The sequence below is a fragment of the Malaclemys terrapin genome, chromosome 1 (genome assembly GCF_027887155.1).
Source record: "Malaclemys terrapin pileata isolate rMalTer1 chromosome 1, rMalTer1.hap1, whole genome shotgun sequence".
Lineage (NCBI taxonomy): Eukaryota > Metazoa > Chordata > Testudines > Emydidae > Malaclemys > Malaclemys terrapin.
The window spans coordinates 101,144,410-101,265,582 of record NC_071505.1 but is presented as its reverse complement, the minus strand read 5'-3'; the positions used below and the strand labels follow the sequence as shown (position 1 = coordinate 101,265,582).

The following is a 121,173-nucleotide window of genomic DNA, read 5'->3' as shown; positions in this document are numbered from 1 at the left end:
ACCATTGCATATTTCAAGACTCCATAAACAGGAAGACTGTAAATCAACTCCCATCTTACTAAATTGTTTAACAAACCACCATTCCCTTCACCCTAACACTCTTTGAATTCCCATTAAGGATGAGTTTACCCCAAGATTCCGATTAGGCTTGCCAACTTTCTACTCGCACAAAACCGAACACCCTTGCCCCGCTCCCTGCCCCATCTCCCCTTCTCCCCACCCTCACTCACTCGCTAATTTTCACCAGGCTGGCTCAAGGGGGCTGGGGTGCGGGAAGGGGGTGAGGGCTCTGGGATGGGGCCAGAAATGAGGAGTTCAGGGTGCAGGAAGGGTCTCCAGGCTGAGGCAGTAGGTTGGGAAGCAAGAGCTCTGGCTGGGAATGCGGGCTCTGGGGTGGGGCCAGAGGTGCAGGAGGGGACTCCAGGCTGGAGCCGAGAGGTTTGGAGAATGGGAGGAGGCTCCGGGCTGAGGCAGGGGGTTTGAGTGTGGTGCGGGGGTGCAGATTGCATGGTGGGGCCAGAAACGAGGGGTTGGAGTGCGGGGGGGGAGGGGGTAGGAGCTCCAGCTGGGGGTGCAGGCTCTGATGTGGGGCCAGGGATGAGGGATTTAGGGTGCAGGAGGGGGCTCCGGGCTAGGGCTGAGAGGTTCGGAGTGTGGGAGGGGGATCAGGGCTGGGGCAGGGGAGCAAGGAGGGGAGGTGAGTGCTCCAGCTGGGGGTGCAGACTGTGGGGTGGGGCTGGGGATGAGGGATTTGGGTGCAGGAGGGTGCTCCAGGCTGGGATTGAGGGGTTCGGATGGTGGAAGGGGGATCAGGGCTGGGATTTGGGGCCCAGGAAAAGCCCAGGAGTGCAGGGTCCAGGCGGCGCTTACCTCAAGCAACTCCCAGAGGCAGCAGCATGTCCCCCCCTCCAGCTCCTATGTGGAGGCACGAACGGATGGCTTTGTGCCCTTCCCTGTCCACAGGCGCCGCTCCCGCAGCTCCCATTGGCCGCGGGTCCCAGCCAATGGGAGTTGCAGGGGTGGGGGCCGCATGCAGAGCCCCCGGCTGCCCCTACGTGTAGGAGCCAGAGGGGGCACATGCCAGTTGTTTCCCAGGAGCCACATGGAGGCTAGCAGGGAGCCTGCTAGCCCTGCTGCGCGGCGCTGCCAACCGGCCAGTCAACGACCCAGTCAGCGGTGCTAACCGGAGCCGCCAGGATCCCTTTACGACCGGGTGTTCCGGTCGAAAACCAGACACCTGGTCACCCTAGTTCCAATCCAACTCCCACTGACTTCAAAGGAGGTTTGATTGAGCCTCAAGTGCATATCTCATAAGAGCAACACTTACAGGTTCTGCAAGAAATAGAAGTGTAATACTAATAAAATGTATATATTAAATCCCTTGAAAATTACTTTTTTTAAATAAAGGGAAATTAATGTAAAAAACCATATGTTCATGCACATTAAGATTGAGTCTTGCATCTGAAGAAGTGAGGTTCTTGCCCACGAAAGCTTATGCTCCCAATACTTCTGTTAGTCTCAAAGGTGCCACAGGACCCTCTGTTGCTTTTATTAAGGTTGAGGATTCAAAAGTTAAGGTTCCCACAGCAATATCTCACACACGTAGAACCTCCTACTTCTGTTTTTGCTATTAATTTTATAATCTTCCGTTATAATTTGTCTTGGAAATATTTTTTACCATAAAACAAATGGACACTATGTGCAACATGGCCAAATTATACTGCTATAGGAACTTTAAAAGTTTGAAGATCAAACTTTCTGTGCTTATGACTCAATTTCTATATTGTAAAATGTTTTATAGTTGTTTTTTTAATGTATATAGTGTATGATTTTTTTTTTAAAACTTCCCATTATAGGGTTGCCAGTTTTGGTTGAATGTATTCATGGAGGTTTCATCACATGACATAATCTTTAATTCCTGGAGACTCCAGGACAATCCTGGTGGGTTGGCAACCCTATCCCATGATAAGAGACGCCAAAAAATCATCTTAAAATTAACCCTCATGCGAGAAAAAAATTTGGGAAAAATCTGAAAGTCTCAACCTGTATTTTGGCTTTCAGGTGCCCAAGTTGACATGGGTAAGAAAAGTCAGGCAGATCAAGTAATGAGGCTTCTCGATGTGTGGGTCTGGTGCCAAAAACCTGGTCAGCTTATAGACTGCAACTGTGGGAGTTGTGGGGGTTCCTTAATCAGGATTTATATTTACTAGGGCTGTCGATTAATCACAGTTAACTCACACGATTAACTCAAAAAAATTAACTGCAATTAAAAAAATTAATCATGATTAATCGCACTGTTAAACGATAGAATACCAATTGAAATTTATTAAATATTTTTGGATGTTTTTCTACATTTTCAAATGTATTGATTTCTATAAAAACACAGAATATAAAATGTACAGTTCTCACTTTATATTATTTTTTATTACAAATATTTGCACTGTAAAAATGATAAACATAATAAATAGTATTTTTCAAGTTATCTTATACAAGTACTGTAGTGCAATCTCTTTATCGTGAAAGTGTAACTTACAAATGTAGATTTTTTTTTTGTTACATAACTGCACTCAAAAACAAAACAATGTAAAACTGTAGAGCCTACAAGTCCACTCAGTCCTACTTCTTGTTCAGCCAATTGCTAAGACAAACAAGTGTGTTTACATTTACAGGAGATACTGCTGACTACTAATTTACAATTTCACCTGAAAGTGAGAACAGGCGTTCACATAGCCCTTTTGTATCCGGCGTTGCAAGGTATTTACGTGCCAGATATGCTAAACATTTGTATGCCTCTTCTTGCTTCGGCCACCATTCCAGGAGAACATGCTTCCATGCTGATGATGCTCATTAAAAAAAATAATGCACTAATTAAATTTGTGACTTAATTCCTTGGGAGAAAATTGTATATCTCCTATTCTGTTTTACCCACATTCTGCCATATATTTCATGTTATAGCAGTCTCGGATGATGACCCAGCACATGTTTGTTTTAAGAACACTTTCACTGCAAATTTGACAAAACGCAAAGAAGGTACCAATGTGAGATTTCTAAAAATAGTTACAGCACTGGACACAAGGTTTAAGAATCTGAAGTGCCGTGGTGTGGAGCATGCTTTCAGAAGTCTGAAAAGAGCAGCACTCAGATGCGGAAACTACAGAACCCGAATCACCAAAAAAGAAAATCAACCTTCTGCTGGTGGCATCTGACTCAGATGATGAAAATGAACATGCGTCAGTCCGCTCTGCTTTGGATCGTTATCGAGCAGAACCCATCATCAGCTTGGACGCATGTCTTCTGGAATGGTAGTTGAAGCCTGAAGGAACATATGAATCTTTACTGCATCAGGCATGTAAATATCTGGCAATGCCAGCTACAACAGTGCTATACGAACGCCTGTTCTCACTTTCAGGTGACATAGTAAACAAGACATGGGCAGCATTATCTCTTGCAAATTATAACCAAACTTGTTTGTCTGAGTGATTGGCTGAAGTAGGACTGAGTGGACTTGTAGGTTCTAAAATTTTACACAGTTTTATTTTTGAATGCAGTTATTTTTTGTACATAATTCTACATTTGTAAGTTCAACTGTCATTATAAAGAGATTGCACTACAGTACGATGCAAATATTTTGTAATAAAAAATAAATATAAAGTAACCACTGTATACTTTGTATTATGTGTTGTAATTGAAATTAATATATTTGAAAATGTAGAAAACATCCAAAAATATTTAAATAAATGGTATTCTATTATTGTTTAACAGTGTGATTAAGCGCAATTTTTTTTTTAATCATGCGATTCATCGCCATTTTTTTAATCGCTTGACAGCCCTAGTATTTATTGCTTTGTGCTCAAGGCCACTCTGTGGGGCAGAACTTCTCACTCCTTCCAGCTAAAGCAGTGGTAGTCCATGGCCAGACAGCGAGCCAAAATTGGATTACCACATGCTTTTGAACACGCCTCAAAATCTTTCTATTTATTTACTTATTTTATTTTCTCTGGTGTGTGGCTCTTGACTTAGCCTTGATGAGAAATGTGGACCTTGACAAAAAATAATGGACTATCCCTGAGGTAAAGCAACCCCGCTCCCCTTATGCAGCCCTCCCCTGTGACAGTCACCTCAGTCTCACCTTCCCGCAAATGGGGGGCAGTTGGGACTTTATTTATTCCTCTCCCCACAGAGCAGACTCGCTAACGTTGCGCAAGCCCGTGTGAGATTCCCGCCCCCAGGGAGTCGCGTGCTCCCACCTCAGAGCGGCACCCGGCGCGGGGCGGGGCGGGGCGGGGCGGGGCAGGGCAGTGGGCGGCGGTTACTAAGGGCCGAAGGAGGAGCCCGCAGCCGGGAGTGAGAAATGGTTTGGGGGGCGCCCGCTCCCCGCCAGCGCCCTCAGCTGCTTCGCCGCGGGAGCTCCGGCCCCGAGACCGCGTCTCCCCGGCGCCCCTCACCGCACGGACCCAAAGCAGCCGCCGCCGCCGCCTCCCGTCCCAACGCGCCCGCGCTGCACAGACCAGCCCAGGAGACGCGCGCGGCGGCGCCCCAGGGAGCCCCGCCCCCCCCGGGGAGGAGACGGGAGCCCCGCGAGAAAAGCCTCACCCCCCCCCTGATCCCCCTCCCCACAGCCCAGCCTCTCCATCCCCCCACATTCACCCTGATCCCCCCCCTCAGCCCAGCCTCTCCATCCCCCCCACATTCACCCTGATCCCCCCCCTCAGCCCAGCCTCTCCATCCCCCCACATTCACCCTGATCCCCCCCCACAGCCCAACCTCTCCATCCCCCCCACATTCACCCTGATCCCCCCCCTCAGCCCAACCTCTCCATCCCCCCCACATTCACCCTGATCCCCCCCTCAGCCCAACCTCTCCATCCCCCCCACATTCACCCTGATCCCCCCCACAGCCCAGTCTCTCCATCCCCCCACATTCACCCTGATCCCCCCCACAGCCCAACCTCTCCATCCCCCCCACTTTCACCCTGATCCCTCCCCACAGCCCAGCCTCTCCATCCCCCCCACATTCACCCTGATTCCCCCCCCACAGCCCAGCCTCTCCATCCCCCCCACATTCACCCTGATCCCCCCCCACAGCCCAGCCTCTCCATCCCCCCCACATTCACCCTGATCCCCCCCCACAGCCCAGCCTGTCCCTCCCCCACATCTCCCCTGATCCCCCCCACAGCCCAGCCTGTCTATCCCCCCTCCCCCATCAAGCCTGATCTCCTGACAGCCCAGCCTGTCCATCCCCCCCACATCCACCCTGAGCCTCACACCCAGATTCCCAACAGCCCAGCCTCTCCATCCCGCCTAATCCCCCCACAGCCCAGCCTCATCTCTTGCCCAGATCCCCCACAGCCCAGCCTCTCCATCCCCCCCACATACACTGATACCCTCATAACCCAGCCTCTCAATCCCCGCCCCACACTCATATCCCCTCAAAGCCCAGCTTCTCTGCCCGCCCCCAAATAAGCAGTACTGAACTTTACCTTCTTTACCACACACCTCCACAGTCATCAGCTCTAAACCAATTGGAGCATGACAAAAACAGCATTGGGCAGTAAGTGAGTTCCCTGCCCTAGCACAGAAACCTGGTCTCCCTTCAACCCCCACTGGGCCACACTCACTTCAGTGCTTAGGGGAACTTTCACAATATAGTTTTGTCTCCCATAGCCAGTCACTTCTCCCTCTTCCCACTCCTCCCCCAAAAGGTGAATCCTGGTGCTTTTCCTCCCCCACCTGTGTGCTCCAGGACATTGACTCACTCATAGAACCTGGGTAAAGGGACGGAATAGCCCCCAAATCCAGTCTGATTCACCTACACCAGCTCCTGGTCAATGTGTGTGTCTCCCTATGAGTATCTACATCCAGCCACCCCAACACCCTTTCACTCACTGCAAACTCTCATCTCCAGGCACCTATGCATCCACTTCTTCATTCATACGTATTCGCCCACCTTCCCATGTATCCACATACATTTTACACACCGGGACCAAACCCACCTTCATTATCCTCCACAGTGTGTTTCTGCTTTACATGGATATTAAATATCCCTAGGCATTTTTCACAAAAGCGTCTGACCAATATTTGCCTTCTGCCACTGCTGTACATTGTGCTGGGCAATGGATGTTTGCCACCATCAATCTAAAAGCTGGCTGAACTTCAGAAGTGGTAATTATAATGTATACGGTAAATGTAAATTAATAGAAAAGATAGACTCCTTTCCTTGAAGGTCCAGAAAAGACACACCAAGCAAAGATAGAACAAGACAATGCACTAGTAGACACTAATCAACACCCAGAAATGTTTTATTGTACAATGCACCCATGCATAATTGATTTTGTAATAGCTTGAATTAGAAATGAATAAAAATAAGCATGTAAGTAGTTGAAGATCAACCATGTGCAAAAATGGGATTTTAGTTATTCAGACCACTGAAAACTTGGAAATCACAGTAAAACTAACAGGAAGAAGGATGATGCGATTTTTACAAAGGGAACTGTCAAAAACACATTTGTGGAGGTCGCTGCATGGCATGAGTTTCTCTAAGTCCAAAAACGCTGCTCACATTTTTTTTCTTTTACAGATGCATATTCTTTGGAAGATTAAGACCTTGTCTACACCGGGAGTTATTCTGGAATAGCTACTGCAGAGTATTCTGTGCTATAGCTATGCCCATCAAGTTCACAGTATATAAAAGCCTGAAGATTCAGCCCTTTCAGCAATCCATACATTCTTCAAGACAGGTTCACATCCTCTAACAAGCTCTACAATTTACTAAATAATGAGAATTTTCCTGGTTCCAGTGTCTTTTTACTGGTGACATCAAATAAGAGAGTGCTCTTGCACAAATTTAGTTCCTTTTAGGGTAAAGACATTATATTTTAGAAAGCCTGACAGAATCTTCAAGTTAACAGTTCTAAAACAGTGACTATGTTAAATATCTAAAGACTCATGAAAGAAAGAAGAAAATGAGCTGTATTATCTTGTTTCTAGTCAGTGGCATTCTTTGCAAAAAAATCCATTTTTGGATTAACATTTAGGAAAGAAAAGTATCTATAAAGTGATATTTCTATAGTTTTCAAACTGATTCAAAACTAGCATAATCAATTTAACAATGATTTTACAAAAGGTATTTGAAAATCTACCTGAACCTATTTAATATTTCTTCCTTATTTAATACTTTATTTAACATCTCTCTTCCGTAAATGTGGTTTCTAATGGAAACACACAGGACCCAATTTAGGAAGGTAGTTAAACACCTGCCTACCATATGAGCAGTCCCTTTGACTTCAATGTGATTATTCCTGTGCTCAAATATCTTGCTGAATCAGGGCCTTAGAGCCTGATCTAAAGCTCTCTCAAGACAATTCAAAGACGTCCAGTAACTTATTGGGCTTTGAAACAGGCCCTAAAAAAAGGCCCCTTGAGACACTAGGTAATAAAATGTTAAATTTATTAATACTTTGCTAATGGTGAATAAGGAAAAAAGCTGATACTATCAAAACATTTTAAATGTAAACAAAGTTTTTAAAATGTGATTTATTTATAGATAATTTTTCAATTTTACTAATAATTTACCTGCTCTATTCCAAAGGCACTCACAAAGACAGCCTATCTGAATATATTGAAATGGTATCTATCCTAGTTCTGTAAGGACATTTGTGCGGATGCAAGGGTTCACTCACACAGAGCTCCTTGCTGGACGGAGGCCTTAATAGCCTATTGTGCAGTCAATTTTTAGCTTTATGCTAGCAAATGTTACGTTAATGTTCATGGTAAAATTGTTTGACGTCTCATATCTGAAGATTTGTTGCCTCAAGTGACTCCTTGCTGATAAAGTTATGGACAATAGCCAAAAAACCCTGAGCTAGATGATTATGACATGCATTTTACTATTTATGGATCAAATGCTAGAGACAATCTTTTTAGTTACAGGAAAAGTGATCTTCAACAGGTGATATTCACTAATTTTACTACAGAAGAAAGTGATGCAATTAAGAGGATCCAAAGCTTTAAATGTAGCAAGGTTTTGAAAGTCCTTTCTCTCTAGACTTTAATATTGATTCACATGCTAATTTCAGCATAACATTTCCCTTTGATTTTAAGAGCTATTGTATTTGAAACAGGTCACTTCAAAAGTAAATATTTTTAAAATAAGATGACAAGATATGACTTTTGTGGCAAAAATGATATGAGTAAGCTGTCAGCTGCTGGCAGACATTATAGTGGTAGCATATTTCTGATATCCTGATTTATGAAGTAGTGATCATCATATGGCACAGAACAATCATATTGCTCGTAACAACCATATTGCACAGAAAATTCCAGAAAGAGAAAGTAATTTAAGATTTTATTTCTATCAAATCATGTAGTGAATCTATATGCTTCTTCGTCAGAATATGGTCTTAATAAAGTTTTCATCTCTCCCAATTATTTTATCTAACTACATTACAATTACATAAAAAATTCTAAAAAGTGAGCTAAAAGATAAAATATATTGTCAAGAACTTTTTATTAATCATTTGATTTCTACTCTCTGCTCTTTAACCTCATAGAAGACTGGAAATATTTTACTTCACTAGTTTTGTCCTTTCCAATTTACCAAGTATTGGGGTAATATTTTCCTCCTACACCCAATTTTTTTCAGCTCTGCTTGCTTTCCTTCTTTTTGATATCACTATCACAGACATTGACACAGATCTAGAAATAAATGTTGTCAGTTAATTTATGCTCTGTCTGCTGGCTAGCTGGCTATTGGTGCAATAAAACAAAATAATATGAACCTAGTTTTCAAAACTGTTTGCTTAAACTGCACAAATGAACAGGCATTCTGTATATGGAAATTCATGATTTGCACATGTAACTTAGCCAAAAGTTTTGAAAAACTGGCCCTGTAGTTATTTTTCTTTAATAATTTCTTGTACTCAAGTACTTTAAAAAAAATACAATGCAGAATACTAAAACAATTTTAAAGTAGATCAAATTTTGGACTTAATCTACTTGAGAGTGAGTGTCTTTTTGAAATAAAAAGTTTTAAAAATCTAACTTTATTTCATCCTGGCTTTCCTGTAATTTCATTTGTTGAAGTATTCTACCATCCTTGACATTTCTGCCAAAATAGAAGACTTCGACAACTGAAAATACGGCAGATATAAACTGCTTATTTTATATGCTATATGTTTACTTTAATGTGTCACAGCATATTAAATATATCTGGGGTCTTCTAGTATGAAATACTAAAAAAAAATACAAATGCTTATATTTTAAAATGTTTAAAAATTAGATTCTATTTGGTTTAACAATCTGTGTATGCACTGGATAATGTGAAAACAAATTAGAGTTACCTTTGACTATTTCTAATGACAAGCAAAGTCTACAGAAATAATAGGTGAGAGTAATTTACTAAATTGGATGTATTTTCTTTTCCTCTGGAGCAAAAACAGAATAAACCAAAATAACTTCATTGTTTATCACAAGACTTTAGTTTCTTTTAAAACAAACTGAATATCTTACAGCACACAATGAATTGTATACCTCATATTCCAATTACAAAATAATTAGTGAAGTGATTTTAGAAGATTACTGTTAATAACTATGATTGCAAGTACTCTGTCAAAAATGTCTGCTTGAAAAGAGTCTCAGTATTGTCTCCCCCTTAAAAATCTTGCTACCCTGACACCTGTCTTAACAAAGTATGACAGGATTGCCTGTGCCTGTCCAAATTTTAAAACATTAATGCTTCATATGAGAATATAATTACCAAATTCAGAAATGAAACATCGCTCTAATACAATGCAACATTAAAACAATATATTACTCATTCATATGGTGAGGCACTTTTGCTTGTATATTTACAATGCTTGTAAAATAACAACATCCTAATTACTTTTACTTGACTGTAGCGCTCTCTCTTTGTAATTAGGCCTACAAACAATACCACAGTATTCCTGGCAATTTAATGAATTAGGTGAGAAATAAAATCTTTAAAATAATAGTACCGGTAGTTTGATTCTTGATTATATCATTAGGATATATATCATCCAAATTCCTCATTAGATACCACCAATTTGAGGTTGCATTGTTGGTGTATTTAAACAATGTAAATGTCATTAAATGTAGACTATATCTAATTGGGAAATTAAGCAATTATCCTCTGTTTTACTTCTAAAAATGGAAAAGCAGCATCAACATAAATGTATTGATTAATTCAGCAATCTGCAAAATGCTTTGGAATGCAAGGTCAGGGACATCTTTCTAGTTAATCCTGAACAGTTTAACTTTCCAACATTATACTTAGCTGGCAATGTCCACTGCTTTAAATGCAGCTAGGTTTCAGTAACCCTTTTTATAAAAAGGATAACATATCCGTGAGCTAATTCTTGTAAAGTAAAACCAGTTGAGAACTGCCAATGCACACTCCTAACTTCCGCCGCCCTCCCCATCTCATAACATCAGGAGCTTGCGTGTTACACACAGCGCCATGAAGGCTATAATTTATAGATATTTGACTTTTTTTCTTCATGTCAAACTAGCTAAATGTTACATCATAAAGACACTTCTCCAATAACAATTTTAAATGCTTATTACATCTTGAGGTAGACTGATTTCCAAGCAAAGATCTTCTAAACCTTGATTCGTTCATGACCGACTTCCTTTTGGATCCTCCTCCTCGGAAAAAGTTTTCGTTTAAGTGCAATTAGCTGAAAGATTAAAAAAAATTAATATTTAGTTCTCCCAAGCATCAAAAGGGAACAGGTCATCAAACTTTCTTCCCACAAACCTCATACAACCTTGACCATTTCATAGCAATCAAGTATAAAAGACTATACCCTCAATTGTTTCACAACACAAGAGGAAGGGAGCAATTACTCAAACTCTCTTCTTTTAGGCTTAGGTGTCGCTATTAGATTTGTCAATGTCTGGGTCAAGAACACTGGAACAATACAGTGAGTGATTATTTCCAAGACTGATAAATATATTAAATCTGAAAGTGCATATTTTAACTAGCTTAATAAAATAACTGGGCGCAATTAATTACAAAAGGATTACCACAAATCTGTCTGTTCTTAAATATAAAATTAAGAGCTTTAGTCCTTGCACTAAATCAATTTATTATACCTTCTAAGCAAAGTTTTTATACAGCAGGAGTTTCCAGTAGCTAAAAAGCTGCAAACTGGGAGTGTTGGGGAGAGGCAGCACACACAAGTGCTGTAGGTGACATTTTTTATAGGACTAAATAAAAATGTAATGGGCAACTTTTCAAGAATCACACTCTCCTCATCAGATCATGGAAAGAATGAACAAGATTAACATAGAACAGATACACAGGAAAAGAAATTGGACAACAGCATGGTTCAATTATTTTTTTCCATCAAATACAAACACTACAATGGAAATAAGGTTTATCAACAGGAAACATAACAGGCAAACATAATTTTCAGTGATAAGTTTGTTATCTAGGGCCCTGATCCTGCAAACAAAAATATGTGATTAGTTCCACTGACTATTTTGGAGTTCAAAGGGACTACCCATGTGCATAAAATAATTCTCATGCCTAAGGGTTTGCAGAACTGGAGACTTTTTCTTTTGGGGCCTAATCCAAAGTCCACTGAAATTAACAGGAGTCTTTCTAATGACTTCTTCAGTGGGCTTTGGATCAGATGATTTCTGCCCTAAGTTGGATACTGTCTAGACCAGCTGATTAATATTTTTTCAATTTTTCCTAGTGTTATCTTACTTTGCTTTTGACTGATAGCTATATTTACAGGCTAGGATTTTCAAAAGTGACTGGTATTTTGAGGACCCAAACTGACACACCTTAAATGGACCTGATTTTCAAAAGGTCCTCAGCACTCACCCTTTGAAAGTCAGGATCCTTTAAGGAATCGCAAGTAAGTCACCTGAAAAATGAGGCACCCCATAATCATGAATCACTTCTGAAAACTTTGGTCATGGTGTCTTCCTTCCTTTATTGTTCCAAAACTTCTTTACTACATGTATTTCATATGCCACGAAACAGTACTTCAGCTATTGCTCAAAACCCCTAAAAAAATTAATTCATTTTATGGAGATGATACTGTATACTACTAAAATTGGGTATTTGGATGAAATTATAACTTTTACCTGTTCAGCAAAAAATGAGATGACCGTAAACACAATCAATGTCACTAAAACACAATGGGTCCAAAATTTGAGCTTGTCTCTGTATGCTCTCCTGTACAAAGATGGAAACAGAGTTTTATATATTAATGTTTGTACCTTTGCACTGACATATCGTAAAGTTCCTAACATTCCATGGAGTAAAAATATTCAGATAAAGAGGAAAAAATATCCACTGTTGTGTAAGATTTACCCCTATATAACTTGGTTTAAAAAGCAAAACGCTTTTTTGTAAAGTACATCATAAGATCTGCACATATTTATCATACCTCTCTTTGGTTCCAGCTAACTGCTTTAGTAGCATGCTGGAACAGCTCTTGGGCCCACTCCACAGTATATAGTTTTAAATGTAAGGCCACTGTGTTTAAACATGGTTTAAACTCAATTGTCGCTAAAACTGGACTTCTAACAACATTTCATCATGCTCTAAACCCAGTGTTTTTCAACACTGGGTTGTCAGAATGTGCTAAAGGGTCACATGTGAGGCCTGTGGAGGGGGACTTGGAGGAGAGCAGCAGTGTGGAAGGCCCTGGGGAGGCAGCTGCAGAGCCTGTCCAGCACTCACCCCTCAGCAGCTGCTCCACACATTGAGTTAGATGCTGATACAACACAATAGCTCACACAGAATGTGGAAGAAGAATCTGTAAAATTTACCATTCCTGAAGCTCATGCATATGAAGGAAGCGGTTCCGATATTCTCTTGGCAGTTCAAACTGAGATGGTATGGGAAACATTGATTCATAAAAATCCCTAAGCACTGCTTTCACTGTCTGAGCATCCTTATGATTGTGATCAATGTTGTCATTTAGGCAAACAAATTTTCTAGAAAAATGAAGAGTCGGTGTTAGTTTTGTTGTTGTACTAAAAGAAATATCGTATTTGCAAACTGTATTTTTGGTGGATATAGATATACTCAAATACATGTAACAGCACTCCTTATCTTTGCATTATCTGATTCATTTTTTGGGTGTTAGAAGTCAAGGCCTTCCTCATCCACTGAGCACGTAGGGTGGCAAGATGTCCAAATATCTGTTGTACCTGACAACATATTACATTTGCATCTGTCCTGTACCATGTGTCTATGTGCAGCACTGCCCTCTAGTGGAATTAATGGCAGCTGTTTAAGAGTGAGTCATCTCATAGCCCTCTGTTGATTATAAAGATCACAGAGAATAGAAGCCCAAAATTACAACACCAGCAAGACAGTTTCATGGGTCACTAGTAATGCATGTTATTCTCTCAATATCATAAACGATAAACTGAGTTGCACTGTATTAGGTGCTGCAGCACAATACTAACAGTTTAACCATTTATATTGCATTTTTCAGAGGCTCTCATGTGAAGCAATGGAAGGTAATAGTTTTACTGAGGGCAAAATTTGGCCCGAATAACCTTTACTGGTGGTGATGACACATAAGCCAGACAGAACATAACTTGGGTTACAGGCCCCAGGCTGAGCTTAAAAGGTTTGGTAGTCAGAAAAAGAAAACCCACACTTTTACTGGTAAACACTGTAGCTCGAAATCTCGTCTCTCTCACCAACAGAAATTGGTCCAATAAAAGATATTACCTCACCCACCTTGTCTCTAGAATGTATATGAAAATCACCAATAAACCAGGATCCCCACAATGCCCCATTGTATAGAGTACAAAGAAAGACGTTGAGATCTAGGTAGTGCGATTTGCTGTAACTGAAGAAGCATATAGGCTGCCTGACAGCTGTGTATCCTTGGCCACTCTGAGGTGGCATTTGGCAGCAAAATGCCCTTTCCTACATATAGGCAAGGTTTTGTGCCCTATTTATATTGCAAGACAAAAAGAGCCTTATGATTTCTTTCTCTGGAGAAAAAGTATCTGGTAACATATGCCTGGTAACTGCTAACCTTTGTTAAGAAACGGGCCCAGTCAGCTGCTGTACAGTGGAACGTGTCCTTTCAAAGAGTGGAGAAAATAATATTTTGCATGTATTTAGCACCTGGCCTTCCAAAAGATCTAAAGATGGTTCACCCGCTACCTACATAAAGCTTCACTATCACCATGCTACTCTCTCTGGGGTGAAGGACACTGTCTACCTAGATCTTTATACTTTGCCCATTACCACAGAATCTGTGCGGCAACCAGGACAACTGGCACACATTGCTCTGCACAACAGTGAGCAGAAGAGATATTTTGTTTTAGTAGAATGAGGCAAATCAAATGGATATTTAATATCCAACAAGAATAGAAAGCACCTCTGTTTTCGAGGTTTTGTCCGACGGACTGTCGGACAGCAAACAATGGAATTTTATTAATTTTCTTCACAAGATGGAAGGACTAGTTCAATTCTTTCAGGATTTGAACCTGCAGGTCCAATAGTTCTGGGCCAAAACTGATGCCTAGACCACAAAGCTCTCCCTTGCTTGGAGCACTTTGTAAAAACCTTTTACATGGATTAGTAAATAAGCAAAAAATAATACTTTGAAGTCATCAGATGAAAAGCACTGGATAAGGCTTAACAAAGTTGGGTAAGTATCACATTTTACATATGAGGAAAGCAGGACAGGGAGAAGTTAAGTGAGTTGCCCAAGCTCTGATACTGAATCAGTGGACAAGCTGGGACTACAACTTAATTCTTTTGACTCTGCATGTCCTACTCTAATAAATAATGCCAACTGCAAGTTACTCCAGAAGTGTAAGAGCAAAGGGGGAACATTTCTATTTTCTTTCCGCTCCTTGCAGAGTTAACTATAATTGAAGGTATTGTCTACACAGCGAGCAGCAGCCCACAACAGGGACACTCAGAATGCGGGCTCACGAGGCTCATGCTATGGTGCTACAAATAGCTGAGTAGAGTAGCTCAGGCTGGAGTTTGGGCTCTGAAGCCCATCTTCCTCTCTAGGCTTCAGAGTCCAAGCTCCAGACAGAGCTGCAACATCTACATAGCTATTTGCAGCGCAATAGCGCAAGCCCGAGTCTGTCAACCAGGGCTCAGAGACTCGCTGCTTCCACAGGCCGTGTAGAAATATCCTGAGGCGGTGGGTAGGTGGGGCAGAACATTTGACACTATATACACAGTAAATCAGCACACTGATTTGGTAACAAAGGGATCTTTCAAAAAATGTTTAAACAAATGCCTACATACTGTAATATTCAGTGTCTTCAAATGTTTCATATATCATTTAAATATATGTACAAAACAGATCACGAAGTGGCCAATTCTTTAAAGCCTGTGAGGTGATATGTTTGTGATCTGTAGAATCCTATTCAAGATTAAACTCTCAGCAGCAGCTGAAGTTTTCTGCAAATTTCCAATGGTTTTATAAATATAAAAATTTAGCAGTGGTGAATGAAAAAGTCAGATACACAAGTTATTTTACATGACCGCATGAAAGGTCTTCAGAATTTTCATCATGTTTTCCAGAATATTCAACACCTCTAGTTCATTACAAATATGAAAATTATGTAGCAGAAAAAGTATGGTATGAAAATAGTTAATAAGTTGCAGTGCTAGTGACAGAATAATTTTTATTTATAAGACGGCAACCTGATGTTTAAAAAGTAATTTTTTACTCGCAATTGCCTTACACCTAATAAATATTAGTAAAAACACTCTATAAAACGAGATGTTTGACGCTGTCTCAAGGGAAAATAAAGCAATCTCAAAACATAGAAAACAATAAATGTGTACCTGGGATTTTTTCTTATATCATCTAGCTGGCCAACTACATGAGAAACGTTGGTGCGGATCATTTTGAAAGCAATTTCTTCTTCTCCCATGATTTCAAACCTTAGTATTATTAAAACAATTTTTAAATTAGCATAATAGCATGAGTCAGGCATTACAAACATGACATTCTACAAATTAAATGTCTTATTGCTGCACTGCTCTACATTTGATTCTCCTTTCCCCCCTCCCCACCCATCCTCCAATAGTAGTTTAAAATTTGATTCATATCCCTCTCAATATATTTACTCAAGGAAGCGAACTAACTACAACCGGTGCTCTTACACAAAATCTCTTTTCTTTACATTTAAAAAAAAATTGTTATTAACCTGTTGGAAAACTAAGACCTGAATTCTCATACTCACATTGGTTAACTAGTGGTCTCAGAGGAAGAATGTTAATGAGACTTCCTGTAAACTATGTAAGCCTCTACTATTTACAAAGTATGTTTTATTATGTTTGCATCACATGTTCTTAAAACCACCAATCTCTCTCCATCCCTCCCCTACCCCTTCACTCCCCACTCTGAAAGTCTGAAGGGAAAAAAAGAAGTATTTTAAATTATAGAGGACTACCTAAAACTCTGATCTTATGACCAATTCCTGCAAAGACTCACACATCTGTTTAACTTGACAAACTGTGATTAGTTCCACTGACTTCAATGAAACTACTCACAGAGTATAAAAGTGCATAAGTCTTTGCAAGATGTGGGCCTTACAATTAAATGCAATAAATTACAAATGCATCCGAAGAAGTGGGCTGTAGTCCACAAAAGCTTATGCTCTAATAAATTTGTTAGTCTCTAAGGTGCCAAAAGTACTCCTGTTCTTTTTATAATTAATTATATTGTGCCTCATCTTTCCTTGCTTCATTCTCTCCCTATTGTGTTTGTCACGTCATCTGTTGTGCTGTGTCTAAAATTAGACTGTAAGCTCTTTGGAGGCAGAGGCTTATTTATGATCTCTGCAAAGCATCTAGGTCACTTTGAGATGTCATTAAATAAATAAATGGCCAAGTCCCGGACCAAGCAGCATCTGTGACCTAAAGCCTTTAGCAGTTCTACAGTACAGATGAACCTCAGAATTACGAACACCTCGGGAACAGAGGTTGTTCTTAACTCTGAAATGTTCATACCGCTGAACAAAACGTTATGGTTGTTCTTTCAAAAGTTTACAACTGAAAATTGACTTAACACAGCTGTACTATGCTAAGAAAAATGCTGCTTTTAACATCTTAATTTAAATGAAACAAGCACAGAAACAGTTTTCTTACCTTGTCAAATCTTCTTTTTAAACTTTCCCTTTATTTTTTTTATTAGTTTACATTTAACACAATACTGTGCTGTATTTGTTTCTTGTGTGTCTCAGCTGCTACCTGATTGCATACTTCCAATTCCAAATGAGGTGTGCGGTTGACTGGTTATTTTGTAACTCTTAGGCTATGGCTACACTAGCACTTTACAGCGCTGCAACTTTCTCGCTCAGGGGTGTGAAAAAACACACCCGAGTGCAGCAAGTTACAGCGCTGTAAAGCACCAGTATAAACAGTGCCCCAGCGCTGTAAGCTAATCCCCACACTCACACTTCAAAGCGCTGCCACGGGAGTGCTCCCTCAGCTGCGCTTTCGAATGTAGCCACGGCCCTAGAGTATGTCTACACTACGAAATTAGGTTGGTTTTATAGAAGTCGATTTTTAGAAACAGATTTTATACAGTCGATTGCGTATGTCCACACTAAGCACATTAAGTCGGCAGAGTGCATCCTCACTACCATGGCTAGCATCGACTTTCAGAGCGGTGCACTGTAGGTAGCTATCCCATAGTTCCCGCAGTCTCCGCTGCCCATTGGAATTCTGAGTTAAGCCCCCAATGCCCGATGGGGCAAAAACTTTGTCGTGGGTGGTTTTGGGTACGTCGTCAGGCCCCCCTCCCTCCGTGAAAGCAACGGCAGACAATTGTTTCACTCCTTTTTTCCTGGGTTACCCGTGCAGACGCCATGCCACAGCAACCATGGAGCCCGCTCAGCTCACCATCACCATACGTCTCTTGGGTGCTGCTGGCAGACGCGGTACTGCATTGCTACACAGCAGCAGCTCCTTGCCTTCGCAGCAGATGGTGTAGTAGGACTGATAGCCGTTGTACATCTCCTGGGTGCTCCTGGCAGACCTCGGTGAGGTCGAACAGGGGTGACTGGACAGACATGGCTACCCTCCTCTTCAAGCACCAAATGGGAGCCAGAGACTCCAGGTCATTCTCTTCTTTAAGTTTTGTCTCATGGAGATTCGGTCCTGCCTGGAATATCATGCGAGCTGGAGGCTTCTGCCTTGTGCTGCTCTCCCAGCCGGCAGCACCACACGGTCGCATCTACCCCAGCCTACCCCTTGCTCCCATGGCTCATGAAGCCTGGACAGTAGTAAGGAGCAGTTCAACTATAGGCTGAGCAAGTGCAGAATGGTGGTAGAATGTGCCTTTGGACCTTTAAAAGTGCGCTGGCGCGGTTTGCTGACTAGGTCAGACCTCAGCGCAACCAACATTCCCATTGTTTTTGCTACTCGCTGTGTGCTTCATAATATCTGTGAGAGTAAGGGGGAGACGTTTAGGGAGGGGTGGGAAGTTGAGCAAATTGCCTGGCATCCAATTTTGAGCAGACAGACACCAGGGCAATTAGAAGAACACAGCAAGGCACGCTGCACATCAGAGAGGTTTTGAAAACCAGTTTTTATGACTGGCCAGGCTTTGGTGTGACAGTTGTGTGTGTTTCTCCTTGATGCAAACCCACCCCCTTTGTTGATTTTAATTCCCTGTAAGCCAACCACCCTCCCCCCTTCGAAATAAAGTAACTATTGTTTTGAAACCATGCATTCTTTCTTAATTTAAAAAAAAAATGAGATAACTGACAAGGTAGCCCGGGTGGGGTGGGGGAAGAGGGAAGGACAAGGCCACATTGCTTATTGTAGCCACACTAAAAATCAAACTGTTTGAATGGACCTAGGGGTCACAGTGGACGAGAAGCTGGATATGAGTCAACAGTGTGCCCTTGTTGCCAAGAAGGCTAACGGCATTTTGGGCTGTATAAGTAGGGGCATTGCCAGCAGATCGAGGAACGTGATCGTTCCCCTTTATTCGACATTGGTGAGGCCTCATCTGGAATACTGTGTCCAGTTTTGGGCCCCACACTACAAGAAGGATGTGGAGAAATTGGAAAGAGTCCAGCGGAGGGCAACAAAAATGATTAGGGGTCTGGAGCACATGACTTATGAGGAGAGGCTGAGGGAACTGGGATTGTTTAGTCTCCAGAAGAGAAGAATGAGGGGGGATTTGATAGCAGCCTTCAACTACCTGAAGGGGGGTTCCAAAGAAGATGGAGCTCGGCTGTTCTCAGTGGTGGCAGATGATAGAACAAGGAGCAATGGTCTCAAGTTGCAGTGGGGGAGGTCCAGGTTGGATATCAGGAAAAACTATTTCACTAGGAGGGTGGTGAACTACTGGAATGCGTTACCTAGGGAGGTGGTGGAATCTCCTTCCTTGGAGGTTTTTAAGGCCCGGCTTGACAAAGCCCTGGCTGGGATGATTTAGCTGGGAATTGGTCCTGCTTTGAGCAGGGGGTTGGACTAGATGACCTCTTGAGGTCCCTTCCAACTCTGATATTCTATGATTCTATGAATGACAGCCTTCTGTTGCTTGGGCCATCCTCTGGAGTGGAGTAGCTGGGTGCCCGGAGCCTCCTCTCCCCCCGCTTTCTTGGATGTCTGGGTGAGGAGGCTATGGAACATGGGGAGAAGGGGAGGCGGTTATACAGTGGATGCAGCGGGGATCTGTGCTCTTGTTGGCTTTCCTGCAGCTCCAACCGATGCTTCATCATGTCCGTTTGCTCCCCCAAACAGACTCTTCATCATGTCTATTTGCTCCCCCATTAGCCTCAGCATCGCGTCCTGTCTCCGCTCTTCGCGGTCACTTAATTCTTTCCTGGCCTCTGCCATTGAATGCCTCCATGCATTAAGCTGTGCCCTATCAGTGCAGGAGGACTGCATGAGCTTGGAAAACATTTTCATCGCGAATGCGTTTTTTTCGACTTCTAATCTGCAATAACCTCAGGAACGGAGATGATAGGGGGAGCATAGAAACATTCCACGCTCTACGATTCTGGGGGGGATTGCATGGTCACCTGTGTTGCTGAGTTCACCATGCTGACCAAACAGGAAATGAAATTCAAAAGTTCCCAGGGCTTTTCCTGTGTATCTGGCTAGTGCATCGGAGTTCAAAGTGCTGTCCAGAGCGGTCACAATGGAGCACTCTGGGATAGCTCCCGGAGGCCAATACTGTCGATTTGCGTCCGCGCTAACCCAAATTCGACCCAGCAAGGTCGATTTTAGCGCTACTCCCCACACCAGGGAGCAGTACAGAAGTCGATTTTAAGAGCCCTTTAAGTTAACGGAATGGGGTTGGTTGTGTTTAAAATCGACCCAATGTGGCTAAATTCGACCTAACCCCGTAGTGTAGACCAGGGCTTAGATTCTACTGTATTGCTAGATTCTGTAGCCACTTAGGCAATGGGAGGCAAGTTTCAGTGACTTCCCAAACATCTCTCCCACCTTGGAAGAGGAGTCTGATTGTCGAGCCCATCTGGCATATGTGGCATTGGGGAAATGAGATTATGAGTTCCATCCTGGATGAAGGGCCAGCAGAGAGACTAAATAGACTGTATAGCTATTCACTTTCTCTGGCTATTAGATCTGACAGAGCTCTGAGCTCAAGAGCTCAGACAGATTCCCAGCACACACAGGGCAGGACAACAATGACCCCTCCCTAAACCAACAGAAGAATCCCATTATCAATTCTCAACGCACCTATTTCCTTGCAGGAAACGCACAAGGCAGCTAGGGCTGCAATAGCTTTCCTTTCCACAGCTAGAGGAGGAAAGATGATACTGGGATCCCCTCTCAAGCAGATTAACATCTACCATAGGCAAAGTAGAGGAAGATCCCTTCTGCACCCTTTTATGCTCTGCCAACAGTCCTTAGTATCAGTCTGTGCTGCATGCAGTCAATTTACATAGCCACCTGGAGCTATTGTACTCCTTATAGTTACATAAACTAGGGTCAGCATTTGGCCCAAGGAAAGGAATTGAGGCAAAATAATAGTGATCATTCTCTGAAATACGGGCAGTATGAAAAATGTTTAGGCTACCAAACAGTGTATTATCATTATCACCGAAATTAAAAAATAATATATCCTTTTTGGTGGTGAAACAAAACACATAAGTAGTTACCTTAGCAGCGCACTAATAATTCCTAAAAGCCTACTGCCGCAAGAACTGAAATCTAAAAAGCAATCAACATTTGAAGATTGAAGCCTTAGCCACCAGGAAAAGAGTTGAATGCCATAACAGAACAGAAGCAGCGCCAGGGTTTTTGCAGCCCTAGGTGGCAGCGCTCCTTCTCTGAGCATTCGGCGGTGGGGGTCCTTCTGCTCCGCTTCTTCGGGGCACTTCGATGGCGGGTTCCGGAGCAAGTGAAGGACCCGCCGCCGAATTTCCGCCGAAGACCCGGAGCGGAAGGACCCCCCACTGCCGAATTTCCACCAAGAGCAGCAAAATGCCGCCCCCCAAATCCTGCTGCCCTAGGCAACCGCCTAGTAGGGTGACCAGATGTCCCGATTTTATAGGGACAGTCCTGATTTTGGGGTCTTTTTCTTATATAGTCTCCTATTACCCCTCTGCCCCCGTCCTGATTTTTCCCACTTGCTGTCTGGTCACCCTACCGCCTAGGGTCGCCTAGTGGAAGCGCCGGCCCTGTAACAGAAATATCCAGGAAAAATTCTCAGAGATTCTCAGATGCTTTCCTGGAAGTATCTGAATGATATTAAATGCATAGGACTCCCCCTCTGCCTACTTCCTTCCCTCCTCTTCTTTTTCCCCCTCTTCTGAAGTTTGCTTCTGTACTTTATCTTATTCTAATAATTTTTCTTCTTCAATTTCTCTGTACATAAAATAAGGATAAGGCCGAATAAGATTTAAAACTAATTGGATTTTTATAAACAAATTTTATCTGTTTGTAAACTGTGTAATAAAAATATAAATTAGTTATTTTAAACATTCATGTTACATATAATTAAATGTCTCCAGTATAGTGAAGGTTAGGTAGCAAATGGTAACACATTATTAGAAGTTTATATATAATTTGTTATGTATAAAAGTAAATAAATTAAATTTAAAAAATTAACAGAAAAAATAATTAGTTATTAATTCTGTTTTTTCACCAGTCTATTTCTGTTCAAGTACCACTAATAGGAAGCTTTGGATTAAATTTATTTTAATACGTACATGCAGTCTATGATCAATTATGCATTTTCACCTCTCATCTTATTACTATGTGTTTACAAATATTATACAAACAAATAAAAGTAGTATAACATACCTATATTTGTTTTTGTCTTTGTATGCCTTACGAATTCTGTCAGTCACAGGTTTACAATTAGTTACTAGATTTTTAGTCACTGGAGGCTGTAAGAAAATACAACTGGGGTAAACAACATCCTTGAATAACTGCTCTATAAACTATAATTTTAAAAGTCTCCCGGAAAGAAATGCATTATAAAAAGAACAGAGATCTACAGTCTCCATAGAACGATACAAAACTTTGCTCCTAGGATGAAAAACAATAAAATAGTATTTATTGCTATGTATTGTGAGAAACAATCAATTTGGTTAGAAAAAGAAGGGATGTTGATGCATTCTAATATTAGTATTTGTTATACTTTCTATTTAGCTTCTGCATTCCATCCTTAATACAATATTCAGTAGTTGAAGCAGGTTGGACAGCTGACTTTGGCATTCCTGATGCAAGCCAGTCAATGCCAACAAGTAAAATTGGTCAGGCAAGTGCTAAAGAACAGCTGATGGGTATTAACCGTATTATTCCTCGTCTGAACTATGTGGAAACGACAATTCTGGGAACCAAATCTCTATTCCCAAGGGAAGTTTTCTACAGCGCTACACTCATTCCTACAAATTTAGCCCTTGCAACCCAGAAAAGTAAAAATAAATTCTACCTCTGTGCTAAAAACAAACACTATTATGTCACTATTTGAAGTGGACTTTAAAATGATAATGTTAGTACTCATGATTAGTGCTTAGATTAGTGACAGTTTATTAGCACTCCGAAGAGATTAAAATAATTTAAAATTGTTCCTAACTATTTAGACTTACTTTTAACTCTATCCCAAGTAAAGTTTATTGCCTCTCCTCAAAGTTTCACTTTACTGACAAACCTACAGACTGAACCATTGTATAATTTTGCAAACTGCACTCAGATGATCACAAAGGTGTGGATACCACAAAAGACAGTGAGGTAATCTGGACTGCAATGTGTTGAATATCTGGAGCATTCCCAAATATACATTTACATTTCATCAGACGAGGCTGATGAGTATCCCGAGTCTCACTGAAGAAACAACTGCCAAGAACCAGCTCCTTTAGGGCAGCCTGGTCCCCTTGGTACACAAGTTCATATATTTTAAAGGACTGTAATTGGAAGTACATTACTTTGTGCTCCATGATTTGCTCTGCCTACCAACTTCATTTCTGAGTACAATGTACTGCAAAGTACTGGTTTGAACCTATAAAGCCTTAAGGCCCCACTTTAGCAAAGCACTAGAGCAAATTTTTCAAAAGCAACCAAATGACTTCATAGCCTAATGGCATATCTACACTACAAAACTTCTGCCAGCATAGTTATGTCAGTCAAGGGTGTGAACAGGTGTGACCATTGTCCTACATAGCTGTGCCAAAAAAAGCCTCTAGTATAGACCAGCTTATATGGGCAAACTGCAATTTTACTGGTATACCTCATTTAACTCAGGGGGTATGGAATAAATTATACCAGCAAAAGATGAGTTCAAACTAGGAGCGCTTTGCCATTATAATACACTAGTACATCTAACCAGGAAAGCACTCCTAGGGTAGACATGGCCCAAGTCCCATTTTTAAAAGTGATTTAGGCACTGGAAGCCTACACTACATTAAAAGTCAATCGGAGTTACTCAAAGATATCAGAATTATGAGGAAGGCATCTCAAGACTAGGTACACAGAGCTGATCTCTTCACTGAATAGGAAACATTCCAGATCAAGACTTGCTTAGTGCCATCAAAACCCTCAGATAAATGAGGACAGTGCATATTGCCTCTCTGGTTCAACATGCTGAACTACATTTCTCGTTTTGAAAAAAGAACCTTATAAATCTTATGTATATGAAAATTTGAATTCTTTACTTTTGTGGAGAATATTTCTTGACCTTAACAACTAGAAGTGTGATTTATAACAGTTTTATACCTAAAAAGATTGAAATCTGCATACGTGCTATATTTTTTGTGAATTATTCTTAAAATTGTGCAGGGAAAACAACAAATTCAGTAGATACAAGCTCAGGAAATGAGACAAAATGTACATCTTTTAGGCTAAATATTTTCTTACCAGATTGGGATCATAATAAGCTTCCTGAGTTGGAGGAATGACATTAATCTGAGTGATGTTGGCAGGGAGTGCTTTAGAGCAATTTATCAGCATTTGCTCCAAACTTGTCAAATCCTGTCAGAAGAAGAAAAGAAACACATCCATTACATATTTTCTCACTAACATAGTTCTATAATTATACTATATTCAGAATGTCTAAAAGTACCTTTAAATATTAGCTACAAAATGTATTGGACTATTTTTGCACAAAATCAAATACCATATAGGCTATTATTCAGCAAGGTATTAAGTACGAGTAGTCCCATTGAAGTCAATGGAGCTGCTCACCTATGTAAGGTTAGGCGTATGCTTAAATACTTGGCTGAATCAGGGCCACAGAGGCACAACCAAAGCAAAGGAATTGCCGTATCCATTTGAACATCAATAAAATTGCACTATTGATGATTTCATGTAAATTTCAAAATTTGAAATGACTTATCACGTTATTTAACAATGGGGAGGAGAGGAGGGAAGAATTTAAGAGAGAGGAAAAATGGTCTTCTCGTTAAAGCACTGGCCTGGAACACAGGAGATCTGGCTTTAGCTCTAACACTGTCACTGACTTCCTGCATGATCTTTGGGGCAAGTCACTTACCTACTTTGTGCCTCAGCTTCCTATCTGTAAAGTGGAGATAATACACATTGTCTGTTTGTGTCTTTATAATTCAAGCCCTTCAGGGCAAGACCGTTTTTTTTTGTTTGTACAGTGGCCAGCACAATGGGGCCTTAGGGTGGTATCGTATTATAAATATATACTATTACACTACTTCCTTTCTCTCACCACTCCACCTGCCTTGTCTATTTAGCTGTAAGTTCTTCAGGGCAGGGACTCGCTCTTACAATGCATATGCACTGAGCCTAGGACAATGGGCCACAATCCTGGTTAGGATCTTTAGGCACTACTATAATATACACAAATACTAAATCATTTAACATTTTATTTTATATTATGTCCAAACCAAATGCCTTACTGAACTCAGCAGCAAACAGATTGCTTTTCTACTACAGTTAAAACATTAGTAAGAGTTTGCCTGAATGTTACACACAGAAAAAAGCAGCACATATTAAACTTCCATTGAATGCCTTATGTTGCAGTGTTTGTTTTCTCTTGTGATAATGATCATATTGAATTTTACAGCTAAAGTAACAACAAAAACGGTTTCTGAAGAAAATGTACCTGTAAACTTAAGGGCAGTTCATGTATTCTTGTAGCCAATGTGCGAATCTCTCTGTCAGACAAAATACCTGACTGATCTGTATCAACTTCATCAAAAACCTGGGAAATATTCAGTGGCTGAACTGCACTCATGAGGTAATAGAAATATGAAAAAGCAAACTGCATATCTTCTGAGTGTCTCACTTTGTGAAATGAGGTCTTGTCAAATTCCTCAGGAAACCTGTCCAGATACAATACAAATCAATTCATTACTTTGCCACCTTAAAGTGAAACATTCCTTAAGCCTTGGCTACACTTGCAGATGTACAGCGCTGTGAGTTAAACCTGACTTCGTGCAGCTGAGTAAGGAAAGCGCTGCAGTCTGTCCACACTCACAGCTGCCCAGCGTACTGTCGTGGCCACATTTGCGGCAATTGCAGCGCTATTGGGAGTGGTGCATTATGGGCAGCTATCCCACAGAGCACCTTTTCCCATTCTGGTGCCGTGGGTTGTGGGAAGGGGGTGTGGGTGCGGGGGATTCTGGGTCCTGTCCCAATGCCCCGTGATGCATTGCTTCGCATCCCAGAAATCCCTTTGTTTCCGTCCACCTTTGGCGCCATCTTTCAACGGTTTCTGTGCAGCGTGATCTGTCTGCGGGAAATGGAGTCCGAACTGCTGAGGCGTATGCTGACGAGTCTCGCCAGCACGTCACGTTTGGCTGTCGAACTATTCCTTAAGATCCAAAGTGACAGTGAGAGTGAGGGTGAGGAGTCCGACGATGCTATCGAGCCACGTAACGCGTATGACACGAAATTGCTTGTGGCATTCACGGACATGCTCAGCACCGTGGAATGCCGCTTTTGGGCTCGGGAAACAAGCACCGAGTGGTGGGATCACATCATCATGGAAGTCTGCAGTGGCTGCAGAACTTTCGGATGAGAAAAGCCATTTTCATGGGACTGTGTGAGGAGCTTGCCCCTACCCTGCGGCGCAAGGACACGAGATTGAGAGCTGCCCTGCCAATGGAGAAGCGGGTGGCTATTGCAATCTGGAAGCTGGCAACTCCAGACAGCTACCGGTCGGTCACAAACCAGTTTGGAGTGGGAAAGTCGACCGTTGGAATCGTGTTGATGGAAGTTTGCAAGGCCATTAATCGCATCCTACTCGGAAGAACCGTGACTCTAGGTAACGTGCAGGAAATAGTGGATGGCTTTGCACAAATGGGGTTCCCTAACTGTGGAGGGGCAATAGATGGGACACACATTCCTATTCTGGCACCACCCCACCTAGGATCCGAGTACGTTAATCGGAAGGGGTATTACTCTATGGTTCTCCAGGCGGTTGTGGATCACCGTGGGCGCTTCATTGACATGAACACAGGCTGGCCCGGAAAGGTGCATGATGCATGCATCTTTCGGAACACTTGGCTGTTCAGGAAGATGCAGGCTGGGACTTTTTCCCAGAGCGGAAGATCACAGTAGGGGAAGTTGAAATGGCCATTGTGATCCTTGGAGATCCTGCTTACCCGTTAATGCCCTGGCTCATGAAACCCTACACAGGGAGCCTTGACAGCAGCAAGGAACGGTTCAACTACAGGCTGAGCCGGTGCCGAATGACTGTGGAGTGTGCCTTTGGCCATTTAAAAGGCCGCTGGCGATCTCTGTATGGGAAGCTGGACTTGGCCAAAAACAGCATCCCCGCGGTTATATCCGTGTGCTGTGCCCTCCATAATATTTGTGAAGGGAAGGGTGAAAGCTTCACTCAGGCATGGACCTCCGAGGTTCAACACCTGGAGGCTGAATTTGCACAGCCAGAGAGCAGGGCTATTACAGAGGCCCAGCGTGGGGCTGCAAGGATTAGGGATGCCTTGAGGGAGCAATTTGAGGCTGAAAACCAGCAGTGATATCTGGTGCCCTGCACGGGAGTGAAGTGCAGTAGTTCCAATCTTTAGGAATCAGTGTGTGCTAAGCAGCAAAGAATCCATTTATTGAAAAGAAAAAAAAAATTATTTATTGAAAAGAAACAAGGGGGTGGAGTGGGGAATGGTACAATCACAGATTCGCGTATGTCCTGTCTGGTGTGCTGTGCAGTGAGTGCTGCACTTCAGGACAGCTATACTGCATGGTGATGGGGGTTGAGTGCAGAGGGTAAGGGTCATGGTTTTCAGGGCTGAGTGGTGAAGATACTGGTGTTGGAGGCAGCGGGTGGCGTGAAAAACACGGAAGTTGAGGAAAGTGGGTTGGAGGTGACAGTGGGGCACAACGGAAAGAGTTTTGGGACAAGGGCTGTAAGGGGGGCGAGGCGTTTGCGGTACTGCTCCTCTTTCTGCATGGCTACCAGCTCCTGGATAGCGTCTGCTTGGCGCTCCAGGATGCTTATAAGCCTATCAATGCTTTGCTGCCAGTGCGCGATGCTTTGCTGCCGGTGCGCTGCATTTTCCTGGCAGATACTGCTTTCTTTCTCCCTCCAGTCCTGTGCTTTCTCATTCTCTTTAATAGATTGCTGCATCACTTCTTGCAGCATGTCTTCTTTGCTTTTTCGCGGTCTCTTCCTGAGTCTTTGCAGTCTCTGAGCAGGCGATAAGAGGGATGGCTGAGGTCTCAAGGTTGATGCAGCTGTATAGGCAAAACGCAACATTTAACAGAGGCAGCATTGTTTATACCAGACAGAGTAATGATTCCCCCCGCACTTAAGGAGTAGAAAACACACAGGGTCTATACAATAGCATAATTTTCCCGTCTGAAACAGAGCACACATATCCCACGGGAGCCTCAAAATGGTGAGCAAGGGGGACTGATTGTTTCAGGGCTGCACTGTCCTCTGGGTTTCTGTGCCTTGGGGAGAGCCAGCAGCTTCAGGGGGCACCTACACTGAACACTGTCCCAACATTTTCCACAGGAGTTCGTCCTGGACAATATCTCGCTGCTGAGGGTGACCTGGGAAGCAAGGGAGGGTCTTCTACTGCAATGCGGCTTCCGCCCTGGCCCATATGCAGCTTGCCTGTGTGCAACAATGGTCCCACCAACCCTCGTGGCACAGTGGCACGGACACGTTAGCCTGGCTGGGACAAGGACCACGGTGGCTCTCCCGATAAACCTGCGCAAGCGCTTTGCACACATTCTGGATGAGACATTCGAGGAGATTACCAAGGCCGATTACCGCGATGTGATAAACCACATCAATGCACTATTCCGCATCTAGGCATGCATGCCTAACCCTCCTCTCCCAAAGAGCCCGCACCGAAAAAATTCCTTCCCGAAAAAAAAAAAAAAACCATTACCGGGAACATGCTCATCTGTTTGTCCTCCACCAAGTACCGGCCGCTGCGACTGGCTACCTTCCTCCTGGCTCGAGAAGAGCTCCTGGCTGCATGGCTCCAGGGTGTCTCCATCTGGCCCACCACCATCAGTCCCGTTTTCCTCCTCCTCCTCTCCCCCCCACACCGGCTTTGAAGTGTCCATGGTGGTGCTCGGAGTGGAGGTGGGATTAACCCCAAGTATCGCATCCAGCTCTTTGTAGAATCGGCAGGTCGCGGGTGGAGCACCCGAGCGGCCGTTTGCGTCGTGGGCTTTGCAGTAGGCACTCTGCAGCTCCTTCACTTTAATCCTGCACTGCAGGGCGTCCCGGTCATGGCCCCTTTCCATCATGTCCTTTGATACCTTCCCGAAGGTATCGTAATTCCTACAGCTGGAGCGCAGCTGGGACTGTACAGCTTCCTCCCCCCAAACACTGATGAGGTCCAGCAACTCGCCATTGCTCCATGCTTGGGCTCGCTTGGAGGCATGGTCACCTGGAAAGATTCGCTGATAGCACTCCATACCACGCCGGGCTGAGCAAACAGGAAGGGGATTTTTAAAATCCCCGGGGAATGTAAAGGGTAGGTCACCTGGTTGGTTACCTGAGGCCAGGGCAGTAGAGTTTGAACTGATGACCAGAATGGCTAGAACAGGCATTGTGGGATACTGCCGAATAATTCTGGAGACCATTCACAGCACATTGGGTGGCCACACTGGCGCAGCAGCGCTGCACTCGCTATTCCTCTCGGAGAGGTGGAGTACATGCAGCGCTGCAACCACGGAGATACAGCGCTGCAAATGCCTTGCCAGTGTGGACGGGGAGTGAGTTACAGCGCTGGGGGAGCCTTTACAGCGCTGTAACTCGCAAGTGTAGCCAAGGCCTTACTGAAGAAAAGTACCTCATCTGAAGTTCAAAAAGTTCTCCAAAGACTACTTATTTTAACACTGTTGTCCTAGTGAGGGAAAAATTCTCTCTTCCCCCTCTCAAAGTACAAGTTTAACGAAGACAGACATCAACCCATAGGCAGTCAATCATCAACGCATAGCTATAAATTCAAGGAAGCAGACACAGAAGATAGAATTACAACAGCTCTGGAGTTTCACCTTATTTCAAACAAAGGCATACTCACATATCTTGTAGTTCTTGCATAACAATGCGGTCAATCATGTGAGGCATATGAGCAGGGACTTTCCGAGACGTAAATCCAAATTTGCTGTTTAGAAGTTTATTTACATATCGGAGGGAATCAGCAAATGTATCTTTCAACTGCCTGCCAATTCGTTTACCATCAGTAAAGTAGGACATCTGCTTAATTAATGCCTCTTCTTCCTAACAAAATGATAGGCATACCCCAGGGTTACATTATTAGAGATCCTAACACACATGCATGTTGATAATTCCAATGAAGTACTAAGCTCTTTTCAATATTTGTAAAACTGTAAACTGTGTCAAATGTTCTTGCTCAAACAGCTGAGTTCTCATTTTTTAAAGTGACAGTTTAGGCCTGAAATGTGACCTTCCTTAAAACTGACAGGAAATGGCACATGGAACCTCATTTAATTTGTTAAATTTTAATAGAAAAGCTACTATTTGTTGTAGGACATGTATGTAATCTTGCATTCCCTTTGATGGCTATGCATCTACAATTAACAAAATCAGGTCTCTGGAGTATGAAGGTTCCTCCTACATAGAATCCAATCAAAGATTAAGTTTAAAGAGTTAAAATATCTTACATTTTAAATGGAGCACCTCTACTACTTGAAAGCAATTAGGAGCAACCTCTGCCAGTTGACTCTGTGTGGTCCACCTTCTTCCATTCCAGAGATTCCCAGAACAAATTTTTTGGGCTAGGCTCTGGGAGAGGATTGCCTCCTGTATTCTCTTGATCTGTTCCTATAAGTTTTTGTTGGCATAATAAAATAGACACTTAACTTACCTTTTAGACCCAAAAATATAGATGGAATTTTTTAAAGATTGGGTTTATATGAAAAATAAAATTTTGTATGTATATACAAATTTGCATGAGAACTAGTTTAAACTTTCCCTTGCAGTGCTGTAAACCTGAACAGTTGCATTGTGCCAGTGCATGAAAACTAGACCGCAAAACTGACTAAAAAACAACTACAGGAGAAAAAGTGAACTTGGACAGTTCTTTCCATGGAGAAGCATAGAAAGTAAATGAACAGTGAAAATAATTAAAAGTAAAACAGATTTTAAAAAAATCTCTCTGGTTTTAATAATTTCAGAGTTTGTCACATAAGCAAAGAATGTTTCACTATGATTTTCACCTTAACCGTGTTCCATTAAATCATGCATAAAGCAAAGATGACAAATTTTCTGAAGTGATATATTCTGTGTTATGCAGTTAGGATACTCACATCAAGAAGATCTTGGAAATACTTATTTTTTTCCCATGGCAAAAAGCCTTGATCACTTCCAGTGTAATATTGCAGTTTCCTTCCTGGCAACACTTTGCTGCCTGCTGTAACTATGTTGGCATGCCGGTTATTTATTTCCATTTCCCCCTTTTTCTCTTCCTCAGTCCCCACATTTCCAATATCTTTCGACTTATGGGTTTCTTTTGGTATGAGTGCATTCAGTATTTTCTCTCGAGATCCATTTTTATTTCCGATGTTCTGGATTACAGGCATGGATTCAGAAATTGATTTTAGAGGAAACTGACTGTTCACCTTCATTGCCACAACAGTACTCTTTATAGCTACTGACTTTGAAGGAACTGCTTCATGTTTTTTTGTTGCAGCTTCTATTTTGCCACCAATTAAATCTTTATAAGGCTTGTGCCAACTGGTAAGGTTCTTTTGTTCTTTTACATCATCATAGATATCTTTCCTTTCCATGCCTGGCATCTTCTTAGTTTTTGTCATTGTAGATAACATTTGGAAAGAGCTCAGAAGAGCAGCCTTTGATAGATTATAGCCTTTATGAGTGATATCACCATTTTCTAGCTTTAAATCCAGGTTCCAAAGAGCGAGCTGAACATCTTCAGGGAGGAAAGACACATTTACTGGTGGCATTACCACATCTTCAAGAAAACTCTCCTGTGTGTTATTTGGACGTTTCCTGATTCTTGGAAAACGTTCTTCTTCAGGAATATCCTCAAATATCATTTCAGCTTCTGATACTGAAGGTGTAATTTTAATGAAAGTGTCTGATTTCTGGGTGGAAGTTGTGTTCAATTTCAGTTCCTCTCTGGTATCAACCTCAACAGCTATCTGCATTTTAAACTCTTCATCATTTTTATCTTGAAATGTAAGATTAAAATAGATCACAGTTGCATTCATTCCACTATGCATTACCAGGTGGATAGTCTTCCACTTGTTGGCAACAGAAGCATGACGTATAATTGGATTATCGCTATAGGCACCCTCAATTCCCTTCTTGGCTATTTCAGCAAAGCTGAAATAGGGCAGGTATTCACCTTTTGGAATAATATAATGGGTTTGATTCTGCTGGAGAGTCACCTTGTACAACTCGTCAAAGTGATCTGGAAAAACAAGATTAATAATTTATCACCCTGTCACTTTTCTTCAATTCCCTGTTTTAAGCAATAATCAGAATATCAGCAGAGTGAGCTAAAAAATTATAACTACAGTAACTGCCAATTTTTCGCATTCATTTATCCTAATAATGGATCATCATCTTATAACATATTAAGATTTATAAACTTGCGATTCATTCCAGTGGCGACTCTAAAGCTGTGATCATCAGACTTTCAATTTCCACCTTCAGCATTTTTGTGGCCCATTACCACTTTCCCTCTTATTTTAAACTACATAACGGATATCCTCAAATTTTGCTTTCACCACATTCTAATGGAGTTTCATGTTTGTTTAGATGGACTATACTACTTTATCATATCTTGACTAGAAAACTCAAAAATCAACATGGCCAAAATGAACTTCTTCCTTCCTCCCTAATCATCTCCATCACTGCTGACAAGTTTGTCATCCTCCTAGTACGCTATGTTGGTGTCTTACTGTACTCTCTCACTTTCTCCACGCCCCACATTCAAGCTCTCATCAACCTCTGATGCTTTTGTCCTTTCTGCTCTATTCCTACAACAAAAACCTTTTCAGCTTCTCTGCATCTCAGCTCAGCCCCTCCCACCTACATAAAAAGTTGCTAACATCTTCCACTTAACTTTGAGAATTTTTTTTCACTTCAAGGTCCCAGAAGCAAAGACAAGGTTTTCATCTTGAGGCCAAAAGACCAAAAACATCAAGACACTTGTTCACAGCCTTGGATAGACCAAGAGACTACCTACACTTGACCAGAGCTCAGAGAGACTATGACCATGTCACTCCCCTCTTTGAACTGGTCCATTAGTTTCCTCTGGTCATCAAATTCTAATTTCTTACATGAACATTTAAGACTCTGCATAGCTTCACACTACCAACATCTCTGTGCTTTCATTTCTTTGTACTGCCTGCACTCCTCCCAAGCCCTTTTTGTATTTTGTTCCCTTTCTCATCTTCACATTCTTTTCCATGCCATCCCTTATACTTGTAACTCCCTCCCTCTCCTAGTGTCCCTGACATTTTCTCTTCCTTCAAATGATTCCTTAAAATATACTGTGAAGCCTTTTAATACTAGTTCAGAGGTAAGCGTCTCTAAATGCCTCACTGAAATTAGGCCTACATATCTGGATACATGGTGCTTGTGTCTCTGTGTTGAATTTTTCTAATTTAAAACGTAAGCTTCTTGAGGCAAAGACCTTGATACTCTGTGTTCTGTACAGCACCAAACTCACTGTCCATACTTAATAAATAACTGCTCAAGAAAAAATAAAATCAGCCCAAAACACACTTTCGAGTTTGAATTGGTTCATGAAACAACCATCCATACACATTTGCCCAAGCTGGTAATACACTGACAGCTCTTTTTCCTCAACTCTGCAATGTGTCTTTAACATGGGACTCCACAAGCAATAACTACAAAACAGTAACATACAGTTCTGAAGAATTCTCACATAAAGACCATCAATTATGTACTTTACATACCTTGCCCACAATCACCAGCATCAAATCCACACGAGAGGACATTGCATGCCTGGTCACAGAATTTATCTGCGAGCCAGGAATTGGCACAGCCTTGGTTACAATAAGAGACTCCACTGATTCCAGCACCAAATTGCCAGGGTGGGCCATTCCCTGCTCCTCCACCTCCACCACCACCAGCAACATAACGACTACCTCCGCTGTTCCCTAAAGAAGGGTAGGGGTGTGGGGGGAAAACATCCATTAAAACCCTTACTTCTGACATGGATTACTCTCTGCTACTAGTTTAAACCTCATTTGTTAAAATTAGTTTGAAAAAAAAGTAGACTCTTACATACTAACAACAAATCTTAACATTAGCTGATTGCTAACTCTTCCTCTATAAGCTACTATGAAATCTATCCTATGTTAACCCTATTTTGAATAGGAAACCCCTGGTCTTAAGAAGACCAATTTGGTAAGATTACCAAAATATATTTGTCCAAATTTTAAATAAAGACAAATTTATGGTAGGCAACTGATTTTTGCTACTCCCTGGCTGGTTGCTTGAGATCAGTTGTCACTGTACATCCTACAGGAGCAAAATTATTTAGTAAATATTCTTAAAGTACAGTTCTGTGCTGCGAAGTGGCTTGCTATTGTGGTGTTCCATGTTTTTTGTATCATGGATTTCCAGATACAGTTTCCTCAATTCACAAGTAAGCACTTTTTTTCTTCTTGTAAGTACCAGTACTGCACAAACAACCTGGGAACTGAGAGTCAAGCTGGACTCTTTCTTTCTCACACATCACTAGCAACATCTTTTGTAGACTATGAAGTATGGGAAATAGAACTCTTTCGCTGGACACTGAGATAGTACTCATTCTATTGCCCTGCGATGGAAAAGAGTCTGCGTCCTGGCGAAGAATCTCCTCATGAGAGTGGTCCCTGGAGAGGGATTGGGTGTTTGTGGAGGTGGTGGGGACAGCACATGAGAGAGAGAAATTCGATGGAGTAACCATGGTTAGTGATTTCTAGAACCCACCTGTCTATCAAGATAGAGCCCCTATTGTGGGCAAAAAGAGAAAGACTCCCCCAAAGATTTGTGGGGTGGAGGGGAAATAGAAGTGGTTGGCGTCAATAAAAGTAAGCAATTGTTGACCGAGGCATCAAAAGTAGCTCCTTTAGCAGGTGAGTGCGAATGGGTGGAGGTCGTGGCAGTAAAGGGTCCTGAAAATTGAGGTCTCTGAACATTGTTGCTTGCGCAGAGGCTCAGCTGGGTGCTGGTGGTAGAATGTTTGTGGAGGGGATGGTCTTTGCCTATACATCTGTCTGTAGTTTTTTCTTTTTGGCACCAGGGTGTAAATTCTCAGGGAGTAGAGGGTCAATCTAGAGTCTTTCAGTGAGTGTAGAGACTCATCAGTTTTCTTGCTGAGCAAGTTTGACTCACTAGAGACACCAGTGGCTAGCCCTGTAGATGCTGTGTCCGCTACATCCATTGCCTCTTGTAAGGGTGTTTTTGTTACTAGCTTGCCTTCCCTGATGAAGGATTGAAACTGGGCTCTGTCCTTGAGGGGAATTCTGTCCTTAAAGTCTGCCAGCCTAGATCAGTTGTTAAAATCATATTTTGTTAAAGCCTGATAGTTAGCGATACGGAATTGCAGGCTCATAGAAATGAATACCTTACTTCCCAAAAGGTCCAACCTCTTTGAGTTCTTGCCAGTTGAAGGGTATTGTGACTTTACTCTTTACATGGCTGTCTGAACCAGCAGCAAGTTGGGCACTGGTTGCATGAAAAGAAATTCAGCTCCTTTGGCTGGGACAAAATAGTGCCTCTCAGCTCTTTTATGTGTAGAGGCGCAGGAGGATAGGGTATGCCAGACCACGGTGTCTGGCTCCATGATAACCTCATTTTCCAGGAGCACCACTTTGCTTGGACCTGTTGGTTGCAGAACATCAAGGAGACGGTGTTGGGAATCTGGACTTCCTCCAGTGGGATCTAAAAGTCATCTGCTATCCTCTGCAATAGTGCTTATGGTTGTTCGGTGAAAATGGAGGGATCAATTAGTCCGAGACGAGAATGAGATCCCTGGTGGTACCGTGAATCTGGCTCAGTTTTCTCCTACTACTACTCTAACAGATCCAGCAGATGCCATGAGGGAGAGGTGCTGTAGGGCTCATGGACAGTTTCTGGGACATTTACCATGCAGGCCCCAGTAGGGCCAATATGAGGGATCAACAGCTTGAGCGGACCCCACAGCATCAGATACCAGCAGTCCCTGGGAAAGTCATATCTGGGAGTAGGGCATCTGGATTTCCTCCACTCCCTGTCAGGACTCATCCCTCTGCAAGGAGATGAAGGACTGGCCAGAGCATTTGACTCATCCAAGTCAGAGACCTGTTCTTGTTCTACTGGTAGGGCTGTCGGTACCGAAGGATGAACACTTTTGCCTGAGGGTTGGAGCAGAGAGGGTTCCTATGTTACCAAAGTAGTTTCATTCTCTGCTGTGGCAATGTCTCACACAAGAATCAGGCCTGAGAGGAGAGAGGGCTACGGATAAGAGAGGACAATATCCTCTAGCAAGACTTAAGTGTCCACACATCCCAATGGTTGGGGCATTCCTGCAGTCGGGAACGATAGTGTCCTGAAATGTTGAGGGTGGATTGTCCTCCCAAGGGTGGGCAGGTACCGCTAAAGAGTCAGGTCCAACATTCTGAGATGGAGCTGGAGAATGCCAGTCTTTATGTTTAGGAGTTGGAGCCAACAATGGGACTGACGAATCCTTTTTCTTCTGTGCTATACCCTCCTGCCTGGGGGTCTTAAGTGGTCCTGAGCCTTAGAATCTGTGTGCAAAGGCTCACCCGACCCAGACGAGTCAAGGAGAGGGTCTCCTCCCTTAGGAAGAGATGTGCACGGGGATCTGTCCTTGTATCCATGAGTGCCCTTTACTCTCCTACAAAGCCCTGGCTGATGATTCCTTGTGCTTGGCAGCTCCAGGCTCCACTCCCAAGCTCACACTCACAGGGCTGCTTGTCAGTCAGGGACAATGTTTGGAGGGGGATGGGGGGGGGGTTCCCTAGCCTGGATCAGCGTGAGGTCTTATGGCCTTCTCCATAAGCTCATGAGCTTCACAAGTTCACAGGGGAAACAAGCGACAAATGCTGCACTTTGTAGAGAGATGCATCTCACCCAAACAGCAGAGACAGTGTTGGCAGTCGTTGCTCAAAGAGAAGGAGCAAGAGACACAATTTTTAAACTCTGGTACTCTGGGCATAGTTCCAGACTGAGGGAAACGATTCCCCTAAAGGGGAAAAATTAAGCTATTCTAACTATACTATATAACACTGTAACTCTACTAAAGATACTGTAAATAGTTTTTATATATTTACAGGCTTATAAGAAAGAAGCTGAAGAAATCTGTGCACACAGAGGGTTCCGACTCAGGCCATGTAGTGGTAAGAAGGATCAAGAAAGGCATGGGCCTGCACTGCCTTTTACAACCTCACTCTGGAGCACAAGGAAGGCTATTGTGCATGTGTGAGTCAATGGACGATGCTTATTAAGAATCTCCAGACTCAGGAGCATGGCGCTCATGCATACCCACATGGGGAATATACATAGGGACCAGAACTCAAAAGAAAAACTCTGAATATTCACAGGAAATAGTCAGAAGAATGAGAAGATGCCATTTTTATAGAATAATTTTTTAGAATAAAATTACATTTTAAAACACTAAAACACTGACAGGACTTTTGAGAAACCCTGCAACAAGAGCATCTAGAATTATTTTAAAATATAGAGGGAAAAACATTCATCTGCATTCTAATCCTGTGTATACATTTATGGCCCAAAGCTTAAAAACAAGATTTCCCTTTTAAGAAAATGCACCCAAAGCTCTTGTGCTTAATAGTACTCACTTATATAGCAGAGAAGACCAATTCCCTCCATTGCAAGACTTACAAGTGAAATTCTGTACCCTATGTTTTATGGAGGAAGTCAGACTAGATGATCATAGTGGTCCTTTCTAGCCTTATATAAATCTATGAAAAACATAAAATCACCCTCATAAAACTAAATATCTAACAGGAAGAGAAGTGGAAGGGGAAATAATGTTCTTCAGTGTTCACATCTGGAGAAAGTTAGGATGTTTAAATGTGGGGAAATGAATGTTAAGACAGAGCATGTTCTAGTTAGACCCTCAAGGTCCACCATGTCAAGACATGACCATCTGCTAGCTTCACTCTGGACAGTAAGTATCCACAATATGGATGTGTGTTGAACACAAATATTCATCAGAACCACGCTTGAGGAGGTGGTCTAGAATCTAGCCAGGGCATGCTCTGGAACAGGTTTTTAAAACATCAGGAGAAATTTGATAGAGAAGTGAGTGTGGATAATCTCCTTAGCAAAGGGAATGAATGACAGAGCATTTAAAATTTAAAAAATTACTAATCTCACAAAGTAAACTTTGTATTAAATACTCTGGCAAACCATTCATACCTAAAGTCCAATTTTAATTTAAAACCCAACTATATAATACTGAATCCGTGATATTAGAGAGAATACACAGCTGTCAAAAGTATGTAAAATGCCATTATTAATCCTCAATCTTCCCTTAGTATGATTCTGGTCAGAAGAATGATTCTGAAATTGATATCTAGTTACTGCTATACCTCTTTTCCCAATATATCTTCTGAGTGATGTGTGCTTTGTTCATGAGTAAAACCAACATTTTATTACCATCAGAGCTGCAGAGCTAATAGACATTAAGGCTCAAAAAACCCTCCATCTCATCTAGTTAGATCCAATACACAGAGCAAGATTTCCCTGTGTACTGCTCAATACTGTAATTTGCAGCATCAGTTATTTCCCACATAATGAAATTTATCTTTATATCTGTAAGAAAGACCAATTTATTTTCTATTACAGGAGAATTGTTCATATACACAGGATAATCCACCAGCAACAGAATTTTTGTAAGAAAATAGGTCAATTAATTAGTTTCTAAATTCTCTTACCAATGCAATCCCCTCCATCCCAATCACATGCTGAATTATTACAGGCCTTATCGCAGTAACCATCTTTAATCCATGAGCCAGGACATCCTTCAGCACAGTTTGGCACGGGCCAAGTCAAGTAAACCTAGAAGAAATAATATTACAATCTCAGTTTTTCGGTCAAATAAGCAGACTTAACAGTTATCTACGCATAGTGCTTTACATGTTCAAAGACTCTCGGCCCTGGATTCATCCCCACAGGCAATATTTATATAAAGGTTAAACAGTGTTTAGAAGATAAAAAAGAAGTCTAAAATAACTGACTTCAGTTCATTTGTCAGCTGACCCAAAAGTTTCCTGGTGCTGCCTATTAGTCATGCACGTGACAAACAGATGTCGAAAATACATTAAGCATTTGATAATCTAGGAGTTAAATGTTTCCAAGAATTTCTGACATGACACAATGTAGAACAAAACATGTTTAGTTTACAAAGCATTAAAAATGAAGCACTTTTTTTTCAGACCTTCCCACTCCCACATCTAAACCCAGTTGTAACAACTACTGATCAGATTTCATGAAAGAAAACTTCATTTGACTCCACGTCATCATGAGACTTGATAAAACAGTAATAAAATGAAGAATTGTATGACAGCTCTCATTAGAGGACTCAGCTGAATATGTGACTATTTACCTATATTAAAACTTACTGAAGCAGTTGGATTTTTCTGCTAGTCAACAGCAACAGTTTTTAATCACCCCAAACTCCTGTAATTCCCACTATGCCTTGATGCCTTCTTACTAACCACAAAATATGCCATGGTTTATGATTTTATGGTGGTGTGAGGCCCATCCACACCAGACTTTGAGAAAGCACTCCTACTGGTGCAACACTACCATTGGTACAATGGTGGGAGCACTAGCAAAGGCAGGATTTAAATAGCCATCAGTGTTTTTTAACCTCAATCTCATAAAGACCTGCTCTGACAAGGATTAGATAATACAATGGAAAAAATCTCATGTGCCCTCTTTACAGTAACACTTCTACTATTGCTATCAGCTGCAATGATAGTGTAAGGGCTTGACCACACGGACATTTAGTGCACGACAAGCCATGGTGTGACTATACAGTTCACTAGCCTACCACATATACCCTGCAACCGCACTAAAAGTTCCATAGTGCACTCTGACCTATTGCTGTTTCAAGCAGTAGGTCAAAGTGCACTACGGAACTTTTAGTGCATGGTGGCAGGATCCACATAGCCAGTTAGTGCGCAGCAAGCTAGTGAGCTGTACAGTCACCCCCTGGTTTGCCATGCACTGTGCCTCTGTGAGGTAAAGATATGATGTCCGATAGCTGAGAGGGTGCACTCAGAGACCCAAAAGGGGACAAAGGTGCCGCTAGCACTGTAAGCGTGACACCTATATTATACAAGCATTCAAAGGTATGGAAAACACTTTATTTTCAAATCCCTGCTACCAAATGTCTAATTTTTAAGAATATTTTTAGTCCTCCTTTCCTTTCATATTATAATTTCTTCAATTTATATCACATTAGTGCAGAAAAAGTTTCTGAACTATTTCTGATTACGCTTGTTGCATGGTGACTTACCTTCTGACCCTTAGAGTGACTGTAAAAATCATCAGGCCATACATCCTTCCCAAACATAACATCATCATTTAGGTAAATGAACTTCTGGGAAAGGCCAGCAATACGATGAATGTGACTTTCAATGGCTGGGGAACTAAAGGTAGGCAAGTGACTCAAATTCTGAAATATGTCCTGTCCCCCAAAAAAATAAGATAAAATAAATTACTTAGTTTACATCTGTGTTAAAAAACACCTATCAGGTACATCAGACAGTGCTTTTTATCTATTCAATGTAAAATGAATGTAGACAAGAAAAGTAAAGAGATGGGAGAAAGAGACACAAGGATAGAGGAAATAAATAGGGAGACGGTAGAGAAGTAGTAAATTTACCATCATCTCTCCATATAGCTAACGAACATACAAATTTCAAGCTTAAACTGTCTTTTTTTGCTCTATCATAACTGGCAGACCAGCATTATTTGTACCTGATCCAAAGCCAACTGAAGCCAATGGAAAGACTCCCATATTGCTCAGAGTTTGAGCATGCCAAAATACCAAATACTCCAGAATTATTTAACCAAAAGCCAGTGATTTTTCTGTTGCTGTTTATTTGTTTAGTAGAGTTGAAGGAATTTTTTTAAGCCAGTTTTAAAAGACACAACTAATATAGCTTTTCAGCTATTTATTATTTCCAGTAACAATAATTCTAGTCTATCCTGTCTTAATACAAGTTTATTGGCTTTCCACTGGCTCTAAGAAATTCTTTATGGATTAAGATTCAAACAGCATTTACTTTCCCTCAATTTTTTTATAAACAGACTTCATAAGGGTATTAGAGACAGACACAATTTAGCTGAAGCCTCTGGCTCTTTGAAAACAAAGAGTAAGTTGAAGGTTTGATATACCTTCAGTTGTCTTGTGAAGCAACAAAGTGAAATATAAAATGTAATATGTTTTAATAAAACGGGGGGTGGGGTGGGGAGGAATTAACATGGTTCCTTCTACCTTTGCAATAAAATGCAAACTTTACTTAGAGAAAAAGGTGCTTCTTAAAATCACTATGGAATCCTTTAGAGAGTTTTACCTGATGTGTTACTATAGTTATCCGAGGGTTATCCAGATTAAGCCAGGATGGAATCTGCCCATTAGTGATGATGAAAATGTGTCTAACCCAAGGGGCATGCCTCTCTATTGATCGGAGGGAATATCTCAGCTCTTCATTATCTTCAAAACGGCTGGCTGAAATATCTTCATCCTGTTTAGACTATGAAAAGAATTAGACCTATATTTAGACTTAATTAGAGAGTTACGACCCCATTCCTACAAAGGTTTATGCACGTGCTTAAATGAGGCACTGCACGTAGTCTCAGTGAAGTCAATGGGATAACTTACAGTGAGAAGGTTAAGCACATGCGTGCGTCAGTGTGATACAGGACAAGGGCCTTGGCTCGTAAACGGTAAGTATAATGAAAAATACCATTATTCCTTTACAAACTGTCTGGTTTCACAAAAATACATTGACATCAGCTGTCTTTATACTGTTGACTACTAGGTATCGCCAGTATGTCAATGGATGATAATGGGGGCAGACAGTTATTTGAGTAATCTGGCTCCACTTTCTTCAAGGTCCCAGAGAGATACTACCCTATCTTCCTGGCTTATGATTAGATATATTATTTTCCTGATCTCACACTCCCTCCTGTGGTGGATTGACTCAAAGCCACATTGTATTTCATTCTTTTATGCTTCATGACATTAATGCATAAAAGGCATTTTTAATAGTTGTGTATTTTGGTTCTATTGTATGGTATACTATTATAAATATTTGTCATCCTAATGATTTGCTTGAATTGCCTTGTGCAATACACATTTTATAAAAACCAACTTTTTAAAAATCCTGAGTTCTTCTATGTTAAAACCTCCCAACAAAAATATTTTATTGAACAGAAGTGGCACACAGGTCTCATCAACCATCAAATAAACTCAAATATTTCAATATTTTCTTGTTTAAAAGACTACACTCAGACTGAAGCCTCATTTTTAAATTTGTTAGGTAGGTCACATTGTGAAGTCACTATCACAACATATTTAATCTCCCTCAAAAAACAAACAAACTAAAAACCTTTGTTAGAAGACAGTTAACACTCCTTAAGGGAAATCCCCATCTACATCACTCTTATAAGAAATGTCCAGTTAAGGTATCCCTCTTTAATGTATCTTAATTTGAATGACTACCACTTTCAATGCAGACTCTAACCCCCATAAATAAGTCCTATACATCTCCAACAACACTATATATATATACCTCATTCTCCTTAATCACACTATAGCTCAAAATCTTAACTCCCACCTCAGCAACACCAATATACATGCCTCAGACATCCACACATCAGCGACTGGAATAATGCATTATTGTTCCGTGAGGAAGTGAAGTCTGAGTTAAGGTCCTGCATTATAGCGAGAAAATATGAACAATTCCCATAAGCCAAGCAAAAGTCAGCAAGCTCACAGAAGTATTCAATTCTAATTATATGATTAAGTTGTTGACTGGTTACAGCATATGACAAGACTTTATAATAAAATATATGCATTTGCTTTGTGTGTGTGTGCGTGTATGTATATTATATACATACACATACATATATTTAGTATTTTACTATAATATAAAAAGGCCTTGAAAGAAAGAAACTGACAAGGTTTTTTTTTTTTTTTTTTTAAATCTTACTTTGAAAATAGAAGTTTCCCCACTTCATTTAATATAATTTTGATAAAAATGGGCTTTGTCATTTGTTCCACAGCAGAAGACAGTTCTCTTTTACTGAAATCTTCTAGTTAAGTAAAAAGGGCCAAAAAAATTTTTTTGAAAGCTTTTAGATGAGACTACTAACAGCATGTGTATTATTATAAAAAAAGAAATGCCATGAGGAGCAAACAAAATGTGTTATTTTAACTAAGTCTTTTTCCCATCATGAAAAATAAAGTGCTTATCTGAAAGTCGGTATCTACTGAGACATGACACTTTTGTCAAATTAAAATAATCTGACTAGTTTGCAGACAATTTTATCGAAGTGTGTACAGAAGGTCAAATATTTTTGACTCAGTGGTCCTAAAAGACAATTTGATTAAGCTCCTCTCCCTCCAAACTCCTCTTTCCAGATTTCAAGATTGGAGAGTTATTTTTTTATATGGCAGGAATAGCAGATTCCTAACAATCCTATAATTTTGGAAGAAATTCTTGTTCCTTAACTGTATTTATTTAATCTTACTCCTTGAAACTTCTGACACTATAGTCTTTACATTGGTTGGTGAAATTTACCTACCTGACTGATGGCACTGAGATCCCACAGTAAATAAGCAGGATTAAGTGTCAATTCTTTTCCATCTATAGTCATGTTCTTCTTAGCTTGCTTGCTCAGTTCTTGGAAACCCTTGGGATTATTCAGTTGCAAGAGGGCAACACTGGCTTCGGAATAAAGCTGTAACTATACAAGCAGAGAAACAATCTTTCATTTCTGGCACGTATCCACACAAGAGAGATCTTTTCCTTGCAAGCTCATTCATTTTTTGTTGTTGAATTTCTCTCATGATAGTACTAAGAAAAGACAATGATGAAAACTTATAAAACATCAGCTATACTGTAAAGCAACCTAACAACGAAGGGCACCAACATGGTAAATGAAAACTGACATGCTCAAATACATGGCATGTTTCAAGAAGAAGAACAGAAACCTAATGCTGGGAAACTGAAATTTTCTTTTTTTAAAATAGAACAATACTCATAAAACTTCATTGTGTGCCTGATATTACTGTTTCCAACTAAGTTTCTCTTATTACACTGCAATCCAGCAACCACAAATCCGTGCTTGTGTTAGAAATGCTTCATTATTACATTAAATAATGCATTTTAGTCTCCTCACAATGAAATTCATACTTTCCTGAAACCTCAGTTTAGTTTATCACTAAAGGAACTATACCTTTTTCTAAAGTAACACCTTTCTGGGGACAGAAAGGCGATTCAGCTATGCCTGTAACATGAGATTTTTAGAACGGCTGGAGGATCAACTTATGATCTAGAAATCTGATACAGAAAAGGCTTCAGAGCTAATCCATTGGTGGGTCTCTGAGTCCTCAAACGTGATTGCCAATCTACTGCTAAGGTCATTCGTTACTGGGGAACTGTTTGATCTGTTAGCTGTTTTTAATCTCTTGCCACTAGTTATTCTGGCTATCAGATTTCATAATGTGCAGGATGAGAAGGGGCTTACACTAGATGCTATATCTGACAGCAAATGTGGCTTGCAAAGGGCAGGAGACTGGTATGTTTTGCTAAAAGTAAAACCACCCAAGTTAAATGTTATAAGGATTTATTTGTACATTGTAGTGTGCAAGATTCAAACACATTTAAAATGCACAATTGTGTTCCAGTTCTCCAGAAGCGCAGTGTATATATTTAAAAGCTGGACTGAAAATTTAACAGCAGCAAATATGTCATCAGTTCCTCAGTACTATGCAAAAAAAATGTTAGCGCTAATAAAAACAGTTGCAGATTAATGCATATATTTTTAGTTGGCTGAGATTTGTAAAAGTAATTTAGTACTTTACGGTAATACTATATCAAGTTAAAAAACAATTGAACCATCCCACCAGATTTTTATGTATCTATTAACTCCCTCGGACTAATTTTTATTTTCTATTAAATCTGACCTTTTCTGCCCCTTTTAAGACAACACTTGTCACAGTGTTAGCACCCCATCCCTTAGCAATCAAACAAGTCCAGCTGTCCTGCCTGTGACATTTTAAAGCTGTTGATGGTTTGACTCATATGCTATTTGATCGCTTTCAATCTGACTTATGAGGTTTGCCATTAGAAAAATCTGATAAATTTCAGACCTTCCAGGGAATCATTTGAACATACTGATGAAAGGGTGGCTTCTGTAGCTGTATGGCTGAGGAATAGTTTATGGTCTGCACAGCAAGCAATCTCCAAAAATACCGATATGGAAATGCTACAGATTGCAAAGCTGCCATTAGTAGGCATGTGCTTTATTTAGGAATACAACAACGTCATACAATCCCGGAGAATCAGATATCTGGCATATGACATGAACGGCAGAGATTCCCATTCCACCTACCCCAAAACGATTTTTAAAAATATTTAATTTCTATGTGACTTGACATTACCACCTCTACAAAACAGGGTTGGGTATTAGGAACAGCTTCCTGACTGGATTTGCTACCAATATTTTCCTTTTTTTAATCACTATTATTTTGTGTGCTCTAGCTGCTCCACATGTGATAATCCAAATGAGGTGACAAACAGTGGAGAGAAACAGGATGGGAAGGGATGAGGAATACAGCTAAAAATTATAAGGCAGCAGCTCAGTTTGGACATGTGCCCATCTAGGGTAGCTTAAGATTTTTCTCTTAAATGTAGAGATTCTGAAAAGCTTTTGAATAAGAGACAAAACACTGCTGAAAAAAAGTAGTGTGTATTTATATACCTACATAGTATATATGGCAAAACAATCTCTTGAAAACAAGGTAGCAGAGATGGGTTTTCTAACGAAGCAAAACACCAGCCAGAGTTTTAAAGTCTGACCAAAAATCCTTCCCACTCTCCATCACTCAATTCAGTCTCTTTACTCTCCTGTCCATTTGATTAGTTCCTACGTCACCATAGTCTGTTCTAGGCTAGACAACACCAAGCCCAATATATTTCCTTTTCAAGTCACCTTTAAGAAACCCTGTTATTGAGTAAAAGCTGCAGACTGAATGATAAAGAGCAGGAGCGCCATCTCGTGGTTAAATACGACAGTTTCAATTGTAAGTGGAAATACAGTACAAACAGTGGACTAAATATTAAAGCACAACTACCTGAACATGTTCAGCGCAGCAAAACTAATATGATCAGTAAGCACATTAACAGCTAACAGCGGACCAATAAACTTCAAGCGCATTACATTACTAATACTGTAAATAGATAATTATCTATGAAATGTATATATGTGCTTTCACCCTGCAAATTCACATCTTATATTAACACTCTTTATAACTTCACAGCATTTTATGAACATTAATCCTCACAAAGTGGCTGTGAGATATGTAAACAACCATTATCCTCATTTGACAGATGGGGAAACCGACAAGGAATTTAAGCAAACTGCCTGACGCCACACAGTGGAGATATCCTATCTCCTAGAACTGGAAGGGACCTTGAAAGGTCATTGAGTCCAGCCCCCTGCCTTCACTAGCAGGACTAAGTACTGATTTTGTCCCAGATCCCTCAGTGGCCCCCTCAAGGATTGAACTCACAACCCTGGGTTTACCAGGCCAATGCTCAAACCACTGAGCTATCCCTCTCCTGCACCGATAGCAGAGCCAGGACAGAACTCATTAAGCTCCTGGCTCCTAATCATACTCAGTCCTGTAGCCTACATTGTCTTTCAAGCTTATTTGATTATAGACATATTTCTACGGGGTTTTTTATTTATTTAATTTCAAGATCATAGAATGTCAGGGTTGGTAGGGACCTCAGGAGGTCATCTAGTCCAACCCCTTGCTCAAAGCAGGATCAATCCCCAGACTGATTTTTGCCCCAGATCCCTAAATGGCCCCCTGTCCCTTACTCAATCACTGCTTTGTAAACATCACTTTTTCTCAACTCCAGTTTGAGCTCACCTATTACAAGCCATTCAGAAAACTTGTGACAGCCCTCAAGGAAAGACTTTTACAGTCTAGATGGTAGAACTACTATTTTTATAGGTCTTTGGATCCAGAAATGTGTTTACTCAAGAGAAGAACAGATTCTATTAGATTAGAGTCATTAGCATTGGATGTAAATTTATTACCAGCTTCACTTTTTGGTTTCTAATCCCCCTCCCATCTTTCTTTCCCCATATATAGCCACCTTTGCTAATGGAAGTGATTTCAAAATTTGTTTACAGTCCCTTACTTGCAGCACTGCATTGGAAAATAACCACTGCAGGGGAGTGACTGGGAAACTGCATGAGGGTTAGAAGGGCCAGGGAACCATAATTCTGTGACAATTAATGTACATTTAACTTCTTCCATCAGAGTATCTCAAAGCATTTTACAAATTATATAAATAAAGTTAATATAGCAGAATTGTTTCAAATTTAAATACACACTGTAAAAGGTCCTGCTTCACTGTTTGTAGTATGAACCTGTCATCTCTCATCTTGGACTACAAGCTCTTTGAGGCAAGGAGCATCTTTTTGTTTTCTATATACGTGCAGTGCCTAGTACAATGGGGCCCAGTCCTTCACTGGGACTACTAGGCACTACCACAATACAAATAAGGGTATGTCTAAACTACAAAACTAAATCAGCTTGTGCCAGGAGGCTCCGGGTTCCTGGCAGGCTGCTCCACATCCCCACCCCGCAAGGTGCGGAAGAAGCCCCCCGGAGTTTCTCCCCTACACATTCGCTACCAAGAGAAGGGGGAAGCCGCCCAGGGCTTCTCCCCCTCCCCCCTTTCGCCACCAGGAGTGGGGAGAAGTCGCCCAGGGCTTCTTGGCCCACATTCGCCAGGTGCAGGGGGAAGCTGGGCAGCCTTGTCAATTTCATGGCTCACTGACCTGTGAAATTGACATGGCTGCCCTGCTCCTGGCAGGGAGCAGGCAGGGGGCCCCTTGGCTTCTCGCCCCGGCTCCCAGCTGGGATCAGGATCCAAAAGCTGCCCTGAGCTTCTCGCTCCGGCTCCCAAGCTGGGATCAGGGTCCAAAGCTGCCCTGGCTTCTTACCCCAGTTCCCAGCTGGGATCGGGATCCAGCCACCCAGCTCTCCCAGGGAGTGGTGGTAGGAGGTGGTTAGATATATAAGAAAACTGTGTGACATTAGGTATGTATCCTGTTAGCTCCATTATATATCAACCATCCCCCTCATCCCTGTTCCTCTTACCAGGAGCCCTGGAGGCCCAACCTGTCCACTCCCACCCTTTGCTACTTCCTATTCCATACAGTAATTCCTTCTTCCATTATGTCCACCCCACACCAGACATTTAGGATTTTTAGGATTGTGAGAGAAAGGAAAAAAAAAAAAAAGGGGGGGGGGGAAGAGAGCTAATCAGAAGACTGCATTTTAGTCACAGTTCAAAATGTGGGGGCAGGACTCCTGGGAAGGAAAGAAGAAAGGGTCCTCATGTCCAGTCCTCTCCCGGTAGTCTGTGCCATCTCTTGCCATGATTGCGCTCTCATTTTTGCTATGTCCAAAATCAATAATTTAGCCTCACCACACCCGAAGGAAGCATGGCCCTATTTTACAGATGGGTAAACTGAGGCACAGACTGTGCAACCTGCGCATGGTCACACAAAGAGTAAGTGGCAGAATCAGTAATAGAACCATAGTCCTGAATCCTAGTTTAGTGTTCTAATCACTACAAAATCTTCCAAATGCAAAGAGAAAAGAAGTCTAGCCAGGACCTCACATTAACAATGCGAGTCTTCCATAAGAGCATGGCCATACTGGGTCAGATCAAAGGTCCATTCAGCCCAGTATCCTGTCTGCTGACAGTGGCCAATGCCAGGTGCCCCAGAGGGAGTGAACCTAACAGGTAGTGATCAAGTGATCTCTCTCCTGCCATCCATCTCCACTCTCTGGCAAACAGAGGCTATGGACACCATTCTTTACCCATCGTTGCTAATAGCCATTAATGGACTTAACCTCCATGAATCTATCTAGTTCTCTTTTAAACCCTGTTATAGTCCTAGCCTTCACAACCTGCTCAGGCAAGGAGTTCCACAGGTTGACTCTGCGCTGTGTGAAGAAGAACTTCCTTTTATTTGTTTTAAACCTGCTGCCCATTAATTTCATTTGGTGGCCCCTAGTTCTTATATTATGGGAACAAGTAAATAACTTTTCCTTATTCACTTTCTCCACACCACTCATGATTTTATATACCTCTATCATATCCTCCCTTAGTCTCCTCTTTTCCAAGCTGAAAAGTCCTAGCCTCTTTAATCTCTCCTCATATGGGACCCGTTCCAAACCCCTAATCATTTTAGTTGCCCTTCTTTGAACCTTTTCTAATGCCAGTATATCTTTTTTGAGATGAGGAGACCACATCCGTGTTCAAGATGTGGGGGTACCATGGATTTATATAAGGGCAATAAGATATTCTCCGTCTTATTCTCTATCACTTTTTTAATGATTTCTAACATCCTGTTTACTTTTTTGACTGCCGCTGCACACTGCGGGGACATCTTCAGAGAACTATCCACAGTGACTCCAAGATCTCTTTCCTGATTAGTTGTAGCTAACTTAGGCCCCATCATATTGTATGTATAGTTGGGGTTATTTTTTCCAATGTGCATTACTTTACATTTATCCACATTAAATTTCATTTGCCATTTTGTTGCCCAATCACTTAGTTTTGTGAGATCTTTTTGATGTTCTTCACAATTTGCTTTGGTCTTAACTATCTTGAGCAGTTTAGTATCATCTGCAAACTTTGCCACCTCGCTGTTTACCCCTTTCTCCAGATCATTTATCAATAAGTTGAATAGGATTGGTCCTAGGACTGACCCTTGGGGAACACCACTAGTTACCCCTCTCCATTCTGAAAATTTACCATTTATTCCTATCCTTTGTTCACTGTCTTTTAACCAGTTCTCAATCCATGAAAGGATCTTCCCTTTTATCCCATGACAATTTAATTTACATAAGAGCCTTTGGTGAGGAACCTTGCCAAAGGCTTTCTGGAAATCTAAGTACACTATATCCACTGGATCCCCCTTGTCCACATGTTTGTTGACCCCTTCAAAGAACTCTAATAGATTAGTAAGACATGATTTCCCTGTACAGAAACCATGTTGACTTTTGCCCAACAATTTATGTTCTTCTATGTGTCTGACAATTTTATTCTTTACTATTGTTTCAACTAATTTGCCCAGTACTGACGTTAGACTTACCGGTCTGTAATTGCTGGGATCACCTCTAGAGCCCTTTTTAAATATTGGTGTTACATTAGCTATCTTCCAGTCATTGGGTACAGAAGCTGATTTAAAGGACAGGTTACAAACCACTGTTAATAGTTCCGCAATTTCACATTTGAGTTCTTTCAGAACTCTTTGGTGAATGCCATCTGGTCCCGGTGACTTGTTACTGTTAAGTTTATCAATTAATTCCAAAACCTCCTCTAATAACATTTCAATCTGTGACAATTCCTCAGATTTGTCACCTACAAAGGCGGCTCAGGTTTGGGAATCTCCCTAACATCCTCAGCCGTGAAGATTGAAGCAAAGAATTCATTTAGTTTCTCTGCAATGACTTTATCATCTTTAAGTGCTCCTTTTTATCTCGATCGTCCAGGGCCCCCACTGGTTGTTTATCAGGCTTCCTGCTTCTGATGTACTTAAAAAACATTTTGTTATTACCTTTTGAGTTTTTGGCTAGCTGTTCTTCAAACTCCTTTTTGGCTTTTCTTATTACATTTTTACACTTAATTTGGCAGTGTTTATGCTCCTTCCTATTTACCTCACTAGGATTTGACTTCCACTTTTTAAAAGATGCTTTTTTATCTCTCTCTGCTTCTTTTACATGGTTGTTAAGCCACGGTGGCTCTTTTTTAGTTTTTTACTGTGTTTTTAATTTGGGGTATACATAACTTGGCTTCTATTATGGTGTCTTTGAAAAGTGTCCATGCAGCTTGGGATTTCACTTTAGTCACTGTACCTTTTAATTTCTGTTTAACTAACCTCCTTCCAATCAAATTTAGATAGGCAGGCACCAAGGGACAGTTCTGCCAGAGAGCAGACTGCTGTGAATGTGTCTTGGAGAAACTGACACAGCCAGTACTTCAGTTTTTGAACAACTGAAAGGTAGCAACCTAACCTCCACAGCTTGGACAGCCATTAGAGAGACAACTGTGGAAGATTTGTCTTTTGAAAGCAATTACTTGAGGCACTATCCTGATGTATTTCATGACGCAGGAACACAGATGGAAGAAAATAAACTTAAGGGCAGGGGAGAGAAAGATGATGACTATCAGCAATAGCCATAGTATAAGCTTGAAGGTCATACACTGAAGTTTTGGCATCAGACTGGCCAGATCTCTCTGTAAAAAGAATTCCAAAACAATGTAATCAAAACTACTCTCCCCTGCAGGTTCTTACCAGTTTTATTTTTGAGGCCAAGTTCTCTGGTAGTTTTGCTCTTAGCTGATTTGTCTCTTTGAATGTAGCTGAAAATCCACTAAGGAAAGCCAAATCTTGCATTAACACTAAACCGGGTACTTCTTTGTCTGTGGTCTACAAGAAAAATACAATTTCTAGTTAGTTCTGGTTTTGTTTTTTTAAAATCCATAGTGACTCACTCACGTATCTCTTAAATCTTTCTCCAGATTAGAGAGCTAATTTTGACACCTAACCCAACCTCAGAACTAGAATAAGGGTTATTTTAAAAACTCTCTCTCACTACTACACACAAGTGTAGGCAAACAGTGAAAGAAATACTTTTTTAAAATGTATGAAAAGAAAATTAAATTTATACAACATCTGAAAGTTTAATGAACAGATTTAAGTAATTAATTTAACTCTTAAATAAACATACCAAATAACCTCTCCATACTGTCTGTTTGCTGCTTTCTTTTAACATTCCAGAATGGGCATCTTCAGCTGAAATAAATAAATTGTTCCAAAGGTCACCATTTTAGTACATTCTATTAATTAAATTCATCTCTTGCAAATTAAAGCTTAAAATGTTACAAAAAAGAATGTGAATGGGTCACAGAGCCACAAGTTGTCTGCATTACTAATGAATTATTGGTTAGGTGGTGACAACTTGCTTGAAACTATACATTAAGATAAATGAAGAAGTTGTACCTGCTCTGAGAATCTTTTATATAAATGCTAAATACCTAGACACTGTTCGTTCTAAGGTAAAGAATATTAATTTCTGGCAAGTATATAATTTCCTGTTGTACAGTATTAGATCTAGTATTTAGTACAAAAAGAACAGGAGTACTTGTGGCACCTTAGAGACTAACAAATTTATTACAGCATAAGCTTTCGTGGGCTACAGCCCACTTCTTCAGATGCATATAGCTGTAGCCCACGAAAGCTTATGCTCTAATAAATTTGTTAGTCTCTAAGGTGCCACAAGTACTCCTGTTCTTTTTGCAGATACAGACTAACACGGCTGCTACTCTGAAACCTGTTATTTAGTACAATGCATTCAAAAAGGTTTTCTAGGGTTTATTCTCCTCTGTCTAAAAGATCAACTTTCTAAGACTATCTGTACAAGACTGAAAATTTTATCGAATACAGCAATTTACCTGTAATGTCAAATTCATATAACTACTAATCTTAGCAGTGATATAATCTTTTTCAGCAAAGAATCCCCAAAAGCTTTAAAAGTAACTCTGGGAAGAAAGCTAGAGACTGGCATAGGGTAAGAAGTTGTTTGGATAAAGGCCCAGTTCACCTTGCAACACTAGTACCAAGAAAAATATTGGTTTTCCTTCTGATGATTGAAAACACAAACAAACCAGTTCTTACCTTCCTTAGGACTGTCAAAAACAACTACTGTCACATTGGTAGATGGATTTTTTGGTTTTGCTACAAAGAATATATTGTTAGCAGCTTGTAAAGAAGGATGAACAGATTGCAGGTCCTTCAGAGTGATGTTAGCAGGCACAGCAGGGTCTAGGACAAGCATTGGCACTTTAATGCAGTGTGTCAGTAAACACTCCAGGTGCTTCTCACTAGAACAAAATATCAAATGTATACTAAATGCCAATAGAAAATTAACATATTGTTAACATTTGGGAGACACAGCATTTAGAAGACTAGCAGCATTTCTTTGAATACTTCTGACCATGTTTCTCTAAAATCTGCCCCCTGTTATAATTCTAAGTGTCTTACTATTCTGGAAGAAGGAAGAAGGAAAGAGAGTTGTTTTGCTAAAAAAAATTCTATGGCTATAACTTTAACTCATCTACATTATCGCTGACCTCATCTCACCACTACCACAAAAAAACCCAGAAACAATTTAAAAAAAGTTCCTGTTTACTGTGTTAACATTTGTAAAAACTGTGGTTTAACCCAAATGATCTTCAAACTACAGCAAACCAAGCAAAGTGGCATGCAGAATGGGGAGTGGGGACCTATATTATCCCATCACCACTAATAGCCCTTCATCCCCCAGCTAACCTTAAAAAGGCAGTTTTCCAAACAGCCTATGAGAAATATGGCCCACAATATGGACTATAATAACCAGATCTGCCATCCTGAAATGAGGAATTCCAGAGGGATGATCTTGGTAAGCATCATTTGTTCAGAGAGTACCTCAGCTTTCTATCCCCATATTTTTAAAACATTGAGTCACGTTCATATCAGAAAGACCATTCTTGCTGGGGAAAGCCCAGACAGTGACTAAAAATCTTCACACAAGCATATTATGAAGCATTTGGAATAAAGCTTTACACACAACTCGTACAATTAAATTTCAGATTTTATTCCCTTTGTCCATATAAGGGAAATATTGTGGAAATCTTTACATAGCTCCTGAGACCTATGACCAAATAGAACAAAAAAGCTGCAATGTAATATCTAGAATGCAATACATATCAACATGATACCTCTATATTATATGCAGTTACATGTGACACTATGCAGGTAGAAGGAAAGGTGAATACATTATAAAAGAGAGAATCTTTAATGCTTTTGGGTGATTATAGGACTCTGTTTAACATACATTGGGCCAACCTTTAAAGTGTAAATTATGTGTGAACAGAGACAACAAGTCCACAATTTCTAAACATCACAAACTTTCACTTGTGGAGAAGCACACCCATTTTCACAATATTCCCATTATCTTTGTTCAGTGCACATATTTATGATTTTAAATTGTTTGAAATTATACAAAATATAAGAATGCACTGGTCACCAGAGACCAAACATACCACATAAACTGACAAATTAATTTCAAATGAAAACGTAAGCCATCTCTTGCTCTCTTTTACTTCATTATTTAAGGCCATAAAAATTTACCTTTTCTTAGGTGGTTCTGTTGTATTTTTCCCAAGCATTTCCCTAAACAAAAAATAAAGTTACATTAAATTACACAGAGTCAATTATAAAGAATTTGGGCTGAATATTCAAACATCTGGGCATAGAATGTCTTGTGAAACTGAATGATTTCCATAACAGAACACTTCACTATAATTACTCCAGAGGACATGAAGGAAAATGTATTTGCAGAAGAATGAAACACATGGTCTGTGAGTAAGGTATATGACAGGGACTCAGGTGACCTAAGTCCTATGCTCCAGCCTTCCTGTGAGAGCTTTGGTAAGGCATTCAATTTATGTGTCTCAGTTTCTCCATCTATAAAATGGAGATAATAATATTTCCTTACCTCACATTGGTATTGTGAGGCTAAATTCATTAATATTTGTAAAACATGAATTCTTGGGAGGAAAACTAGATTAGATTAGATTAAATAGATATGCAAAAATTGTAAGGTTATCAGAGCCACGACTGGGCCCATATTGGAAAGCAGCTAGCACATTTTGATGGCTATTGCTATGTAAACAATAATAATAAAGTATTATTAATAAAATGCCACATGCACACTGAATTTCACTTTTCAATTGGACAATTAATGTTAACAGAGCGTAACATATGAAAAATGGATTAACATATCTTTTATTTACTTTTGTTTTGTTTTTAATTCTAATTGAACACTTAACAGCTTGAGTAACAGAACACCTGTTTTAGGTGGTGAATAGATTAGGTAAAATGCCTAAAGAGTTGCACACCAAAAACTGAATCAAGTGTTCCAAGACAACATAACCTGCAGCAGCATTTGTTCTCTGAATAGTGGGCTGCCTAGGGTTTGAAGTCTTTGGTGGGTAATTTTATAACACAGTAAAGTTTAAATAGGTGTGTCCAGAACAAGTTAATACCTAAAAAACTGAAGCCTTGAATGTTGCAATGCATGATTTTTGCAGTTCCCTTGCCCTGTAGAGCTAACTAATCTGTTTTATATCTTCAAGTGAAATATATCCTTCTCTGCATAGTCTTAGCTTTTATGATACTCAAAATTGAACTTTAAAAGGAGCACTCGAGCACAGGTTTTAATGCAAGTTTTTACCAAGCCCAAATACAAAGAAATGTTTCATTGTGTTTTCAAAAAGTTTGGCATAAATAAGGTTTTTCTCTTATTTTAAAAAAACTCTCAGTTTCAGAGTTCTGAAACCAAACCAAAATTAGTTATTATTTGCAGAGAGCCACTTTTGTGCATGGCACTTTAAAAAGAAGAGATATGAGAAGGTCATAATAAATTAGTATTTTCTTTGTATTTGAAAGGTTGCCCGAATAGTTAGCTCTTCATTGCTGAAAGGAGTTTTGAAGGAAGTTCATTTTGATGAAGGCCAAGTGTAAAAGAGCAAGAAAATAAAACTGACAAGTCTTAGTTTGACTGTCCATGCAGAGCAACATGGAAAAAAAAATGGAGAGTATCCATTAAGCATTACTGCAGCCAGCTAGAAACAACTGTCTCCATTGAACAGATTCTTACCTCATTATTTTCTGTTCTTCCTCCATCTGTTCTCTAACCTGTTGTAATTCTTTGATCAGCTCAACATCTGTACCATTCACCCAGGTGTACACCACATCAATTGGCATGGGCAAACAAAGTCTACATAAACCACAAGAAAGAGTAGCATAACCTATTTACAAGAATATGACAGTAGCACGGACTGCATTGTAATACAAAAGACAATTAAACTCATGGACTATGTGTTAAAAACTGAACAAAGTAAAATGCTGCTCTCTGTCTGTGTATTATCTATTATACAAAAGCTTTTAACACAACACTGCAGAAATAAAACTAAGAGAAGGTGATAGACAAAGTGATCATCTGCATCAAACTTAACTAGTGGTCAAAATGTTAGTTATACTCAATGAGAGACTGCTTTAACATGTTCCTATTTCACTCCAATTTTTTATCCAATGACTTTGAATAACCTGTTAAAATAATAGTGTTTGAAATCCTCCACATAAAGATCCAGGCACACTTTTAGTACATGGACTACTCAGATGAGAACAAAACAGTCTGAAGTACAGAGACTATTTGGAATCATGCCTTTATTATTGGTAAATTATATAGACCATGAGAAAAAAGACAAGACAAGGGATGAAATTCTGGTCCCACCGACTTAAACGAGACCAGGATTTCACTCCAGGAGTCTCTCTTGGGTATCGACATTGGGTTTAATTAACCAATAACTAAAGCAAGGTCCACAACAGACTCTAGACAACAGTGGACAAATTCATCCCTGATCCAACTCCAGTGTCTTGAGTTGCACTCCCATAAGGGATCTGGAGCGATTACAGGTCTTCTAGCAAACTTGGTTCAGAAGCAGCAATAGCAGTTTAGAATAAATTAGTAAGAAAATTTGTCCATGCTTACCTGAAAATTTCCTTTCTTCAAGTAATAAGGTCCAGAGATCTGTTTCAATGGGTACTTCAGCCTGCATGTAGCTTGGGGGAAGAACCATATCTGACAGATACTGGCAACAGGGAAATATTGTGCTAAACATATTTTCAGGAAAATTACAATTATTTTTCCTACTGCAGAGCGTAATACATTCAACCTAATAACAAATCCAAATTCTTGGATGTCAATTTCCATTTCTATTCTGGATGATCCATTTGTTTCCAGGTTGGACCGGATCTGTGAACCTTATTACTTGAAGAAAGGAATTTTTCAGGTGAGCACAGATAAACTTCCCTATTTTGCTTCAGGCCAAAGTCCACATATCTTTTACACTGGGGTTTTTGTAGCAGTGTGCCTTTAGGGTGGGAAGCAAGGTCAAGTTTTAAATATGGACATCCAAAATTAGGTAGACTATATATATACGATCTCCATCTTCCCCTGGGTACTAAGGCACAGAGAAGACCTCTGCCAAAAGGACAGATACTGGCAACAGGGAAATGCCCCACCTACTGAAGTGCCCTCCAATTGATATAACTTCCACAGCCAGGATAATTCAAATCTACTTTCTTAAATTACATATTGTGCTAAACATATTTTCAGGAAAATTACAATTATTTTTCCTGCTGCAGAGCGTAATACATTCAACCTAATAACAAATCCAAATTCTTGGATGTCAATTTCCATTTCTATTCTGGATGATCCATTCGTTTCCAGGTTGGACCGGATCTGTGAACCTTATTACTTGAAGAAAGGAATTTTTCAGGTGAGCACAGATAAACTTCCCTATTTTGCTTCAGGCCAAAGTCCACATATCTTTTACACTGGGGTTTTTGTAGCAGTGTGCCTTTAGGGTGGGAAGCAGGGTCAAGTTTTAAATATGGACATCCAAAATTAGGTAGACTATATATATACGATCTCCATCTTCCCCTGGGTACTAAGGCACAGAGAAGACCTCTGCCAAAAGAAAAGAATTGGCATTAGCTAAGACTAGATGCCCAATATGTAGAATTTAGTGAACTAATAGTCATAGGTGCTGGAACTAGGGATGCTGCTTGAAGTGGATTCCGTTATATACACGGTTCACAGTTTGGTTCAATGGCTCTCAGCACCCCCACTACACAAATAGTCCAGCACTCCTGCTAATGCCCATCTAGCTGATCTCAGTACAAAAGACGCCCTGAGATTACCAGTGCTTCTAATGATTGGACTCTGATACTTAACCAAAGAAGGAATGTTTCTTGAATTTACTTAGGGAACAAATGCTACGACAGTTGTGAGGACTACCATTCTGAATTAAAAGTACAATACTGAGTCTTATTAAAGAAACTCCCAACTTAAAATAAACGCTCACCTGATTAAAGATAACAGCCATCAGAAGGCCTGTTCTATTGGCTAGGAAATATAATGACACCTCTTACAGGGGTTCGATTTGGGTAGTGCTGTAAGGAGCAGAATAATTCCAAGATTGTGCTCTATTACCATGCAGGGTGGGAATAAGGTTGATGCCCTAAGGAAGCATTTAATATTGGGATTTGTCCAAAACTTCCTTTTCTGGAACACGCTGAGAACATTATGCTATAGAGACTTGACCAGGCTGCTATAGAGATGGCAGGATGGGGATGGAGCTGAACCCAAAGACCCTTTACTGTACACTCTGGTGTTGGCAGTGTCTGTGCTGTGTGTGATGGAAGTGGAGGTGAACAAGTTGGCGGAGGTCCACATTCAGAGATGAGGTTGCTGGTGTAGATTATGGGGACACAGGCAAGATCTTCCATCTGGCGTGCTGCCCTTCTGGCTTCACTCCTCTGTGTTAAGATGGGAGAGGATGGGCTGCCTGCCCCAGAACCAGTTCTTTTCCAGTCTTGCATGCTTCCCTTCCTGCCAGGGGAGGGAGCTGTAGTGACCACACCCAGCCTGGGATGCAGCTTGTCCATCAGAACTCCTTTCCCACCCAGGGAGGTAACCCTGCCTAACCTGCTGAGAAGGAAACTGCATCCCCACAGAGTCAGTGGAGCTCCCCAATGAGACAACTGTTAAAGGGGTGAGCAGGAGACTCAACCCCTGAACCTTAGACCCTGGCTTTCTCAGCCTTCTCCCCTTGAAGTCTGCAGGGGTGCCAGCCGCTGCAAACGCCTCAGAAAGGGAACTGGAGCTGAGGGGACAAATCTCCTAAAAATGCATGTCTGGGACATGGCTGGAAATTAGCCAGAAAAATTATTAAGATGAATTTTAGCTACAAATTTGGAATAAAGTTTGGAATTTCAATCCAAAAAAATCTATGCAGCATGAGGGTATGGCAGAGCCTGTCACCATGGGAGAAGAGCAAACTGGAGGGAATTTCAGGAGGCAAGGCCTTCCCTTGCTGCCAGTGACTTGCATGGCTGGTTCTGCCCCCACCCCAGCTACCAACAGGCTGATGTACCCACTGTAATTGATCTGTGTACCTTAACATGAAGAACAAGTATTTTAAACTTCCTTTTGGGGTTTTGCATTTTAAGGGCTACATTCTGCCACCATTACTCGTGTGGAGTAGTATCTTGCATCAAGAGTTGTCCTATGGATAGGATACTAAACACATTCAGGGTGACAGACTGTAACCCTAAGATTGGATAGCCCTGTGATAGTATGACCAATTAACATCACAAATTTTCTCCCAAACCACATCATTGTGTGAGAAAATTTGGTGACCCTGAGATGTCAAAATGCCCCACACTTCTACTGTCCATAATCTTTACCATGATAGCTTTTAACTTTGGCTTAATCAAAAAAACTACCTGATTCAGAATAATGGTGTTCAGTCATCCTGTTCTATCCAAGTCAACTGCATAAAATAATTTAATAATGTGCATACACTTGAGACAAAAACTTGCACTTACAACCCAATGCAATCCCCCCTGAAATCAGAAATCAACTCCACTGAAGCAGAATTTAGTCCTTATCTTTCATTGTTTCCATCTAAACTTGAGTTTTTGTTTGTTTTTTTTTAAATTAACACCCTCCTGTATAATAGTCTTTCAGCCAAAAAAGAAGCCAGTAAGGTCTGAATTTATAACAGACTTTTGTTAAACATTCAAACACCAAAAAGTACTAGCTAAATAAATATAGGGTTTGTTTCAGACAAATAAAAATGAACTTCAAATACTGATCTGGATTCAACAGGTTTGACTAGTTTGAGTTAGGTTCAGTGCCTCTACAGAATTTAGTTTTAGCTAAGCAAATTATATATTTATCATGTCTACTCAAAGTCTTGAAATGCTGACACTCAATATTAGGCTATTTATTATCTCAGAGCACTGTATTACTTTTAATCAATAAGGCTTGCATAAATTTCTTAGTGAGATTGATAGACTTATGTTCTCACATGAATGACATGACACTCATGCCCTGAAAAAACAAACAATTTCCTTTTGATCTATCAACTGCTTTTAATATTGTTCACCACAAAGTGGTGTTGGCAAGAATAGATGGTATTTGAAGGGGAAAGAACAGAATTGTTCAACAGGACAGACATTACTGCATAATTGCTCCATTGTCTCAAGAGCTGTCTCACATAGCCGTACTGCAGGGCTTTAGTCTGTCACTCCTGTTTAACGTGTATGTGAGGTTGCTAGAAGAGACTGAGAAACTATCTGGATTGCAGTCCCACCAGTATGCTAGAGAAACTCAACTCTACAGCTCAGCTTTACCAGACCTGGAGATAAAAGTTTAGTTGATTGGTTTTCCCAGCGTCTGGTCAGGTGTGAGGCCTGAATGAAAGTCAGTTAGCTGAAACTCAGATAAGACAACGGTCATGCTGGAAAAAATCAACCACAGAAAATAATTTTCTTCAGTTGTTCACAACCTAAAGGTGACTTTTAGATCTTCAGCTGCTTCTGGGTGTTCAATATAGCAGTGGTGGTCAACAATGTTTTCTATCTTCACTTGGCTTGGAAGTTGCAATGGTTCCTTTTTTATGCCTATTCCACCACAGCTATCTGTGCTTTTGTCACCTCTGGAATGGATAACTATCATGCAGAATGCATTAGACTACTCCTGAAACACACAAAAGCTCTATTTCTGGGGAATACAGATATTCACTCTGCAGGGTGTGTCACATGGAGTATATTTCACCTCTGCTTCACAGAATTGCACTGGCTTCTGATATATTAATAGGTGTAATTTAAGGTGTTTTTGACCCATCAGATCCATCATGGCTTAGAATTTGAGTAACAAGAGCTCTTTTTGTGGGTTGTGACTGGATGGATTATTTAGGCAGACAATCCCTAGAGTTGTATGTCTAGCTCCTGGGAGTTTTAAGTGGAAGGGCCTTGACTCTAGACTTTGCCTCCCTTCTTAGTCCAACGAAGCCTAAGTATGTTGACTTTCTGGGTATAGTGCAAGGCCTATTAACTCACTCTTCTTTTGAGGAGCTGAATTGAAAAATAATCCCAATTCCAATTCTTTCTTAAATTATAGGAGATTTTTAGTGCTAGTTTTGACTGTTAAAATGTATTATTTTAAACTGTCACTAACACTACATATGGATATATCATTATATCAATTAAAAATACAGTATAAGCTACTATAATTAAAATGGGCCTATTACAGTGCTGCCATATTCAGCCACATCATTTGTAAATAAAATTAGGGAAAGAAACATTTTATGATTATATGTATTTGGCTATAAAAATATTATGTCTCAATTATAATACTGGTTTGACAAGTCTGTTCTCCATTAGCAGGGAAAATAAAACAACCAGTGTCTACAAGATTAGAAAAATATCAACACAATTTCACTTAACTGTTTGTATGTGCATAATCTGAAGGCTGCTCTTAAAATTGTTTCCAAACTCTCATCTATACCTATTTAAAAAAAAAAAAAAAAAAACCAATTCCATATAAACCTAACATTGTTGTGGAATTAATAGTTACCAATAAACACTAATAAAAAGTAAGTATTTTACAGAGGTTATACATAGTAGAGTACAGTGATTAACTATCACTAGGATTATTCAATAGAATTAAGGGAGAAAATTTTAGTTCTTCAATCAATCTTTTTCCAAGTTTTTAGGAAATTTTGCATTGCCTCTTCAAAAAATAACTTACAGACTTTTACATCTCAAAAGGTATGTTATCGTATTATTTAGATGAAATTTAAAAGGGGAAAAAAAAAGGCTACTTCAGCATCTTCCTCCTCAATTGCTCAGTATAAAGTCTCTCCATGAGTGTTCTGCATAAAGCGGATCACTTTACACATCTGATGTGGAATTTAATATTAAAAGAAACTTTTAAATTTGGGAGGTTTCCAGACAATAAAACAATTGTCTTACTTTTACCACATCTCCTTCTTTCCCCCACATGGCCCCACTTTCCAATTGCCGGCCAAGGAAGTTGGGGGGTCAGATCTTGTTTGACCAGGAAATGGGAGCTGATAGATTCATAGATTCTAGGTCTGGAAGGGACCTCGAGAGGTCATCGAGTCCAGTCCCCTGCTCGCATGGCAGGACCAAACACTTTCTAGACCATCCCTGATAGACATTTATCTAACCTACTCTTAAATATCTCCAGAGATGGAGATTCCACAACCTCCCTAGGCAGTTTATTCCAGTGTTTAACCACCCTGACAGTTAGAAACTTTTTCCTAATGTCCAACCTAGACCTCCCTTGCTGCAGTTTAAGCCCATTGCTTCTTGTTCTATCCTTAGAGCCTAAGGTTAACAAGTTTTCTCCCTCCTCCTTATGACGCCCTTTTAGATACCTGAAAACTGCAACCGTGTCCCCTCAGCAAATTCCCATAGCTCTGAAGAGGGATTTAGTTACAGCTATGGGAATTTGTTGCTTCTTCCATTGGAGATCCAGAGCCTGCCAGCTGGTTCTATATTTGTGTGGTGAGGCTCACAGAGTCGATAAGACTCTCTTAACTACCTTCACTTGCTGGCACAGTCCTACTACAAGCCCTAGCTCTTTTCCTCCTCCTCCCCCCATCAGCTTTCCAATTTCTTCCCATCTCCCTGAGCCTAAATTACAACTCTGCTACTCCATTCCCTATGCCTGGAGCCCCAATCTGTTCCTTCTTGGCTCCCCATCTCCTGTGTCTTTTTCCCTCCCCAGCCTCACTCAACATCTTCCCCCTACCTCCCACCTATTTGTGGCCTTCGCTTGTTGTGTCACATTAAATTTAAATTGTATGCTCTATGGTACTGGGCAGGGATTATCTATTCACTTGCTTTGTCTGGCACCTAGCGCTTTTTGGCACACTCAAATATTATTTGGTCATGTTCCAGAACGGCATACAATATAAATTCAACATGCCACAAGCAGCAAGGGTTGTTAATAGATGGAGAAGGAAGAACAGAGGTGAAAATCATACAATCATACAGTTAACGTGTAGATTCTCACATGCAAGACTGAAGAAGCAAGTTAAGATTATTAATGAGAGGAGGAAAGTGACCTGGTGAACAGTTTTGTGGTAAACATTATACATACCACAGACAGCATGAAAGGAAGACAAAGAGAAGACAAGGAAGTGATATTGAGGCTAATGTGTCTCATGGGTAGGGTGACCAGATAGCAAGTGTGAAAAATCGGGACGGGGGTAAGGGGTAATAGGCACCTATATAAGACAAAGCCCCAAATATCGGGACTACCTCTATAAAATCGGGACATCTGGTCACCCTACTCACGGGACTGCTGAAAGAGACCAGGCTGCAGATGAAAGAAAAGCTGCAATGTTGAGCCTTAAAGGCAAGAACAAGAAATTGTCCTTGTCCTTACAACTATTTAGTACAATTTCTTATAATTATTAATAATGAAATCACCAGTTTTTTAAATCACTCGCAAAATAAAAATTTGTACTGTTTTTTTAAGTATGTGTTCCTATGTACATAAGACAAATTTTAACTTTACGATGTTATTGAAGAAAATCACATCATAACGTATAATAATTTGTCAAGTAATGGAGATATTCTTTTATTGTTTTTAAAAGGCACTATACCAGATATTTAAACAAAGTAGAAAATGTACTAGCATGTTCCCAAAAACTGTACTGCTCAGTGCTGTAAACTGCGTGATCACTTGATATCTGAAAGAGATGTGTTTTACTTTCCGTCCCTTTAAATATTTGTTTACTTTCAGGAGAACAATTCTCTCAAGCCCAATTTGTTGTGGGTCCCTCCTTTTCATTCAGTTTAATTTCAGAGCATAAACCCAGACAGGATAGAAAGTATCAAAATCAAAACTCCTCTATCTACAGGTTATACAAAAAGCACATCATGTCTGTAAAATCTCACAAAAAGATTCCACCAGCCCCACACTGATTCAGCTCACGTGCGAAGGATATCCATTTAATCATAGGATTAGGTAACAAGGAAGGCTTGAACTACTGCAGCTGACAGATGCAAGAAAAATATATCCCTAAACCAAAGTCGTTTTTGGTATGCCAATTCCAGGAAAACTGCAACATGGAGTAGCTAACTGTATACAAATCACCTGACAAACCTCCCAATACTGCGGACCCCTTCCTATCACACCTGACAGAGCAAGTGTAAAGGCCAGCTAATGAACTCAAAATATTGAGTAGCTCTGGTGCCCACTATGAAAATTTTAGGACTTGCTTAGTCACCAGTCCCACTCATTCACTGATCCTTCAGCTCAAGAGTGGCAAAAGTCTCCTCTATAAGGAAGCATTCCCTGAAAAACCAAAGCAGAAAAGAATTAGGCTGCACACTGCAAAACAGAAAACTGACTATAACCATAAAACAGTGCTGAGATTTGCATGCCCTTTTTGGACAGACCCTACTGTTTTATCTAGTGACAGACAGTGACAGGCATTTTAGAAATGGATATGGATACCAAAAGACAGACCAAAAAGCTCTATTGCATAGTTCTGCAGAAACATTTCATCTCTAAACTAATGATTATCATCTATAAGAGCGACAAAAGTGTCCACTTTCCTTTATCACTGATCTTTTTGAGGGTGGGGAGATAAGCGGAAGCAGTGGGAGGTCTAACGCACTACAACAAAATGTACAGTAGAGCGCAATCCTGTACTAGCAGGGGAACAGACTACATGATCTAACCCTCCCTCCCCCCGCCAACTAATTTCCATGGTCCTACGACCCAACACATTTTAACTCTGATTCAGCATCTGGTTTTCAGTGAGGTCCTCTTTTTTAGACAAGTTTCCAGATGAGTTTATTGAGGCTAAAAGAAACCAAATTACTTACCCTAAGTAGCTTCTCCCACATTACAGCCCACAGGCGTACTGACTTCCTGAACAGTAGACCCCATGATTATTCAAAACGTGAACTAAAACACCGTAAGAAGCCTCCCAAGAGTTGTCACAACTGAAAAATAACTATTCATATGACTCAGGCTTCACTCTGATGTGACCAGTTTCTCTGATTTAAAATCATTCAGTTTAAAAGGTCCTCTTTCTCCATGCTTTGTGACATTTTCCACTTAATAATGACCTCCATGCAAGATGAAGGAAAACTTATAACATATGGAAAACAACACTTCCTGAGATGTTAAAATAAACCAAGTTGGAACTTTACTTGTATATTTATATGCACACACTTTAATATGCAAAATTAGTCACTTTTCCCTTCTGCAGTGCTAAAAAGAATTATTTTGTTCATTCCAGACTGAAGTGCTAATGTAGTGTAAAAAATGCTATTAAACAAGTTTAAAATCTGAGTTCTCATGTCACTATCACTTCCAATTTACATTTTCTGATTTAATACATAAAGTGTAAAAACAAATACAACTTTAGTACAGACTTAAAATTTGTAGGCGGAAAAACATCCAGCTTTACAGTATGTTACTGTATCTTAAACATCTGGCAAACATACACAATAGCTAAATATGCAACGCTATAACCCCAAGAGTTATACCAGAGCTTACCGATTCTGAAATGATTTGCCAGCAATGTTGTCTCTATAAGAATCAAACAAAACATGATACTGGTCTCGACTCCACTCCAGGACAACCTACAAAGAAAGAAAACTTGGAGTCACATTCTTTTTAAATTAGAATTAATGATAATTTACTTATCTTCCTTCAAACCCTTTACTATTTATATATATATATATATATATATATATATATATATATATATATATATATATATATATATATATAAAAATTCAAGTATGATGTGCACGTTAGTACACACGAACTGGAAATTAATCAAAGAAAAAAATGTCATATTTAATCTCCAAACACAGATCAAACCTGAAACCCAGGACACACTAAGTAATGACAGAAAGAGAATGCCCACAGACTCTAGTTCAGCTGGGAGACATAAGGATTGCCATATTAGATCAGACCAATGATCCATATAGTCCATTATCCTAGCTCTGACAGAGTTATTTTTTTTACTCTCCAATTTGTCCACATCATTCCTGAGGTGTGGCGCCCAGAACTGGACCCAGTACTCCAGCCGAGGCCTCACCGGTGCCAACTAGAGCGGGACAATTACCGCCCATGTCTTACGTATGACACTCCTGTTGATACACTCCAGAATGGTATGAGCCTTTTTCACAACTGCATCACATTGTTGACTCATATTCAATTTGTGATCCAGTATAACCCTCAGCTCCTTTTCTGCACTACGACCACGCAGCCAGTTATCCCCCAATTTGTAGTTGTGCATTTGATTCTTGTTTACTAAGTGTAGTACTCGGCACTCGTCTTTTATTGAATTTCATCTTGCTGATTTCAGGCCAATTGTACAGTTTATCAAGGTAGTTTTGAATCTAATTCTATCCGCCAAAGTGTTTGCAATCCTTCCCAGTTTGTCATCTGCAAATTTTATAAGCATACACTCTACTCCATTATCCAAATCATTAATGACAATACAGAATAGTACTCCACTAGACACGTGCTCCCAGTTTGACAGTGAATCATTGATAACTCCTTTGAGCACAGTCTTTTGACCAGTTGTGCACCCACTTTACAGTAATTTCATATACACATTTCCCTAGTTTGCTTATCAGAGCATCTTGTGGACTGTGCCAAAAGCCTTACTAAAATCAAGATATCTCACATCTACAGCTTCCCCCATCCACTAACCTACTACCCTGTGAAAGAAGGAAATTAGGTTGATTTGGCATGATTTGTTCTTGACAAATCCATGTTAGCTATTACTTACAACCTTATTATCCTCTAGGTGCTTACAAATTCATTGTTTAATAATATTTCCAAGTATCCAAGTTAGGCTGACTGGTTTATAATTCCTTGAGTCTTCTTTGCTCCCCTTTATAGGGACAGGTACTATGTTTGGCTTTCTCCAGCCCTCTGGGACTTCACCCATCCTTCATGAGTTCTTGAAAATAACCACTAACAGTTTTGAGATTGCTTCAGCTAGTTCCTTAAATACCCCAGCGTGAATTTCATCAGGCCCTGCCGACTTGAATACTCCTAAATATTCTTTAATGTATTCTTTTCCCCTAGTCTGGCTTGTGTTCCTTCCCGCTTCATTGTTAATATTAACTGTGATGAGTATCTGGTCACAATTTACCTTTTTAGGGACGACTGAAGCAAAATGGGCATTAAGTACCTCAGCGTTACTGATGTCATCTGTTATTAGCTCTCCTTACTCACTAAGCAGAGGACCTTTGTCTTTCTCTTGCTCCTAATTGCTTTTTCTGTCCCTTGCTAGATATAATTGATTTTGTGCCTTCACTTTTCTGAATATGTCCCTGATGGCTTGGGCTAGTCTTTTGTACTTCTCCTTAGCAATTTGTCTAGGTCTCCACTTTTTGTAGGATTCTTTTTTTATTTTCAGGACACTCAAGGAGTTCCTGACAGAACCATATTGGCCTCTTTCTAGTCTTCCTATCTTTCCTTCATATCAGGCCAGTTTGCTGTTGAGCCTTAAATATAGTCTCTCTGAGAAACTGCAAGCTCTCCTGGGCTCTTTTTTCCCTTAGTTTTTCTTCCTATGGGACTTTACCTACCAGTTCTCAGAGTTTACTAAATAGTTACCACAAAAGGAGATTCTTTCCTCCCCCCTCAACATAATACGACTTTTTAAAATAATTCTTAATGCTTCATATCAATTATTCACCAGGCTGGGTGCCATTTATATGGTTGTATCTTCCTTGCATTACAAAAGAACATCGAACTACAAAGTAAGTTATTTCTCCAAGCTAGCATTCACAGAATACAACATTTCTAAAGCCACCTCCACAATGAGCTGTATCATTCACCACCAAAGTAATGACAAGCCTCCTATTGACTTACATGGGTAAAGGATCGGGTCCAGTGTCAACTTATTTGGGCCTACCACAAGCACATATAAACCCCCTTCCAAGTCTGCAAAAAAAAGGCTCTTTGCAACCAAAACCATGCCGGTCAATTCTCATCTTTCTCACACACGGAGACAGAATTTACAAAATGAGCATAATTGGTCATTGTTATTTCAATGTGAAGGTAAATAAATGCTTATCTTAAAATAATACAATGCAAAAAATCTGTTTTTCATCTAAGTCTCTTCCCTCTCTCTCTCTAGCAGATATGCTAGTCTCCTCACAGTCTCAGAAACTAGTTTAACACAGAACTAAGATGGCAAATAGTATTTTTTAATGTAGATGTTATTACTAATAATGATGAATCCAAGCATAATCTACACTTAAGAATTGAGATTTTATTGTCTCTGAATTCTAATTATGAATACAATTTTTGAGAAAGAAGAGGGTTAACTGTGCAAATACTTTTGTCACTTATATCAGTTAAACCATAAGGACCTACGTAAGTGTCACCTTACAAAAACAAAGATTTATGAATCCCATGTCAACTTCACTAGCTGCTTTGAACTACTAAAAGCAATGATAAATTTTAAGATAAATGTCATGTTTCTCACTCCTGACATACCCTTTTTTCTATGAAGAAGGCAGCCACATTCTGTTATTTGTATTACAGTAATGCCTGAGGAATCTAAGACTGGGGTCCCACTGTACTAAGTGCCATATGAACAACTAGGAAGAAAGTCTCTACCCTGAAGCTATTGTATCAGTAATCCAAATATGTCTTTCGCTCATGTTCCATCTACACAGGGCTTTGAACAAAGCTGAACCACCAAGAGAAGCTCAGTCAAAAATTGTCTATAACCAAACTCTGCCATAATGAAGTTCAACAACCATGTTCCAACCAAACCATGGGCTGCAATACTTAAACCAGGTTATAACACTTATTGGATACAAAAAAGTTTGAACTGTACTTAAACTGCACTGGGCTTTTCAACTCATAGATGGAGCTTGATGCCAACAAGCCAACTTTCACATATTGCTGCTACCAGTATGTTGTCAGTTTTGAACAATTTGCCTTATCTACCCATTTTACTGGCAGCACTAATGCCTACTGCGGTGGATTTACAGCAGCCAAACCCAATTTTGCTTAATTGCAAGTGCCACTCTGGCATCAGTATTAAGTTTTGCAATAGGATAGCAGCCTCTCTCTGTTTTATAATTGCATCACAAACAATAGCTATAATTAAAGTACTATCACCCCAGTTCTGATAGCTCAAAATTTTCTACGTCTTTTTATGCTTGGTGTCTGCCCAAGGGCTAATTATTTCTGGAAACTTTACTCAAACACAATTCAGCCATTTTTAAGTACGAGAAGAGTGACAAAAATACACTCTTACCACTAAAATACATGTGACTGTTTCTGAACAGCTCTAGTGCTTAAATGGCTGAGGGGTAGCGAGATGAAATGTGCAAGGAGACAGCTCTCACTGATAAACAATGCCTTTGAGTGATTTTGTGAAGATCTGTTGTGACTTGAACAAATAGTGAGCGAAAAGCACATTTCAGGCAGGTGAAGTATATTTTGCACTAATTTTTGGCCAGTTTTACCAGTATTCTAAATGGAACAACAATAGCCATCAAATCAAAATATCAATGAAAAACGCAAAAAGTTTACTCAAACTTCCACCACTTTGTCTCTGTTTTTCAATCAGCTCTAGTTCTAAATGAAAGAAAACTCAGGACCTGTCTACAGAGCCCCGCCTTCTGGACTATGGGGATCTGAATAGCCATGGACACCGAAGTGTCCCCCCGTGTGGATACTGCAGCCGCAAACTAAGCGGTTCCTAGTTCACCTTAATGTAATCCTGTTTGAAGAGGACTACATTTAAAAGGTACCTATTTCGCATTAACATAGTCCTCTTCAAACAGCATTACATTAATGCGAACTAGGAACCTTTTAGTTCATGCCTGCAGTGTCCACGCAAGGGAATTACAGCACAACACTTCAGTGCCCACCACTATCCACACCTCTATAGTTCAAACCAAGGGGCAGCGTAGACAAATTCTTAGTCATGCATAAATAGGTGGCTAAATGCATTGCACAGTGAATTCATTCCCAAGGTGTTCGGCATAAACAAAGGGGGGAGAGGGGGTTATAGCTGCTTGTCCAACCACGTCTTTGGCATTTCCTGACTTTTCAGTGCTGTTAATTTTAAAATTCCTAAATGTCGTTTATTCTAATGGAATTTTATCTAAGATGAATTCCTCCATTAAACAGAAGAATTAATTCTGTTCATCTTATAAACTGATAATTATTGACATAGACAAGCTTTTAAAACTCAGGTATATAACCACCATTTGTGGCAGATTTCTCATCCGTTATTAGATGTACACATTGGATTTGGGATTTCTAACTGCATATCACATGCAAACAAGTACATGTTTTAGTTTATTTTTAGATATGATTTTATCACCAGGAGTTGCAAAGGACAATGTAACATATACATTGCACAATCACTAGTCAGTTTCAGAACACAGGAAAATTTGTGGTAAGACACTGCTCTAAATGAATGCACAATGAAATAACACTGCCCCCAACATGGGCTTTCAGCCTCTTAGCATCCATTTTACAAAAAGGTATACTTACCCGCCACAAACATTCTGTTTGATAAAATCTGGATACATTCCCTAAGAAATCCTCCCAATAGATATCTAGGTACAGTTGAGAAACTGCTAGAGGACTGGGATCTTTAAGATCTGAAGGGTATTTTTATGTTGCATTTGCAGGCCAGTGTTCCCTCTGAGTCTATTTGATTTTGACAATCCCCTAAATTTGTAGTTGTCATTTTCAAAAGCTTGTGTTTATTTCTTTTTTGATTGTGTTGACCTGATATATAATTAAGAGTGCTTAGTGTATCTGTGCACGTGCAAATCATTCCAGGCAGTTCAGTCCATTTGTTAGGAAAAAATTAAGTTGCATACTATTTTCGGAACAAAAATATTAAAAATGATAAAAGCAGGACAGTCAAAATACTGAGGATATTGGTGAGCAGCAGGAGGTTGGAAATACTGAATTCAGTTCTCCCTATTGTGGTAACAGCTGGCCATTCAAAAATGGCATTAACAGAGCTCTAAAGAGAACTCCAATCAGCCTGCCCTGATAAAAAAAAAAAGTGATAATAAGTCATCTGAAGAGGGAGGGGATGGAGGTTATACAAGCAAAGAAACCAAGGCCTCTGAGAAAGTGCAGATTGTACCCAGTCTCTCACTGCCCAGGCCTGCTGAGACCATTCAGCACTGAAAGGCCCTTTTCTTGACATTTAAAATTCACACAATATTTCTGAAATGGACCAAAAGAAGAATGGCATTTTTCAGTAAAGACATACAGTATATTAGTTCCCTGTGTTCTCCTGCAAAACAAAACTGTACGTGCTACTTGATTATAAAGCTGCTTCAATTTTCAAAAATTTCTATTTTACCTTGAAATATTAAACTGCAATACAAATTGCTTTCATGATGCAGGAGTGCTAATCAAATTGGGGCTACTGTCAACAAATGCTAATCACATTTAAAATCTAAATCCTGGTGTGTGTTGGGTTGGATTTTTTTAAACTAATCCTTTCACAAGCTCAAGAGTCAACAAGAACTACACCCCACCCAGATATCATACTGTCAGCAATATCAAATCATCATCATACATCTTTTCCTTTGCGTTATCTTGGTATCAGAATAGTAATTTCAGAGCAAAGTGAAACTGCTTACAAAACGGCAGCGTCTAACAAGGTTCTGAGACCAGGGTTCTATTCCCTAATTGTTCACTGACCTGCTGTTTCACCTTGGTCAAGACACTTCATTCCTTTGTACCTCTGTCACCCTTCCCTCCCTTCCTCTTTCTTGTCTACTTACACTGTAAGCTCTTGGAGCAAGAATGTCCCTGGCTATCCCGGAAAAGAGGTGTATTTTTAACATATTAGCTGTTTTGATACGTGTTAAGAGCTGTGTGTAGACTAGGCAATTGTGGTTTTAACATGTTACCTGATCAAGTTGAACCCTACCTGAGACTTATTTACACTGCGGTGGGAAGTAATTCACATACTTAAGATAAGTGTTGAAAGGGAGAAGCAAGAGGGAAGGTTGGGGAGGCAAGGGGCACAGTGGTGCTTCAGGGCATATGCACTGGGTGGGTTCTGCCAGGGTGCTCAGAAGGGATGTGGGGGCTGCTACGGGGCATAGGGTGCTACAGAGGGAAGGAGACGAGGACTGTCACTCAGGGGCGTAGTACTGCAGGGCACATGCACAAGGTGGTGCATCAGGCAGGAGCACCACAGATGGGGCTGGCTGGGCACATGTGGCCGAGGGGGAGGGAAGCAGGGCACTGCATGGGGTGGGTGCTGCAGGGGGGCAGGGGAACAGGTAAGATGTGGAGGGGAGGGGGCCGGGGGAACATGGCACACGTGCAAGTGGGTGCTGCAGGGGGAGGGTGCTGCAGGAGAAGGGGAGCATGGCACACGCACAGAGTGGGTGCTGAGGGGGACCAGGGCACACACATGGAGTGGGTGCTGCGTGGGGAGAAGGGGCCGGGGGAGCGGGTAAGACGCGTGGAGGTGTGCTGTGGAGCGGAGAGGAAGGGGGCCAGGGAAGTAGGGCACGCGCGCGGCGTGGGTACTGAAGGGGAAAGGGGAGCAGGTCAGGCGCGGGAGGGGGGTACTGCGGGGGGGAGGGGGAGCAGGACACGCGCGTGGGGAGGGTGTTGCGGGGGGAGGGGGAGCAGGGCACGCGCGGGGGGGGTGCTGCGGGGAGGGGGAGCAGGGCACGCGCGGGGGGGGGGGGGGGGCGGCCGTTACTGACCTCTCCGAACTGCAGCGCGGAGACGAGGACGAGGACCAGGCCCCCGAGGCAGAGGCAGGGCCCATACCTGTGGGACAGGCAGGTGTAGGTCTGTCTCTGCAGGAGCTTCAGCAGCATGACCCGCCGGCCACCATCACCCTGCGCCGCCCGCGCCGCCCGCTCACCGCGCTGCCATGCGCCGGGGCGGAGGGGGCCGGGTCCCAACAGCTGGCCGCCGCCGCCGCCCGCTGCCTCCGCCTCCAGCCCGGCTCATCCCCGCGGCCGCTTCCGGGCGCAGCGGCAGAGCGCGGCTGCGATGCGAGACTGGGCGGCGCCACCTAGCGGGGCCGGCGCTCAGCGGCGTGGCCTGACGGGCCTGGCTCCGGGCTCAGCGCCCAAGCCGCCCTGGGCTTGGCAGCAGCCCTCTGCGGGGACCGGTCGGCTCCGGTACCGAGCTGGGTGGCGCAGCCACACGGGGGCCACCCCCACCTTCTCGCACGGAGGCGGGGCCCCACAGACACAAACCCCGTGTGCTGTCTCGTAAAGCCCCAGCTCCGGGAGTCACGAGACTCGCCTCCCTGTCAGCGAAGTTCTTCGGCCTTGTGATTGTCACGCATGTCTCCCCAGCGCGTCTTCTCTCCCCCCACTCCAAGGCCAATACCCGCCCCCCCCCGGGGTCATTTGTAAAATTATCCTGGGTTGGGTATTGGGGGGGGAGGGGGGCTGATTTGTGATTTTCAAAGGCATGGGGTTGTCAATGCTGAGTCACTCCCAGTGATACGGATTGCACCTTTGCCACAGGAAGCAGGGGGGCCTACAATGTGTATAGTGGGGGTGCTGAGAGCCATTGAACGAACTGTAAACCCTGTATCTGATGGAAACCACTTATCATACCAATTTCTGTTGGTGAGACACAACCTTTTGAGCTGACATGGAACTCTTTTTCAAGGGACCATTCAAGGTGAAGTGATCCTTTAACACCTCTCTAGTCATAGGGAGGAAAGGAAAAAAGCTTGGCGGGGAGTTAAGTGGGTTATAGATTGCCATAATAAGCCATAATTCCAGTGTCTCTATTCATGACAGGATTTCTAGTATCTAGCAAAGTTATGAATTTAAACTCCCAGGCTCATCTTTTGAAGGTATTGTGCAGGTTTCATTTGAGGATGAGGACTGGGAGGTCACATATATGCCTATTATAGCCTGTGGCATACCACATCCATGCATTAAATGCCCCAAAAAACAGCTATATGGGTGAGATGAGACAGAATCACTGCACTCTCAAATGAACTCACACAGAAAAATGATAAGACAAAAACATCCTATCACCTCCAGGTGAACACTTTTCACGAAATGATCACTCTATATCTGACCTATTCAGTCCTGACAGACTGAATAACCTCATGAAGGAGCATCAGATTAAGTAGCAGAGCTAATTCCCCAGATGAGCCACAAGGAGGTGCTGCTGAGCAGTGAGTAGAGCAACCCCGTCACACTCAGGCTAGTGGGGCTGTAAAATTGTGCTGTAGATGTTTGGGCACAGGCTGATGGCCAAGCTCACGGCGTCCCAGAGGAGTGAGGGTCCCAGACACCTGGCTCCAGCCTGAGCCCGAACATCTACACTGCTATTTTACAGAGAGCCAGACGTATGCCAGCCACAGGTATTTATTTGCAATATAAACATACCCTTTGAGCATGGGTGGCGGGTATAACAGGCTAGGCAAGGCTCTGCCTTCCCTGGCTGCAGCCACTGCCATGAGATGCTGGGCTGAGGCTGCTACAGGCCCGGCCTGGCCAGCACGGCTGGGACTGCTCCGGCCGGGGCTCAGGTTGGTCGGCCAGCTAGGGCTGGCTCAGGACTCCTCTGGAGGTGGGGGACGCAGTGTGTGGCTCGGTGTTCTGCCAGCCCAGGGCTTCTTTGGCCACGGGGAAGTTTGTGGGGCTCCAGTCACAGGGGCGGGGCCTTGTGCATAAGGGACGGAACTAGGGTGACCAGATGTCCCGATTTTATCGGGACTGTCTCGATATTTGCTTCTTTGTCCCGCGTCCCGACCAATGTTTGGATGGGACACTGGACAAACAAGAAATTTTGCCCTCCCGGAGGGACTCTCACCCCCCCGCCTCGGCTCCTCCCCCTCCTTCCTCCATTGGCTCCCTCCCTAAATCCCCGCCCTGGCCCCGCCTCTTCCTCAACCACGCGGCATTCCACCTCCCTCCCAGGCTTGCAGCTGTATGGCGGCGCAAGCCGGGAGGGAGGGGGGTGGTGGTGGCACCTGGATTCTGGAGCTGGTGAGTCATCTCCGGCACCCAGGCACGGGGCGGGTAGGCAAAGGGGGGCTGGCAAGGAAGGGATGGAGACGGGGGGGCTCAGCTCTGAGCCCCCCGCTGTGCCAGAGGGCTCCTGCCTGGCCCCCAGGCCGCTGCACACGGAGGCCCGGGGCCGGGAGCGCAGGGGGAGGCTGCTCCAGCCCTGCAGCCTGCACCTCTCCCACTCGGCTGCGCTCCAGTGGCTCCCTCCAGGCGGGAGGGAGACTAGGCACGGGGGATGCGCGCCGCATGTGCCCGGGGTGGGCCGGGTCAGTGGGAGGCGCATCCCACCGGGAAGGAGCCGCAGCCGCAAGCGGGAGGGAGAGGCGTGGGGCTCCCCGGCAGCAGCGGGGATTCGTCCCGCGCCACCCACCTGGCCCCTGCCCGCGCCGCACTGCCCCCGCCCGGACCCACCACACGCCGCTGCTTTTTTTTTCTCGCCCCTGCCCCCTGTGTCCCGATATTTTATATCTCTGATCTGGTCACCCTAGACAGAGCTGCGAGACAAGCCTCCCTGAAGGGCTGGGTCCACCTGCCACCCATGCCTTTGAGTACATTTCACAGACCTGAAGAAGAATGCTGAGTAAGCTCGAAAGCTTGTCTCCCCCACCAACAGAAATTGGTCCAATAGAAGATATTACCTCACCCACTTTGTTTCTCTAATATCCTGGGACCAACTCAGCTACAACACCACCGCATACATAAACAGTTATTTATTTAGGAATAAAAATGAAACGGCCCAGGTGAGAAAATTAAAAGCAAAATCAGTTGAGCTGGGTGCCTGGCACTGGGAGAGGAACTAGACAAAACTGAAAATTCTGATACATGGTAGGCTAATATGGTTATTACCCACTATATTTATCTAAAGAAGTTAAACATGGTGGAGAAACAAAATACATAAAGATTACACTGATTCTACTGAAATAAAACATCTAGGTGGAGAAGACCATAAACATACCTATAAATCACAGGTCATAAAAATATACTAATGGGCATGTGCTAACAATTTTTTTGATGGAAACCATTATAGTGATGTCAACATCCTGAACAAAATCAGGGAGGCAACAACAAAACAGAGGAGTGACAGATGCCAGTTTTTTTATTTTTTGTTGGGGGAAAGGGAGAAAAGAAGTCCTAGAAAGGGAGAAGTTATTGACATCAATAACACAACATGACTTCTAGCTACCACATATAAATTAAGTGACTGACAGGATGTAGTTTGGAGAAATAATTTCTTGTCTATCATAAAATTTGTAACAGCTGGGTCTGCATCATACAAGACTTAGTCCTAAATACACAAATTCACATACTTGAGCTTTTAAGTGATCATACAATATCATTGCATTTGACATCTGTCATAAACATACAGCTAAGGGTAACACAAAATCCCTCCTGAGAAGCTATACTGAATCTTTACCTGTAAGGGATTAAGAAGCTCAAATAACCTGGTTGGCACCTGACAAAAGGACCAATAAGGAAAGAAGATACTTTCAAATCTGGGCGGGAGGTTTTGTTTGTGCTCTCTTTGTTGTTCCCTCTCTGGATGGAGAGAGAGAGACCAGGCAGGAAAAACATCTCTGAAAACATACCTGAAATGAGCATCTAAGATTACAAAAATTGTAAGTAAGGGCAAAGAAATGCATTAGATTATCTTTTTTTTTTTTTAGCTTGTGAATTTTCTCTATGCTAAAAGAGAGTTTTATTCTGGTTTTAGTAACTTTGAAGCTGAGCCTAGAGGTGAATCCTCTGTGTTTTAAATCATTTTATTACCCCGTAAAATTACCTTCCATCCTAATTTTTGCAGGTGTGATTTTCTTACTTTTTTTAATAAATAAAATTCTTCTTTTAAGAACCTCATTGACTATCAGTGTCCTAATAACCCAGGGGTTATTGTGGTCTGTGCTCACATTGTAACCAATTGGTTAGTATATTATTCTCAAGCCTCCCTAGGAAAGGGGGTGAAAGGGCGGGGGAATATTTTGGGGGGAATAGGGACTCCAAGTGGCCCTTTTCCTGAATTTTTGTCTAAATCACTTGGTGGTGGCAGCAATACCGTCCAAGGACAAGGAAAGAATTTGTGCCTTGGGAAAGTTTTTAACCTAAACTGGTAGAAATAAGCTTAGGGGGTCTTTCATGCAGGTCCCCACATTTGTATCCCAGAGTTCAGAGTGGGGAGGGAACCCTGACAACATCCTTGCAAGAGTAAAACTATAGCTTCTTTGTAAACATCACTAATCATGAAACTTAGTATTAATCAGTCGTGGTTTGACAGGAAAAGGAAATTACAATCCATAGAATAACATAAGTACTGCTTAAGAAACAAAGCCTTATAGTCACAGATGGACTACATACCTCACAACAAAAGAGGGGGAAACAGTAAAGTGAAGGGGTCTTAAAGGTAATGCACAAAGGGGGGGGAAATGATTCTCCCCCCTTCTGTGAGGTGTCCAAAGCAGGCCTGAAAGGTGTTTTCTTTTTGCCTTTTAAATAAAAAAAACTCCTTTCCCTGTTTTTGCTGGAGAATTGGAGTAATACCGTTCTCTCAGTCCTCAGTTAAAGGACAGGTATGCTGAATCATTAACAAAGAGCTTTTCCTCCAGGTGTTCGTCATGTGTTTGGTTTAAAATGATATTAACAGAACTCAAGGTTATGAACAGTTTGACTAAAATCCCTCCCACTCCTACCCTCAATCTACAGTTCTGGTCTCCATTTCTCATTTCCTGTGATGATATAATCCTACTAGTTCTTCAGTCTTCCAGGGAGCCTCCAGCAAAACCATAAAAGTTAAAATGTATCTAATGAAATGCCCTTACAGAACTTCTTTGCATATCATACAAGCAAAACAAAAACCTTTGTATACCTTTATTTATGAGCAATTATTTTGTGAATAACAGAAATCATAGCAGATTCCTTTACATCGGTACTTATAAACAATACCAAAAACAAATAATGGGACAGATTCTGACTGCCAGCCAGCCCCTGGGCAGAGCCTGAATGGAAGCCACCAGATCTCCTTAGCTGGGGATCATTCTGGTAGCCATATATGGTTCATACACGCCACTTCTCAGCCTCAGTCTAGAGGCAAAGAAGGCATTGGCCCCAGCACACTGTAGTCTAGCAATCCCCAGATGGTGGACAACCTCTTGGAGTTGCTACCATTTTGAGTACTTTAGAGCAGTTCCTATGTTGCTCTAAATTAAAATAGGGCCAAGACTGGCATCAAGCCAGCCCCAGAATCCATGCAGCTGTAACTGGTTCCTTTGCATTTTCTGTCTCAGCTGCAATCAGGAAACAGGGAGCAGCTGAAAAATCTACTGTAATATACGCAGTCCAAATTCCCCCCACCCAGCCAGTGCTTAAATACTATCATAGGCATAATAGAAAAGGTCTAGATTTGATAGATACAAATTTCAGATAAACAAAATATGCAAACCTCATCTTAACAGTCTGTCTAGATTTACTAGAAACTCTCTTCAATCCATCAACACTTAGAGATGTTTGTGTTTTCAGTATGTTGGATTTTTCAGACATTAGACAGTCCTTGGGCTTTCAAACCAGGCCTCGTACAAAGTGATTTCACCTGACTGGGTTTCTGCAGGAGTTCTGAGTAAAGGCAATATCCAGTTCTCCTCCTCTGAATATCCCCCCTCTGAATTCAAAGCCAAACTCAACATTTGTGGCCTCAGGCCAACCACCTCTGAATAAACTTCTAACAGTTTAGCCCTATTACCAGCCTTCCTCCAAACAATGTACAAAATGCAATGTAGAGTTACCATGGTGATGACATCACCATTGCCATACCATTGTAGGACTGAGGATGCCAGCTTTACAACACTGAATGGGAGTTTTTAAAATGCTGGGGGAAGTGACTGTGTTTTAACTATACCAGAGTATTTCTGTGTTGTAACCAGGTCTCTCAACACATTAGTATTTATAACACATGTTGGAACTAATATTTGAAAATTATTAATATGGGAAATCACCCAACACCAGTTTAACCATAAATTCCTCTATTCAATCCAAAGGCCAAATGGTACATTATGCAATAACTCCAAACATGTCTAACAGCCTAAAAATAAGCAGTCACTACAGCCAATACATTACAAAGTATTCATAAGCATGTGATCAATATAGTACAAATAGGCCAGACCTAAGGATGACGGTCTCATTCTGGTGTACTCCAGCGTGATCAGGTAGAGTCTGACAAAGAACATTAAGATTTGTGGCTCTCTTTCTACCCTTCATCTAACTTTGGCAAAAACCCAGTCTGAAGCAGTTTATTCTTGCTGCTTTTCTTCCTCAAAGGCCTTCCTTTCTGATTTTCTCTTCCCTCCCCCTGCTTACCAGCAGAACAAGTGGGAAGGTTTGGGCCTGTTTCTTTTAAGGCAGTTTTTCTTTGTCTTGTTACTGCATCTCTTCATTTTATTAGTTATATCCTATATATGTCCTTCCCCACTACAAGTAATACTGCTTATTATTCTAAGGGCTTTCTTTTACTTGCTGGTTGGAGCCTTCTCCCTACTAGCCACAAACTATAAAGCAAATGTTATTTTCTCACAATATACTGAAGTTCAGTTTGGAAAAGTAACATTTTGTCCTTGACATTCCACAAGGATTTTTTCTGTGCTCTGCACTGAGCTAGTTGAGATAATAGCCCTCTGTGGCTTATCCTGTTCCAGGCCCCTTGACCTCTACTAACTGCAATACTTCCACAGCTCACTCACACCGCAGCAGAAGCCCTGGCCCAACGTACTTTCACGGACTGTTCCAAGAGGAAGCATTTCCATGATGAACTTATGGTTGAAGTTCTGGACAGGGCCAACAAGCTGGTCCAGTACCAAGAGAAAGGGACCTGCGGCTAGAGGAGAGACAAGAAAGACTCAGGCTGGCGGCACACCTTGAGAATGTGGTTTCAGCGTGGGAGCAGGCACTCGATTCACAGCTCCTGGAACAGGAATGGCAGTTAAGGGAGGAGCTCAGCAGAAAGAGCTGTTTGAGAGGCTGATATCACTAATGGCTGCAAGAGTATTGGCTCCTGCTGCATCATCCATACCATGGCTCGAGTCCCCTGTGTGGTAGGATGTGATGCAGTCCAGAAACAGCTTGGAAAACTCCATGGCTGGGTTGCCCATGCAATCAAACCCCAGGACTGGCTGGGCAGAGCAACTTTACCCCATGCAGCCCTCCATATTGACCCCCTCTCCTAGGGAGGCCTCCACCCCAACCTGGGCACCAAGTGCACAACAAATGGGGAAAGAAAGGAAAAAAGAATGGGGGGCAGGGGACATGCAATGGTAGGGTGTTTCTGTCTTGCACGTGGTTTCACTGTTTGCATTATTCATGCACTTTGTTTTTCTGGTTGGTTTTTTTTTAAGGGACTGTTGTTACTGGTGTTTTTAGTGTGGTAATGTCAGCTGGCCTGCCTGACAGTGGGTGAATGTTGTATTTTTCCAATACATATTTATAAATAAAGTTTTTTTAATTAATCAAGAAAGTTTATCACTGTATTACGTCATACAATCTGTATTTAAAATAATAAAGGTGAACACATGGTCAGGGACAATTAGGAATTAGTATGCAAACACTGTTTCTCAATATGTTTATCTCAGTGGTTCTCAAACTTATTTGATTGGTCCCCACTTCTTTGTGTCTGTAAACGCGCCCTCTAAGTACATGCTGCCACCCAGCTGCAAAGGCAAAGTGGAGAGCAGTGGCTGCCAGCTGAGTGCCCAGCTCTGAAGGCAGCACCGTGTTAGCAGCAGCACAGAAGTAACGGTGGCAATGTGAAAAGTAATATTTGTCAAATTCCCACATCTCCCTTGGCAGGCCCACCTCATAGTTTGAGAACCGCTGATCTACATCAATCCATACTATGATTCACACCACATTTATAAGTATATTGCATGGCAATCAACACCCACCTCCCCAGGCATTGAAACCCACCACAATCGATGAGCCCATCTCCATCTCGCACAAACACATTCATAAAGGTACTATTTCCCCCACTTCCATTGGGCCATGCAAGTCCATAATGTGGGAGCACAAAGCATCCCTGACTTCTGTTGCCCAGGTGCATCTAGCTCCAGCTGTGCTAGGTGGGCTTTCTGACTGAGTGTACCAATTCAGCGGCCCCTCGTTGTCATGGGGCCATTCAGCAGAAAGTGGCTCACCTCTGGCTTCACAAAGATTGTGAAGAATACAGCAAGCCACAGTAAGGCAGACAGCATTGATGGCACTGGAATCCAAATGGATCTGTAGACATCTCCAACAGGATTTCACTTTGCCAAAAGCACATTCAACAACCATTTTACATCTGCTGAGAGTGTAATTAAACCTTCTTTTGCCAGGGCCTCTTAAATCAGGATACAGTTTCCAAAACCAAGATTTATGACCACATCATTTGGTGGGAATAGTGTCTGAGCCTGTCCACGAATATAGACTGCGATGGGCAAAAAACTCTGTCATCATGAACTTCCCCAGAGCAACCCATGTTGACATTAATAAATCTCCTGTGGTCCACAAGAGCCTGCATAACAATGGTGTAGTATCCTTTGCAGTTTAAGTACTCATGAGTCCCATCAATGACACAGTTAGGAAATTACATTCCCTCAAAGCCAGCAATTACTACAGCAGTGGTTTTCAAAGTGCGGGTTGCGACCCAGTACTGGGTCACGGAATGTAAGGCACTGGGTCGCGGGAGCTCTGGTCAGCACTGCCAACCGGGCCATTAAAAGTCCCATCGGCAGTGCTGCCCAGCTATGGCAAGCTAGTCCCTACCTGTTCTGACACCGCACTGTGCTCCGGAAGCGGCCAGTAGCAGGTATGGCTTCTAAGCGGGGGGGCCATGGGACTCTGCACTCTGCCTCGAGCACCGACTCCGCACTTCCATTGGCCAGAAACTGGCCAGTGGGAGATGGGGGGCGGTGCCTGCAGGTGAGAGCCGCGTGGGGCTGCTTGCGCGCTTCCACCTAGGAGCCGGACCTGCTGCTGGCTGCTTCCAGGGCACAGCGCGGTTCGCAGTGCCAGGACAGGCAAGAAGCTTGCCTTAGCACTCCCGCTGCGCCGCTGACCAGGAGCTGCCTGAGGTAAGCCCGTGCCCCAATTCCCTGCCCCCCCCAAACCCGGAGCCCCTTCCTGCACATCAAACCTCTCATCCCCAGCCCCATCCGAGCCTGCACCTCCAGCCCAGAGCCCTGACCCCCTCTAACACCTCAACCCCCTGCCCCAGCCCAGAGGCCCCTCCCACACCCTGAACCTCTCATTCCTGGCCCCATCCTGCAGCCCTGCACACAACCCTCTGCCTCAACCCTGAGCCCCTCCCACACCCCAAACCCCTCATCCCCAGCTCCGTTGGGTCCTGTTGGTATCCAGGAAGTGGGCTGGCTAAAGGACCTCCCCCCAGCCTAAGGGGAGGATCCACATGTCTGTGATACCAAATAATTTTGGGGGACAACTAATGAAATAACAGGAACGGGAGTGAGGTCACAGGGCTAAACGAAGGGAACCGGACGGGAACACTGAGCAGAGAACCCTGGACAGCGCCCACTGCTCCTCGAAGGCATCAAGGGAGCCAGCGGACACTGGCCAGAGGAACTCTGCCTGGATGCATGAATGGACAGAGGAGCGGAAATAGGCCCCACAGTTGCAGGAAATCCCGTCAGCCAATCTCCTCTCCCTGGTTTTGTAGATGGCCATTTTGGCCAGAGCTAGGAGGAGGTTGACAAGGAGCTCCGTTGGGTCGCGGGCATCAATAATTTTCTTCAACTGGGTCACCAGAAAAAAAGTTTGAAAAGCACTGTACTACAGGATGGTCTTTTATGCCCACCATCTTCGGGTAAACCATTTCTGATTGCTTCAGAAATTTCCACCACTACTTTACCCATAGTCAACTTTCCAACACCAAACTGGTTGGCAATGTACCTGTAGCAGCCAGCTTCCAGACAGTATAGCAACCTGCTTCTGGATCACAATGGCCACCCTCATACTTTTGTCTTTACGCTGGAGGGTTGGGGCAAGCTACTCACAGAACTCCAGAGATGTAGCTTTTTTCATGCAAAAGTTCTGGACCCACTGCTGGTCATCTCAGGTTTGCATGATGATGTTAATTGGTCTGTGCTCATGGCCCTGTTCCAGAAGCACAAGTCTACATAGGGGGCATCAGCGGCTGTACCAAGCATCATGAGCAGTTTCAGCCAGTTTGAGTCTGTCACATATGTGTCGTCCTCCTCTTGCTCCATCATTAGCTCAGTCACATGCCTTTGATGGTTCAGAATACACTGCTGAAATGTCAACCAGCGTCTCATGGAAGCTCTGCCTTTTTCTTGACACAGGAGTGAAAGCACAAGCAAAATAAGTTATTTAAAAGGCGCCTCTTTCATCTTGCTGGTGCTGGTAGCTGGGAACACACAAACCAAAATGACGGCTTGGCAGGATGTGTTGGCAGCTATTCAAACTTCCTGTAGCATGCAGAATGGACAGTCAAGTTTTCCCACACTGCACCATGGTCAATGGGCTACTCTGGCCACATTTCAGGAAGGCATTAGGGAGTCTGGGATATGGTTGGTTTGACTTGGGTCTGCAGGCAGCAATGTGGATGCCAGAGCCCCACATTCAAGCCTGGATTAGAAAATTTTTAACCTAGGGTTAACAACCACTGTTGATGCTTAAGCCCTGGGTTCTCTAACCCAGGGTCAGATGACTCAAGTCCCACTAACTCGGAGTTTACATTGCAATGTAGACATATCCCTTGTGTCCAGAACTGGCTTTTGGACCTCTTATGCCTTGTTTTCACTCAGCAAAAATGTGTGTTCTGAATTCATGTCCTGCAAACTTGCATTAAAATGACACATTCACTAGGAATTTACCGTGTGTTAGCTAACATGAGTTAGCTTTTTTTCCTAGTGAAGATGAATACACAAAGCCTGTGGACATGGGCTTCCCTCTTTTAGGGAACTAGAAAGGAGAATACAAATCTCAGCTTTAATATTTTTAGACAAAATATCCAGCCCTTTTCTTTGCACAGAGAGCCTGGAAAAAATATTTTTTTTTATAAATCAACATAAGCTGGTCACAGATCAAAATATTTTGAAAAAGCATTCTCAGGGCAGTGCAGCTTACTGCACTGCCACAAACCTGGGGTGTTCTGCCACATGTTGTCAGGGACAGGGCCGGCCCACAACATTTTGGCACCTGAAGCGGGGAGCTCAAATGACTCCCCCATACCCCCTTGCTTGGGCCTAAACTTTGAAAGGTCTCAATTCTGCCTTCTTCTGTTCTACTCTTCTCATGGTACTGCTCTGCTACCTACCCCAATAAAGGAGAACTAACAACTTAAAATGCCTTGTTCAAAAATTTTAAGTAACACTTAACTTGCAAAAACCTGAACAGCAAATGTAACTTTTCTTGTCTGCATAGTAAACACTGGCATTTTTATCTATTTGAATAATCAAAGTGGTGCTTTCCGTGCCTTCTTGGTTGCAAAGATTTGAACTGCTGCCTGATGAAGGTCCACTGGCAACTGTTATCGGAAGTGTTAGAAGTATGTGCAGAGCAAAAAAAGCATTTGGAAAGAGAGTGATCATCTTATTTATGCACATATATTCCAGAACAGCCTTTGGAGTTGATCCTGCTGAAATGTATCTTGAAAGGGCTTTCAGTTCATCGCCTAAATCACTCTCATCAATATCGCGCATGTCATCATGTGTCAACACTGTCTCTAGTGCCCTGCATTGCTGGTGTAGGTCTTCTTCAGGTATAGTGAGGAGTTTTGGAATACCATACAACATCTCAAATATACTGCTGTGTTCCTTGAGCTGCATGAAATGTTCTTCAACTGACTATATTGCACAATCTAGCACCTGGTTAAAGAATTCAACTTTGAATTACTGTTTGGGGTCTCTTATGGGGTTATCCCATGCCTCGTAATCAAAATGTCTTCTTCTTCGGTGACTGTTGTATTCTTGAATGGGTGGGAAAATAGCTTCAGTGTGAAGTTCTTCTGCCAACTTCTGTGCACTCTTCAGAACGTTTTGAAATCCCTCATCTGACCGGTTAGACTGTAGGTATGACTTTGCTTTGTCCAGTTGTTCCATTGCTCCAGATATATCAAGGTCAACACCTTGGAGTCTCTTGCTTACAACATTTATTTCAAACAGTATGTCATGCCACAACACTAAGCCACACAGAAATTTGAAGTTATGTATGTTTCTGGAGATTCCATTTCCCTCTGCCACTGTTCTCCCATGAACAGTTCCTGTCATAGCATTATCCTCCATAATGGCAACTATGGCATCATCTATCTTCCCAATTTGGTGTTTGATAGGCTTTATCGCCTCCACTCAACTTTCCCATTGTGTGGTACTCAGTGGTTTCAGTGTCAGAGAGGATGTTCCCAGATGTTGCTTCAAAATTTGCCATTGATGAGTTGATGCAGAGAAAAATACATAGATGCTTTGAATTACATTAAATAATTCAGCAGCCTCACTAGAAGCTGACGCTGCATCACTGACCACCAAGTACAATGAATGAGAGCTGCATGGGACAAAAAATGCTCGAGGGTTTAACTCTCAGATCCGTGTCTGCACTCCTCTGTTCTTTCCTCTCATGTTGGCACCATTATCGTAGCCCTGACCTCTCATGTCAGCTATCGTAATTCCCATATCTTCCAGCTTTTTAAGAGGCACATTTGTCATACCAGCTCCTGTAGCATCATCAATGTCAATAAATTCTAGAAAATGCTCTCTGACAGTCACCATTGCAACAGAACTCCACTGGTTATCACCTACAGTCCTCAGCTAAAACCTCTCCAACGCATCATCAGTGATCTACAACCCATCCTGGACAACGATCCCTCGCTTTCACAGGCCTTGGGAGGCAGGCCAGTCCTCACCCACAGACAACCCACCAACCTTAAGCATATTCCCACCAGCAACCACACACTGCACCATAGTAACTCTAACTCAGGAACCAGACAAGGCAACAAACCTCGATGCCAACTCTACCCACATATCTACACCAGCAACACCATCACAGGACCTAACCAGATCAGCTACAACATCACCGGCTCATTCACCTGCACGTCCACCAATGTTATATATGCCATCATATGCCAGCAATGCCCCTCTGCTATGTACATTGGCCAAACTGGACAGTCACTACGCAAGAGGATAAATGGACACAAGTCAGATATCAGGAATGGCAATATACAAAAACCTGTAGGAGAACACTTCAACCTCCCTGGCCACACAATAGCAGATGTAAAGGTAGCCATCTTACAGCAAAAAAACTTCAGGACCAGACTCCAAAGAGAAACTGCTGAGCTCCAGTTCATTTGCAAATTTGACACCATCAGATCAGGATTAAACAAAGACTGTGAATGGCTTTCCAACTACAGAAGCAGTTTCTCCTCCCTTGGTGTTCACACCTCAACTGCTAGCAGAGCACCTCACCCTCCCTGATTGAACTAACCTCGTTATCTCCATACTGATTTATACCTGCCTCTGAAGATTTCCATTACTTGCATCTGAAGAAGTGAGGTTCTTACCCACGAAAGCTTATGCTCCCAATATTTCTGTTAGTCTTAAAGGTGCCACAGGACCCTCTATTTCTTGGGTGGTGACTCTTCTTAGATGCTCCTGGAGTACAGCATCAAACTCAGCCATCAGCTCCACAATTTTAAGGAAGTTTCCATTGTTTGGCACATACAGCTGATCTGAAGTGCCACGCAGTGCTAGGTTCTGGGTAGCAAGCATTCTCACAATGGCAATGAGCTTTTTCAGAACATTTTGCCAGTAAAGAGACTCTGATGCAATCTTCTCTTGATGCTGATCATCTATGGTGGCCTTTAACCTTAGTCTCATCTCAAACTCTTTCCACCTATGGAATGCTCTCTGGTGATTTGCTGCCTTCTCATGGCATGCCAGATTTTTCCAGTCCTTTGTTCCCGTAGAACCCTATGTGGCTGGAATATTAGACTGGAAGAATTTGCAACAAAAACAGTATGCAGCATTCTGGGTTTTTGAGTACATAAGCCATGGCCTCTCCACTTTGTCACCATTGGGGGATTTCCTGCCAGTAATGTGTTCTATAAGTGAAAACTTCTATTTTCATTGTCTTTGGGGAACATGAAGTTTTTCACTTGCTGTGGCCAACGCAGTACAAGGAAGTCCCTCAGGCTACTGCTCAAGTGGGTCCACAGTCTTGGATCATCTAGACTTAAGGAACTAAACTTAGCAGCAGCTGTTTCTTGCGCCTCCACCACACTCTTCTCTGATCTATACTTTTCTTCAGGAATGTGCATGGTTACATCCATTTGAGATGGAGATATGAATGCTGCAGTAGCTGCCAGGTCACCTGCACTCTGACCAACTGGAAGATCAGGCATCTCCTCACCACTCACATCCTCACTGGGGCTGGAAGGCTCACCATGAACATTTGTGTCTATGTATCTCAGGAGAGCTCCTTCCTGCTTAGATAGAAAAGCTTCCTTTGCTTTCTTTCTTTTTCTGAATGCTGTCCCAGAGGGGCGTTTTCTTCTTTCACTCATGACTGCTGTTCTGTGCCAGCTATAGTGACTCTCAACACTCAATTGAAGGTGACAAATAAGCCGGCTGGTAGCAGGGCCTGAGTGAGGGAAGATATCAGCGTCTTAAGGGCCTAACTGGTTCCTACTACTTCAGTTGACTGCCTGTTCTCCTCAAGTGGGTTTAGGGAAGCAGCAGGAAATAGGAAGCTCCCTGAGAAGCTGGTGTTAATCAGTCCAGGCTCCTGGGGGTGCTAGCGAGGTACATAAGAGGCTCCTCCTCCTCTCTCTCCCTGCAGCTCCTGCTATTCCCTCACCTTTTCTCCTGCCTGCCTTTTATGTCTCTTGTGTCCTCCTTCCTCCAGCACAGCGCTCCACCATCTCTGTGCATCTAGAGCAGAGAGAATACATGTGTACCAGCAGCAGACACAATTTTCTACACTCTGGGTCCTAGTGGCGCTCCCCCACAGTCTGGAACCTGAGGCAGGCGCCTCAGTTCGCCTCATGGTAAGGCCAGCTCTGGCAGGGATCATGATATGGGCCATCTGACCTAGCAGTTAGAGTCAGGAACATGAAGTGGGAGTCAGCACCAAAGTTCAGAGGTGGAGTCAGGAACTAGAGAAAAGTACAGGGCTGGAGCAGACCAGAGCTGGACAAGAACAAAGGTAGGGCCAAGACTGGGAACAAGGAACACAGTAGTGCTGATCACAGCAGTGGGGCATAAGTATTGAGTCGCAGCTCTTAAATGGAGACCTGTTGGCTCCCTGCAGCCAATTGGGCAGCTGGCCAATCAGGAGATTCTGCTGCAGCCCAGCTGGCTCATTTCCCAGCCTGAGCTAGCTAGCCTTAGGCTCAGCTGAGGGAACTTTTACTCAACCCAGCCAGGGTTCCTTAGCACCACATGAATTAGTAGAGCACCAGTGTGAATGGTGAGCATTACAGCAACTGGCCTGTTGTTAGATGGTGTGGCTGCTCTCCATCATGACAGGCTAACAGAAGGGAAATAACTAGAAACTAGATCACTCAAAAGCAACAGAGGGTCCTGTGGCACCTTTAAGACTAACAGAAGTATTAGAGCATAAGCTTTCGTGGGTGAATGCCCACTTCATCAGACGCAAGATGTCTTGCGTCTGATGAAGTGGGCATTCACCCACGAAAGCTTATGCTCCAATACTTCTGTTAGTCTCAGGGCCAGCTCCAGGGTTTTGGCCGCCCCAAGCAGCCAAAACAAAAAAACAAAAAACAAAGAAAAAAGCCGCGATCGCGATCTGTGGCGGCAATTCGGTGGGATGTCCTTCACTCCCAGGCAGAGTGAAGGACCGTCTGCCGAATTGCCGCCGAATACCTGGACGTGCTGCTCCTCTCCGGAGCGGCCGCCCCAAGCACCTGCTTGAGAAGCTGGTGCCTGGAGCCAGCCCTGGTTAGTCTTAAAGGTGCCACAGGACCCTCTGTTGCTTCTTACAGATTCAGACTAACACGGCTACCCCTCTGATACTAGATCACTCAAGTTAATTCTATAACAAAATTGTACCGTGAAGCTGAAAGGCAGCTAGGAGGGAAGAGATCTAAGGTGTTTCTCTCTCTTCCCCTCTTCTTTTATGTAAAATAAACATTACCATTTGGATGTGTCCCAAAGAATTATCTTGCTACTCTCCTCATCTCCTTATATCAGCTCTGTGCTTAGTGGGATGATAACGGTGGATAGAGATGGGGCATTTAGCAGGCCTGCCTCAAAAATGCTAAAATTAACTTTGCTGCAGTCAGTCTGAGAGTCAGGGGTTGCTGGGGCTTTCAGGCCAGCTAACCCTGAATTCCTTCCTGCAGGAAACAAAAAGGGGAAGCGAGGAGCAGCAATATCCAAGTGAAGTGCAGAAATGAAAGCGAAAGGGGACCTTGCAATCGTGTGCTGTACAGTTGCAGTGAACAAATCCATGGGAGAAGTTTCTGTGTGAACTTGGGTGCGGGGGACGAAAGTACTAGCTGCTTTACAATATTACCCAATAAATCATAAAAGAGAGAGAGGAAGACCCACGTCAGCAGGGGGTGGAGAGAGAAAATTCCTTGAATGGGTTTACTTTTAGAATGTGCAAGGGGCTAAAGGACTAGCTAGCTAAGCCTGGCTGTGAGAACGGATAGACCTGTGTGCCTGTCTGCACGTGAGAGGAGTCAGTGGGGGAGAGACACGCGGTGTGTGTGAGGGAAGCAGCCCTGTGTGTGCTGTGCCTGTGAAAAGAAATAGCCCGGGGGGAGGGGATAGAGCTGTGTGGGGAGGAAGGGAGAAAAGATCAGTGCGTGGGAGAGAAGGGAATAGCCCTACAGGCTGTGTGTGGGTGTGTAAAGGGTCGGGGGAGGGGGCCAGCCCTGGGTGGGGAAGAAGAAGAGGAATAGCCCAGTGTGTGTGTGGCAGGGACAGACCGCGCAGTTCTGGCGGGGCTGGGAGACCCTCTCTCGGGGTGTCTCTGGAGAGCGGGGAGCTGGCAGCCGGTCGTGGCTCCTCCGCTGAGCCTTGTCCCATCCGCTTTGTGACTTCACTGGCTCCGTAACAGAGCCCGCTCCTCCTCCCCGCCCGCCCGCCCGCTTGCTCCTGCTGCCCAGCGCCTCCCGTGCCCGGCCGGGGTGGGCTGCGGCCGCGCATCCCCCGGGGCAGGATGCTGTGCTTCATGCCGGGGGTGGCCTTCATCCCCGCGCTGCTCGTCTGCTGGTCCTCGGCCGCCTTCATCATCTCCTATGTGATCGCCGTGCTAGGAGGGCACGTGGAGCCGCTCGTCCCCTACATCAGGTGGGAGCCCCCCGCCCTGCTCGCTCGAGGGGAGGGGCAGAGGCCGGGGCTTGCCCCCAGGTTGCAGAGCCGAAGGGCTCCGAGGCAGCAGCCCTCGGGCGAGGGGCAGCGGAAATGGGGGCTGGGACGGAGGAGGGAGCTGGGACGCAATACTGGAGCCTGCCAGGGGAGCTGGGGGCTGGAGCAAGGTGGGGGCGGGGGCCTGAGGGCTGCGTGCGGGGATCCCTGGCGGTTGCCGCCCAGGCGGCTGGGGAAGGGTGGAGGGTGCAGCGGGGCGAGGGGCTGAGGTTTTAGAAGCTGGCGGGGTGAGGGCAGGGAAGGACACTGCGCTGGCATCTCAACGAAAAGGAGAAGGATCCTGCTCCCCTGCCGAGGAGAGTGAGGCAGGGAAGTTGGTCTCGTCCTAGAGCAGAGGCTGGTCTCCGGGCCCGGCGTGGCTGCTTGCCCCCAGCGGGAGGAGGGAAACACGTGTTGCAGCAGGGCCCACCTGGCTGTTCTCCATAGCACAGCAGAGCCCGTTGGATGCCGGGGAGGCAGGACCGCTCTCCTTATGCCATTCATGCTTCTCGCGAGTCCCGCTTCTCCATGCCTGCAGAGTACAGGGATTAAACAAGCCTCCTCTAGAGCCAAGCCCCTGCAGTGCCCTACTTATCCTGGTAAAAGTCTCTCGGGTATTGGGAGTTTTGCCTGGGCAATGATAGCACAATTTGGGCCCAAAGAGCACAACGTGGTTCAAGGATCTAGAGAGAGTCTGACCTCATTTAAGAGCTGGGGTCCTGCAGTGTTTATATTCTGTTTAGAAAGCCCAGAATCTGATCTTTTCATTGCTGGGTTTTTTAGTGGATGTCTTTTAAATATCATCTTTGTTTATGTGTTGAGTTACTGAACCAAGACTGAAGCAATTTTTATGGAAATGTTTGTTTCTCTCTTTCTCACAATTAAACTAGATGGGGGATAAAAGTCATTACATCAGAAAGGGATGGGAGGGCATGTGTGTGAAATGCCTTAAAATATTCTATTTTATTTTCTACTTTCATTATTCAAGTACAGTTAAGTAAAATACAAATTACTCCTAGTTTTGACTTTATTAATATTTAATATCTGAATATTTAGTAGAATAATTATATTGATTTAGTTCCTAGATGGTTAAAAGTGACTGGCAAAGGGGAGAAATGGATTTGTTCCCTTTTTTCCTTTATAGTGTGTAAATAGGACCTAAAAGGCAATGTGGGGCAGGAGAGGTTGTACATTTTTTCCCCTCCCCTGCTTTATATACATATATATTTCAAATCCTGTTTAGTCTGGAAGACTATGGCCCCAAACCTGCAAATACTTACATACCTTTATGGACATGAGTAGTTTCATGAGACTACTGAACACACATAAAATTACTCACATGTGTAAGTGTTTGCCAGTTTGGGGCCATGGTGAAAACTAGAAAGCTGGTATAAATTATGACATCAAAAGACACAAGAAAGTTGAGTCATTTAGGGCCTTGGGCCAGAACTTCAAAGGTATTTAGGTGCAGATGCAGATAGGCACCTAGCAGGATTTCCAAGGCACCTAAGGTGCCAAGGTATTTTTGAAAATGCCACTGCATGTCTATCTGCATCTTAAGTTGCCTATACAGCAAATCCTCGCTTAACGTTGTAGTTATGTTCCTGAAAAATGCTACTTCAAGCGAAATGATGTTAAGCAAATCCAATTTCCCCATACGAATTAATGTAAATGCGGGGGGAGGTTAGGTTCCAGGGACATTTTTTTCGACAGACAAAAGACATTATATACACATACAGAAAGAAGAACAGGAGTACTTGTGGCACCTTAGAGACTAACAAATTTATTAGAGCATAAGCTTTCGTGGACTACAGCCCACTTCTTCGGATGCATAGAAGTGGGCTGTAGTCCACGAAAGCTTCTCCTGTTCTTCTTTTTGCGGATACAGACTAACACGGCTGCTACTCTGAAACCTATACACATACAGTATAAGTTTTTAATAATTTTAAACAAACAATGTAGTAGTGTGCTCACCAATTATGAATGTGAAGCTTGGTTGAGGCAGGGGCATAGCGGGGTCAGGGTGCGGGGGCTTGCCCCACTCCTCCCGCCTGGCATTCCTGCCGGGGAGCAGGGTTGGGGCACCGGGGCTTACCCTGCTTCTACCGCCTGGTGTTTCTGCTGGGGAGCGGGATCGGGGACTGCGGGCTTACCCCGTTCTGCCCGCTTGGCGCTCTTGCCGGGAAGCGGGGTCGGGGGCTTACCCGCTCCCCGGCTGGAATGCCAGGTGGGCAGAATGAGGTAAACCCTGACCCCACTCCCCCGCTGGAACGCCAGGCAGGCGGGCAGAGCGGGGTGAGCCAAACAACCTTATAACAGAACATTGCACGACTTTAAACAAGTATGTTCTCTAATAGATCAGCAACCTAATAACGAAACAATGTTAACTGGGATGACTTTAAGTGAGGAGTTACTGTATGCCTTTAAAAATCTTGCCCCTCGTCCAAATCCCACTGAAGTCAATAGAGAAAGTCTTATGGACTTGGATTTCAGTGGTCTTTAGATCAGGTCCCATTGGCTTATGTTCATGAAAAAGTTGTATCGCTTTACCTATACCTGTATTGTTAAATTGGTACAACACCGAGGTGTGGACACACGTTGGTATAAAGGTGCTTTACAATGATATGGCTATTACCATATGGGAAGAGGAATAATTATCCTGGTATAAATCACCTTTTTACAAATATCACTACACCTCTACCTCAATATAACGCTGTCCTTGGGAGCCAAAAAATCTTACCGCGTTATATTGAACTTGCTTTGATCCACTGGAGTGCGCAGCCCAGCCCCCCCCGGAGCACTACTTTACCGTGTTATATCCGAATTCGTATGATATCAGGTCGCGTTATATCGAGGTAGCGATGTATGTTCACACTAGGGCTTTTACAAGCATAACTGTTTGGGTAAAAGAAACACCACACCACTAACTAAAATAGTTATATCAGTAAAACTTTTAAGTGTAGACCAGGCCTAAGTGACTGTTGCTTCTTATACCAAACACAATCATGTAACTGTTTACCTTGTTCTTCCCACACTCCTCCCTGGTTCATCTGTTTTTCTCCATTTATTGTCTTAACATATGGGACCTACTCCTGTAAATATTTATATGCATATCTTTAATTGCTTCTGTGCTTAAATGTTTGTAGGATTAGGCTGTAAGAGTGTAAGCTCTTTGGGACAGAAACTCAGGCATTTTAAATTACACGTATGTATGTACCTTTTATAGCACAATTGGGGCCCTGATCGGAGCCTCTAAAGCAGGGGTCGGCAACCTCTGGCACATGGCTGGCCAGGGTAAGCACCCTGGCGAGCTGGTTTGTTTACCTGCCGCATCCACAGGTTCGGCCGATCGTGGCTCCCACTGGCTGCGGCTTGCCGCTCCAGGCCAATGGGGGCAGCGGGAAGCCACGGCCAGCACATCCCTCAGCCCGCGCCGCTTCCCGCAGCCCCCATTGGCCTGGAGCGGCGAACTGCGGTCAGTGGGAGCCGCGATCGGCTGAACTTGTGGACGCGGCAGGTAAATAAACTGGCCGGCCCGCCAGGGTGCTTACCCTGGCGAGCCGCGTGCCAGAGGTTGCCAACCCCTACTCTAGAGGCTACTGCAATTCAAATAATACATAAATACTAATTAAGAGGGGAAGAGAGATTTATTCCATTTAAAACAACATTGTGTTTTTAGTTACACCTATTTAACTTCAGTGACTGACATTCTGATTACAGGACGCCTTTGGCTTGTAAACACAAAAATTGTACTGCTGTAACTATATACTCCCGGGGCCATTCTGCACCAAAAAATAAAAAATTCTGTACCAAAAAGTTAAAAATTCTACAAATTTTAGTTGTCAAAATAACACTACATAATCATGAAAGTTTCAATTAATTTGGTAATTTATTTCAAAATATCTGTCAGCAAGTATGTCTGTAACAATACAGACACACACACAAATTCCACCAGTAGAGAGTTAAAGAAACTCCTATACAACCCCGTTCCTGTTTCTCTGCCCTCTACCCCTACCCCCAAGCTGGGGGGCAGACATCCACAACCCCTCCTCCCCAGAGCCCAACCACGGGGCCCCCCAACCCAGATACACACACCCTCTTCCCCACCAGAGCCCAGGGATCCAGAGGGAGAAACAGCCTGATGCTCGGTCCCAGTCTTGCATGGAGTTTCCTGCGTGCCACCCTCTCCTTCCCTCCAGGCATGCTGGGAACTGCAGCTGCCAGGAATCCTCTAGCTCAGTGGCAGGCAACCTGCGGCCACTGGGAGCTGCGGGTGGCAGTGCAAATGTAAGCAAATGGTCTGGCGGCCCGCCAGCGGATTACCCTGATGAGCCATGTGCGGCCTGCAGATTGCCCACCACTGCTCTAGCTCCCTCTCCCTCCCCCGGCAAGGTCTTCTATGTGCAAGCTGGGCTCTGCCAAGTCCAGTTGCCCCTAGTGGCGGCCAGCAGCACTGCAGCCCATTTCTGTGGGGGAAAGGAAATTTTGTGCGCACGTTAGTTTCTGCAAAATTCTGCATTGCGCAGTGGTGCAGAATTCCCCCAGGGGTAAACTATACCAGTATAGGTAAAGCAGTACAACCCCCCCTAGTTTGGACACAGTATTACTTATGTAAAGGTGTTTATTCTAGTATAGCTCTCCCCTACCATAGGAAGGGAAATAAGATATACCAATTTAAACTTAAAGCACCTTTAAACTGGTGTTACTGTATCCACAATAGGCATTGTGCTGGTATACCTTTTGGTTTAAAAAAGAAATCACACTCCTAACTGACACAGTTATATCAGTACAAGAACTGTATGGAAATTAGGCCTAGGTTATAGATTCAACACCTTTACCCTTCAATAAAGGTGTTAAGGTCTCACATTAAATATCCTTCCGTCTCCTAGGAGATCTTCCAATAAAACTAGGGAAGACCAGACTTTATAATCTTGATATGGCTAAGATTTTAAATAAATAAATAATCAGGAAAATAAATTAAATTAAAAACACTTCAGACCCTCTTTATTCATCAGTAAGAAGTGGGGGTGGGGGGAAGGACACAAGCTTAATTTATTTGAAATCCTTTGCAGATCACCTCTAAGACCTTTGTCACATACACCATTAGACAAATTTGGCCCCAGGTCTGCTAGCATTTATACAGCCATAGTTTCTGAATGAGTGGATGAAGAGACGAAAATATGCCCTATCATTTCAGAGCAGCATAGAATTGCATTGGTGGAACAGGATATGCAGCAAAATTTGGCATACAATTTTGTAATAGTTCTGAACTCAACTGATTTTGATAGAAGGCTGATTCAGCATTCTGTGCTCTTCAGGATGATATGGTGATTTTTGCCTAGTAGCTGTAACACATTTTTATACTGTTCAGTACTTGGTTCATTCCTATAGTTTAAGAGATAGCTGAATCATGGGATTCAGCCATAAGTTAGCATGATTAAAGTGAAAGGGGAAGAATGTTGCAAGATATTTCAGTTGTGCAATATGCAGTCTTGGCTCATTTACTGGATATTAAAAAATGAACTAGTTCTCTAGAAAGAGTTTCAGTTAGACAAAGGAGCAGGATATAATCAGGTTTGAGTACAAGTTTTCAGTTATAATAATTTTTATTTTATAAATACCCAATATAGGTCCACTCATAGCTATTTCAGTTGTATTTCTTTATGATGTAACAGATATCATGCGAAGACATAGGACATGTCTACACTGGCTAGGACATCTATATTAATATCTTTCTAGCAAACTGCTTAAACACAGTTCTTGGTAGGAAACTTCACCGTCTATCATATACAGAACCTAAAATGGGGAGTGGATGTAGTATGGATGGTGAGTCCTTTCCTTTATGCTGCTCAGAATCTAAACTGATCTTTACAAAAAGCTTGAAGTCACCTAGTAGGATGTAGTGGGTTGAATTTTCTGGCTCATTTTTAACTTGGTGGTTTGAATACTCAATGTCAGATTCCTAAGGATATTTTCTGCAAGCTGGTACTTTTTCGATCAATGAATGTCATAGTTCCTTGTGATGATAAATGTTGGGATTTCATTTTGAAGCAGAAGAATTTGACTCTATAATAGGCATATAAGGTATTTTCTGAGTAACAGCCGTGTTAGTCTGTATCCGCAAAAAGAAGAACAGGAGTACTTGTGGCACCTTAGAGACTAACAAATTTATTAGAGCATAAGCTTTCGTGGACTACAGCCCACTGTGAGTGTAAATATTTTGGATCTTAAATATTCATTCTCTTTCCCCTCCATACACTTCAAAATAATATTTGATTCAGCAGAGTTCTGAGTGGCAATCTTAAACATTAATATTATCACTTCTTCCTAATTCCCTCATGTTATCCACAGTGGGTTACCCTTACCTGTACATTATTGTAAATTAAATTAATAGCAGATTTTGTTTCATATGCGCTATGTGTTTTTTTCCATTTAAAAATTTCTATATGATGAATGTAATTTCATTTTAAATCTTTCTCAACTACAGGCAAAGCACATCATTTCTGTAAAATATCTACAGTAGTGATACTGAAGACATCAGTTATGCATTTTAAGTTTTCATTTCATGTTAGTTTATTCTTTATAGTGAAAAGTATAGAATTACAATGATTTTGTCCCTGAAAATCCAGTACTGTACCTTATGGTTACATTGTAGATGTGCCTATGATATTTGTGGTCTGAAAAAACAATCATTTTTAAATACTGTACATATTTGAATATACACAGCACTGAGTTTCCTTGAAACTGTAGAACTCTATACAATTTAGTTTGACAGCTTTAATTCAATAATTAATGGAGCTCAGTACAATTTAAAATTATTTGGACTGCTCTTAAAATGTGAAGTGTTCCCAGAATTTCAAATGACTGCATACTTCACGTGTGCAGATTCCATTCCCTTCTCACCTGAAGCTCTTCAAAGGCTTTGAAGTAACCATGATTCAGTACTTGGGTTGCATAGAGCAGTTTCTAATTTGCAGAAGTACTTCAGAATTGTCTCAAGTGGCTTACTTTGGAAGTAATTCTTCTGCCGTTTTTTAAAACTGCTCCAGGCTCATGAGGAAAATATAAAAAAATGCAAGGTTAAAAAGGCCCTGATAATTAAAACAAAGATTAAGGATGGCATTCAAATACACCTACGCTATTAAATGGGAAATTAAGGCAACTTTTTTGTTTTTACCAGGTTCGCTGTCAGGTAAAGAATGTGTGATTATTAAAAAGTATGTGCAGTAGCAAGTCTTTAACAACCATAATAACTAGAAGATAAGATGAATAGAAAATCTTAACGTTGTCCTGAGAGACTGTAGAAACTCTAAGACATTGATTAAATGCTGGAGTGTCCCAAGCTATTGCTCTCTGAACCCTATTAGAATTTTTACCCATATGTGCTGGGAGTCAGTATGGATGTTTTCAGTATTAGTTTCAACAACTTCACAAAGAAAAGGACTCATATCACTATCTCCAATGTATCCATCTAGTTTCTTGCCATTCTTAACCAGCTAGCCTAATTTGCATGGAAGTGATAGACAGACTATGCACATCAACCTTTTGGGGGCAGAGGGAGATTGCAATTCTCCGATTTAATTTTGAAGGTCTGTTTCCAGTCTTCCTACTTGAAGTAAACAAGATGGCCAAACTTTTTTTAAAAACGGCCACTGACTTGGAGTGCCTTGGTTTTTTTGGATGCCTGATTTCAGGGAGTGGTGTTGAGCACCCACAGTTTCAGTTGAAGTAAATGGGAGCTACAGATGCTCAGTACTTATGAAAATTGAACCAAGCTGGGCAGTCAAAAACCTTGAAGCAGCCAAGTCCGTGGCTATTTTTGAAAATTTGGTTGTAAATAAATGGAAGTGGCAGAATAGAAGGAATCTAAGTACAATTAAATATTCTATATTAGTTTTCTGAGTGTTTGACCCCTTTTCTTTCTATCATGTTAAAATAAGGAATTGTTTGTCACATCAGTGGTTACAAGAATGAAGGCTTCCCAAAATTACTGAGTAGGTGAATTGGGGGCTCCTTTCAAGAAGATAACCAGTAAGCAAGGTAGAAGGAGAGCAGTGGGTACACATCACTAAAGTGAGCTGCTTGTTCAATGTGCAGTACCAGCAAGGATTATTACAGTGTACATTGTTTAGTATAGTATAATTATGTGTATACTGTAAGACCTACATTTATTTATTCCTGGAATTTTAGCAAGAACCTTGACATTTTGGCCATTAAATGACAATGATTTTTATAGTGAGGGTGCTGAGAGCCATTGAACCAAACTGAACCATCTATATGGTGAAAACCACTTCAAGCCACGGGATGTGGCAGCACCCCTAGTTCCAGCATCCATGTATTCCTGAAGAGAAGACTTGTGTGGATATAGCAGAGACTACCTTACTAAAGTGCCTCTAATAAAATTGTTTTACTAAACATAATAGCAAGCTAAGGAGGGGAAATTGCAGAGCTTATGTTTTGAACCACTTGCAGGTTTGAACGTTAACAGTGCACTGTAGTCTTGATTCTCCTTTCACTTTACAGCAGTTTTACATTCATATAATATCATTGATTTCAATGGAGTTAGTCCTGATTTATATTATGTAAATGAAAGGAGAATTGGGGCCCTGCAGCTCTAGCATTTTAATGTAGCTGCTCCGTCCTTTTATCAGTCAAAGGCAGATCCACACAAGTAGAGAGAGCAGGATACTGGAATTGAGGGCTGGGGTGTGAATCAGAGTACAATTCTGTCCTTTGACAGCAGAACTATCTGTAGGATCCAACAGTCCAACACAGAACCATATGTTCCCACAAGCCTGCATACTGTCGATTGACATTGTCTTAACTACAGTACTAGCTTAGCTGGCAGTTGACATATAAAATGGCATTGACAGTGCCATCCTCCGTAAAGTTCACCAATGTCCTTCTAACTAGTTGCCGTTCATAGATACCTGTTGTGTAACTCCAGGTCATCACAGCTCTGTATGAATATTGGATTGGGGGAGGGATATAGCCCAGAGACTGTGTTCTATGGTAAGATAACAGTTTTTTCACCCAAAAATAAACATTCAATTCAACCAGTAAAGCCTTAGACAAGCAACAGAGGACATTATATTTCCTTGTTTAAATGTCTGTCTTCTTAAAATAAAACCTCATACAAATGACATTTATTTTAGGGAATTGTAGTATAATTTAGGACTTCAATCTTACAAGCTTGTTCTTCTTGTTTTAGTGACACAGGAACAAAACCTCCAGAAAGTGGCATCTTTGGGTTTATGATTAATATTTCAGCATTTTTAGGTATGTATGGGGTATTTGGTCTGAGCATATCTAGAGCCAAATTCTATCTGAATATCAGAGAACCTGGATCTAGAAGTAGGATGAATAACAGAAGCAGGTTGCCCCTATTCCAGTCCCCACAAAATACTGCAGGGGGCCTACTCCAGAACACTATAGAGGGAACTGCAGAGTGCGACTTAGGGGTCAGTGAGTATAAAGCAGGGGTGGGCAAACTACGGCCCGGGCGCCACATCCGGCCCTTCAGACGTTTTAATCTGGCCCTCGAGCTCCTGCCAGGGAACAGGGTTTGGGGCTTACCCTGCTCTGGCACTCCAGCGGGGGCTTGCCCTGTTCTGGTGCTCCAGGCTGGGGCTTGCCCCACTCTGGAACTCCAGCTGGGGGTTCCGTGCAGCTCCCGGAAACAGCGGCATGTCCCCCCTCCGGCTCCTATGCATAGGGTCAGCCACGGGGCTCCACATTGGCCGGGAACCAGCACATTTTAAAAATGCTGGTTTTGTGTACTTTTAACTGAATTTGAATATCCATTCAAATAGATTGACACAAATCACAAGTAAAAATTAGTCATTTAGTAAGTAAGAAATGCACCATTCACTATTTTCTAACATAATAAATGTAAAAAATAAGAATCTGAATAAATGTAAATTAAGCTGTGTAATTACTTAAATAAATATGTGTAGATATAATGTATCCTCCTGGTGGGCAAAAAGAAGAACCAATTTAGTATAAAGGCTATATTTAGTTGTAAATCAACATGTTTCAATGGTTACCACCAATTTGAATCAGTCTGTCTTAGGAAATTAACTAAAAACTACAAATGCAAAACACAAGTAAAATTGATTATTTGAATTCAGGTTTCCTGCTTGCTGATTACAATCATGATCAAAATCAGTGATTTAAATTGCTTTGATTTAAATCAATCCACCCTGTCCATCAGGAATCTTGCAGGGGGGCCAGGCGGTCCTGAATCAAAGAACTGCAACTGACTGTGCACTCTCCTCTCATCTGATGGAGTGGGGAATCTAGGCCTGCATATTTATGCATATATGCTCCCCAACCCCAAAATGGTCTCTATACACAACCTCCTTCTCCAGTTATATCTCCTCTAAGGACCTATCTGTATAGGCAAGTTTACTGTGTTGGGGAAATTGTGTATAACGCTGTATGATTTGTTCTTCCCTATGTAGACAGGACCTGAGTTATGAACTGTGTTATAATGTTGTTCTTTACAGGGCCTGATTTACAACATATTGACCCCATCCTGTTATAATGCAATTCGCTGATGTAGTCAATTTTCATATGTAAATAGGTCCTTATAGGAATGAATTGAGTATTAGGGCCTATAGATTGAGTATCAGAGCCTGAAGATTGAGTGATATTTTGGCAAAAAATATCCGTATACACTAGTTTGGAGGGTTCTTATGGCAAGGGCTAGTCAGAATTGGGCCCCAAGAGTTGAGAACAATTTCAGATAACATAGTTGAATGCACTTTTTTTTTCTATTACTTACATCCAACAAAGAAACTATATGCTGGTCATTAACAGATGTAGTTCTGGAATATAGAGATCTATCAGGGCAGACTAAAGTCTAATAAACTGTCCATCTTCCAACTTAGTGCTCGTCTCCCTGTCATAACCTATCCTGATGTGGGCTACATGGTTGTCAACATTCTCTGCTCTCTAAAATCCAAATTGTAATGGGACTGAAATGACCCTGTTTCCTAAATTGTCCCAAAGTAATTTATGGGGACACCTGGGGAAAATAGTATTGAGGAGACCCCTTCAAAATGTCATCTGAAAATAATACATGTAGAACTTACTACTTTTTAGTCCCCATTCCCACTCCCATCACAGTAGAATTAGAGAAGATATAATTCAGTGGATAGTGGTTTTAAGTTAATTTTGTAAATGTATATGTAATTTCACCAAAGAAAATGAAAAAGTATAACATAATTGCATGATAAATGAAAATAAACGTTTTGGGTGGTTTTTTTTCTGTTTTTAGGTGCAGCTACAATGTACATCAGATATTTAATAATAGAGAAGCAAAATGAATCATCACATTTTATGAGTCCTTCATGTAACTTAATTGCATTATGTATTGGATTTCTAGGCTGTATTGGAATGGGCATTGTTGCAAATTTTCAGGTATGGTCCAATTTTAATCACAAATCTAATTTTAAAAGTTTTAACCATAAAAAATTATAGATCTAAATGGTTAATGCTGTATTTATGGATTGGTAAATTAACAACATGAGAAACAGTGTCCTTTTTTACTTCCATCTGTTCCACTAGTCTTCCAAAGGAAATATTTGGCTCCTAACTCTCTTAAGGCCAGGTCTACACTAGAAACTTTTGCCTGTGTAGCAGTATCTATTAAGGGTGTGATTTTTAGTGACATTTCTATTCCAGCAAAAGCTCTAGTGTAGACATAGTTAGACTGGCATAAAAGTGCTTTTACCTGTTTAGCTTATTCTATTATTCTTCTATCAGCACTCCTTTGTTACACCAGGCAGATTTGCTGGTATAGATATACTGGCAAAACCTTCTCTAGTATAGCATAGCCTTATTAACAGATAAAGAGAGGTTAATAGCACCAGTCTGCAAGTTATCACTCCAGTGGAACAAGTGATCTGTTAAGCCTTTCAGGTTTGGAGTGGAGGGCAAAACAAATTAGGTCTTGTCTACCCTAGCTTTATTGGCAAACCCCTCCTATTGGAGATTCAGTATATACCAGCAAAAGCTGGGACTGCTTATATCAGGGGTAGGCAACCTATGGCACGTGTGCCGAAGGCGGCACGCGAGCTGATTTTCCGTGGCACTCACACTGCCCGGGTCCTGGCCACCGGTCCGGGGGCTCTGCATTTTAATTTGATTTTAAATGAAGCTTTTTAAACATTTTAAAAACCTTATTTACTTTATATATAACAATAGTTTAGTTATATATTATTGACTTATAGAAAGAGACCTTCTAAAAAGGTTAAAATGTATTACTGGCATGCGAAACCTTAAATTAGAATAAATAAATGAAGACTCGGCACACCCCTTCTGAAAGGTTGCCGACCCCTGGCTTATATGCTTAAAGTTAGGCACAAGTGATAGTACCTTCCTTTTTTGAATGAGGATGGACTTAAGCATGTGTTTACATACTTTGCTGAGTCAGGGCGCATAAGAACATAGAAGGCCATGCGGTTTAGAAGGATATGTGAAGGTAGATGTGCCCCAGAGCACAGAAATTTTGCAACTGTAAGAAGTAATGGGTTGTGAGCTAGGCTGAAGTTTGTGTGTATGTGCAACTTGCATCTTCCCACTGCCTGAGAAAGTAAGTCTTGTTCTAAGAACACTTGAGTGGAAATATTTTGTTTGTTATGTTGCAAGCCATTACAATTTACACTGTAAAATTATAAGCAAATGACTAGGATAATTTACTAATTCCATGTCTTTGTCCAATTCTCTTTCTTTTAAAAAGAAAGCAGCCCACTTCCTGATCTTAAAGATACTTGACCACATTGGGTAATTAGTGTTCTCATTGAGCAACAGAACACACACCATCCGTTTAGAGACCAAGTAAAAGTATATTTTGAGCTTGATGTGCAGCTAGTCAGCTTCTTATCTGTCAACTGATACCATGCAGGATGCAGCAGACTCCAATTTGGGCTGAAAACTAAGGATTTATTATGTTTTCCAGGCTGGTAGACTGTGGGAACATTGCAGAGGTGAGGGCAAAGTCTGTACCTATTTTAGGAGTGCTGATTAGCAGGGAGGGAGACTGGCTGTTCTACTAAGAGAACTTCTGGGCCCAATGGACACTGTGAGGTTCTAATATCCCTTACCTCCTAATATGCGTCCCATGCTTGCTTTCTGTATTGTCCTGCTTCACCTCTCTCAATACCATTACTCCTCAAACATTTTAACTACAAATATTTTTGAGGCATCTTGAACCAGAAATAGCCCCTCCCTTTGCCATTGCCCATTTGCTGGTAGCACTCTTCATGCTCCTAAGATGCCAGCTCTGCTCCTGGTGGTCCCCTCCTCCTCTTTCTCTCAATACATGCTGTGGAGACAGAGCAGAGAGCGAGAACCACTAGACCAGACACAAGAAGTGTTACAGGAGCAGAGTTGGCAATATCAGTGCAAAATCAAGAGCCCCAAATACTGCAATGAAGAGAAAAGAGTAAGATAGTAAGCAGAATGACATGAATGTGAGGTTTGAAATCTTGCAATACAGAAGGTCTAGAAATATTTTATTTGAAAAACACAATAATAAACTTCTCCTAGCCCTGGTCCGTGACCAGAGATCAGAAAGAAAAATTTTGATCTCTGCCCATTATCTCTTTTATCATCTATTTTTTATTTTAACTTTCTCTCTCCAACTCTTTTGTTCTTTCTTAAAAGTTTCTTAATAAGGTTTTGGGATCTTCTCAGAAAGCATAAGACGAGTTCTCACTGATTCTGACATTCCTTATTTTACTATTTGTACTGCAATACAAACCAGTCAGGGCCCCATCGTGCTTCATGCTGTACAAACATATAATAAGATACAGGTCCCTGCCTCAAACAGCTTACAGTCTGAAGAGACAAGACAGGCAAAGGAAGTATCATCCCCATTTTGCAGACAAGAGAAAAGAGATATTAAGTGGTTTTATTGAAGGTCACACAGGAAATCTGTTGGAGTGCTGGAAATTGAACCCTGATCTTCTGGGACCCACGCCAATATCTTAATCACAAGACCATGTTACCTCTCTGAAAGTTACTTCTTAACTAAATGAAAATGAGACAGCAAGCAAAGTTTCATTATTGCCTCACTTTCCTTCTCTGTGCTGGACAAGGAAAGGAATACACAGAATTGCATGGGATCTCTTCAGAAAGTAACTAATGTAAAAAACATCTAAATTCCACCATTTTCCCCAATTCTTTTCTAGCTTGAGAAAGGCATTCTACACAACAATATAAACTCCTGCAAGAGGTGCAAAAGGCCATCCAAACCAAGTGTTTTGCAATCATTGCAAAGTTCCTGTGTTAGGGCTTCTGCAAACCTAGTATAAAATCAGTTGATTATGTCCCTTGAGGGGAAAAAACTGTGGGATGTTATGAAATATTTCTTTAATCTTCCTTGATATGTCATGTAGCCTGCTATACTTTATCAATAATTTGCCAAAAGCCAGAGCCAAACAGTATGTTTAAATAATTTACAGCATTTTGCACAGTTTACCAGCTTTGATTTCATCTCTGAAATCTGGATATTTGAACTTTCATTTATTATTATGATTGTCCTTGTATAGTAAAGTTCATTCTTAGTAGAATTAATCTGTTTCAAGCCATTTACTAAGTATAGAATGCATTAATAATTAATTGTTTGCCAGTTTCCTCACGTGACTTAATGTGATCACATATACTGTAGGATTTTATATACTAAGGGTAGAAGATTTCTCATTTGGAGCGGAGGAAACCATTTTAATGAGACACGAAGACAGAAACATATTTTTTGTTGGAATGGAGAGGCTATAGACCCATCTTTTTATTCTGCCATGTTTGTTATGTGACTTTCTGATAACAAGCTCAGTCACACATTGTTAGGCCACAATATAGGCACATTTTGTTTTGTACACAGTATTGTGCTTGTATAGTAATCTAACAATGTACAATTGTGTATAGGGAAGGAACAGAGAAGAACAGTAATAGTCAACCAGAGAGAGCTGAGGAGAGAAGAGAGATAAGGCCTGTGAGTTAGCAAATCCATGGATGGTTTCAAAAACTGAGGAATACAGTTTTGCAAGTAGTAAACATTGGATGTTTCAGGCTAAAAAGTCTCCAGTGCAGTGTCCAGCACTGTTAATATTACCTTCAGGCAATATTTTGTAACGAAAGGTTTACACACTGTAGAAATTAAATCATATAAATCATGCTTTGCATCTTAAAAATAATCCCTGCTATTATTGATTTGTTCTATCGGTAGCAAACAAATCCCTGTTGCACTGGTTGGACCATCTGGTGGTGATGCATAATAAAAACATCTTCCCCCAGAAACCAAAACCAACTCCAACCAGGAAAAGATGACGCAGGAATGAAAAATAGTTTAGTAGAATCAGGAAAACAACTTTGACATAAAACTCAGAGAGGGAGCCCAGTCACATCACTAATTTTGATTTTCATTTGATCATGCCTGTTTTACCTACTCATCTCTTAATGAGGGCTGTCAAACGATTAAAAAAATTAGTCATGATTAATTGCAGTTTCACTTGCACTGTTAAACAATAATGGAATACCAATTTAAATATATTATAAATATTTTTGGATGTTTTCCTACATTTTCAAATATACCAATTTCAGTTACAACACAGAATACAAAGTGCACAGGGCTCACTTTATATTAGTTTTTATTACAAATATTTGCACTGTGAAAAAGATAACCAAAGAAATAGTATTTTTTCAATTCACCTCTGAGCTTGTGAAAACATTTCAATTTCACACATGCTGTGAATTTTATAATTTGCTTTTATCTACCCAAATCTTGTGAGCTCTGTTGTTAATTTTTAATCAGCAAAATTAGTTGTAAGGGAAGTTTTTTGTCATTTTGGTACTGGGGAAGGCAGGATGGAGAGTATAATTGTAATGGTATTGCTCCTGAATGCTCAGCAAAACAGCAGGAAAGTGTGGGCGGAAGATAGCTAGCAATGTTTCCTAAAAGCAAAAGAACTTCTGGGAAGGTGAACAGAGGTGAATCAGGTGTTTATTCTCCATTTTTAATCATACAGTATTTTAAAATACAGAAGTGAAATACAGTTGGTGGGATGGTGTTAAGGAGCAACTGACCATTAAAGGAGAAACTCCTCAGAGCATGAGTTAGGTAAAGCAAAAATCTTATATCTATGGGTCTGATTGTGCCTCTTAGCCATTGCCCCTGGACAAAGGAGGTTCCCCCATATCTTTGGCCACTAGGCTTAGTCCCCTAGCTATTAGGTATCTGGTAAATTTTCTGAGCCCTTTTTTGGCATGTATGGAGGCTAGGGTGAGAGACAGAGACGGTCCAAGAAATAAGTTAGAAAAGAAGAGAACAGTGGTGCTGGTATCAACACGTGTAGTTAAGCTTGTCTAACACTTTCAATTATGAGACCCTGTTTTCTTATATAGATAGCATGGGGGGGGGGGAGGAAAATAGAGAGGAGGAGCCATTTAGATAGCACAGTAATGGACATAGTATAAAAATCTGAACAGAATAAAACACAACAAGGGGGGTGTAGAAGGAGTGAAGCAAAAGAGAAGCGGGCGGCGGGGGGGAGCAGATATTGAAGACAACAACAGGGTAAAATTACACCATCATAGGAAAGAAAAAGGGGAGAAAGGTGGCTTCATGCCAGGAAGGGAAAGAAGATATAACAAAAGCAAGGAAGACGTGTTCTATTAATGCTGCTTTGCACTGCTCTGGTGGCAGAAACCAGCTTAAAAACTGGTTTAACTAGCTCTGAGAGGATTTCTCTGGCACAGAGGTGATATAGATCTGGCATAGTTTAACATATGTAGTTTATACATTTAGAGAATCCAAGAAGTTCTTTTGACTGTCCATATACTTTATTTTACTGTAGGTTTCACTTCCAGATATATTTCAGAGTGAGAGAATCTTCAATAAGCTGGATATCACAACATAAATAAAGATGGCTGATGACATGGAAAGGGGAAGGAGCTCAGGGGGTTGACAGAGGGATATGGAGATTTTCACATCAAAGTCACTGGTTTGGACTGCTGCACACCACCCTCCCCCCAGCTTTTATATTGCACACTCTCGGACTGACCATCTGATAGTGGGGGATTTGAAGTGACCTGGCAGTTCTAGTCTCTTACCAGCAGTGAGGGAAAACACCACCAAAACATTTCATTGGCAGTTGCAGCAGAAAAGCCAAGGACTGGCTAGGTATAGAGAATATGAACTTATCACTCCTGAAACCAGTCCTGCAAATATAAAATGAAGGCATGTTGGCAAATAGCATAGGCAATCTTGCATCATCTGTGTGGTACCTCTTTTGTGGGAAAAGCACTCAGTTTGCCAGTGGTGTCAAGCTGGTGGCATCTTTCACAATCACTAAATTGTACAGGAGGTATTTAGGATTTAGCTGGAACTGGTGGAGATGGTAGTGTTGTCTGAATCCTTTTCTCTGGCCTGGTTCAGGTCAGACATCTCTCAGGATGATGAAGGCCCAATGTCCCAGGAACTGGTGGGGCGGGAGCCAAGATGGTGAAGCTCACCTCAGTACCCAAATTTCCCTCCCCAAAATCTCTTTAAGGACCCAAAAAGGGAGGGATGGGTGGAATAGCTAGTCTCCTCATTTTTTCTCTACCAATTAGGCCTAATTTCCAACACACCAGCTTTGGTTAATTGATTTCTGGTCCTCTATTCCTCTTGTTTACTAGTTAACATTTTAACACAGTCCTTGAGTTATATCAGTCAACCTTTTTGTTCATACAAATTCAGTCTGTCTCGCTTTTGCTCCTTTTCCCTTCAACAACTGTTGTTATTGGTTATTGACACATTCCTTAACCTTTCCCTCACCTCCCACAGCTGAGCTCACAATTAAGACAGATCTGTAGGCCCAATTTTTACAATTGGTTTCTAGGCACTACTGTAATACAAATAACAACAGATAATCACTCTGCTGATTCTCTTTCCAGGAGTTATCTGTTCCCAGCGTCCATGATGGAGGAGCTCTTGTGGCTTTTGGCTCTGGTGTTGTTTACATTGCACTTCAGTCTGTCATCTCTTTCAAGTCATGTCCACAATGGAACAGTCACTGTACATGTTATATCAGGATGGCCATCTCTATAGTGTCATGCATAGCTGTCATTCCCAGTATCCTTTTTGTGTATCACATTGTTGTATCTTTACACACAAATGTTCTTCCTCTGACATTAAACCACTTAAAAAGTAGGATAAATACCAGGCTACTGCATATATTGCAGATGGAGCACCATGTTTAGCAAGTTAGCATTGTAAGAAGCATGAATGGCCGTTACCAGATCTTTCTAGAAGCTACACCTCAGTTGTCAGTAGTGTATTTAAGTCTTATGCCCTTGTTTCCTACTATTTATTTATTTATTTTTTTGGTTGGGGAGTGGGGAAGAAAGCAAAGGGGATTCTATTTTAAGAGACAGCTAGTGAATGTAAATACAATACACAGTCCAGCACTCATGTACAAGAGTTAACCCTATAATAACCAGCCACCAACACTCTACATACAGGTCAAACTACCCTGTAAGTAATAAAGAGGGCAGGTGGGAGCCTACCCACATTTGGCCCTCTGACTGAAGAGACAAGCAGCCATCCCTCAGGCCTTTGGATCTGGCCTGCGGGATTGCCACCCCTGTGGCACTACGGGCCCCGCGCCGCTCCCAGAAGTGGCCGGCATCACGTCCCTGCGGCCCCCGGTGGGGGTGGGCAGAGGGCTCAATGTGCTGCCCATGCCTCCAGGCACTGCCCCCCACAGCTCCCATTGGGCAGGAATGGGGAACCGCGGCCAATGGGGGTTTCGGGGGAGGTACCCACAGGCAAGGGCAGTGCACGGACCCCTCTGCACCCCCCCCTCGGGGCTGCAGGGACGTGGGGCTGGGCATGGTGTGGGGCCAGGGCAGGCAGGCAGTCAGGACAGGCAGGCACTGGTGCACACTGCTGCCACCCCGGAGCCGCTCCAGGTAAGCGGCACCGGGCTGGAGCCCGAACACCTCCTGCACCCCAACTCCCTGCCGCAATCCTGCACCCCAACCCTCTGCCCTGAGCCCACTGCTGCACCTTGCACCCCTTCCTGCACCCCAACTCCCTTCCCTGAGCCCCCTCATACACCCGGCACCCCTCCTCTGCCCCAACCCTTTGCCCTGAGCCCTTTCCCACACCCCGCACTCCCTCCCACATCCCGCACTCCCTCCCACACCCCAACCCCCTGCCCTGCATGCAATTTTCCCACCCAGATGTGGCCCTCGGGCCAAAAAGTTTGCCCACCCCTGTTCTAGCCAGTATTGTCTCCTCCTGTATAAAAGATCTAGCCATCTTCGGAGTGTTAGCTAGAGGAACTAAATACAGTACCTCCTCACTTAACGTTGTAGTTATGTTCCTGAAAAATGCGACTTTAAGTGAAACAATGTTAAGCAAATCCAATTTCCCCATAAAAATTAATGTAAATAGGGGGGATTAGGTTCCAGGGCAGCTTCCCCTACTCTGCAAGCACCGGGGGTGGGGGGGCTCAACCCTCAGCCCGCCCACTCCACCCCTTCCTCCAAGCCCCCACCCTTGACCCTGCCTCTTTCCCCCCACCTCCTCCCCCTTTACTTCACACGCTGCATCCTCGCTCCTCCCCCCTCCCTCCTGCCTCCAAAATGCCGCAAGCCAGCTGATTGCCGCCGGCAGGAGGCAAGGGAGGGCTGGGGGAGGCGCGCCGAGTCCTTGTTCCTCCCGAGTCCCTCCTACCCGGGGCAATCAGCTGGCTTGCAGCGTTTAGGAGGGAGGGGGGAGGAGCGAGGTCTTGGCGCAGGCTCCCTCTCCCTCCCGCCCACCTCCTGCCCGGGGCAATCAGCTGGCTTGTGGCGTTCGGGAGGCAGGGGAGGGAAGGGGAGTCTGGGCGCCAAGTCCTCGGTCCTCACCCCTCCCTCCTGTCTCCAAACTGCCGCAAGCCAGCTGATTGCCACTGGCGGGGGGCAGAGAGGGAAGGCGCTGATCCGCAAGGTCTGCCGGCGGGTGGGAGGCTGCCAGCTGTGAAGAAAGCAGGCAGCCAAACAACGTAAGCGTGGAGCATTGCACAACTTTAAATGAGTATGTTCCCTAATTGATCAGCAACGTAACAACGAAACAATGTTAAGCGGGACAACTTTAAGTGAGGAGTTACTGTACTGAAATGCATAAGTTCCCATTACGTAGGCACTTTCTGCCTCTATTTCCTCTCATTGAGTTCCCAAAAATAATCCACACAGTCTTTCTGCCCACTAACTCCCCTGCTTGGAATCTGCATTTATTAACAAAACAATCCTCAACTTGAAGTCCCAACATAAAGGACTCCCAGCTCTTTTTAGCTAGAGTCCTTCCACAGACCTCTGCCTTCCTTGTCCAACTCTCTGACTCCAAGAAGTCAGCAGGCAACCTCCCTCTGCTACTGTCCTGCCCCTCCCTTACTTTCTCAGGGTCTTACTCCCAGGCTGCTTCCCTGGAGTTGTCAGCTTCTGCTTAGACCTTTCTTCAGAACCAGCCACAGTAACCTAACTTACTCCCTTCGGTTCCCTTTCTCCAAACAATTCTCTGCCCTTTATGAGGCCCACATGTGGGCAGTGACAGCCTGAAACAATCAGTCCTGCCCCCTCTGGCTAGGATATAATTAATTAGCATACAGGGGTGTGATTGAACAGGATTGGCTAGCCTCAGACCACCTGGCCCTTAAAGGGGCAGACCACCTTGCCATCAGAGTATGTGCAATAATTTACTCCTGGAGGAATTTTGTGCCAAAAAATTAAAAATTCTGTGCACAATACTTTAAAATTCTGCAAATTTTATTTGTCAAAATAACACTAATCACACCAGTTTCAATTAGTTTGGTAATGTATTTCAAAATACCTGTCAGCAAGTATGTCTGTAACAGTACAGACACACACAAAAAATTCCCCCAGGAGTAGAGAGTTAAAGAACCCCCTATGACAACCCAGTTCCTGTTTCTCTTCCCCCTCCCTCTCCCAAAGCCTAGCTGGGGGGACTAGAAACCCACAACCCCTCCACCCCAAAGCCCAGCTGCAGAAGCCCTCCCAGCCCAGATATCCCCCAGAGCCCAGCCATGCCACCCCCTTGCCCAGATACTCAGACCCCTCCCCACCAAAGCCCAGCCATGGGTCTACCCCAGCCCACACACCCATCCTCCTACCCTCCCCCCGGCTCTCAGAGCCCAGAGAGAGAAACAGCCTGATGCTGGGTCACAGGCTTGTGTGGAGTTTCCTGCACAACACCATCTCCTTCCCTCAAGGCATGTGGGGAACTGAAGCTGCTGGGAACCATCTAGCTCCCTCCCCCACCCCCTGGCAGTGTCTTCTATGTGCTAACTGGGCTCTGCTGGGTCCAGCGGCTCCCAGTAGCAGCCAGCAGCATTGCAGCCAATTTCTATGGGGGAAAGGAAATTCTGTGCGCACATTAATTTCTGTAAAATTCTGCTTTGTACAGTGGCGCAGAATTCCCCCAGGAGTAGCAATAGAATGCAGCAATTGAAGTTATACAAATGTTTCAGAAGGCAGACTATGACCTAAGGTGCTCACATTCACAGCTTCTCCAGCTCACAGTGGTGAAAATTGTTAGCATAACACGGGACTACGCTGGTTGTTGTCAAGTATACGTCTTAAATTTGCAGCTTCTCTCACTCATGGTGGTGAATGTTCAAAATGCAACTCATGACTGACTCACATCACTATGCTGGATAATACCAAGTATATTTATGTACTTGTCTGCTCGCTTCAACCTGTTTCTTTCAATTGTTTTATATTTTAAATATTTGTAATAGCTTTGTGTATGTGAAGAGGTCAGAAATACTAGTTTGTAAATCTGGTAAGAAATCCTGCTCTGGGAAAACTGAAGTTTATTTTATTATGCTGCCTGGCCATGCCTCGTGGAAGCTAAAAACAGACCAAAGATGACAAATAATATTCACTTATTTCATAATCTGTATAATTGCTGACTGTCTCGTGATTCTGCTGGGCTTGTGACAGCTGCAGTATTAGTGAGAAAAGGAACTCTGCTGTGAAGTTCCTGTAGAAAAAAGAATGTTTTTCTTGTATATAAAATGTATATTTTATACAGATAAAACAAATTAAATTTTACATAAAGAAAAGTTATGATCACTTGTGCGCCAACTGCTCTATTGGTGCATTCAACCTAATTGACAGGACAGTGTTCTTGTATAAACTTACTACGAGCTGCTAAATATGAGTCACAGCAACCAAGCCTCTTGAAGAGAAATCACCTCTGTTGATCATTGTTTTAATCCTTCTGGTTGAGATGAGTAAACTGTAGTGAACAGGACTACTACTTATTGACAGGTTTCAGAGTGGTAGCCATGTTAGTCTGTATCAGCAAAAACAACGAGGAGTCTTTGTGGCATCTTAGAGACTAACAAATTTATTTGGGCATAAGCTTTCGTGGGCTAAAACCCACTTCATCAGATGCATGGAGTGAAAAATACAGTAAGCAGTATATATATTACAGGACAAAAAAAGATGGGAGTTGCTTTACCAAGGGGGGGGGGTCAGTGCTAATGAGGCCAATTCAATTAAGGTGGATATATAATATATACTGCTTACTGTATTTTTCACTCCATGCATCTGATGAAGTGGGTTTTAGCCCACGAAAGCTTATACCCAAATAAATTTGTTAGTCTCTAAGGTGCCAAAAGGACTCCTCATTGTTTTTATAACTCATTGAGTTGATCTGTCAGTTGGTATTATTAACTAAGCATATAATAAATCCAGTGACAGATGAACCAGAGTGAAACCATTAAACATCAGGCTAGAAAATGTTTGGGGGGGATTTTTTTTTCATTTCAGTGCTATCTCCATCATCATCTGACTAGGTTCCCTCCTGCCACATATAGCCCTAGAAACCAAAAGTTGATCAAAGCTTGGTCATGAGGATCCTACTCTACCCCTTCATTTTGGCACCCACAATTTCCCCTTTATACTGAACTAGATGGCCTTGGTGGTCATTCTCTGGCTGGGAGACTTGGTGAACTACCTTCTTAGAGGCTAACCAGAGTGTCACTCCACAGATAGGGGAGCACCAAAGCCCACTGAAGTCAATGAGAATCATTCTATTGACTTCAGTGGGCTTTGGATTGGACCGTAAATGACAAGCAGTGTTCACACAAATGATTACACATCTTAGCCACACAGCCAGGGTCTACTTTTGGTTTCTTCTCCTGTCCATAAGAATGCCTCATCTCACCGTCCCTCCTTTACAAAGACCCCTAATCTTATTTATTCAGAGTGTCTTTTGTGTTGATCACTGTAAGACCCTTTGTGGAAATATACTATGTTTGCTTGGCTTTTTAATATTCTGATTTAATACTGCAGTGTAACTTGTTTTTTGGTGTCTTCAGTCTAGAGAATGACTGAAGATGCATTATAAATAGAAATATTTACATTATTATTCATTAAGCAATTCTGATGATTTCCTTTACATTATTTTCCCCAGTGATTGCATGTGCATCATTAATTTCCATAACAAAAGTTGACTGGATTCCAGGTGAAAAGGTAAACCCTTAATAGGTAACCAATTTAATCCTGCAGCCTATTAGCTTGGGTACGCGATGCTATGTACTTTTAGGCACATGTAAGGACAAGAGCACAAGGAATTTAAATAGTGTATGACCATAAACAAGCTGTCAAACCTCTGGCATTTCCCTATTTAGGGAAAAAACAGTTAACAGCTGGGCTTCTTAAAATCAGTGATGGGGAAACCTCAAAAGGGTTGGACTTTCATTTTAAATAAGCACCCAAAGTTCCAGACAATCTGATAATGCAAAATTGAGTGAGAAATCTTGTGATAAAACCTCTCTAGAAGTGACTTGTTTCATTATTCAGTGATTCCTTATGCAACCACATCCTCAAAAAATGAAATTAATAAAATAATCAGTCTGATCGCCAACCCTCAAGGATATCTTGGTTTGAATTATGGATGATGGTTTCGCTCTGGTCTTTATTTTACTGTACTTTTTCAGCATTCCTAATTAAAGCCTTGCCCCTGATTAAGCATTTAGGATCAGATCCAGAGCCTTTTGCAATCAATAGCAGTCTTTCCATTAACTTAAATGGATCAGGATCTTAGAGCACTTGTGGTGATGACTGGGAAGGATCTCAAAGTTGGATTTGTGGACAAGCTATACCACAGGAGGGAGCACTTTCTCCACAAATGAAGTAAAGGAATGCAGTGCCTGCATCTTGTTACTAAAGTTTATAAGGGTAAGCTGGGCAATATGCTTAGACAAAACAGTGGAAAAGCAGCTGAGAAGATGAATCTTCACAAGTTAGATATTTTTAATAATGTCTAGCTCCTGTGTTTGTGTTATGGGATGGGGTCCTTTTATTGGAACATTTGGCATATTTAAGAAACCCCCCCTTTCATTCTATTTGTGCCCCATTGCAAGAGAGCTTCTAGCACAGCTCTTTTACCAAACACTCTGGGTGCAGGCACAGTACATGTGATATGGATGGCTATCTCTAAAATGTCATGCATTTGCTTGAGGCCTAGCTCTATTTAATAGGAATGATTATGGCCAAGGTGAACTTATATTTATATCCTTCTACTGAGGATTTTCCCCCTACAGTTTATTCACTTTATTATGCAATACATATTATTTAATGGTAGAGTATGCAAAGCCTCTAGCAGGGGTGGCCAAACGTACTGACTTTCCGAGCCGTATATGATAATCTTCAGAAGTTTGAGAGCCAGGCTTGCGTGGCTCGGCTCGGGGCATCAGCCCTGCAGGATGCGCCTGCTGGGGCTCGGGGCTTCAGCCCAGCGGGGCATGTCTGCCAGGGCTTGGGGCTTCAGTCCCGCTCCTGCGGAAGCCCCGAGCTCAGCAGGCGTCTCCTGCCACGCTGAAGCCCAAAGACCCACCCTCCCTGCAGGGCAGAAGCCCTGAGTTCCCCCCCGCCCCAGTCTGGTAGGTGGAGAATGCGGAAGGGGGAGGGCAAAAGGGGAGCTCTGAGAGCTGCACTTTAACTGTGAAAGCGCTGCATGCAGCTCGCGAGCCATAGTTTAGCCATCCCTGGGCTATATATTTAGTACTCTGTGAAAGCTTAAACCTGAATTAGCTTTCAGGAAACAAAGCACTGGGCAGATCTTCTGAGTCTCAGTCTGGATCAGATATTTGCTGAAATTTAGGTGTTTGGGAATGGGAAGGGGAAAGAGAATTTTTTTTTTTTTTGCTAATTTTTAAATTTTGGTTTTTAAATAAATAGAGAGATATTGATCTAACTGGAAATGGAGTGACTTTATTATATAAAGTTCACGTCTCTTCATCAAGGTGCAATAACTTAAAATGTTCTGGAAACCTATAATTTATTGCACAGTTTATAAACTTAATACTGTCAAGAAAATGTGTTTATTTTTATTGGTTGTTTGTTACATATGAAGTCACTAGTTTTGTTATGCTTTTCACTATTTCATAATGGTACAAGTTATGTATATATGCGATATATAGAATATTGGATACGTTTTCCTTTCTCCACTCTTACAGTACTTTTTAAGGAGCTAATCCTGCAAATTTCTGAGAGCCCTCAACTCCTGCTGAAGTCAACTGGTGTCGTGGGCTCTCAGCACCTTACAAGAAGCATTCAGCACCCTAGTCCAAGTAATAAACATCCTAGAATAAAAACATTTGAGCATTGAATGCAGGAGTTTGTTTTTGCTGCAGATGACATCCTCAGAGTTTTCAAATAGAACTAGTTATTTGCCACAAATAGACAAATAAGAGTAGAAGGGACGTTTTACTCAAGCAGCTGTTATTCATACATTCCACATTTTTCCAAGATGGACATTACGCTAAACGTTTTTCTCTACCCAAACCTAAAGGAAAGGGCAATTCCAAAAATGTAAGCAAGACCAGCCATTTACAGATTTGATATTTCCCTACATGTACATTAATGAGAATTTCTATTTTTGTTTGATTTGCCATTTCTGTCTACCATTCCATGTTAATTTTGTTTTAGTGTTTTATATGGAAGTATGTTTTGTTTCTCATTTCCATCAGGATTATACTTATCATTTTGTGAGTGCAATCTGCGAATGGACAGTGGCCTTTGGTTTTATCTTCTTCTTCTTAACCTTCATTAGAGATTTTCAGGTTGGTATTTATGAGCCTAAGCAGTAGTTAAAAAGGACTATCAGTTATATAGTGATAGGTACTATAGAAATTAATAATTTTTAACCAGAGCTAGAAAGGTCAAAGATATTCACATACAGATTTTATAACAACACACAGAGCTTATTTCTGGGCGTCCACCAGGAACATTTTTACTTTAATTATTTAATCATTCAAAATCCAGTGCCAGATCCTGAGCCCACTTAGGTAAATTGATAACTTTACTCATGTGCCTATGTGTTTGCAGGATCAGATCCTGTAAATAGTAAGGTACAAGTGTATAACATGGCACCAAAATAAGTGAAGTAACTCACTTTTACTTGGGTTTTGTCTATTTTTTAAAAGCATTTTGTTTTTAAGAGGGATTTTATGTAAAAATTCACTTCATTTCAATCAGACCCCCTCCCTTTTTTATTTTTTAAAGTTGTGCACTTTGATTTATACTGTCCAATAATTTGTGCAAGGATGTACTTGTCATTCATTTTTCCTTTTTAAGATAAAATACTTTTAAAAATATTGAAGTGAAAGCCTTCTAATGGGGATAGATTGCACCCTGATAGAACTGAACTGATTGTTTAGTATTGAGCCTCTTGCATACTTATTGCCATACTACCAACTGTGGTATCTGTTCTCTGAAAATAGTATATGTGCATAATGCATTCCTGGACACAGCACCCTACGTGCTCTCTCTGCCACCAGCAGGACTCTCATATCATGGCCAGACAATGCAATAGTCAAATAAACATAGGGCTGGGTAGAGCAGCTTCAAATTACACACAACTCAAAATGTTACGGTATTAAAGATTTAACCAAACATATACGCACACCGTTTTATTAAAATAAACAGAAAATGCAAATATCTTATCCTAATTTACATCCTACGATAGAATATAAACAAAATATGAAAACTGTCAGATTTAGGCACTCAGAGAAAGGGTAAGTCTTACAGCACTGCACACAGTTCACACACTGCAGTTTCAGACTTCAATCTCTGACACCTTTTAACCAACACAGACAGAAAACCAACCTATATATTACAATAGACTCTAAACAAAAATCTTTTCCCTTCCAAAATTCTAAACGCTCTCATCATGTTCTACCTTTTGCTAAAACATCCCAACGCAGTCGCTGTGGTCCCTAGTATTGCACAGCACAACTATGTAATTAATTTATATTAAAGTGATCTTATTTTATTTTTCCTATAGGGAGTTACCTTAAGGATATTAACAGAAATGCATGAAGACTTCTGATAATAGAGAAATTATATTTTTATCAATGAACATTGTAGGATTTTTTTTATTAAAGAAAATGTTGCAGTGAAACGAGGGATTTCAATGCTGATATGACATGAAGCCACTGCATCAACTCTGCAATCTGCATGATCCTATCCAAGGACACCTTTTTAATACTAACATTTCTAAATGCACTTTTCTCCTGAATGGGCTCTCTTTAGTCTGCATCCTTGCAATATTTTGTAATTTTTAATACTGTTTGATCATTTTAAAAAAGGTACCAAAAGGTGACCTGTAAAAGCACTTTCAAAGTCTGTCAAAGTGTACAACAGAGGCTCCTCAACTTTTCACTTTAGAGCACATGCTGTTTTTTCTATTAATAGTAGTCTGATTAATGGAAGTAGTCTTAAACTGAAAAGGAAAATACGGTTTTCATATTATTTGCAAAGTGTCAAGAAAGTGAACAAAATTAAATCAGTTTAATTTTAATTAGCATGTTAGATTGTGCTTTTCTCCCACATTTTGAATATTTTTTTGTCCAGGTCTATGCCCTGTTAAGTTGCAAGACACTGGGTAGGAGGAAGAGAGGTTGTGAGCAGACACGGGTAACTTTGTTCCAAGGCCTACAGTTTTGTGGTTTACTGGATTTCAGCACTTATACTGTCAAGCTAATGGGTACATTATAAATATCCTATATGGAAGTCTAGACGTTAGTATTGCTTGAAAAGTGTTTTCTGCTCATCAGTTTCTGGGGTTTTGTGAGAACATGCCCATTTCTTCTTCCCTGTAGAAAGCTAAAAGCTCATTTTAATGGTGGCTACTGGGTAGCTTAAACTGAAGAATGTAATGGGAAGGCACGGGATAATAAAATACTACTTTTCAGAAACAGTCAGAGGGAAATTGGATGGTCTGACATCTTAATGCTGTTTGACTAACATGGACAAGGTCTTCCAGCATATCTTTCTAACCAATGACAGCAGAAGGAGAGCCTACCCTAGAGTCATCAAAAAGAGAACTGAAAAGGGAGGAGAGGAGCCACTTGTAGTTATATAAAGGAACTGACTATCATTACTGGAGGGCATCTAAGATTGGGATAGGCTGTGGCATATGCTGCTAAAAATTTTTTACTATAAATCTTTTTATACCTTGTTTTTTAAAGAAACTATTACTACATTTGAAGAGTCTGGGATGGAAGTTTGTTATAATAATTGAAGAGTCTGCCATATTTCAACTAACCAGGACTTAGCACTTGCTAGTATCTGGAGGCAGAAATATTCTTCATGGACTATAGAGAAAAGACAAAATTTAATTGGCTCCATACAGGGTACTAACCACTGAGCTATCAGGCTAGTTCAGCAAAAATTGTACTTTCCATGGCATATCACAATCATTTGCAGAAATACTGGTGATTGTCATTAGGGGTTAATTTTATATTAAATATCATGTACACTATTAGTAAAGAGTGATGTCTAAGACTTGCCAGCTGCTAATGCATCCTTTGATATGTATATTAAACTTAAAGCCAAATTCAGTTGAGTCTTCATTTCTTTTATTAATAACTCGGAAAAAAAACCCTACAAAGTTTCCTTTTAAGATTCCCCACAGCCAAAATAGTGTGACTTTTTTTCTGCTTGACAGCACTGGCGGCTTTGCTATCTGTAGTGTTCTGCCTTGAATTTGAAAGTGTAACCATGACGCCTCCTGTTGAAAACCTAGTCCAGACAATAAATGCAAGAGATATGCCTGGCTGATTAGAGAATGTGTGTTCTATGGGGAAAGAAGACACAATGTTATATAGCATTTATTTTGATACCTCACAAGGCCGTAGGACTCACAATAACTTCAAGGAAAGGGGAACTTTAAAAAAAGGAACAACAGGATTTAGAAACCTGGGAAAAGTTAGGAAATTTGAATTCATAGACTCAGTATGAACCACAATGAAGAATATTTCATTAGCGTGACAGAAGTTACGTTAGCCATGTGAGATGCTTACTCTGTATTTTCAGTCATAGAATCTTGGCACCAAACACACGCCGAGCCAGGATACAGAACCATAAAGAGGAAACACCACTTGCATGATTAAATGGCAATGCACACAAGTTTATTCTGGCCAAATAACAGAAATCCAGCACAAATAATAAATTCAACCAAAAATGTGGTAAATTAAATAAGAAAGCTGAACAGCAACTAGCGAAAGACACATTCCCTGTCTCCCTGAGAGTCCACTCTGCTAGCCCATTTTTACATGAGAGCCAGAATTTCCCCCTTGCTTAAGGAACTGCACCCAACAAGAAGAGTGCTGCATATGTAACACCGACAGACCCCGGTCGTCGGTGAGCAGGATCAAATCGGGGACCTCTGAAGCTTAGTGCATGAACCTCTACAGCATGAGCTAAAAGCCAACTGGTTGTTAGCTAACGCTGTCGAGCAGACTCATTTTATCTCTCTAAGTGGTCTCTGTGCCACTAGATGGGACACAACACCACACCCAGAAGGTGTGTGGGTTACACATACACAAAATAATTATTCCCAATAAAATAAGATTTACACTTGGGAATCTCACTAGATTCATTAGCTTGGTGGACTGGATATAGTTTCAGCTGACAATATGCAGTTCTTATACAGCTAAGACATAGACATAAAGACATGAAATGTATGAACTGAAATCCTTTAAGTGAAAGAGTCTTGCCCTGGAACAACTAACACACAGTGCCCTCCAACACTTTCTTGGACAGTATTTGGTCTCTCAACTCTGGGACTGACTAGCTGGGTGTTAAGTCTACTGAAATGGTGGTAAATACATTCCATTTTCAATGGCCCTTAATCAACAAAGCAATTTCATTTCAAAGGCTCTCTTGGGAAAGTATTCCTAATCAAGCAGAGAACAAACATGCAGGTAATAAACACAGGGCTTGATTGTAAGTTTACAATCTGCCCTATGTGAGGGACAAACCATAGTGGTGACAATACAAGGGCAAACCAAGAAGGGAAACTGACTGAGTCACAATTCCTGCCCTGTTTTTCCCTTTTCCTGTACAGGACAGTAAAGGGGAACTTGCACCCTATCATGAAGACAGGCCATAATGCTGCCCATAATAAGTAAGACAAAGTGGATGAGGTAATAGCTTGTGAAAGCTCAAAAGCTGGCCTCTTTCACCAACAGAAATTGGTCTAATAAAAGCCTATTACCTCACCCATACTGTCTCTCATATTCTGGG

General features: G+C 42.0%; 2 protein-coding genes across 2 annotated transcripts; one reads left to right on the top strand and one right to left on the bottom strand.

Annotated features, from left to right (window-relative positions):
• Positions 1 to 6,280: 6,280 nt before the first annotated feature.
• On the bottom strand, positions 6,281 to 73,201 carry GNPTAB (N-acetylglucosamine-1-phosphate transferase subunits alpha and beta). The gene is made up of 21 exons (XM_054033385.1): positions 72,941 to 73,201; positions 65,745 to 65,830; positions 55,941 to 56,060; positions 54,410 to 54,451; positions 52,916 to 53,121; positions 51,969 to 52,033; positions 51,533 to 51,667; positions 43,721 to 43,882; positions 41,485 to 41,664; positions 40,422 to 40,592; positions 38,833 to 38,956; positions 33,838 to 34,041; positions 31,195 to 32,321; positions 29,946 to 30,145; positions 25,541 to 25,760; positions 24,325 to 24,438; positions 22,270 to 22,355; positions 15,820 to 15,918; positions 12,807 to 12,974; positions 12,117 to 12,207; positions 6,281 to 10,693 (listed from the first exon to the last, which is right to left on the bottom strand). The coding sequence occupies exons 1-21, from the start codon at positions 73,055 to 73,057 to the stop codon at positions 10,616 to 10,618; spliced, it is 3,795 nt and encodes a 1,264-aa protein (XP_053889360.1). The 5' UTR covers positions 73,058 to 73,201; the 3' UTR covers positions 6,281 to 10,615.
• A 16,627-nt stretch (positions 73,202 to 89,828) lies between these two features.
• DRAM1 (DNA damage regulated autophagy modulator 1) lies at positions 89,829 to 119,486 on the top strand. Its single transcript, XM_054033352.1, has 7 exons — positions 89,829 to 90,522; positions 99,791 to 99,858; positions 101,861 to 102,003; positions 108,520 to 108,697; positions 114,053 to 114,111; positions 116,613 to 116,705; positions 117,929 to 119,486. The coding sequence occupies exons 1-7, from the start codon at positions 90,392 to 90,394 to the stop codon at positions 117,971 to 117,973; spliced, it is 717 nt and encodes a 238-aa protein (XP_053889327.1). The 5' UTR covers positions 89,829 to 90,391; the 3' UTR covers positions 117,974 to 119,486.
• The last annotated feature ends 1,687 nt before the right edge of the window (positions 119,487 to 121,173 follow it).

What these genes read in the sequence shown, in the direction of transcription:
- GNPTAB (XM_054033385.1), bottom strand. Translation starts at nt 73,057, where the DNA reads ATGCTGCTGAAGCTCCTGCAGAGACAGACCTACACCTGCCTGTCCCAC. An exon ending in CCGCGCTGCAGTTCGGAGAG is followed by an intron (nt 65,831 to 72,940) that starts GTCAGTAACGGC and finishes CTTTCTTTGTAG; the next exon opens with GTTGTCCTGGAGTGGAGTCG. An exon ending in TCTCATTTTTTGCTGAACAG is followed by an intron (nt 10,694 to 12,116) that starts GTAAAAGTTATA and finishes TTAATCTTTCAG; the next exon opens with CTAATTGCACTTAAACGAAA.
- DRAM1 (XM_054033352.1), top strand. Translation starts at nt 90,392, where the DNA reads ATGCTGTGCTTCATGCCGGGGGTGGCCTTCATCCCCGCGCTGCTCGTC. An exon ending in GCATTGTTGCAAATTTTCAG is followed by an intron (nt 102,004 to 108,519) that starts GTATGGTCCAAT and finishes TTCTCTTTCCAG; the next exon opens with GAGTTATCTGTTCCCAGCGT. An exon ending in CCTTCATTAGAGATTTTCAG is followed by an intron (nt 116,706 to 117,928) that starts GTTGGTATTTAT and finishes TTTTTCCTATAG; the next exon opens with GGAGTTACCTTAAGGATATT.